This window comes from Odontesthes bonariensis, chromosome 1 (assembly GCF_027942865.1).
Source record: "Odontesthes bonariensis isolate fOdoBon6 chromosome 1, fOdoBon6.hap1, whole genome shotgun sequence".
Taxonomy (NCBI): Eukaryota; Metazoa; Chordata; class Actinopteri; order Atheriniformes; family Atherinopsidae; genus Odontesthes; species Odontesthes bonariensis.
Window position 1 is genome coordinate 14,160,401 of NC_134506.1, and position 121,896 is coordinate 14,282,296.

The 121,896-nt window shown below is 40.2% G+C and overlaps 11 protein-coding genes across 20 annotated transcripts in view; 5 read left to right on the plus strand and 6 right to left on the minus strand.

Annotated features, from left to right (window-relative positions):
- The window catches only part of LOC142390750 (monoacylglycerol lipase ABHD2), a 17,853-nt gene extending 6,972 nt beyond the window's left edge, over positions 1-10,881 (minus strand). The window contains exons 1-11 of the mRNA XM_075476470.1: positions 10,666-10,881; positions 8,801-8,887; positions 8,320-8,354; positions 7,822-8,037; positions 5,015-5,190; positions 3,532-3,699; positions 2,815-2,998; positions 1,889-1,981; positions 697-798; positions 498-567; positions 311-395 (exon numbers count right to left, since the gene is read on the minus strand). Of these exons, the coding sequence (XP_075332585.1) occupies positions 311-395; positions 498-567; positions 697-798; positions 1,889-1,981; positions 2,815-2,998; positions 3,532-3,699; positions 5,015-5,190; positions 7,822-8,030 (1,087 nt within the window). The 5' untranslated portion in view covers positions 8,031-8,037; positions 8,320-8,354; positions 8,801-8,887; positions 10,666-10,881. The remainder of the gene's footprint in view (positions 1-310; positions 396-497; positions 568-696; positions 799-1,888; positions 1,982-2,814; positions 2,999-3,531; positions 3,700-5,014; positions 5,191-7,821; positions 8,038-8,319; positions 8,355-8,800; positions 8,888-10,665) is intronic.
- Positions 10,882-12,708: 1,827 nt separating this feature from the next.
- LOC142390805 (lactadherin-like) lies at positions 12,709-28,232 on the plus strand. 3 transcript variants are annotated; one of them, XM_075476695.1, is made up of 10 exons: positions 12,709-12,887; positions 20,728-20,853; positions 20,939-21,070; positions 23,471-23,584; positions 23,735-23,916; positions 24,000-24,155; positions 24,238-24,382; positions 25,171-25,355; positions 25,451-25,606; positions 27,325-28,232. In XM_075476695.1, the coding sequence occupies exons 1-10, from the start codon at positions 12,812-12,814 to the stop codon at positions 27,466-27,468; spliced, it is 1,416 nt and encodes a 471-aa protein (XP_075332810.1). In that variant the 5' UTR covers positions 12,709-12,811; the 3' UTR covers positions 27,469-28,232. The 3 variants fall into 3 exon arrangements, with proteins under 3 accessions (XP_075332810.1, XP_075332721.1, XP_075332902.1); XM_075476606.1 differs by having other exon boundaries at positions 12,710-12,887; positions 25,153-25,355; XM_075476787.1 differs by lacking the exon at positions 12,709-12,887 and having other exon boundaries at positions 20,673-20,853; positions 25,153-25,355.
- Positions 28,233-31,035: 2,803 nt separating this feature from the next.
- On the plus strand, positions 31,036-34,064 carry LOC142390965 (hyaluronan and proteoglycan link protein 3-like). The gene is made up of 5 exons (XM_075476912.1): positions 31,036-31,171; positions 31,268-31,490; positions 31,572-31,717; positions 32,179-32,481; positions 33,128-34,064. The coding sequence occupies exons 1-5, from the start codon at positions 31,036-31,038 to the stop codon at positions 33,415-33,417; spliced, it is 1,098 nt and encodes a 365-aa protein (XP_075333027.1). The 3' UTR covers positions 33,418-34,064.
- A 109-nt stretch (positions 34,065-34,173) lies between these two features.
- LOC142391091 (uncharacterized) lies at positions 34,174-38,661 on the minus strand. Of its 3 annotated transcripts, none has more exons than XM_075477038.1 (4): positions 38,513-38,661; positions 36,493-36,664; positions 36,180-36,400; positions 34,174-35,305 (listed from the first exon to the last, which is right to left on the minus strand). In XM_075477038.1, the coding sequence occupies exons 1-4, from the start codon at positions 38,525-38,527 to the stop codon at positions 34,991-34,993; spliced, it is 723 nt and encodes a 240-aa protein (XP_075333153.1). In that variant the 5' UTR covers positions 38,528-38,661; the 3' UTR covers positions 34,174-34,990. The 3 variants fall into 3 exon arrangements, with proteins under 3 accessions (XP_075333153.1, XP_075333103.1, XP_075333040.1); XM_075476988.1 differs by having other exon boundaries at positions 38,504-38,661; XM_075476925.1 differs by lacking the exon at positions 38,513-38,661 and adding an exon at positions 37,186-38,494.
- A 9,328-nt stretch (positions 38,662-47,989) lies between these two features.
- Positions 47,990-50,436, plus strand: mibp2 (muscle-specific beta 1 integrin binding protein 2). 2 transcript variants are annotated; one of them, XM_075477134.1, is made up of 8 exons: positions 47,990-48,252; positions 48,813-48,903; positions 49,113-49,161; positions 49,345-49,534; positions 49,623-49,694; positions 49,788-49,894; positions 50,016-50,106; positions 50,185-50,436. In XM_075477134.1, the coding sequence occupies exons 1-7, from the start codon at positions 48,227-48,229 to the stop codon at positions 50,099-50,101; spliced, it is 621 nt and encodes a 206-aa protein (XP_075333249.1). In that variant the 5' UTR covers positions 47,990-48,226; the 3' UTR covers positions 50,102-50,106; positions 50,185-50,436. The 2 variants fall into 2 exon arrangements, with proteins under 2 accessions (XP_075333249.1, XP_075333312.1); XM_075477197.1 differs by lacking the exons at positions 47,990-48,252; positions 49,113-49,161.
- Positions 50,437-60,315: 9,879 nt separating this feature from the next.
- On the minus strand, positions 60,316-67,001 carry bloc1s6 (biogenesis of lysosomal organelles complex-1, subunit 6, pallidin). 2 transcript variants are annotated; one of them, XM_075477420.1, is made up of 6 exons: positions 66,846-67,001; positions 66,506-66,601; positions 64,687-64,846; positions 63,725-63,812; positions 62,790-62,876; positions 60,316-62,710 (listed from the first exon to the last, which is right to left on the minus strand). In XM_075477420.1, the coding sequence occupies exons 1-6, from the start codon at positions 66,967-66,969 to the stop codon at positions 62,591-62,593; spliced, it is 675 nt and encodes a 224-aa protein (XP_075333535.1). In that variant the 5' UTR covers positions 66,970-67,001; the 3' UTR covers positions 60,316-62,590. The 2 variants fall into 2 exon arrangements, with proteins under 2 accessions (XP_075333535.1, XP_075333619.1); XM_075477504.1 differs by having other exon boundaries at positions 66,506-66,645; positions 66,846-66,933.
- Positions 66,964-78,829, plus strand: slc30a4 (solute carrier family 30 member 4). Its single transcript, XM_075477304.1, has 8 exons — positions 66,964-67,124; positions 67,435-67,957; positions 69,924-70,070; positions 72,028-72,181; positions 72,442-72,661; positions 74,294-74,399; positions 74,502-74,636; positions 77,604-78,829. Exons 2-8 carry the CDS (start codon positions 67,558-67,560, stop codon positions 77,756-77,758), a joined length of 1,317 nt encoding a protein of 438 aa, XP_075333419.1. The 5' UTR covers positions 66,964-67,124; positions 67,435-67,557; the 3' UTR covers positions 77,759-78,829.
- Positions 78,830-86,629: 7,800 nt separating this feature from the next.
- coxfa4l3 (cytochrome c oxidase associated subunit FA4L3) lies at positions 86,630-87,951 on the minus strand. 2 transcript variants are annotated; one of them, XM_075470394.1, is made up of 5 exons: positions 87,853-87,950; positions 87,700-87,758; positions 87,524-87,612; positions 87,375-87,435; positions 86,630-87,074 (listed from the first exon to the last, which is right to left on the minus strand). In XM_075470394.1, exons 2-5 carry the CDS (start codon positions 87,736-87,738, stop codon positions 87,006-87,008), a joined length of 258 nt encoding a protein of 85 aa, XP_075326509.1. In that variant the 5' UTR covers positions 87,739-87,758; positions 87,853-87,950; the 3' UTR covers positions 86,630-87,005. The 2 variants fall into 2 exon arrangements, with proteins under 2 accessions (XP_075326509.1, XP_075326498.1); XM_075470383.1 differs by having other exon boundaries at positions 87,700-87,951.
- A 213-nt stretch (positions 87,952-88,164) lies between these two features.
- afg2b (AAA ATPase AFG2B) lies at positions 88,165-94,527 on the minus strand. The gene is made up of 10 exons (XM_075470407.1): positions 93,691-94,527; positions 93,409-93,594; positions 90,954-91,238; positions 90,638-90,823; positions 89,673-89,831; positions 89,308-89,517; positions 88,979-89,206; positions 88,754-88,888; positions 88,484-88,609; positions 88,165-88,367 (listed from the first exon to the last, which is right to left on the minus strand). The coding sequence occupies exons 1-10, from the start codon at positions 94,282-94,284 to the stop codon at positions 88,230-88,232; spliced, it is 2,247 nt and encodes a 748-aa protein (XP_075326522.1). The 5' UTR covers positions 94,285-94,527; the 3' UTR covers positions 88,165-88,229.
- An 807-nt stretch (positions 94,528-95,334) lies between these two features.
- nnt2 (nicotinamide nucleotide transhydrogenase 2) lies at positions 95,335-112,903 on the plus strand. 2 transcript variants are annotated; one of them, XM_075477728.1, is made up of 22 exons: positions 95,335-95,458; positions 96,021-96,177; positions 96,949-97,178; positions 97,286-97,485; positions 97,583-97,670; positions 97,803-97,891; positions 97,993-98,180; positions 99,898-100,031; positions 100,162-100,353; positions 100,890-101,040; positions 102,637-102,798; positions 102,897-103,007; positions 103,108-103,253; positions 105,262-105,457; positions 107,929-108,162; positions 108,648-108,808; positions 109,187-109,366; positions 109,459-109,618; positions 111,610-111,691; positions 111,850-111,968; positions 112,292-112,407; positions 112,531-112,903. In XM_075477728.1, exons 2-22 carry the CDS (start codon positions 96,048-96,050, stop codon positions 112,675-112,677), a joined length of 3,216 nt encoding a protein of 1,071 aa, XP_075333843.1. In that variant the 5' UTR covers positions 95,335-95,458; positions 96,021-96,047; the 3' UTR covers positions 112,678-112,903. The 2 variants fall into 2 exon arrangements, with proteins under 2 accessions (XP_075333843.1, XP_075333757.1); XM_075477642.1 differs by lacking the exon at positions 95,335-95,458 and having other exon boundaries at positions 95,812-96,177.
- A 977-nt stretch (positions 112,904-113,880) lies between these two features.
- dtwd1 (DTW motif tRNA-uridine aminocarboxypropyltransferase 1) lies at positions 113,881-120,279 on the minus strand. 2 transcript variants are annotated; one of them, XM_075477854.1, is made up of 5 exons: positions 120,235-120,279; positions 118,684-118,987; positions 118,383-118,520; positions 114,437-114,725; positions 113,881-114,318 (listed from the first exon to the last, which is right to left on the minus strand). In XM_075477854.1, exons 2-5 carry the CDS (start codon positions 118,939-118,941, stop codon positions 114,089-114,091), a joined length of 915 nt encoding a protein of 304 aa, XP_075333969.1. In that variant the 5' UTR covers positions 118,942-118,987; positions 120,235-120,279; the 3' UTR covers positions 113,881-114,088. The 2 variants fall into 2 exon arrangements, with proteins under 2 accessions (XP_075333969.1, XP_075334059.1); XM_075477944.1 differs by lacking the exon at positions 120,235-120,279 and adding an exon at positions 120,043-120,227.
- Between the last annotated feature and the right edge of the window lie 1,617 nt (positions 120,280-121,896).

Genomic DNA, 121,896 nt, shown 5'->3' on the forward strand with positions numbered 1-121,896 from the left:
ATTATTGACAGCAATTTCGGAGTCATCCTTTTAAAAAGAGGTCCCTCTTTACTCAGTCAAACAAGTTTAATTTACAGTCATTAGTTTGACTGTTGGATTGTTGATAGTTATTGCTCATACAGCATTACAGCAACCTCTTTGCCTAACTTCTCTTTTGAATTCACAGCTGAAATGTGAGCAGAATCATATCATATACACAATATTAAGTGATCACGCTTCCAAATAAGAGTTAAATCAATTATCTTAAGAACCCCTCTGGTTGCTGAGACGCATTGGGTCAAAAGTGATTTCTAGCTATGCTGATAATTACCTGCTAGCGTGCGAGGGATGGTGAGAAGTGAGTCATGAACCAGGGGATCATCTGCAGAGTTTACTAGCAGCAGTGGCACATTTACCTGGAAATTTAAGAGCAAAATTCCAACCATCAAACACAAACACAAACAGACCAAAAAGGGAAACATGAACTTATGCGAGATGTGAGTAAAAACAGTTCTTACATTGTGAATATAATTTACACAACTCTCCTTCTCATAGTACTCTTTGAGGGTGCTGTGACCATGGAACTTTCTGTTGAAACAAACACACACACACACACACACACAAATAAGAAGTCTCAAAGATCAGGAGAGTTCAACGCACATCTCAGATATTTCAATTTCTCAACACTGACCAAAAGAAAAAAGATTCTCCACAAACCTCATGATGTTGTCATCGATCTGCATGAGAGACGTTGTTGTGTACAGTCGACTGAGATCAGCATCTATCATTTTAACCGAGCTTCCTCCAAACAGACTGTGCCTGTTGTATACACAAACATACATTTCATTTTAGTACATTGTTCTCAGGGAGCTGCACATGGCTACAGTGACTAAAAATGGATGATACCCAACAATATGATCGATTTCATGTTATTGTGCACGATGATTACTTTTAAGACAGATTTAAAAAATGTACTTTTTGATTCCATCTATCTTCCATGTAACTACTAAACAAACACAGATCTGTGATGGGTTTGTTTTGGAGTCTATAAAGAATTGCCACAATCAAAGTCAACAGACACAATCTGCCATATTTAGAAGCTAAGCCTTAGCTATAAAGGGGACATACAATGCACTTTATTCACAAGTTGACAGAATTTACAGCGTAATTAATTAAATGGCTGTGACATAGGGAGACACTCCCGCTGCTTCTTTTTCATCTGCTAATTTACACCTTTATACAAGCGGATCATTTCAGGAGCACGGAGTGACCCACTCCACTCTGATCTGCCTCTTTTGACATCTCTAGTCCTCAGTAACACTTGGAACATGTTATGTGGTATGATATGGTCAGATCACACTCTAAACTGAAAAATCCTTGACTGGCAATTTTATTTCTCAAATACTTCAATTTTCCTCATCTGCAGTTTAAGCATGGACAGCTGAGAGGCTACTGATCTCACAATCTCATCACGAGTCATATGTTGGACGACCCAAGTTGTTACGCCCATAAGTAGTCAGATCTGCTCATCGGGATATTAAACATTAAACAAAATTATTAGCCAATTTATTTATTCAGTTAAGTGGACTATATGATTAATGATGAGAATTGATGTTAATACCAAAGTAAAAAGCCAGAATAAAGAGTTCCAACTTCTCACTTGAAAGAAGACTAGACATTAAAATGATGATCATCTCCCACAAAAAGAGTTTTTGAGTTCGCAGTGACCTCAAATTCCCACATATATGCTCTTAAGAACATAATATGTCCCCTTTAACTGACAGTAAGGTAAATGCTTGGAGTGTGTTAACCAATATTATGTAAGGAAAGCACTGTCTTCAGCCATAGTTGACAACATTCAACTTTTCCATAAGGACAAATTCTGGCGACACCAGTGCAACAGCTGTACCTGTGTGAGAGGATGATTTTCTTCATGTTGTCAGCCATGAGAAAATTATAGAAGCGTCTGAACTGATCCCACTGCAGGAATGTTTCCTGAGCCCTGAGAGAAAAAGAGAAAAACACAGGAAGTTAGCTTTGTGCAGCCCGACCACATTCCACATAACACACTGAATGTCCTGTTTAATCCACGGGACAAAGAGATTCATGGGTGGAGAGGGGAGATGGTGTCCGGCATCAATATGCAGCAGCTCAGCAACAGAGACAGGCTGAGGCAAAATGACAGCCAGTAATACCCTGATGTTCATAGAAACTCATATTTGTTGTGGAATTTTGATTCAATTCGATGCCAAATAAAGAAAATGAACAACTTAAAATACAAAGAGGCCTGCAAATGTCTGGACACCGACTTGCTTCATAAGATAAAATACAGCAAATCATTTTTCTCTGCAACACAACCTTCCTACGTTGTCTCAAATCCAAACCCTGAGGAATCCCGGCCTGTCAACTCTGCCAAGAGATGCAGGCTGTATTTACAACACAGGAATACAAGGTACCAACATCCACATGTACTAATGCTTTAAACATACCAAAATGATTTATGTTATTTTTACAGCCTGAGCTAATACAAAAAACATCCACACAAGAGGACTAACGGGCTCTCAATACAAATGTTTCTGCATCTGCTTTGTTGCTTACTTTTGAAAAATGTCTTAAAAGATGAAAAAAAAACACGAGTATAGTAAACAAAACAGCTGACAGATTAAACAGCTGAATAGAGATGATAGGTAGTCTTGTGCCTAAACATGTGATTGCATTATGCAAGCACTGATCATTTTGTTGCATTGTTCTGAGCTTGGAGGTGTGTGCACATGAAGTGCCAGTGCTTTGATGAGACAACGCATTTAATTAAGAGATGAGAGAACAAGAACCCACCTGAGAGCACTGTACCCCTGACAGACGCTCACACAACACAGCACTCGCTCCTGGTTCATCCTGTTCTCCCCCAGGAACTTGCATACAATGTTCCCACCCAGACTGAACCCCACGACGACCAGCTGGGTTTGAGGATACGCCCGCTTAATGTAGCTGACCATAGCTGAAAACTCCCAAGTGCAGCCTGCATAAGAGAAAGCACAGAGTTATATTACATGATAATCAATACATGAAGCCACGCTTGAGCAGAGCGGACTGTTTTTTTCAGCTCAGCACTTCGGGCTGAAAGTGCCTTTGCTTCAGAGTATCAGATTCATGTTCCTATGAGCTCTGTTTAAGGATCTCAGGTCTCATTACCTCCATTTTTATAATCCTTATCTCTTAAACATAGTTATAGCTTTTATCAAAAAATTACATACAAAGATTTGTCTAAAATAAGACATAATCTAATATGGAAATCACTAAACCATATTAGATGATAACTAAGCTATGGCACCACCAAGGGATATTATTTTTTAAACTAATGCATTAATTGTGCTCACTGACATTTCTTAAGCTTCAAACCACAGCTGAAAGCTGGATGCAGATTAAGTGATCAACAGACCAAACGACATCCCTTTTGTGATCTTAAAGGCAGAACCATTGTTTCCCCACCAGTATGACCCCAACAGTATGAAAAAGCAGAAAGTGAAACTTAAGTTGGCTCCTTGGTCTCACCATAAGTGAACATGCGTGGAGAAGTGAGCTCGATGTTGGGAAGAGCACCCAGGTGGTTCAGCACAGCACAGCGGTAACCGTCTTTCTGCGCATGGTCCACAAAGGTCCGAATGTAATGCTTTTCGCTATGGTTACCGATACCAGGACATATCACCATGGTGATGTCATCTAATGAAACAGATGGATTAATCAGAAAAGCATTTGCCAGTGAGAATTAAAGTAAAGACAAGGGGGAGAGTATGATACTCTCCTAATAGGTTGATCCCCATAACAAAGGAGCATGGCAAAGCACTGCAGCCAGTCTGCAATAACAGCTTAGGCTGTGTCTGCATACAAATGAGCTTTCATCAAACAGAATAAAAAACAGTAATGCTACTTTTGACATTTTCTTGTCATCTGAGGCTTAAACTTTCAGAGAAGACTACAAGATCATCATTTAGGTGGTAGGATCAGGGTTCAGCTGAGACCCTCAAAGAAAGGAAACCATCATTAAAACTGCTCTCAGGACACAACCGAACTACGCACATTATGTCCAAAGATCAATGAGCCACAGTAAAAGTCAGTTCTATTGGCTGACCTAGAAAACCCGGGAAAAAAAACTTTTGACAATAATACTCCATCTTGTTTTTCTAAAATATCAGTTTGTTATTTTTTTTAAAGATAGAGTCCAAATATTCCCTACAAAAATTCTGAGACAAAAGTTTGTCTCAGGGAGGTTTTCCATTCTATGATACCCTCTATTCCTGACCCTCGAATCGAATAAGGAAAAACTATCAGGAACAACAAAATGGAAGAAAGCTCAGGAAGATCAGCACAGGACGGATCCCTAGTCCAGGATGTACAAACACTCAATAGGTGTTACACGAAAAAACTAGACAGAAGTAGCAGCAATACAGTTTAAATAAGCAGAATTACAGAATATAACTAAGGATTACAAAATATTTGAGATTTCAATGTTTGGCATGACATTTAAAATAAAAAAATAAATCACAGAGCATCGGTAAATTGAAGTTTGTGCTGGACATATAAACCTGTCCCCAGACAATTAGCAAAATTGGACCACATTAGAGAAGTATCAGAATGACCTCAGGAGAGCCATTCACACCTTCCATCTTATGAATACAGCTGACCACAAAAAACCTCTTTAGCATCATGTCTGTTCTGCAGCAACATGAAGTGGTTGTTGGGGCTTTTTGTTGCTAAGGGAAGCTAGACTGTTTATTCCATCAAACTTGCCGTTTCCACTAGCGCTGTAGCTGTTGAATGGGTGCATTAAACCAAGAGTTTCCAAGACTATTTCTGGTTGCGTTTTACAGATTTAGCACGTTGTGATTGTTATGGTGAATTAGAGGAGGACAAAAATCATATTTCATGTCCAGTTAATGCACAAAAGTCAGGTAATTCATATACTTTTTCTTGCCACTGCCATGAAAAAGTGTAAAAATGTTGGTTAATAAAAGCATATCCTGATTAAATACATCACCTCCTGTTCGATGGTCCCCCAGCGGCTCAAACAGGTCAAAAGTTGCAGTGGCCCCATCCAGCATGGGTAAATACTTCCTGATTCCTTTTGGGTGAGGTGAGCTCACCCGACCGAGTTTACCGTACAGTGCTGTTTGGAGGTGACCGCTCTTACCCCACAGTAAGGGAGGAATGTACCTGAAAAATACAATACTGGAATATCAAATTTGAGGTCAAAATACAACTAATGTACTCAATGTGCTAGATTAAAGCTAAGTCAATACATCAACGCACCGTCGGCCTGAGCATATATTGCAGTGACAGTTTATGGCACAGACATGAACCTTATGGCACATAGTTTGCATACAAAGGGACATTTCTGCTGCAGCTTTTTAAAGATCACTTGCTGCACCCAGGATCAATGTTTCATGCCAGTCTGTTGCTATGTTTTGCTAAGATATGCTTGGTACGCATATTGGAATTCCAGTGACCCCTCTTTGGGAGTTAACTGTATGAGTCAGACCTTTGGGTTACGTATTACTTCGAAATGATGCACATTATACTGCATTTCCACATAGACAAAAAAATAAGGTGAACAACCTGGCAGGAGAATCCTTTAAGATGGTGGCCTTTTAGCTTCCAAGTCTATCATATTAAGTATACTGTATATTTACAACGATGGATGATGACAAGAGACAACGTTACATATGTGATGTAAAGTATAATGAGCTTACGTGACATCCTTCTTCAGCACAGAGTTTTTAAAGCTATTCAAGGAGGAATTTGGGGTTACTGAGGTCACAGCCCCACTAAAACCATTCAGCGGTGCCAATGCAACTGTGTACAGTATACAGACCATACCACAGGGACATTAAGTAGCTGCAGTGAGTCAAGGTTTTGGTGACATCAACAGTTACACAAGCCCTTTGACCTTGTAATTCCTCATCTATTACTGTGGCTACAAAAATTACTGCACCTAGAAAATACAATGTTACGTAACAGAGCTGTGAAAAAGCAGACCACTCCTGTTTGGAGATAATGTAATTAGTCCCAGCGTGCACTGTAACAGTAGATTAAGCTTTCTAGAAGGTACTAAGCTAGACTACGGGAAGAAGATAACCTTATCGTTATCATGAGGGCAGGAAGATATGAACCCTGCCAGATTTGCTAAGTACATCGATGGCAGGCATCAGACAACTTATCAGTTGTTTGTTTTTTCTTTCGTTTTTTTTTAAATATACATCTCATGTCCCACAGCTGATAATAAAACACATATATTTCCATTTACATACTGATATCTAAGGATAAACTTAAAAAACAATTAAGATAGTTTTGTAAAAAGACCTTTGGAAGAAAAGAAAAGTCTAATGTGTATTTGATGTCTGTACCTTCAAGAGCTCTGAATGTCACCGTCAGATAACATGTGTGCACTATTGTCCTTCATAGTCATTAGGTAACAGAGCAGGAAACGCATACGTCTGTGTGGTTTAAACATTTCCCTGTCCCTTCGATATCTGGTGAGAACAATAAATAATACTGAATGGCTTGTTCCGACACTTTGTTAAGGAGAAACCCTGCTGAAAACAAGGGTAGAGAACAACCCAGTGGAGTCATGCCAGTATTGTAACCACACTGACATGGATTCAAATCAATCTAGCAATGTCATATGTATACAACACATTTTTTTTGTTATTTCTAGACTCCATTTAACTACACGTGCTATTGGCTGCTACCTTGTTACATACATTTGTAACACCGTTGCTGCTTTATGATTCAATCTTAATATCGTGCTCAACAGCCAGCTGAGGCATATTCAACTGTGACTTATTGGTCAAATTAAACAAATTCCTAGGTTAAAAGAAAAGTACTGAAGTTCAAAAAAAAAAAAAAGAAAAATCTTCTCCACTGTCCTGTGTGTTAGCCAAAACCCCAGGGTGCATGTTCCCAAACACAGCCAGACAAAAACGCTGTGGACTCCGCTAACCTTACAAAAACCGTTCTATCCTTTCCACTGAGTAATTGATCCATTACACAACAACACAGGGTGGTATTGCAAGACAAAAACGTGACATCCCAACATCAGCAACAAAGTCAGGTTCCAGGACTTCAATATATTCAGTTCAAATAGGGGGAATATGTGTCTGTATGCTGAGCATAATATGGTTGTTCAGGAGCCGTATGATAACAAACTAGGCCCAAGTGTATACAAAACCTTATGTTTCACTGACCCTGCAGCTGAATCGCAAAGGGCTCGGTAACGATCGGATCGGTTATATAAGCAGAGATTCTTGTGTGCTTCGATAGAGTCTCCTTGCTGAGCATCAAATTCCTATCAAAAATTACAATGTCAATAAGAAACATTGACTTAATTTGCTGTGGTTAAAAAGAGGAAGAGCTTTTCTTGTAAATTTCCAGTTGTTTGAGCTTTGCTGAAACCCTGATGTAGTCCTCACAGAGATAACTTGCAGAGTGCAGGAAAAAAAACACCTGTTTGCATGAGTTGCCCTGAGAGGAAAACCGGCTTCGTCATAAATGCAAATCCCCCTGAATGACTCTGTATTCATAATGCAAGTGTGATAAACCCAGCCTACCGTTGGGATAACCCCCAAAAATACAGCCTGGTGTTTAATTCATGAAAGAGCTGATGCTAAAGCCAAACATATCCAGTAGAGATATGCGGCAGACTCAGGAACACTGGTGACAGATGGGACCACCGCCAGACAAAATGCTACCTTCGCTGCAGCCCCAGATGGCTGAGCAGCAGCGCAATCTCCATAGCAACACCTTTAAATGACTGAAAAAGAGCTAAGAACGCAGCTCGCAGCTTACTCTTTGGTCAACTGAGGGCAGGACTTTAGAAGGAACCGGTTCAGGGGCGTGTCCTGGTAGATGAGGTCTGGGGGCGCAGTGGGGCTCTTGAGATTCAAGCAGCGGACGATGATGTAGAGCACCGTGGCCACAGCCGCCAGCTTCATGCCGTCAAACATCAACGGCATTTCTGGAGAGATGGTGTTCACGTCTGACTCGTGGACGCTCATGATTATGCTGAAAAGTGAAACAGTGGAGCTCAGTTGTTTTTTTTTGCGTAACACAAAGTTGAGCAACAAACAGATTTAATCTTCAGATGAAAACAGGACTGCTCTTTCAGACTCGCTTTTTTTATCTTGATGTCCATTACGGGAAAGCACGGATAGCTTCCACAAAAAGTATGAAAAGTATGAATGAACTCATAAATTCTGTTATTGAGTGTCTGATACACTGAGACGGTGAGAGATTAGATCAAGCACGGAAATGAATAAAAGAAAGAGCTGATGATCACCGACTTACCTGAATATTCCTGTTGGTGCCTGACAGTAACAGATCTGTGGAAATACAGAGTGAGAGTATCTCTGTCAGACAAGGCACAGCAGGTTATTTAACATACTTATCTTAATTACATTAGCTATCACCAATAGGAAGCTCTGAAGATAGAGTTACTGACATTTACTTTAAGTAAATCATTACATGTAGAACAACAGTGATTCTCGAGTATCACTTTCATCATTATGCACCAGGACAGTTATACTTAAACACAATTTAAAAGAATTAACAAAGTAGAAAAAGAAACAGGAAATATACACAATACAGAAAGGCCACAGTATACCACGAAAAAAGGAAGTTGTGACACATAATTTCATGCAAATCAGTGAGTATTGGTTCCATAAAAAGAGGGGGAAATGTGCTGTAACTGTGTTTTGCTGACACTGGTGGGGATAATAATGCAATAACCAACAATTAAACGAAAAGCAAAAGAAAATCTTTGACTTACATTTTATGCTCAAGTATGCCTTCAATAGCAACTTGTTCAAAAAGTCCCAAAGTGTGAAGAGGTGACGTCACAGTGATTTGGTCAAACCTAAGAATCACAAAAAGCAAAACACCCAAAATGCAATGGGACCTTAATGACAGAAACAGAAAAGGATTAAATTTCCCATTTATGTGACACTTTTGTAAAGATGCTTATTTGTCCTCATTAATTCACAGTCAAAAGCTAACTCTAAAACAGTGGTCCAAAACAAACTGTGCTTTTATCAATAAGTGACAAACTAATTTCTTTAATTTTTATCATAAATGACTGAAGCATTCTGTTATTTATTGGCGCTTACATCCTTATTGCCTCACACTTGCATATTTGACTTGAAACCACATCAAGAGATATCTGGACAGCATGTTCATGTTAGGCAACAGCCACCTCTGTTAATAAATACTTTACTGATGCTGAACACAGTTTGCTATCTGCATATGAGAGTGATGACTAAACAGAGGAAGTCATAAGACTGCTCTCAGACAATCCGAATTTAAGGCCATCGCCCTGCAGGAATAGCCTCGACCCAAGTCTTGCCAAAGCAATGGGTTTACACAAGCATGACATGTAAACAAAAACGAAGCCCCAATACAGACATGTTGCCAGAATATTATCTAGCAACATAAAATTAGTGTCATCAAATAAGCTCACTAAAGCTCGTCTATTCCATGGACAGATTACAGAACGGATCTATCAGGCAAATGGGCTAAAGGGCTGCAGTCAGATACTGAAAGTATGCAACCAAAAAAGAACTAGGTGAATTGGGTTAAAATGACTGATTACTGGTTAAAATGACTTATTAAAAGAGCCGACATGGCGGCAAAGAAATGCAAAACTAGAAAAGTTTGATACAAAATGACAGTCAAGAACTAAAAAAATGACCAAAAAGAAACTTGAATGGCCGCAAAGATACATCCAATCGACAAAATAATCAAATATGACAAAAAATTAACCCAAAGATACCCAGAATAGTTGCAAAGGCACGAAAACAAGTAATGACACAAGCCCAAATTATGTAGTAGATGTAATGTAGATTAAAGACATTTAAAAAGTGACCAATAAAAACACTCAGAACCCACAAATATATGTGGAATAATAAAATAAAAAATAACAAATCTTTTGTTTTCCTTTTTCAACAATGAAAACAAATAGTGTAGACATGCTTTGTGCGTTTTTTTCATGTCCCTTTTAAGTCTGGTTGTGCTTGTAGGAAGGTAGGGGGGCTTTTACGCCTTTGAACAGAGGAATCCATTGTTTCATAACACGTTCGCGGTCTCGTCCATTACAAACCAGTCTAAGGAGTGCATCTGACAGTAAAAAATAACACCAAAGAAAGGTGTTTACATTATGTCGCACTATGTGGGTGAACACACGGAGTCGGTTTAGCTTCAGATCAGCACCTCTCCTTGGTTCTTCCTCTTTCTCACGACTCACAACAAACCATGAAAGCGTTTCGAAGTCATAATACATTGCCGTTAGTTACCGTTACCCATCAAAACACCTTTTCAGACGGAGAAAAGAATAATGGCTGGCTTTTAAATGTGCAGGCCAAGAGTCTCCTTGCATCCCCGCCCGTTGGGATCCACTAATTTATAACAGTGTTGTTCTTTGGAAGAATATCCTGTCCTCCCACACGTATTTTTTTCACATCAGCCACATATTATCAACAAACACATCCCACGTTGGACACATTTTCCCCTTAAAACAGTTTAAAGAGAGTAGTTAACTGTCCACATTTCTGCTGTTATTCAAAGATAAAATGTAGGAGCTTCAGTTGACAAGCGACATCAACCCAGCCTCAACAGCAGCAGCATCCCAGCGTTACTTACCTCAAAGAAATGTCTTTGCTGCCTCAAAGCGACAGGCTTAAATGCGTCTGTGGCCTTTCATTTGTTTATTTAATGTGTCGCTATCGCATGGTCAGCCGGTATAAAGCAGTTCCTCTGTTGTAAGGTGAAAAAAGAAAAAGAAAAAGAAAAAACGCAGCTAGCCGTACGAGCTGAAATAGCATTTACAGCTCTGACAGCGCACTTCCTAGAACAATCTGCTAATCAGCATCCCCTATGTTCTCATTGGTTGAAACTGCATGTGACGTAACGACACAGCCTGTTTCGACGCCCCTTCCAGTATAAGTCATTTTTCTATGCGCTGCATTTTACTTCGACTCAATGTATCGTACGTGTGTGAACAAAATTGTGCAGTAAAACATCCAGCATAAAAAACAAGTTCTTTGTGGATAAAACTGAATTTGGATGAGTGTCTGAAACAGACAAAGACGCCCTCGTTGCACGTGCTAGGAACGTGAGTTAAAACTGTTGCATAACTTTCCAGCCACTTGATCTAGACATAATAACATCGGCTAATAGTTGTTGCTATGATACAAAACCTACCAAAAATCAAACCCTTTGTTGTAACTGCTCAGTTCAGATGAGATATTTCATTTTTATTCAGCTTTAGGGCACACCCACTATGAAAACATGGCAACGGCACAGTTGCTACAGCTTCTAATCTAGTTATAGCCGTAAGCAGTTCAGTCGAGTGTTGTTGTTTTTTTATCAGAACTTAAAAAGTGTATGCTTTCTAAGTTTTTGAAAGTGATGAAAATGTTTACAGTGTTTATTTTAGTCCCCAGTGGGCCAAAGTTGAGAGATACGATGCAATTACAACACAGCGCCCACCAGATGGGGACAGAGTTTAAGAAATTATTTTATTTAGTTGTCAACCTCGGTCATGCACAATTTACTAATTTATCAGTACAATTATGTTTATTGTTTTACTAATACTGCAATTTCTGCCGTAAAATATCCTACAGAGAATATTTTGCCTGTGTGCAGTTTGAAAAGGGACATGTTAATGAAGGTTTCAGTGGCTCGATTATTCCACTAGGTTTATTTACATAATTATAAACTACGTTTTTTTTTTTGTTTGTTTTTTTAAAAGCCTGATTACAGTCAAATAGCTCGAAACAATAAGAACTTCTGTCACTATTCATTTTTCTTTATCTCTAGTGGGGCAGTTATGTTTTATTGATGATTACATTTAGTTTTATTTTCCTATGCGCTCTATCTAATCTAATGCACTGACTCCAACGCTAATGCATGTAGTGACGATATTTGTCATTTATCTAATCAATGCTCAAGGCCAAAGTAAAGAGTGGCCTGATAAATGAAGTAGGCTGAGTGCTGCTCTGTTTCCACATTGGCAACAGTCAAAAGCAGAGTTTTCCCACAGGGATTATTCGAAAGAGCCCCTATGTTAAATCACTCCTTTTATTCAAGTTTCTTCATTAGACAGGATGTTGCTGCTGTGGCCACCCTGTCGTCAAACCAATGAGACTTTTTTTTTTTTTTTTTTACATCTCTTTCATTACTGGTGGAAAATATCCCTTCAATAACCTACCGTGTCGCTCAATGGGCATAGTGGTGCCTTCACTTATCATCATAAAATAGGTCATTCGAACTAAGTCATATCATGTCTTATTTCGAATGACAGGGAGTCTAACACCGAACCACCTTAGACTGTATGATAGATTTCAGTCACTTTAGTTTTAGATTAGTTCATTAAGAAGAGAAAGTATTAAGTGCACGGTGCCCGTGGATATTGTGCAAGTATGTTAAGATATACCCTATAAATATATAAATCAAGTAAAATACTAAACGCAGAATTTACAAGCAGCTCTTTTTGTCTAGATTTCCTCCTCCTCGGCTTTTATTTGTTTATTTTAAATAATTAATATTTGCGAGTATTAAAACAGGGAGCAACGAAAACACTAGACGTGCCATGAATCAAGCTTCAGTGGACTTCTCCGCCCATTGGAAAACGTCACATGTCGTCACCTCAATCGGGAATTATCAAAAAAAAAAAATTAAATAAATAAATCCCAGCTCCCATTCTGTTATTTCCCACAGCACTTTAAGGAAACACTACTTGAGTTTAGCGGTCGCTCCGAACAAACGCAACTTAGGGTAAACAAATATGAAACGGACTGGGCTTGTAATAACAGCGTATTTAGGAGCGTTTAGTCTTCTTCTTTGCCTGTATTCGGTCAGAGGTAAGTGTCCTTTCAGACTAACGAAGCGTTTCGAAACTCATTAATCGTATGCAAAACTCCTCACAGGCTCTTGTTTGTTGCTTTTAGGTAGGCTTTATGTAGGATAAACATTTTTTTTTTTAAAGAGTCCATTCATCCTTTTTGTCCGTGTTGTGACTTGGAAACTTCCACCCAGTCGTATTTTCCATGACATTTTTTTCCTTTTTCCTGATTTGATTTCCTCCTGGAGAAACGTAACTAGGTCGTGAACCTGTTTGGCTTCTTTGGCTTCTCGTTTTTTAGACTGTAAATCAAAGTGTCATTGTGAGGTAAAAAGTGCCGAGGGAGGGTGTTAATGATAGATAGATAGATAGATGATAGATGAATGACTAAATAGGAGATGTGCAACAGGTTGGTAACCGATTAAAATGCAGTAATTCCTCTGAAATATTCTTTCTACTCTGCTCTGAAACGCATCATTTGTAATTGTCATCTTGACATAGCTGTTCTGAAAATATTTTCATTTGGTATGTCAGGGGACTGAAACATTCTGGATGCAGTGTTTCCCACAGGGCAGTTGCGATGTAATCGGTACTGATTACATAGCCATACCAGCTTATTATTTTCCCGGTGGAGTGCGTGATTAAATGTGACATGACTCTGTTATTACATGTGAGACTGTTATTGCTTCGTCCTATTTTGCACAGTGGTTATTGTAAGAGGCAGTTTTTTCTATTTGTGTCCCTCGTGCACCATTCACAATCGTTTCTTGAATGTAATTACATTTACAGACAGATGTGGAAACAGTGATGCACCTCAAAGCCTGTATCCTACTGAAATAGTCTGCTCGGCTTATATTGTATTGAAGTGGACACCTGTGGACACCTTTCTGGTCACACAAAGAGGCGATGCAGATTGAGCAAGAAGCAACAACATGGGCTCGTGTCTGGAGCCTGCGTGAACCAGCTGTCCACTCAAATGTGCCGTTTAACCAGCAGGACTTGAAATGTGTCAGTCAAACACCTGTTGCCATCAGGTGCTTTGTTTTTCATTCTCTTTGCTGCTGAGATGTTTGTATACATTCGGCGCCTGATTATCATCCACCTGTTGGGTCAGGTGTGCGGCATGCCCGGAGCTACTCTGAGCTCCTGCACTCTTGTGTAACTGCTCAGTCCTGAAAGAGCAACATGGCTAATCCTGCAAGCTCTTAATCCTGAAAATAAAGATGTTCAACTGTCTGCAGTGGCTTTGTATTAGCGGGCTGGAAATGTTTACGCCTTTCTATTTTCTTCCGGTGAATTTGTTCTCAAATAGGATTTTAACTGTTGGCACAACAAGAAACCAGTTGCACATTCCAGTTTTCCTGCTTATTTTAAAAGTTGTTTGCTGTACACATTTTCGAAAGATCTCTCTATTCTAAATCTTTATGTAACAGGACAAAATGAAAAATAACCTGGTCCTTGCCAGGTCTTAGAATGAAGTAAATACAAGCTCTAATGAACAACAGCACATGACATATTACACAATGTCATTATTTAGCAAAAACTAAGTCAAAATGAGGAAGCGGTGTAGGAAAAAAAACGAATTACATCCCGTGATTCATCAGCTTGTAGAACCTTTAGCAGCAATAACTTGCTTTTCTGTATGAGGTTTATCAGACTCATGTTGTGGAAAAGTTTTGGTTCCCTCAGTATGGGTTCAGTTCATAGAGATTTGTAAACATTGGTTTATGCACAACTCTCTTAAGTACCCACCACAGCATTTCAGTCAGGTTGAGGTCTGGACTTTGACTGGACCATTACAACACCTTGATTCTTTCCTTTTTCAGACATTCTGCTGTAGATTTGCTGCTGTGTTTTGGATTATCGTCCTGTTGATGACCCAGTTTCAGCCAAGCTTTAGCTGTCGGACAGATTTGACTCTAGAATACTTTGGCATACACAGAAGTTCATGGTCAACTTAATGACTACAAAGCGTCCAGGTCCTCTGGCTGCTTGGTATGAGGTGTTTGTGCTGATATGCTGTGTTTGGTATTCTTCAAACATGCTGGCTTTGCATTATAATCAAACATCTCCACTTTGCTCTCACCTATCCACAGAATATTATTCCAGAAGTCATGTTGCTTTTTAAGATGCAACTTTGCAAACCTAAGCTGTGCTGCCATGTTCTTTTTGGAGAGAAGAGGCTTTCTCCTGCAACCCTTCCAAACAAGCCATACTTGTTCAGTCTTTTTCTAATTATACTGTCATGAACTTTAACATTTAACATGCTAACTGAGGCCTGTAGAGTCTGAGATCAGGCTTTTGGTTTTTTTTGCAGTTTCTCTGAGCCTTGGGGTGATCTTGTTGGGACGTCCACTCCTGGGAAGATTGGCAAATTTCTTAAATGTTTTCCATTTGTGGACAATCTTTCTTACTGTAGAACGATGGACTCCAAATAGTTTGGATATGACACAACCCTTCAAAGATTAATGGGCAACAACAACTGCTTCTCATAGATTATTGCAGACGTCTTTTCTCCTGGGCATTGCACTAACACATACCCAAAAGCTTAAGACCAGCAAACTGCCAAAACTTCTGCTTTTATAAAGGTGCTCACACTTGTTAATGATTAATTAATCAAGTGTATTTGATTAGCAGTACCTGGCTGCTACTTACCATTCTTAATTCATATGGAAGCAGTAAGGAAGGAATTGGGTTTTCACACACTGCTTCTGCATTTTGACCTTGTTTTTGCTAAATAAATAATGACACGGTATTATGTCATATATTGTTGTTCATTTGAGGTTGCATTGACCTAACTAGTATGTGGTAAGTGCCAAATGAATAAATTCATTTCATGTTTTGACCTCACTGGCAAACAAAATGAATATAAACTTCAGTGGGTCCTGCTTGGGCGGCTCAAAGCTTGAAATTTGACTCTGACGTGGCGTCTGGTGAGTCAACTGCAGGGAAAAAAAGGAGCAACATGAGTAAAAGGTGTTGCCATTTTGACAGGTCAAGTGGGACTCGTAAATCTATGCTCTGCGTATCCTGCTGGAGGTTTTTGCCTTTGTTTTACTTTGTCCAGCCAGGATCTGTGAGTCAGCAGATGTGGTGTCACAGCTGCAGCTCCACTTTGTTGTTCCAAATACTCAGGCCTGAAACTCCATCGACAAAGAGCAAACACAGTGCATCTAGTGGTTGTCATAACTCTGAAGATTCAACAAAGCCATGCATGTATCCCAGCCTCTCAACCGGGAAAAAATAGAAGCATAGATCCATGCTATGTTTGGATAGCCTGGGCGAAAGCCGACTGTTGACTCTGTCAAACAGTCTGGGAAAACCCAAGAGGAATCCGTTTCCATGGAGGGCGGGACCTTACCCAGCAACTTAAATTCATTGGAGTAACGGAGTTCCCTTAACCAATCATAATGTTTAGAAATGACGTTGGTTATGCGCCGAGGTTCATGCTTACTCTCGCGAGGCTCTAGCTCGCGAATCACGCTTCCCACATCCGCTTTCATTATACCGGTACCATTTGATAAATCAAACTTTTCCCAAAGCCAGTTGGAAGGAGAGCTACGACATCCTTGCCACTAACAAAATTGACGAGGCATTCCTCTTGCTCTCGTTTTAATTGTGTAATGCTCTCCAGAGTTGAGACAACTTCATGGATAGCTTCTAGCGTTCTTCCGTCGCCATGTTTATTTCCGCTGCGGTTGAACTACAATTATATGGACTACAATGGACTCCGCGCGTGAGTTCTGCGTCACCACTCGCAACTGTTTGCTGATTGGCAAAACACTGAGCGAACCGAGGTAGGGGGATTTGGCCAGACTATGTGCGGAGCCAAAATCTTTGGGCGGAAGTACGTAGGATGGCGTCGCCAGGCTAATGTTTGGAGTGATGGCCTTCCGTAAAGAGACAAAAGGTTTTGATATCTCAGGCTATCCTGCCTCCGTTTTGGTGACTCTTTAAATCAATATCTTCTAGGTTCTGCAAGACAAAGAGTTCAAATATAGTTATATTTTTCCAGGAATGGAACTGTTGTTTTTATACTTTGTTTCACTTGAACAGTGGAAGAAGAAGTAAGAGGAAGTTAGGTCAAAGTATCAATGTAAAACTTCGGGAATACTTACTTTGAAGTAAAGGACTGCAGTGCAGTGATAGTGTTACTTATGTGAAAGTATGGAAGAATAATAAGGAAACGGTAATTACTATAAATACTCACGGCAGGAAAATGCTGCCTTCATTATTAAACTGCATTTTACTATTGTCATTCAGAGTCCAACTATTTAAAATCAGGCTGCAGATAATGATTTGTTTTATTATAAATAAATCTTCGGATCGTTTTTTCTGTTACTTTATTGGTGTTTGGTCTCAAAGCAGCATCATCAAAATATGAGCGTTGTCCACTCAACAGCACAAACATCTAAAGTATTAAAATTGCTTTAAGAATACAGTTGCATATTTAAAAAGCTGGAGTCTTAAAACGTTGGTGTGTTTAATTGAGAGTGACTTGAAAGCTTTTCAGAAATAATTTTTAATTCATTTTAGCTCAATCAGCCAAGCTTTTAAGCTGTACTTTAATCTAAGAAAAACTTTTATCAAAATCAAATCAAATCAAATTTATTTGTATAGCACATTTCATGTACAAACGATTCAAAGTGCTTTACATAAAATAAAATCATTGCAGCAGGGAGTGGAAGAAGCATTAAAAGTACATGAAAGAATATAAAGAGAAACAAAAAAAAATAATTTAAATTCATTTAAAAACAAGCAACAGTCAAGATAAGTTCAAAGATACCGTGCAGATTTCATGCATAGACACATGACAATTACACAATACATTACAAATACATACAAATGCATTTGTTTGATTAGAATCTTAATCTTGTAAAGTAACTGGTTACCAAACACTTCCCTTTGAAATATAATGGAGTAAAATTATCAAAAAAGTTGAAAAGTTTGTACATAATGACAGTGAGTAAAAGTACATTGTTATTTTACACAACCCAAATTCTTCTGATTCTTTATCATTTTCTTCTATTTAACATACAGAATTTGTAACGATGACACCACATCAAAGATCTCCTCACTCAAGCAAGCCAAAAATAATTCAGAGTGTGCTCTGTCGCTTGAATATGTTTATTTTGACCCCACTTATGTGGTGACTTTATACTTGACAACATTAAGATAACCTCTGACTTTAACACTTGTGATTTGATGTTTTCAGTTGAACTTAAGCCTTTTGGTCTAAAAATACCGGAGACCTATCCACAAAAGATTCAAAACTGCGTTATTTTGAAATTCCCTTCCACCTATCAATTCATTTCCCAAGTGCAAGACAGCATCCAATAAGTAACCATGCAGAAAATAAGTACTTACTTTCTAAAGCATTTATCATTTTTTTCGATTTATTGTATTTTAGCTGTGCTGTAACAGTGAAATTACATTAAATAGCACCCTGTCAACCATGAATATGGACCTGAGTGAGAGGATTTAATACAGGGTTCCTACAGGTTTCTTCAAGTCAAATTTAAGTCTTTTTAAGACCTTTTTAAGACCATTTATAAAAAAAAAAATAATACCTATTTCACGGCCTATTTCACAGACCTACCGGCAAAGAAAAACTTTTTTTTTTTTAAATTTGTTCATTTATTTCTCAAACAAATGAAAGTGTGGACTGTGTAAAGCATTGATGAAACATTGCAGCATAGTAGTAGTAAACGCTACAACACCACAGCACAGACACAGACAACAAGCCAAACAGAGGTGTGAAAAATCAAAGAAAAGTTCAGCAGACCACAAAAAAGTTTAACTGACACAGTTAAGTTGTTTTTTAACATTGGTTATGTTAGCTAGCTACTTATTCCATGCTGGGAATATGGGGAGTAGTGAGAACTATAAACAATGAAAATCAACTAAAAAAATGAGAACATAGAATATCTCATCGAACATAAGAACGAACGGTGATTTGTTTACCTTGGACACCAGTTCCTCTTTAATATACACAACTAAACCAAACTTGGCTATGTCCGCCGTTTTGTCGGGACCACAAGTAATTGTGGCAGCGATGTCGGAATCGGGGAACATGCATTTAAACAACTCTGAAATACCCTCGTTTTCATTATATGAATGGTGTTTGGTGATTGTGTTAGGAGTCCACAACACCTCTGCTTTCATGTTTGGTGTGGACCCAAAAGCTGTTTGCAGATCTACTCGAGTTGCGGTGACAGTCGTAACTGGAGGGGCTGTACTAGCAGTTGGCTGGTTAACGTTATCTGCTAGCTCAGATACATTAAAGCTGCAGTCTGCAACTCTTTTTCAAGCATAATGCCTGGAACTGTCTGGGGATTCTTAAAGTAGTACATTAAATACCCCAATACAAAAAAAATTAGTTCTCTAGGTCCCCTATATGTTCCGCTAGGTCCCTCCAAAGCCAGCAGGTTTGTTTACAAAATTGCAGATCGGACCGGTAAAAAGTAACCAATCAGGTTTACGAGCTGGGCTCTGCTGCCTGTCAATCACCGATTGTGCACGCGCGATACAAGGTAGGCTCGTCCCCACGCTTATTTATCTAGACTATTGAACTTCATTACGGGCTAGTCTACTTACTGTGTCTTCCATGATTGCAAATGACAGGTGAGTTGATGAATGAGGAGTCGTGTACTCGAATATGGCGTGCACGTAGACGTGCACAAGTTCTCATGTGTTTTGATGGGGCGGGACAGGAAGTTGAATAACTTTTTATTTTTCGGTTAAAAAATAAGCATTTCTTGCATTTTGCGACTACGGAGGTCACCGTTTTCAACTACAAGCGTTCTCATAGATCATGTAAACTCTTAAAATGCCAAAAATTTGGACTTTACGTATGACAACAACAAATCCTGCAGACTGCAGCTTTAATAGCTAACTGGCTAGCGTTGGCCGGTTGAAACACCCCGGCGATGGAAGGAGTTTGATCCTTCGCTTTGATATTTTTCATGTGCCTGAAGTACTTGGTGTGAGACTCTACGACATTTCCCCATAATCCCAGCAAGAGATGGGAAGCAAGGAAACGCAAACAAATGTTAAAAAACAACATAACGGCATAAGTTAAACTTCCTTGTTTTCTGCTGAGATTTGCCTTGATTTTTCACGCTTCTGCTTGGCTTGTTGCTGTGGTCTGTGTCAGTGCTGTAGCAATGTGACGTGCTCGGACCCGGGGCGCAGCGGTAGCGGCAGCGTTGCGTTCTCAATGATTGGTTCCGCCACTCTTCATTTAGGCTACGTTATTTAGGCTTTTTAAAATAATTGTCGCCTAGTTGACAAATGAAACGTTTGAGGAGAATGCGATACGGAGAAGTTACTGCACAAATTTTAAGACCCAGATATCAAAATTGAAGACTTTTTCAAGTCTTTTTAAGGTACTATTTCCAAATTCATAAATTCAATGCTTTTAAGACTTTTTAAGACCCCGCGGGAACCCTGTAATACTTGTACATGATGTAAAATAATAGTAATAAGTTATTGATAATGTACCAAATGAAGATAAGTGAGGCAGTGAAACAAATGTCTATGTTTATTTGAGCGAAAACCTTTAGCAAGGCCCAAAGGGAAGAAGCCCAGAGAGAGGAGAAAAACAAGAATATTTACAGTGTTTCTTAAACAAGATCATTTAGTTTTGTCTGGTTTTTGTTCCATCTCACTTGAGGAGATAGCTCCTGCAAAACAAGAATACAGATGCCGCAATGGAATGCAATTTCATGTACCAGGATATGAGAAGATACACGAGAGTAAAAGATTTTTTCTGACACACCCTCTGTTTTTCAAATGTGTTGTTATGGTAGTTTTGATAAGCCTTACACTCCCTGTTTCGCTGTGTGTTATTCTCCCAGGTGACTACTGTGAGGTTAATGTTTGCCATAATGGAGCAACATGCGTGACGGGCGTAGGAGATGATCCCTTCATCTGCATCTGTGCGGATGGCTTTGGTGGAGACACCTGTAACCTGACAGAGACAGGTAGGTTGGAAACACAGTATTCCGGAGGAAAGTCGTGGTTGTTGGTATATTTGGGCTAACGAATGCCTTTTCTTCCCTCCTTCAGGACCCTGCAGTCCTAACCCCTGTAAGAGCGATGGGACGTGTGAAGTCATCGCTCCGACCAGAAGAGGAGATGTTTTCAATGAATACGTCTGCAGATGTCAGCCCGGCTTTGAGGGAGTGCACTGCCAGATCAGTAAGTTTACTTCTGCCTGGATCTCAGGTCTCTGAGCTGCCAGCTTTTTGCCTCGCGCACCTTTAAAGTCACGTGTTTACAAAACCATTGCAATCCCAGCAGATCATTTATATTTTTAAAATGATGGACTTTTTTTTCCAGCAGCAGCAGGCCAGAACCCAAAGTGTCCAAAGAGAAAATTCCACTTTAGGCAGATTTCTCTACAAGTGTGAGCACTTGAGAAGTTTTTCCACCCTGCCAACATGTCAGCAGTGAAAGTGATGTGTCTGCTCAGCAGTTTCATGAAAGGGACTCTTTCAGTGGGTGCTGTGGTTATTCTGTTTGGCTAATTAGTAAAAGACCCCTCCAAGTCTCTTAGCATGCACATTCGCTCCACACACGGTCAACACTGCATTTCTTTTGTGCTGAAGTTTGAGCCAATCAGATTAAGTTTTGATTATAATTCATTCCACTGTGTCCTCTTCAGAAGATACTGAAGCTTCTTTAATTATTGGACAGCTTTGGGGTTTATTACAGGAAAAATTCACTTTAAAAGAGGCAGATTCCGAAAGGAGAACTCACTGAAGGAAAATGTTGATCTCTTTTATTTGAAACTGTAGCTTTAACTCTCAGAACTTTAACTAATCCTTCAATTTGAGGAAGCATTTTTTTGTGACCTAATCTTCCCAAAGCCCAGAGTCTGACCACCAACTGGAATGTTGGTGAAGTCTACTCACAAAAATCTTCTAATTTTGAATCAGCTAAATTTTTACTGGTTGGACTACAATCAAAGTGAATGAGTTGGAACCTGTCCAGTATTAACTGTTCACATACGTTCACAGTTGAGAATAATTATATGAGCAATCTGAGGTGAATAAGGAGAGGTTGTTGTGTAAGAAGGAAAATTTCCATTGCTATTCTAGAGACAATTGAAAAATTAACAGGATTTAAAGTTTCAGTTTGAAAAAAAGAAAATCTCTCTTCAGACGATGAAATATTCAGTACTGGCAGTTTCTTGCAGGTCGGATAAAAGTAATTTCCCAGTCTACCTCTAAGTAGAATCGCTTGTTTCTCAATGGTATTAGCCGTGCTGAGCCAGTGTTGTGGCATTTGTTTTTGAGTTGTGACCAATCCTCTTAGCATTAACGGGAACAGGACCCAAACAGACCCAAGTGGCATTACGTCAGTTTGTCATCTGCTTCAGTTCAGAAGTTAGTTAAGAACGCAGAAAAAACTTGGCACACAGGCACAGTTGATAGCTTGTGCTCAGCTTAGGTTTGCTCTTTTTTTCAAGGTAGGGTCGAATAAATTTTGTGCAGTAGTTTTTCTGAGGTGACTGGTTGAAAATGATATTCTGTTCTTTGGTCTGGCAGCTAAATGTATAAATACACATACAGGAAATGTAGAGCCAGTACATTTACACACTCAAACAGATGCAGACAGTGGGTATATACACAGACTTATGCATACATGAGTCATTTAACAGATTGTTTTGACTGTGTCTAGCTTTGGGTTTTGAGTGGTTCTGTTTGGAAGCAACACAAACAGTCTGTACTCAGACCTTATCTGGGTGTGGTGAGTACGCTCTAAATTTATGCATTTGGATCAAGGGAACATCATAAACATCAACTGATATCAAGCACGTCCAAAAAATACTGTCAAAGGTGAGCTTTATGTTTTGATTGATTATCATCACTCTTGTTGCCTGCTTTGTCAGCCCTCTTTTAGAATATGTAGGTCAATTAGAGAAATGGAAAGACTCAAATCTGCTGCTGATCAGCTGAAACTGCACATCCACCCGACTTCTCTTCAAAAATCATCTGTTGGTGCTGTGGAAGTCTTCCACCTTGTGGAAATTAGGGTGCATTGCATTTTTACTGTGACAGAGAGGGTATTCTTCTCTGTAGTTTATGCATTTATTTATTTTTGAATTTATGTGACAGTGACAATACATAAGTCATGGCTGATTTGCAGAGATTGTTCCTAAAATCTTTTGTCAAAGAATTGAAAATAAATAATTACTTATATTGGAAAATGTTCTCCTAATAATCCTGTTTGTGCTAATTCTTTTCCCTGAGTGGATGTCTGAGATGGACAGAATATTAATGAAACGTCTAAAAATCGCATTCATCGACTCACCTTTCATCCCAAACCTGCTCCTCCTGCTCTGTGTTGCCCTCTGGGGCATTTCTGTCGTCGTGTTAGATTCAAGAGAAATTACTTGTCACAATGTTGGAGACACAGTGAGTCCATTGTGGTGGTTCACCTGTCTCAGCCCCCTGTTTTCTCTGAGTCATTGTTGGGAAGATCTCCAACAGTCATCCTTTTTTGTGATTGTTGCTTGACACAGAATATTTCTTTAATCTATGACACAAGTTAGTTTTAGGACATTTAAAATGAACTGATTGTTGTGTTTGTCAGATGTGAATGACTGTGCCAAGCAGCCTTGTACGAATGGTGGGACATGTCGAGATCTTGATGGAGACTACACCTGCCAGTGCCCCTCACCGTATGTTGGAAAACAATGCCAGCAACGTATGTTCACCATCTATCGTTTCCCAGATATAAACAGAGTGATTTCTTTCCAAACCATTACAAAATATTGTAAAATGACTGGTTTACCTTGAGATAAGTAAAATATTTAAACAGTTTAGAGGTAAAGAAATCAGAAATATTGTTTGCCAGGTTGTATTTCTCTGCTGGGGATGGAAGGAGGAGCGATTGTGGAGTCCCAGATTTCTGCGTCCTCGGTGCACTATGGCGTTCTCGGTCTTCAGCGCTGGGGCCCAGACTTGGCTCGGCTCAACAACCAAGGCATCGTCAACGCCTGGACGTCAGCCACACATGACAGGAACCCGTGGATTGAGGTGAGAGAAGCAAGCATTTTAAAGTCATAACAACAACAAATAAGAGCAATGCCACTGGCTGACGCCTGAATCTTTCTATAAAGATTAATATGCAGAAGAAGATGCGTCTGACGGGCATCATCACTCAGGGAGCAAGTCGCATGGGCGCGGCTGAGTACATCAAGGCCTTTAAAGTGGCGAGCAGCTTGGATGGAATCAGTTACATCACTTACAAAGCAGATTCCGTACGCAGGGATAAGGTTAGACGTTACACTGTTATAAATAATGTGTTTATGGCTTATATTTTCTTCAGTATACTCACCTCTTGTTTGTGTGCTGAAGGTTTTTGTGGGGAACATCGATAATGACAGCACAAAGACCAACCTTTTTGAGCCTCCTATCGTGGCGCAGTACGTCCGCATCATTCCTGTGGTTTGCCGCAGGGCCTGCACGCTGCGCCTGGAGCTGGTGGGCTGTGAGCTCAATGGTAAACACAAAGAAAAAACACCCCTTACAGTTTTAACACGCATAGAAAGTTCTGAAACTTCAACAGATGTTGAAGGCAGGTAAAAGTCTAAGATGATGTCAAATCAAGCCAAGTCAAGACATGGCCTCTGTAAATCTCCTGATTTAAGAGAAGCGGCATACCGAGGTTTTGTTTAATTCATCCACTCTCCATTGTTTTACTGCGTTGATATCACACTGACGGGCAAAAGGGTAGTTAAAAGTTTATTTTAAACTGCAAAACGTCTAGTTTTTAGACCACATAGAAAGAGTATTGTATAAACAGTAGTCTGTGGGTAGCATTGGCCATGCAACAATAATAGCAGCCAGTCACAGCACTCACAACACGCACAACAAAAACTTTTGGGTTTCTGTCCGCCTTCATCCTTTGTCTTCTCTTGATTGTAATAATTATAACCTTTACAGGGAAACAGGGTTTATGTAAACAGATGGGTTTATGTAAACAGATGGGTATCTTTGTGAACTTTATTATCTTTACTTTTATTCTATTATCTTTACTTTTATTTACTCTGTGCACCTCTTTCTATTCCTTCCATTTGGCTGTTGGTGGGTGTTAAATTAATCAGTCGCATGCTATGTGGATTTTCTTCATTTTCTTCAAATGGTGGGTGAAGCTCATTCCTCTCTTTATCGGGTGATTTCAATTGTCTTTTCCTTTTCTTGTCCCTTCTTTCTCTTTCTGTCTCTTTTCCTTCCTCTCCCTCCATCTTGCCTTTTGCCTTGGATTCACAGTATATTCAAACATGGCAGGTTGCTCTGAACCTCTGGGAATGAAGTCTCGTCTCATCTCCGACGACCAACTTTCAGCCTCCAGCACTTTCCGCACGTGGGGCATCGATACTTTCACTTGGCATCCTCAGTTTGCCCGACTGGATAAGGCAGGAAAGACAAACGCTTGGTCTCCCGCCAACAACAACTGCTCAGAGTGGATCCAGGTGCTGGAAACTTTAGTGATGTCATTACTGATAATATTTCCTTGAAGCCTGCAGGTTCTGGAGAATCTCACTGTTTTTTTGTGGTCCCTCCCCAGGTTGATCTTCAGAAGACAAAACGCCTCACAGGAATCATCACTCAGGGTGCAAAGGACTTTGGGGTGTTGCAGTTTGTGTCAGAGTTTAAAGTTGCATACAGCAATGATGGAGAATCATGGCGTATAGTGAAGGATGAGAGCACCGGCAACGATAAGGTCAGACAAACGTGGTCATACCTGAAATGTCTTCCATCTATACAGCGTTCTCTGTGCATAAAGTATTATTCAAAAGTCTTGAGCCACCCCAAATTTCTATTATTTTGCCTCCAAGAAGCCAGAATTGTTTGTAATCTAAGTGATCTTGAGCAATAGTTCCCCAGATTTTCTGAAGGTCTTTTAAAGCTTTTCATTAAACATCAGCTGCTTTTTGCTTCATTTTCAGTCCAGCCACTAAACATTGACCTATGAATCATAGAGGCATAGAAAGACACCCAACTCAAGGGATGTCCAGTGTCGTGCCTAAACATAACAGGCAACTGAGCAAAAAAAAACATTTTTATTTGTATCTTTAGCCTGTCGCAAAGAAATATAATTGCATCTATGAAAATTGTGAAAGATAACAGTCTGACAGACTTAGAATAATATTTTTGAACCAACAGGGCGATTCTCAGAGTTATTAGCTGATAACTTGGCATATCCCTGTAGGGTGAGAAGGGTGTCCTTAAGAAAATCTGTGGAAACTGGACAAAGACTTTGAGGACAGAAAAAGTGTCAGGACTAAAAAAAAATGTATCCACAGCAGATGAAGAGTATCTAAAAGTGATGTCTTTAAGAAATAGAAAAAAAATCAAACAAAGACCTGATATGGGACTTGAGAGATGCATCTGGACCTTTAGCTGACCCATCTACTGTTCACCGAAGGAGGTCAAGTATCCATTCTTACTGAAGGGAAACTGGGAGAAAGGGCTGAGCTGTGCCAAATGACACAAGAAGTGGAATGAAAATCAGTGACAACAGGTCTTATGGAGGGATGAATCCCCTCCAGAGCCCAGACCTCAATGTTACTGAAGCAGTGTGGGATCATGTTGACAGAGAATGGAACAAAAGGCAGCCGACATCCAAAGAAGAGCTTTGGGATGTCCTTCAAGAAGCCTGGAGAACTATTCCTGAAGACTCCTTAAAGAAATGACAGAAAGCTCGTCTGAGAGGGTTCAGGCTGTGGTAAAGAATAAACATGGTCACACCAAATACTGCCTTTCAAGATAATTAGAATTGTACAAACTCTTTTTGCCTTTTATATAGTGTTTATATTTTTGTTTGCACGTGTTTGAATAAAATCCGCAGCTATTTGTCATTTTCCTGGCGACATATAAAGAAACGAGGGGTGGCTCAAGACTTGTAGCACAGCACTGTGTGTCTAAGTCAGTGTTATTTTTGCTTTGATGAATATGAATGCTGAAAGATTTAATACCTCCACTTCTAATTGTTTTTGTAAAAAACGTAGTCCAAAAAAGTACAAAAAGTTAAAGATTACTGTAAGCTGGTCCTCGCTGAAGGAGTGGAAGAGCTTTTCTCCTCATTGTAAACTCCCTTTTAATGAGAATTTTAGCCACAGCAGATGAACACATGATCCATTAAAACTGCAAAACAAGCTTTGATGTTTTTACTGAGCACAGAGCTTGAAGACCGGTGACATACTCAGTGCTTTGTCTGGCGACTCTGAATGTCTGGGTGTTGCTGGTGGATCTGGGTTGTGAGCACAGCTCAGTTTAATGGACATCACACAAATGTTGGTTCAAATTGAAGTAGTTGGTCGCCTTCCTCACTCCTTCAGCTGGTAACTCTGACAGCAGGGCTGAGACCCTTCAAAGAAGATTGGGGAAAATTGCACATTCACCATGTAAGTAAAACTTTGACTCAACTTTTATTTTCAGCTTTTCCAAGGAAACATTGACAACAACACCCATAAGAAGAACCTGTTTGAGCCTCCTTTCTACGCTCGATATGTCAAGGTCATCCCCTGGGAATGGCACGAACGAATCACTCTCCGCATGGAGCTGCTGGGCTGCGATGACTAGAAACTCATTAAAAACCATTTACCCCGTCCTCCATCCCCATCCGGTCGGTCGCTCAAGTTCCTCAGACCACTGTGGTAAATTGATTTGGAGAAGAATCACCTGTTTTGCACTCTATGGAGATCATGTTTGCTGAATAGCTTGGACTTTAACACTTGTAGCACTTTCTGACTAGTGACTTATTTATGTTTACATGGATGAAAATGTTTGACATTGCACCCTTTTGTTGCTCACAGAGCTCTCTGTTGACTATCCATACTTTAGTAGCTTTAACTCTATATATATAGATAGATATATAATTGGGTTTTAGTCCTTACAATTTACTACATGTTAGTATTCAAACTCTTGTATTGTAGTGAAGTCTCTACAGGATGGATATGGATGATAGGCATCAACCCCAGGATCATTGCCTATCATGCCTACCATGCAATGTGTGTTTTGTTACTCAGGTACATACTATTGTAAATGGCCCTGGGCCTGTGTACTACAGACTACATTCTGACATTTCCACGTGTTCTAGCAGAGAGAGTTTGTCCATGAGTAGACAACAGAGGCACATTGATGAAGTCAGGCAAACTTTTGCAAGTTGTTTATTTTCCTCTTTCTGTTTTTTGGCACGTTTTTCTGCTTCTTCTTACTTTACGATTTAATGCTATTTGAATCATTTTTACTACAAATTTGAAATGTGTAGAAAAAATGTTTTTTTTTAGTTTTTTTTAACCCATTGTTGGCCATGAACTGATATCATTATTAAATGATAAACCAAGTCTTTGCTGTTTGTGCCTGTTTGATTAAGAGATAAAAATGGATCCTGATTGTGCTGCAGCTGTTACACTGAACTCAGTCAGATTCTGGTGCTGGTCTCGGAGTCACAGGTTAGTGGCATTAAAAGATTCTTCAGTGAGGTGAAAACACTTGAGGACCAAAGTCTTCTGGAAAATCTAATCCCTTTAATTTCCCAGTCTCTGAAGAAACTACAAATATGAAGTAAAAAAAAAAACATTTTAGAGTTGATACTTTTAGCTTTTATTTTGTATTAAATGCTTTGCCCCGTGTTTATCTTTTTTTTTATACACAGAAATTTGTGTTTCTTAAAATTGTTGGTGACTCTGGGTCATTGTATCTGTGCTTGAGGGAGGGGAGGAGTGGGACCCAAGTTGCAGGCAACCCGATGAAGAAACTTAATAGATTTAATAAGTAAAATAAAATCCATGTGAGCAAAGGGAAAACAAAGGGAAACCAAACAACCAAAGCTTCAAACAAAACGCATAACAATGAGGAACTGAGAAAGAACAATGAAAAACTTAAGGAGCTTTCCTACTGAGGAAAGTAAAAACTAATACAGAGCAGGTGAGGCATTTAGCTACTAAAATCAGCTGTCAAAGGCAGGAAGGAAAACGTAACTGCAGTGAACAAAGGAAGCACAAAAGGCAACAACATAAAACAGGAAGTAAGGTTAGGATTAAAAATGGGAGATAAAAGTAAGTGACCACTGACACCAGGAAGTTGAGAACATAAACATGATAACAGCATATCTGATTAAACATGTCAACAGAGCCAGACATGAATCCAAATAAACCCCCAAAGAACCTCTAAACCGAAACCCAACACAGTCTGACAGTTTGAAATACAGAGCCCCGGACAACAAGAATTTGGCCTGCTGTTTATGAGAGTAATTACACCTTGTTAGACCCCCTCATCACCCTAAACTCGCAGCCCTGGTATGTTTGGCCCCTGGCAACAGCTTTCATCTCTGTGGAATGAATGCAGTGCAGGACGAAGGCATCTCTGACACATCTGTCCTCACAGTCTACTGTACGCAAATCTTGTCCGCTGCACGAGGTGCTTATAAAAGATATAGTGCTTTTAGGAAAATACAGCTGTTATCTGGAAGGAGGTGAGGACCCTTAACAGCAAACATCTGCTATCTGAGATCTCCAGAGATTTCTCTCCACAACAATTGTATTCAAGTAGGCTGGTCCTTATGGAATAAATGTGTGGGGGATTCTTAAACTCATATTTGTGGAAACAGGGCCAAAACAGTTATCTGTGCTGTAGAACAGTGCCAACTGTTTGAGGATACGTTAATACGTTAAGACTTTGCACTAAGTCTTTACAGTGTGTGAAGAAACACTGAATATTTTTGATCATTCAAATGGATACTTTAGAGTTTTCTATGGCATAGTTTTCCATTTAAGACTCTAGTTATTAGATCTACTTGAACACTGACAGGTTGCAGAAAGACATGTTTTGCTGTTCCAGTTTTAGCAGGGGAGCGTCAACTTGACCCTGCTGCTCTTCAGTGAAGGGCTCGAGAACGCTTCATCATCATTATTATTAACATAGCTGTCATACCTGCACCTGTTTTTATCTCCAACAAAGCCTGGGAGGAGGCTGAAATCTGGATAAATGCTTTGCGCATCAGAAGTCGTGCATCCTCCTGAAGACGGACTTTTTCTCTGCAGAATTTTTTTCTGAAGATTGTCAACATTTAAGCTTTTTAAATTTTCATTTTTGAGGGGATTTGAGCCGCAGAGGGGTGAGTGAAGAGGTGAATAAAAGCGACGGTATGTCAAAAACTCTATGATGATGAAAAACTACACCAGTTTGTTGTTTCTGGAATCTGTATTAAGTCTAATTTGTCTTAGAGCTTTTGCATCCTCTTTTTTTTTGTCGTTTATTGCCGTCTTACGTCCCAATTACTTTACTCTCCTAGCATGCATTGGGCCAAAGGTGCAAAACAGAACACAAACAACAAATAATAACATTCAATTACAGGAAACATACATTTCAGAAACTCCAAAGACAGAAAAACGAAAAAACTTCAAAATTTCACAAAAAAAACCCCAAACATATAATCTAAACTATAGTATTTCAATTCAAACGTGTTTTGTGTTTCCAGCTTTGCTGTTGTGTCTGGATTGCTGTTGTAATGTAATGTTGTGTTTATGAAGTCACTGTTTTGTTGTGTGAGATATTGTGTTTTGTGAAGCTTATTTTCTGAAGTTTAATTTTTGTTTAAGCTGCCTGTTTTACAAAATATCATCTTATTCTGTTGTGCCATTGTCTTTTGATGTCAGTGTTATATTTTGTTGTATGTTGCATCTGTCAGTTTTGCTGAAATAAGCCAATGTTTACACTTTGAGAGGATACAAAGAGTAAAATAAATTGTTTTCGGAAATGGTCATTTCCCACATGCAAACCAATGCAGAATAAACCCTTACAACTAAACCCAAAATCATGAACATCTATATGTTCAAATCAGTATACTGAAGTAATACTATTGTGGTAATACAGAGAGAACCCCCAGTGCACCAGTATCAAACGTGGCAACACAACATTTTCTCAGCAATAAGCAGAACGTGTTAACATGGTGTCATGCTGCCCTCTGCTGGCACTATCATGTCATAATATGCTCGAAATACCAGCGCTTGTATGTGGACTAAAAACTCCAGAGAAAATAGCTTGAAAAATATTTTTGCTGTACTCAAATAAACCATTAATCAGATTTCTCTTTACAGGCTTGAAGACTGCATAAATAACATAAACGATCAGGATATAAAACCCAGAATGACGCTTTGTTGCCTCCAACCTGTGCTGCTGTTGGTGGTTCAGCTGCTCCTCTCATGCTGCATCTCGGCTGCTCCCTCAAACCAAAACAACTTCTTCTACAATCGGATCCTCAGTGCACACGGCAACAAAGAGAGTGAGCTCATTATCAGTATAATAGATGTCATCATTTCAACATTATCTTTATATTTGCTGATGCTGCATACAAACGTCTATAGCCTTTATTCTGCAGTTTATTTCAGTGGTGTGAAGCTTCATGTGGACTCTGCTCAGTCATCAGTGTTTGCAGTCAGAGGAGGCAACGCCACCCTTCCATGCAGGTTTTGGTATGAGCCGGAGCTCAGCTCACCACGGGAGGCCATGGTCAGGTGGTCCAGGCTGCCCGCTGCTGGGGGACATGAGGCAGATGTGCTGGTGGCGACTGGCTCGCGCAATCAAAGTTTTGGAGTCTTTAGGTTGTTGAAATAACAAAAAACACAGATCAAAAATAAATGTTTTACATAGTAACCGTATGACCTTGTTTGTCTGTTGGTCAGAGGTCGTGTGGAGCTCAGACGGGATTTCCAAGGAGATGCTGCGCTTGTGATCACTGAACTCCAGCTGAGTGACATCGCCCGTTACAGATGTGAGGTGGTGGATGGATTGGAGGACAAGAGCACGACAGTTCATCTGGAGTTACAAGGTACAGTCCAGAGAAAAAGAAATACTTCTTCCATACCTTTTATTCAGAGTGGATAGCATGTACATCTCTCTGTAACGAAGGCTGCAATTATTTTTGACTATCACAGACCGTGTTATTCATAGCACCGTTTGCACCAGCAGTAGAAATGCTTCAGAATAAAAATAATATATATTTTAGTTGTTCATGCTTCAGCTGTGGTTGTTGTTGATTCTGAAGGCATTGCTCACAAGAAACTTTCACACATCACCATTTCTGAACCTGACCGGTGCTTTTTTACTGCCACAGAAGCATGTCCTCCTGAAAAAGGCATGCTGTAGTTTGTTGCAACAGTAGAAGATCGCGTGGGGGGGGGGGGGGGGGGGGGGGGGTAATAACTTAACAGTATTAGCAGGTGATGGCAGCAATGTGTCACTGTCTCTTATTGGCCCGTTTTGACCTTCTAATGTAACTCCTCCACCCAGGTGTGGTGTTTCCCTTCCAGCACCCTCATGGTCGATACCAACTGGGCTTCCTGGGAGCCCAGCAAGCCTGTGAGGAGCAGGACTCCACGCTGGCCACCTTCACACAGCTTTTCCAGTCTTGGAAAGAGGGCTTGAACTGGTGCAACGCAGGCTGGCTGGCCGACGGGACAGTCCAGTACCCAATCACACGGCCCCGAGCGCCCTGCGGAGGGCACGGCCTCGCCCCGGGGGTCCGGACCTACGGCAGACGGCACCTGGACCTTCATCGCTATGATGTGTTCTGCTTCTCATCTTCACTCCGAGGTGAGGTGGTCTTTTTCAAGACGTAGGCTGGTGTGACAGCAACATGGTCACAGGTTGAAAATAATCTTTTAAGCAGTTTAACTTGCTCAAGCATGAAAATCACAGGTTTTCATTATAACATCAGCACTGTCCAGATGTTCCAACAGATGCTCACTTTGAAACCTAAACAGCTAAATTCAGCATCTCCTGTTAAAGGCTCAGGGCGGGAGACTGGACTGAGGACCGGTTTTCTGTGCCATCTGTTGGTTTCCTTAGCTAGGAAATTGTTTTTGAACTGGCTCTATGAATGAATTGGATTATTTTGAAATGAATTTATTAGATTATAATTACAATGAATTGAACTCCAATTGGCTTGAGCTGGACTATATTATTTAAGTGGCTTGAGATGACATTTGTTGTAATTTGGCGCTTTATAAATAAAAACTGAATTGGATTAAATAAACTGAATTATGTTCACCTGTACTTTGTCTTCACACCCATTCATTTGAAAAATATGACACCTCATTCCTTTAATGCCGATTTCTTTTGTTAAACTCCAAACCAGCTTTATTTGAATACAAATAGTAAGAAAGACAACTTTGAACTCATCCAGACACATTGACCGATCTCTCTCACTATGTAAACTGTTTTTCTTTTTTCTTCAAAGGCAAAGTCTTCTATCTTCAGCCCTCTCGCGAGATGAACCTGACTGAGGCTCAGGAGGCGTGTCAGGGGGACGGAGCACAGATCGCCAAAGTTGGGCAGCTGTACGCCGCCTGGAAGTTCGCTGGGCTGGACCGCTGTGACGCCGGCTGGCTGGCTGATGGAAGCGTTCGCTATCCCATCACCAGGCCACGCAGAAACTGCGGTCCTGCCGAGCCGGGGGTACGCAGCTTTGGCTTTCCCCCTCCCCAGCACAAGCACGGAGTCTACTGCTACAAGCTGGACGATGAATGAGTGCATCAGGTACGCTGCTTTGAACAGTGCGTAAACCAATACTCAACCTGCAGGTACATGAGCACCACGTAAATCACAACAAAAAGAAAAAGCTGCGACTTCACACGATGATCATCAGGAGGTGAAAGCAAATAAAGCAGCATTAAGAGTGCCCTTTCTTTTTTTGTTGGAGGTAATTCAGAATTGACCTCTTAGGAGGAAATCCCTTTTTCCTCATAAGTAGTGTTCATGCAAAAGAAGGAACACATTACCTTTTAAAAAAAATAAATAAAAAAAAATAAAAAAATCAGATTTTTCCTTCAACGGAGGCTTCATGTATAAACTCAGTACAGGGATGCTTATATTATACGAATGTAAACTGTCATCTCATTGTATGTTTGTTCTCTATAATTCCTTCTTCTGTACATGAAAGCCAAACATTCATTTTACTGTTATGCCATCTCACCTTTGATGGTGTTAACTAGTGTTAGCAAACTTGACACTTCTACTCGTGCTTGCAATTTTGCCCGCTTGATAAAGGCTGTGAAATGCAACCCGACAGCTCAGAAACAAAAACTAAAGGTGTTGGCTGATTTTTATGTTGTTAAATTAATAGACGGTGCCTTTCCTTACCATTAAAACCTTTGCACAGAAGATCCGTGTCTCAGTTTGTCTTATATCATGAGCCCACTAAAGCCCACACAACTTTAACATACAGAAATGTTCAGCTTAAAAAAAAAACAAACAAAAAAAACACACACACACACACACGTGGAGGCCATTTAGTCTTGGAACTTCATTTGAAAGAAAAACATATTTAGCTTTGACAAACAGCAGCTTGACAACAAGTGACCCGACTACTAGAAGCACGCAGCTGTGCATTTGTCTGAGGTAGAATAAGAGTTCTCCATAGCACAAATCTTTGGGTGTTCCTTGTAATACATCTCTCACTTACATAAAAAATATATATATATGTAAAATTAAAAAAAAAAAAAAATTATTTGTAACAGTTCAAAATAAACATACTGGACATTTCTAGGCACATAATAAAAGAAAATAGTCTTTCTGCCACTCTGTGGTTTAGGAACGCTGAATATAGAAAAAAGCAGTTAGCAGCACACACAGGAACATTCGTAAGATCCAGTGTCGTTTTACATCCTGCTGGTTCTTAAACCTCTGTATGACAGTTCGATACATTCAATAATCGCTCTGAAACGCATTCTAATAAAGAAACAGGTGGCGCATTTCAGGTGGGGATGGTTGCTTAAAGGTAAATCTCAGCTGGTGAAGCAACAAGGATCCCAAATGGTTGTTTGCCACAAACCGATTGATAAGCAACAAGGATCCCAAACGGTTGTTTGCCACAAACTGATTTATAAGCAACAAGGATCCCAAATGGTTGTTCACCACAAACTGATTTATAAGCAACAAGGATCCCAAATGGTTGTTTGCCACAAACTGATTGATAAGCAACAAGGATCCCAAACGGTTGTTCACCACAACAAGGTCACAGGTCGAAACCTGTGGTTGAAATAATGAAGTACTTAGATGCCGTTTCTTCACATGAAGCATGGAAACAGTAAACGATAAACGCCTACTGAAACTCAGCTTCAAAGAGGATCCTCTCGATTTTCATCCTGACATCTGCTTTTTTCTTAGGTGTCAACCTCTTAAACATTTTCACCAGGTTCATGAAGTAGTACTCATCACAGTCTTGAGGTTTCTCAATGTAGGTCTGCACCATTTTGTCACACTGGAAAGAGTCTGGCTGTGCACTCATCATCCTCCCCACTCCGTCACGTTCGCTAGACCTGGAGAAGAAGAGAGGCTGCCTGCTGCACCCCTCTAGGCTGGTGTCATCCTCAAAATCAGGGATTATTGTTTCTTTATCGCTGTCGTCACTGCTCTCCTGTGAAGACAGAGGACCGAAGAGACATTTTTACACAACATGTTCCAATGTTTCTAGATGTGTGCTTCTGCTCTTAAAGACTTGCTTGAATTAATGAAAAATGTTTTCAACAGTAATCAAAACAGCTAAAGGTCTCAAAAGATGAAGCCTAATGTCATTTTTTTTCTTCTTTGCGTAAGACCACATAAAGGGCAACGATTTAAACCTAAAAGTCCGGAAATATTGTTAAGAGCTGCGCACCTGTACCAAAATGTCTTGTTATAACATTGAAGAAACAAACCAAAAAAAATTAGGAGGCCATTTAAACCCAGTTAAAATAATAAAGGATAATACAAGAGGTGGACTGGAATGAGGCATGTTCAAAAGCACAAAAGCAGATTAATAACATATCTAAGTTACTCCAATTTCTATAACTCCTGTAAAGCTTTGCCGTAAGTCTGCTAATAATGTGTCAGAAATATGTTTGAAATGTTTGTAAGAGCATGCAGAAGTTGACTCTCCTTTCAATAAAAATGTGGACAAAACTTGGAATGCATTGCTCTGAAGAGACTGGCTTACATCTGTGGGGGCAGGCAGAGGAACTTTAAACAGCTTTGAGAAGAATACAAAGGTTCGTGGAAATGTGAACATTAGGCGTCATCTGCACGAAAACAAATATGATAATGGGGAATGTTTTGTATTTACATTCAACCTAATGTTGATGCGAGTGTGGCATGTGTGTGTGAAGTGTCTGAGGTTGCGGTATTGTGTAGTGTTCAAGTGTCTGTTCTGCTGCTTGGTTGTATTTTTTCTCGTGTGAATTATTATTATTTTTTTTTAAAGTCAATAAACATTACAAAAAAAAACAGCCCATGGATCATGATCATAGCCTTACGATGCAAGATGAAGAACTGACACTCTCGCCAGTAAATCTGCTGGTTTGGACTCGCTGTGGATCTTCTGCCAGCTGCAGTATTTCTTTCTTCTCACGCTTCTCTTGGCAGACTGAAACATGCCTGAGGAAATCTTGTTTCTTTGCTAAGGTGCCATCGCAGTGCAAACAGTGGTAATGTGGCAGGCCCCTGCACTCCAGTCCACATTTGTGGATTGTGTACTCTAAAATGTGCATAACACATGTAGTTAGGAATAATAATAATAAAAAAAAGGACATAGATTGTTTAGTTTAAACAGCACAGAAAAATAATTACCCCCAACATAACAGGCTTTCCTTATGTGATTGTCCAAATGAGTCATAACTCTGGAGCGGTTTGTTGGTTTGAAATTTACAGGTGAACATAGCGGACAATGATACAGGGAGCAGCAGGTCACGCATATCTCCAGAGGAGGGAAGGATAGTCCTTTCCGGATGGATGGATGAAACTGGGGGGGAAAAAAAATAGACGTAAAAATGTATCTGTAACGCACAATTAAAACAACTAGAGTCTACTGAAGTGCTGCACTCAATATTTGGGGCACAACGATGGCAAAACAAGAATAAAACACACAGCAGAACACGAGGTTCCAAATGCTTTAATGGAGAATTTCGGCCATTTTACAAACATATCCCATCTGTTGGAGACCCAGGGAAGTTGGCCAAAGGGAAAACCGCGAGAAATATTCATGCCCGCAGCGCAAAGTTGTCCAATTGCGCTGATTTCCATGAAAGCGGGCTCTTTCGGGCAAGCGTTTAACCTTTTCTGAGGCTCTTAACGTGTGTCAAAATACTTTTGACCGAATTGGCCGTGGTGTCAGTAGCAATACAATTCAACCCAGGGGCTAACCATACCATTAGCTAGCACAGACATGACACATTTGGAGATTTCAAAAACAGCGCACCTACCTCTCTCAGCTTCCGTGTTCCAACTAACATGGAAGATCATAACAAATGATTAGGATATTACCTCCACTTTGTCTGCAGCTGGGCGTTTAGCCTTTGGAATGGCATTTGGTTTCAGGTAGCGGTGTTTCACACTCTTTTCGGTGAAGTCGTCTTCATCGAAGTGCTCACTGCAAACACGATGATCTTTCTCGCGAAGTGTTTTCAGAGGAGTGTTCGGATCCAGGTGAAGCGCAACAAGCCACAGAGGTAAAGTCTGCCGGTTGCGGACGGGAAGGCGATGAAAACTTAAGGCCAAATACCTCCTCATTATGTTGCCGCAATTCGGAAAGGCACACATTCTCATTTTCTCAACTGTTCCAAGTCCAGGACGTGCTTCTGTGAGTGTTGACTATAGTGTATGACTTCGGCGATCAATTCGGAACACGGAAGCTGAGAGAGGTGCTCAGAAGGAATATTTCATTAAAAACGGAGGGCTGTGCTTTATGAGACGTAAATGAAAGGAAAATTCCATTTAAGCACTGCGGTCTGTTTTTCTGGTACCTGTGAGAAGTCCTACTGTGGTATCCTGCACCAGCTGGATAAGAAGAGCCAAGAATAGTCAGAAGAAACTCTTATGAATGGTATAGCAGGATCTGAATTAGCTGAGCCAGGCCTTGCTGTAAGCCTCATCAAAAAAGGAAAGTTTTTAGTCTAATCTGAAGAGTAGAGACAGTGTCCCCCTCCCGAACCCAAAGTCCACAGAAGAAAGGCCTGATAAGCTGAAGACTTTGCTTCTCATTATTCTTCAAACACGACAATAATACTAATTTTATGTCATCCGCGTGGCTCTGGGAGGCTAGCTAAAGCTGCTGTGGTGGGACCAAAAACAGTCCCAATAACACCGAAAAAAGCAGAACTCAGAAAGTATCAGCTGCGGCTTCCAATAAACAGTCTAGCTGTCTACTTCTACTTTTTATGAATGGGATGTCATATAAAATGTGACTTTCTGGAAACCAGACTACAGGCGCCAGCTAAACAAGAGAAAACATCAGAGTTCAGCACAACTTACATCTGTTGTCAAGTTTCTACCGTGGGTAATGTTGAATTTCATATCTGTTGTTTGCAATTCCTAAATAACAAATCGGTGCTTTCACGTAAATTTGAATTATCATTGGCCTACTAACAAACATGCTAACAAACAATGCCCGTTACTGTATTTAGTATTAGTTACAGCTACCTGGAGAGGTAGCAGGACCGGAACTGTCGTTGAATCACTATAAAAAAAATTGATTTTTCTAAACGTTTTATTTACTCAATGGATGTGTATTAAACGAAAATCACATATGCATGTTGATGTAATTAAAATGGCTAAAACCAAATTCGTGCAATTGTTTTCTTACGTTTGGTACCTTACCACCGTCCATCTTGCTCTTCTTCTTCCTCTTTGATTCCTGGCACCGCAAGATAATTCAGGAGTACTACTGCCCCCAGAGGACAAACTGTGAACGTCAGGTTCTCCATCTTTGGGTTAGGGGGTTCGACACTAGCGGCTATAAGCGACTAGTGTCGATTATAGCCACCTGCTGCAGCAGACCTGAACATGGTCTCTTTTTGTTGTATACGTTCCACACTGTTTCTATTTGATGTGTCTGTTTTTAACACACTGTGCTGTTGCCATCAGTTCAATCAAAACTATTATTTCCCACTTTATTGTTGAAAGTTTGATAAATTTTAATTTAAAAGCGTCCTTTAGTATTTCTAAGCTGTTATTTCCAGTGATTCCTGAGTTTGATGATTAACTTGGTAAGAATAACCGTCAAGCACAAATGAGTCCTTATAGTTTTTAAAGGATTCTAACTGGCTACAGTCATGTTTGACTGAATACTGTGTGTCCGTCGTCTCAATGTTAATATAAGGTTTCCACTTTCCAGTTCTTATATTCATTGATGTCACAATATGTTTTAAAATAAATCAAATAAATGATTAGATTCTTGTGTTTTAAAAAAAGAACCAAATTTCATATCACAGCACAGCAACTTTGCTTGCAAACCACATTATAGCCGGCTACGTGCTTTGCGATGGACAGTCTAATCGGAAAATTTGGGAAATCTACAGAAAACAGTAAAACCATAACATAGAGGAAAGAAAAAGTTCCCATAATTGCACACACTGACACACATAAACACAAACATCCATACATGCAAACATTATTCGGAAAAATTAACATTAATAAACAACAACGACAGATCAATTTCTGCAACTTTAAGCACGGCTTAGTTAGATAATAAAAACAGAAAATGCTGTGCTTATTTAAGCAAAAACCTTGTTCTGTTTTGTCCATCTTACATTTTATGTGTCTAATTTCTCAGTCTCGGCAGAAGAGTAAGTCTTTTTCCATGTCATGAGTCTCTTTTATAATCTCTATCCAGTTATCTCCTGTAGGTGGTTCAGGCAGTAACCATTTACGTGTGTTTGCTTTTTTTTTTCTGCAGTCAGTATCTTCCCAAGATGTTGGTTCCTGTTATCTCTTCTGTCCGTTCAGCCAGATAAAGAGATGTACGTGTTAGTGGAATCCGCTGCCCCAAAACAAGACTGTTCAGTGTTTCCCGCAGGAAATTGCTTAGTCAAGGTGGTGAGTCGTCGGCCGGGACCAGGGGTTTTGCGCGGATAGCATTCCGTCGGGTGGAGGCTGTACTTGGAATGGGACAGGGGCTGTTAGAGCAATAACGAAGCTGTTTAAGAGCTGTAACACTTTTTTATTTACATTATTAACTATTTACATTAACAACCAGTAGGTGTCGCAATTCATTGTTATCAATGCTGTCTTTTAATGTCTGAGCCTGGCAAAGCATTATTACTTCGGTTTAAAAAAAAAAATAATAATTATAATTTTTTTTTTTTTTTTTGAACGTTGGTAAGGCGGCAGTGCAAGTTTGCGAATGCTGCGTGTACACCAAGAGCGACCTCCGCTACCAGCTGGAGAAGCTTCGCTTGAGAATTTGCTTTGGTAGCTTTGGTAGCTCGTGATGTCACATTTAGAATGTTCAATTCTTAAAGGCCCCGCGGCTGTGCAGCACCCCCGCGGAAAAAAACATGAGGAAAGAGAGGGCAGGGACACGAATAAACGTGTTGTTATTTACAATTTGTTATACAAGATATACATCACGTTACAAATTATGTAAAACTACATTAAGTACACCTGAGAAGAGCAGGAATAGCAGAGGCAGCTGTGAAAATAAACTAAATTCGAAATAAAATCCGAAATAAAACTTAATTGCAGTGAGAAAGGTATGCGTGGGGTTACTACACTATTGTATTGAAGCACTCGACACGGCAATTGCAACAGTCTCAGGATTAAACGACTATTGTTTGGATAGGAACCAAAGTTTACACGTCTGTTTCCGCGAACCCCGCGGATTGTCGGACCCCTACAATCTGTGGGTTGTCATTGGTTTTCGCCGAAACGCGTCATAGCTCATTACCATAATGTTAGCTTGAGTTTAATCGCTTGAATCCGCTCTGGTCGCTCAGGTAGCTTCGCCACTGGAGAATCCGCTCTGGTCGCTCAGGTAGCTTCGCCACTGGAGAATCCGCTCTGGTCGCTCAGGTAGCTTCGCCACTGGAGAATCCGCTCTGGTAGCCCAGGTAGCTCATCCTCCATAGAGAAATAATGATTTCCGGCGCTCAGGTAGCGTAGGTCGCTCTTGGTGTACACGCAGCATAAGGCGGCCGCCTTGACTATAATGCGCTGCGGGAAACACTGCTGTTTGACAGTCCAAAAGTGTTTTCAAAATAGTTACATTTTTGGGCAGCTCCAAAAGCTGTGGTGATTCGGTCTGCGTCCGCCACAATTTCTATATATGTCAAAAGATGATGTTCAGTATGATTTAATTTCAGAGATGACAAAGAAATGGACAAGGTTACAATTAGAATTGTGGATTAGTTATTTTCTTATTCAATACTTTCTCCCAGTTCTCAGTCACAAAGTCACACTCTTCGATTTCCTTCTTTTTCTACTATAGTCTCTGAATTTATATTCCAATGTTTTCAGTGAAACTGAGGACATTTAACTGATGTTCTGACTTCAACTCAGGTAGCGAGCACCTCAGACAAAATATCTGTGATTTCAACGACAGTGTAGCCCCTCTGTTCTACACCCGCATGTGAACAAACTCAAAGAAAAGTTGAGAATGGAATGGAAATATTTTGATACCCTGAACATTAATCAGCCACTTTACTTCTAGGATATACAGTTAGAATAAATTCAAATAAAAGTACTACTCTGTTTAAGATCCAAACAAATATTTATGAGGAAAGTTTAGTCATGTAGAACCAAGTTTAAGGTTGAGCAAATGTTCAATTCAATTCAATTCATTTTTATTTATATAGCGCCAAATACAACAAATGTCATCTCAAGGCACTTAAATAATAGAGTCCAATATAAGCAAATTGGAATTCAATTCATTGTAATCATAATGTTAAGCAATTTCTTCTATAAATGTTGCAACAATCGAGCTTTTTTTTTTGCAGATGAATGAAGCTATTGATTTGATAAAAGTATTTGTATTTAGAATTTGCATTCAAAGATTACAGCTAGATAAAAATGGTGATATTTGGTTGAGATGAAACCTGGAAATAAAGACTGTTCAGGGGGAAAAAAAGAAAAAGAAGGGTTTATTCACAACCAGCCAGCAGATGGCAGTCCAAAGTTTGGGTACTTTCAGTAAACAGCAGGGGCAGAACAAAGTGTGCAGTCTTTTAAAAAAAAACTGCAATTACTCTCACTTGTCTGACACTTAAAAACCTTTTAAAAATGTGATATTTAAAAAAGAAAACATTTCAAGACTAAGGCCAGTGATCCATGCCTTGATTTAACAAGATCCACCATTTGCATCCCAAATACAGACTAGACAATACATTACAAGGATTATCCAAATGCACAGAACACCAGTCGTGAAAAAGATTGAAAAAAATGTAAAAATCTAGCACTGATGGAGGCACAATTACAATGAGGGAAGCTTTAGGGGAGTGATAAGAACACAATGTGCAGTCCCTGATGTAAGTCCACAGACCCTGTAGTATTTCTCAGGTGTATGAGACATTTATATTAGGGACAGTCTTATACCAAGTGATAAAATCTGCACCTGCAGAACCAATCAGGGCTGACCGTCCACTGAGTTTCAGCTTTGTGAGAGTCACTTCTAACTACTTATGTAACAGTTGCATTATGTCATACAAGCAGACAAAACAGCAGAATTCACAGTATGTAGGTGTCACATGAAAGGTTAACATAACATTATGCAAGGATACTTCTCACAAGGAATATCTAAGTGCCATCTCAGTGGCAGCAATTCTAAGAATAGAAGTAGATTTATGCTCTCACTGATGACTAAAAGAGTCATCAGTCAAGAGGGATCTGTATTTGTGTGAATGGATTATTTAATATGAATATAAATAAAAAAAAATGTATGGGACACTTTGTCACTTTTGTATCCCCTTAAATAGATTTTACATGGTTAAAATCATCTCCTTCCTCAATGACTGTCATATTTTTGTTAAATCTATTATTTTCTTTTTAGTGCCTGATTTCTGATTTATATACAGAAAATATTTTTGCACTCCATCATCGCAGTCTATCGGAATTGTGAATATGCCATCAAGTACAAATATATGGAAGTTTTTCTGTGCCATCAGATTTTGAATACGAATTTCTAATATCGAATTTTTACAGCATCAAAAATCAGACTTTGAATTTGAAAAACCAACAGTGGAAAAAAATTCAACTTCCAAAAATTCAGTGGAAAAAAAATTCAACTTCAAAAAATTCAGTGGAAAAAGAACCAGACAACATCCGGGTAAACAGGGAGAAGCAATCGATCCCTGTCTCAATTCATCAGATCAGCTCAATAGATATTAGTAATATCTATTACTCAATTTTACTAACACAAATGGCAAATAAAGTAAACTCACTCACCGAAGCACCATCACCCGCGTTGGTGGACATGGCTGATCTGTCCAATGTAGCGTAACTTCATTGGCTGCCGTTGGATGTATTGAGACAGGGATCGAGGGATCGATTGCTTCCCCCTGTTTACCCGGATGACACTCCGGAATTTTCGACATTGGACCTCATTTCCGAGTCAACCAGAGTGTAAGAAATGTGTACAGATGTTGTTGTTTTTTTTTTTAATTCCATGCAGCCCTTGTAAAACCACTGGTCGCTGTTGCTAAGCTAGCGCAAGTGATCCACTTTTGGTAGCCTGCCACAAGAAAACAGTCTTGCCCAATTCAATAAACACTCAAAGCACATCAATTGTCTTGCCAGGCTATCGATGCAAATATCTACGTTGATAGAGAAATTTAGGGAGTAAAACCAACCTTACAATTATATTTTATCACCCGCAGCCATTCGTGCTTCCTGGTTTGAAAGTTTGGCAGCCGCGGACTAATATCTAGCACCAATCTTACCGGCTCTCGCTGCCAATAGTTTGTTTTGTGAAGAATGATGCTACACTCTGTATCGGCTCTTGCATGAAGAATAATGCTCCTCGTTGCAGTTTGATTTAAAGTATTTTACTTAGTGTCAACGAATATACACATACAAATAATATGATGGCTATGGGACATTAGGCTACGATAGATTGAGTGTACAGTGCATTGTAGAGGTTTGTGAACAGTGTACGCATCTCTTCTAAAACCGCTTTCATTGCCCCATTCCATCTCGTCTAAAAAAAAAATCACAATGTCACACCAGAGCACTAGCGTTACTACTACATGGGCATTTACGGTTTAGCAAATACTTTCACATAACTTCTGATACCCATTCTTACAGCAATTACACAAACCAACAGTAAATCACTATAGCAGGTAAATACAAAAGCATAGCAAAGGTTATAGGTAACGTAAGCTAAGTCATCATCACTGAACCATGTGCTACCATCATGAAAGCAGAAAGCCTGTACCAACCTGTTCTTCAGAGACTGTTTGCACCACAGTGGCTGTCCTTGGTATACCTGGGAAGGCGGATGGCACTGCAGACGGTTTCAGAATTTTCTTTGCGGACTTTCTGGACTTTATGAAATCATCGGAGCTGAAGTGATCACTGCAGATGACCCTGATACGCAGCGTCTCCATCGGAGTTTGTACGTCTAATCCTGCAGCTAGGAGCCAGAGTTTTGCTCTTTCCGGATCTTTTAATGGAAAATAATGAAAACTTTTCGGAACCCATCTATGGGCTCTATTGTTGCAATTAGCAAAGGCACACTGGTTTACCATGTTGCCACGTTGTTGGTTTATAATCCGCTCGATCCAACGCAGCAGATGTAGAACTAGCTTGGAACTAGCAGCTCCTGTGAGTTAGTTACATCACAACTGCCGAGAGTAAGGTAAAATTCCGCTGACCACTAGAAACTAGTCCCTCATATGACAAAAATCCATGTAATGCAAGGTCAGTTTTATTTCAAACATTACTCTATTACCACAAACCTTTACATCCACTGCCTGACATAATAACTGATGTGCTTTGAGTGTTTATTGAATTGGGCAAGACTGTTTTTTTGTGGCAGGCTACCAAAAGTGGATCACTTGCGCTAGCTTAGCAACAGCGACCAGTGGTTTTACAAGGGCTGCATGGAATTAAAAAAAAAAAAAAAAAACATCTGCACACATTTCTTACACTCTGGTTGACTCGGAAATGAGGTCGGAGTGTCGCTTTAAGTCTGGTTCTTTTTCCACTGAATTTTTTTAAGTTGAATTTTTTTCCACTGTTGGTTTTTCAAATTTAAAGTCTGATTTTGATGCTGTAAAAATTCGATATTAGAAATTCGTATTCAAACTCTGATGGCACAGAAAAACTTCCATACAAATAATTCCAGATGAAAGAATATTCGAAAAGCTTTAGATTCACAGCAGAAGTTTGTGAAGACACACTAACATGGGGGCCATGTAACCCACATTTTGTTTTTAATGATAAGATCAGACGGTGTAATTTCACAGTTATATGACCACATGTGTATCCCCAAAATGGACAAAAGTGATCAAAAGTCAGTCGACTGCGAGGCTCTCAAAAACACAAAATAAATGTTTGGTTTTGGTGGCTGAAGAGTTCACTATTCACTACTTTTGCTCCATCGTGGATGTCTGTCCACGTGCTGCATGGTATCATTTCTTCACAAAACACGAGCACAGTGTTCATACATTTTGCTGAGAGGTTTTGGAACCTGCGGCAGAATACACCATGTCTTCCCATTCGAGATGCCACTTTAGAATTATGCTTGCTATTTTATGCCACGGGGGAAACGTGTTATTTACTCCGACACATTTATTTCGCACACAAACTACTACTTCCCTTGCAGATCAACATTGTAGAAATGAGTCATAATGAGGTTATGAATATTGTGATAGATGACAATATCCAGCATGACGCAAAGCAATGTGTCAGTGATAACAACTTAATATCTTGAATGTATGTTAACATTAGACTGAAAGAAGCTATTTGGCGGCAAATTGTCTATTTTTACTTTTAACTCTGTATAATACCTCCATATATTTACTGTTTTCCATGTGTTTGTTTACACTCGACTTTTGTTTAGTATTCTGAGGTATATGAGTACGGGATCTGGGTGCTTCTTGGATTCTGGTTACAGCGTGTGATATGTCAAAATGTGTCACTGTTGTACTTGATAAGAGTGGATTGTATGTGACAGGAACAATACAGCTGCTGAGTACCACAACCTTGAAATTTGGTCATTGCTACAAATTTGTCAACTCAAGCATCTATACCCACCTAGCTTCACAAAGAATATTTTATGTAACGTTGTGTGTAGATATTGTCAGGGTATCCAGTCAGTGGGGAGAGTTTCACTGTCTGCCTTTGATGGAAAACTACACCAAATTTAATTTATGGATTCAAAGCCAAGTGCAGTATGTTGTTGCACAATTCTTTAAAAAAAAAGTTTCAGACTTTAAAGTGGAAGAATGACGCGGAGTCAGACTATGAATAGAAATCTTACAAGCTGAACTGAACACTTGGCGACATCCTCTTCATAGTTGAGGTTGTCGAGGGTGTAAACCCCAAAATATTTTGGTGTAACCTCAGGAAACTCTGTCATGGAGTTGGTTGGGAAGTTTCTTTAAAAAGAGGGAGTTCAGCTGCAGGCTGGCGAAATAAACACCACAGAAATGCGAACGTGTCAAGAGATGTTATTATTTGTGTCTTTGGTGTTTCTGATTCGGAAACCATAGCAGCATCGGTATGGTATTCTGTATATTATGAACATATTGTTGTGCGTTATGGTTTGAAGAGTGCAATATGTGGAACAAAACGGTGTAAAACTACCTCGTAGTTAATCTGTTAATGACTCTGTAAGAGATCCGTCTTCTCTTATTAGATAAGGTCAGTGTAAGCAGTGGCGTGTGAACACATACAGTCTTTTATGCTGTTTCTGACACTTTTCACTTTCTTTTCTACATTTATGTCCAATTTGTGTTTAAGAACACTACTACAATATTCTATGTCCCGTTTTATAGGACCCTTTAATCCGGTCTGTGGCATTATTTGTCAGAGGTTGACTGATGAGTAAGCTCAAGTGAAAGTGGTTTAAAAAGCTCACAAGATTCCTTATAAATAAATCTTTGCTATGTCTTGCAAACAAAAGAAGAAATTTCTCTCAGATATAAGATGTAACAGAAGCAGTTTTGCAAAATTAGAACAGCTGGTGTTTCAAGATAGTAGTTTACTGTTTTTGATACTTTTATCTTAGCTGAGATTTATGGCAGTCTTAAAAATATTCTGACACAAACACCAAAGGACAGAGGCAGAGGAAACATTCAGAGCTGCAGTGTACACATTGAATAAATTGCATGAGTCAGATAATTGCAAATGAAATTCTCTAATGTAAAGGCTTTTAAGTAAATTTCAAATTTGGTAAGGTAAAATCTACCTTGTACCTGTCGCTGTAGTAAATTTTCAATCTATTAGTCATACTCCCCAGTTAGCTATCAGCACCTTCATGAGCAGTTACACTTAAAATATTTTGACTGAAAAACAGCTTTGTTGAAACTTTTAGGACGCACCTAATCTAAAGCATGTGAGGTTTCCAGGATTTAGGATAGTAACATATCAAACTGAGGTCAGAGCGTGGTATGTTATTTCCTGGGACCTTCTGAGGACATGCAATTAGGAGAAAACCAACAAATCTTTGCATCAAAGACCGAAATGGGAATTCACAGAAAAAAAGCCCATCAGCGTATTTAGTATTTGCATGAAAACCAGAATTAGCCCCACCTTTTAATCTTTAATATGCTGTGAAACCCTCAGTCACGTTGTAAAGGTGATGATTTTCATTATATCATGGTGGTTTAATTGAGAGGTCATGAATTTAGAAGAAAGAGTTCATATGACTTGTGGCTGATAGTAGCCTGTTGTCACGGTGTCTGCTGGAGGATGAAGAGACGTTTGTAGCAGCCTGATTCCTTCATCTTTGGTTAGCTCATGTGATGCACCATAAGTGCATTTTGCTGGAGTGTATCAAGCACACTTTTATCCAAGCAGAGATCTCTCCTTATGTAAAAGTTAGAATTCTGGGAAATATGCTGGAGAGAATTCTGGATAGGAGTTATACAAGAAAAGTGAAGCTTTACTCGTAAAGTTATTGTTTGTTTGTTTGTTGTGCTTTGTTTTTTTTTTTTGTTTGTTTCTTTGTTTCTTTATTATTATTTTATCATTTCTTGGGTTAAAATTCAAAATGTCATTATGGTTTGAGGTTCAGTGGAGGGCAGAGAAGGAGGAGGCGGAGCTGCGGTAACGCTCCTTTGTGATTGGCTGTCCTGGTTGTTCCATACAGCTCGGGGTGTTTAAATAGCCAATCACGGCGCTCTCTGTAGTACGTGTAGAAGCTTCAGCACAACGAGGTTCTCTCTCGGTGTTAGACCGTGTCCGAGTGACAGCACGTCTCTGCGCTTACCTTACTCACTCAACTCAAGTACCATGGAGGACTCGACTAGTTGACGTTTACTGTTGCAACCTTCTCTTTTTTAAGCTTTCTTCCCGTCTGATCATCGTGTTCTCGACCCGGTTTATTGACGTTTTGAACAACTTTTACAAGCTTTGACCATCTGAAATCATGAAGTACATCATCGGCATCGGCGGGTGAGTTCCATCGTTTGAATGGCTCTGGTAGCTGAGCTAAGCTAGCAGGCTAACCAACCTCCTTGAGGCCCTGAAAGCCCGGCACACGTGGAGAAGGCGGTCAGGACATCCGCTATAGTGTTGCTTCTTTTGTGACGTTTAAAGTTTGAGATCTTCTCACTATCAAATATGTTATTGTTGACACAACCACTTGGCCGCTTATCACTGCTGTTGATTTGTACACAAAAGCTAAGCTAACTGTTATTTGAAAGTAATAGACCAGGAAACCCGCCAGTCGACCCACCCTTTTTTTTTTTTTTTTTTTTTTTTTTTTCATGTGATGCGAATCTAAATCTTAACGTCTATTAATTCCTGAATACATGGTCTACGTTACTGTCTGTGGTTTCAAATTGATTCTTTTGTTTTGTAATAAGAAGACATGATTTTGTTAAAAAAAACAAAACATAATGGAGCAACTTGTTCTTAGACAATACTCACCCTTTTTAAATGATTTGTGATGGTTTAGGTGGTCTGTTTTTATTTTTATTTTTTATAAATGTTGTTGCTTTTGTTTCATGCAGAGTGACCAACGGAGGGAAAACCACCCTCACCAACAGACTGATCAAGAACCTACCCAACTGCTGCGTGGTACATCAGGATGACTTCTTCAAGGTGAGCAGCAAACACCGGCATCTATTTGTATTATGTATTTAGTTTACCAAAGGGCTCGCTCTGAGTAACACCAGCTGATGGTTTGTTAACACTTGGCCACTTGTGTTAATAAGTTATAGTCGTGTAATTACGCTATCTCAGCCTTCCATATAGCAGAGTGTAGCTCTAGTGGAATGTACTTGGGTACATCTTATCAATGTATGTTTCAGCCCCAAGATCAGATTGAAGTTGGTGAAGATGGCTTTAAGCAGTACGATGGTAAGCCTGGGTTTTTCATGAAAGTGTGTGTGTGTGTTGCCTCATTTGCAATCTGCATGCATTAAAGACAAAGTTGAACTCTAAACATGTGTTTCTTACTTGCTCTTTGCAATTTTCTGCACACCTCTTCTTTTTTTTTTTTTTTTTCTCCCCCCCCCCCTTTACTTCCTACTTTTTCTGTAGTCCTTACTGCTCTGGACATGGAAGCCATGATGAGTACAATCTACGCATGGCTGGAGAACCCAGTGAAGTTTGAGAAGTCTCATGGCGTTAATAACACCTTGGATACTGAGATTGTGCCAAAGTCTGACCGCAAGGAGGAGGAGGAGACTCACATCCTCATTGTGGAGGGCTTCCTGCTTTACACCTACGAGTAAGCTCTTACTACATTTCAGTAAAAAATGTTAATCTTACTTTGGAAAGAATCAAATGAAGAGACTAATTTGCCTCTACTCTTGCAGACCTTTGATCGACGTGCTTAACCAACGCTACTTTATTTCCATCCCCTATGAAGAATGCAAAAAGAGGAGGTGGTAAGTGCTCAGACTGTCCTTAACTGATGTCTGCAATCTTTGTGCTTTTTTTTTTTTTCTTAAATGTATATTAATGGTGTTTTGTGTCTGCAGCTCAAGGAACTACCTGGTGCCTGATCCCCCTGGCCTGTTTGATGGCCACGTCTGGCCCATGTATTTGAAACACAAGAACATCATGGAGGAATCAGCTGTTGATGTTTGTAAGTTGACATGTTAATGGAGGCTTTTTTTTTTTTAAGTGTTTCTTCCTCTTTAATGTCTCTGCTGACATTAGTAGAGATGAAAGCACATTACTGATTTAATGTCTGTGTGTTATTACAGTGCAGCTCAATGGAACGTGGTCAAAGGAGCAAATGTTCAACTTTGTCTACGGCGACATCCTGAATAACATCCAGAACTCTCTTTAACAAAGGTAATAACATCATCTGCTTGCATTCAGTACAAAAGTCTCTTATCCGCACTAGTCACTGATTGTTTTTCTGTGTTGCAGGTCATCCGATCGGCTTAAGGAAGCATATACTCAACCTGCAAGCAGAAGACCGCCTTGCCTTAAGTTTCTACCTGGCAGCTCATTTAGTGGACTGCTACGTTTTTGTAAATGTTTGACAGCATAAAATGCTGGCGTGATTTTTATCTCATATTTATTGCTTTGTTACAGCCTACACTCCAAAGAGAGTTTGTGGAAATGTTCACGGGATGGTTGCACTCTGTTGCATATGTTAATAAATGATCCTCCTGCCAACCTTGGTGCTCTTGTGATCACTTTAATCAGATGTTTCGTCTCCCAACCCGTTACAATAAAAAGTAGCACAGAGGGAGCGCTACAAAACGTTTCCCGATTTGTGTAGTCTGACACCTGGAGCCCTGAGAAGCTGCTCAGTTTGGGTCGGAGAGGCTACAGTGAGCAGATGGCCCTCGCTATCTTGCTCCCAGGCAACAGCTGGTGTTAGCGATAAGCAGAGTCACACGTTTGCCCCCATGACCACACATTTTGGGCACATTTATCTAATTTCAGACCAGGGCAGGCCTGCTTCTCTGGAAGTACTTCAGAGAAAAAACAACTTGCAGTTGCATTACTTAAGTTGCTTTTAAGCAAGAGTGTTTATTGCATGTCATATTGACAGGGAAATGTATAGTTTACACAACTTAATCTGGATTAATTCTCTGCAGGTAAGGGAAATTTGTATTCATTGGGTATTACAGCAAAAAGCGCCATGAGAATTCAGTTGTTGCCAAAGTTTCTGTGCTGCAGCATCACTGGATGCACTACTCCTTAGTGTTTATGACAAAGGGACTTTATTTCTAGTTCAGTGACATTTCCAATACAGCCACTGATTTTGTCTTTCTTGCGATGGATCCATTGTAACAGTTTTACATAAAACCGACGCATAACACACAATTCCCCCCCCCCCCCCCTAAACCATCCTCTCTGTGAAAGGTTTCGACTGCCTGATATTATTAGCATACTTTTTAAAATTGTGTTCATGTGAATATCCATCTATGGTCACCTTCAGTCTTGTAAAGCACTTCCAACATTAAGAAATGCGCTATACAAACACTTAAGTATATTATAAAGATGCTAAAGGTTGTAATATACTCCCCTGGTCTGACATGACGGGCTTTTTTGCCTCCACCAAACTTTTCAAACGTTTTGATTTGCAAAAAACATTCATGTCTGTATTTTCAAGTAACATTTTTTTTTCTTCCCTTTTTCTGATGAACGGCCCCAAATTATGGATCCACTTAAACAGATTTAAAGCCAAGAGCACTGTATCTTAACATATATTTAGCCTAGTTTAAGCTATATTACTGCAAATAGTCTGTAAATAACGTTTTGCCACTTATAATCACGACTTGCTGCTAAAAACAGAACCCAAAAATCATTTACTTCGATGTATTCTTTTATTGTAGTTAAAGATTTAAAGGATAACTAAATGGAAGTAGGCGTATCAAAAATGTTAAAATGATCATTAACGAGATATTTCTCCATTTCCAGCTTCTCTTAATTTGCTACCTGTAAAATCCAGGATCGAATTAGAAATTCTTCACTTATAAAGCTCCTAATAACAAGCTTGATTGTATCTTATAGACCCTATCACTGCTTATTTTCCCAGCGCAGCACCTTGCTCTCAGACTGCAGGTTTACATGCACTTCTTAGAGTTTCTAAAAGTAAAGCGAGAGGCAGATTCTTCAGTTATGTGGGTTTCGATAGTGGAAACAGCTCCCAGATTGGGAGACAGACACACTCTCACCCTTTAAGATCAAACGTAAAACATTTCAAAATGTTTTTATGATAAATCTTACAGTTTGTTCTAGCTTTGAAGACCCAGAACCAATCCCTTTAGTAAACTGCTACTGGCCTGGACTGCAGGGAAACCTCCCATTAACAACCTTTCCTCACCCTTTTCTCCACTTTTTACTCTCCGTGTATGTATATCCCAACCTTGTACTAATTGACTTTGTGGTTCTTTTTGAGCCTCAGCTACAATTAACTGGCTGATTTGGGTTGATTCGGATAGTAATTTAGTCTCACGTGCCTTGAGACGACATATGTTGTGACACACTGCTATATACTTTTCCATTGTTTGTAAAACTAGAGAAAAAACGTTTTTAACTAAAAGACAAACAAAACAAAGCTGTTGCCAGCTAGTCCAATATTATTATTCATATAAGGCAGCTATTTGTGCCCAAATGTGTCGCTGCAGCAGGAGCAATCTAAGCAGAAATCTAAACTAAGCTACCACAGAGGTCTGGAGCTATCTGAGTAATGGGTGTGTTGGGCCCCACTGAGACAGTGAAATTGGTTTCACTCTGTTCTTTCTTCACTCTGCTGTAAAAGAACATATTATGTAATGCATCCAAATGCGTATGGAAGTAGGTCAAAACTCTGCGTACAGTAAGTTCCAAAAAGTCTCCTGGCCTATATCTTAGAGGGCTTTTCCTCCTTGTAGTTATGCATAGTCATTCCTGTTTTATTCATTAGAGCTCACTGACAGAGGCTTCTTTTTTAAATGTGTTCTGGATTTATTTTTGTATTAAAAATTTTACGAGTTGGATTCACCAAAGCATTCCACTGCCCTGCCCTTTGAAACAAAGTGATATTTTTAGAAGCTTTTTCCACTTAATGTACCTTTTTGCAACCTTCAGATGTTAATATTACACTTCATGCACGCATGCATGTGTGGAAGCTTGACAACTGGCACAAGTGTTGTATTATTCACAGAGTGCACAGCAGACCGCTGCTCCCAGACACACTGTGTGACTGTTACCGTGACATTCTCTGCAGGCACAGCAAAGTAAAACAGTGAACATCTGTCTCTGACCATCTGTCTGTTGCATGTTTTAACGCACCTGTGTTCTGTTTTTAGTTAAGGTTCATATTGTTTTCAGGACATCGAACTGCTCATGTTTAAGCAATCGCTCCATTTTTCTTTCGAGAACATTACAACATATTCACACTCAACTTCTGTTTTCTCTGGTGTGGACTGAGAGCGTTCAATCAAATGCTTCACATTGCATCTACTCATTCACTGCCTCTTAAAAACAAATGCAAGCTAAGCAATTATTTCACTTACAGTCTTGAATATTTTTTGCTCATGTACATTCAAGCTTGAATTAGATAACTTAATCTCATAGGTTGTTGTAGGTGTTTATTTTGAATAACTCAGGCCACCGCCTTTCTATGTGTACAGTTAGAAGGAGAGTTAGTGAGTGGGAGATCTTATTACAGTCTTATCTTGCTTGGGAATTTCCCACATCCGACTTCAGTTTCAAGCAGGACAAACACCGGCATATCTAATGCCATCCATTTAAAAAACAATTTAGAAGCTTGGACCCAGCGGCAGGAATTTTGTGTTGCAAAGTTGCAAGAAGATCAGTTTCTGAATGCTGCGTATGAGAGATTCATGCTCTGCAGTAAGTAATTTGTGAGCCCACGTCCACAGATGGTTCAATATGCTTAACTTCGATGCCTAAATTAATTTTGAACAGTGCTGTATAAAGTACTGAAATCTCACACTCAAGTAAAAGTATAGGTACCCCTCCAAAATATGACTGGTAAAAGTCCAAGTCACTGACTGAAATGTTACTTGAGTTAAAGTCTTAAAGTATTGGAAACGTCTTGTACTTAAGTATGAGAATTATTGTAAAAATAGATGTACTTAAGTAATGTAATGAAAAGTATAAGTAAAAAGTAAACAAGGCAAATGCAGTTTGAATGACATTTTTTATATTTTGGTAAACTTTGAAGGTCAAATACATTTAAAATCTACACACAACCAAGTGCAGGCAAAATTTAGACCAGGTTTAGACAGAAAATACAAACTTTGTGAACCTTTAAGTTTTTCTTCTTCAAGTAAGATCAGTGCTGAAAATGAGGCATACATTACACCATTAAGAAAAAAATGAAACACAAGAGGCTGCTACTGTTATTGCCATCATTATAAACACAATTTAAAGAAAAACTGAAGCTTATCTGGCATCTGAAGAGGGAGTCCAGTTTGAAACCCCTTCTGTAAACCTTTCTAAAAAATAAATAAAATAACTCAGAACAGAAAATGCGGCCAACATCACCAAGAAAAAAAGCTGTTACAATTACTGTACTTCACAAGCTATAGGAGGTGCACACACGACCGGTCATTATACAAAAGAAAAAAGAAATTGGAGGGAACTACAGCTTATCTGGCATTTGAAGAGGAAGACCTTTTTTGTAAAACTACCTTAAAACCTAAAAAAGGGGAGTTTCTGTAAGATAGAATTTCCACGTCTTTGGGCAGGCATAACATGCATGGGGTCAAAACACTGTTGCGTTTTTTTTCTCTCTCTCTCTCTCTCTCTCTTTTTTGTAACGAGTAACTAAACCGAACAATGAAAATGTATTGGAGTAAAAGTATGTAATTAAGTTCGGAAATATAGTGAAGTAAAAGTGAAAGTTGTCAAAAAATTTTAATCCAAAATGACTGTGAACTCATTGTCCTCAGAGGTAAACCTTGATGGAAAAGCTTTGTGTTGATAGAATACGTAAGCCTCTGACATCCATGCTGTCTCTGGATGACAACAAACCCTGCAGTTTTCTAAACCACACCAACCACCACTCTAAGGGATACGAGGGTTGCAGGACTGGCTCTTACTGGATCTTGTTTGTGTAAGTTTGTGTACGCCTGCTTTTCTGTCTGTCTGGGTGTGTGTATGAGCATCTGTGCTGCACCCAGCTCTTGCTCTGTCTCCTTACACACCTCGTCAGTGTGACCAGAAAGCAGAGGAAGCAACAGTCTGCTGTGGTTGACTCAAATAAAGAATATAAACAACCCAATAAATCCTCCCCTCAGACCTCTAACTCCATACATTTACGCTTTGAATTATCATATCTCCACCTCACGCAGGTCAGACAGAACACAGCCGTACAACCACTAACCATCCTGGCAGGAGAGGTGACTGCAACTCTGTGGCTGCCAGTCTGAAAACAATATCTTTATGTCAGAATTGCAATGTCCTCTTTAACACATTTCTCACCAAAGAAAACAACAAGGACAGGGCTCATTCATTGGGTCAATTCATTCTTTGCTTTCACCACAGCTACTCTGCTCGACTGAGCCTCATTTACGGCCTACGGGTTGTTTCTATATTTACTCCTTTTTCTGCAGTCCTAGAGGAGCCATTGTCTCCATAAAAGCTTTATTGACAAGTGGAATTGCTGCAAGGACTTGTTTTGAAAGTGTGAAAGCTGTGCAGGGCTGACATTTTACCTGTGTGGGGCTGAACTGAAAACATGTACTGCGGTTAACCCACTCCGTCTGTGTTTACACTGAGTGGAACTAGCCTGGGAGATTATACCACAGTGCAGACACAACAAGACACTGAATAACACTTACAGAGGATTAGATATTAAACTGGGAAAAGATGCTGTGGGAAGGTTCTAAGATTATTTTTATCAGTAAAAGTAACAATAACAATATGCAGAAATAGCCATTATTTACATTGACTTTTAAGCTTTTGTTGAAATAAAGTTAGACGAGCAAAGTATTCTCCAACATGCTGTTTTTGTTTTTGAAATACTACATGTATTTCAACTGATGTCCTCTGATTAAGCTGGGGATTGTTGGGAAATATGCACCTTCTAAATCCGATGCTATTTTATCATAAACCTTCCATTTAAATGCCTATTTTTGAATTGAAAAAAAATTAACTAACTGTGATGGACTGGCGGCCTGTCCAGGGTGTACCCTGCCTCTCGCCCATTGACTGCTGGGATAGGCTCCAGCCCCCCCGCGACCCGACCGGCGGATTCAGCGGTATAGAAAATGGATGGATGGATGGACAAAAAAAAACTAAACAAAAATAAAACTGTAATCTTGCAATCTATAATGCACTAATATGACACAGTGGTGAAGAGGACCCAAATGCAGCCTGACAGACAGGCAGAGTAAAGAAAATCTTTCTTAAAGTAAAAACAGAAAGTGCTGCAGTAGCCGCCAGATAATCCAAAAACAGAGACAAACCTTACAGGAACTCATAGTGAGGCATAAATCAGGAAACACGACTGAAACAACTATGAGGCACTAAAGTAGCTGGCACTAAAGTAGCAAGGGAGTATTTATAAAGAGGGAGTTAATGATAAAGTAAGGGTAAGTGTGGTAATAGCTAACTGAATCCATGTGTACAAGGAAAGCAGAAAGTAAGACTATCTGAGACGATTCAAGGAACAGACCAATGGAAAAAACAAGAATGCAGAAGATGAAACAAAACAGAAAAAACAACCTTAACTTAACCAAGCCTGATACGGAAAAAATAGACATCAGAACAAAAAACTTGACAAAAACACCATGGACTGTGACAGAGTTTTAGAAATTCCCTTGATTAAAATCTACTTTTATGACTTTTGCAAATCAATGTTTCTGCTTTCACATCCCTGGGTATCAAATAGTCCGACAGCAAACCTGACAGTAAATAACATCTCAGAAGGGAAACAATAGTGCAAATGCACAAACTCATTTAAAGTACTTTATGTTAATTTATTGCATGATAGAAGCTGATCATATTTTATATCTGAAATTTGCTAAGCAACTGTTGCATAGATAAGATGTTTTGGAGTCAGAGAGAGAGGATCTTAATCTGAAATGTTGTGAAAGTAATAAAATTTTAAAAAAGTTTTTAAAAAATGTGTTTTTAGCTGGTTCCCATCCATGTTCTAAGCTGAAAAAAACATTAAATGTTAAATTGTTGTTTTGGAAAGCTTTGGTGGTTACATGGTAAACTGTTGTGCTAAAATAGAGACTCCCTACCATCTGTTGAGTCACAAAAACCTAATTACAAACGTTCTCCATGCCCACTTATCCAGACCTGCGTATGGAGAGTTATATAAGACTCGGTTGAGAAGGGAAAGTAACCTCATTCACTGTCACTCTAGACAAAAACATGAGAGATATATTTTCCAGAGCTGCTGGTCGAACTTTTCACATGGTCCTCAGCGTGCATGAACATTACCACACCAACCAAATGGTAAAACCTGGAAATAATAATATCATTCAGCCATGCTCGGTGTGGGCTCAAGGACCATATCCTGTTGTGGTGGGTCTGGGAGAGGCTTGGAGCTGCCAGTCTGAAGCAGACCACAGCCTCCCACTCCTCACCCATCTGAATCACTGTTTACTTAGACAGGAAGGCCGCCTGCTACAGCATCATCTGCTGCTGCTGCTGCTGCTGCTGCTGCTGCTCCAAGTCTGACTCGTTTGTGGCTTTGGGGGGATGGGGGGTGGGGGTTGTGTTTTCCCTGACGGCCAACTTTCTAAAAGTAGAGACAAGTTCAAACCAAATGCTTGCAGACAACAAGAGCCCGGCCTCGGAAACCACTACGTGTCTGAGCTGTCTACCTCTGAGGGCTTTAACGCCCCCACCTTCTGGAAGAACAGAGCCCTATTCAATCACAGCAATGACTAAAAAGCAGATAATGTCAGAGATTCAGTCTATAACATACAACTTCAGTTCCAAAAAGGTACATTTAGAGATGGAGATAAAAGATCAATCCAGTTATCTCCAAACAACTCAAACTTTAACTGGAAAAAGTTCAAAGTATGAATTTGAAACTGAGAAATGTTATGTTTCTGTAATCATTTATACTTATTATGAATTTGGCTCCAGCAACATGTTTCCAAAAAAGTTGGGACAGGGGCTATAAAAGACCAAAAACATTGTACGCATCTAACAACTTGTTACGTTAACTGGCAGCAGGCTAATTACAAGATTTTGTGCATAAAAAAAAAGAACATATCTCAAAGAGGAGGGTTCACCACTGTATGAAAGACGGTGTGTGGGCAAATTCACCATCAAAGAACAATGTTTATAGATTCAAAATTACACAAAATTCAGAGATTTTCTTCATCTTTGGCTCATAATACAACTCAAAGGGGAACATGTTGTTAAAGATCACACTGGTTGTGATCTTTAGCCTCTCAGACAGCACTGACTGCATTAAATTGAGACATGATTCAGTAATGACTCAGGGACACAAACCATTGTCAGTGAACACAGCTCATCACTTTATCCAAAAAAATAATGATTAAAACTCAGTCATGAAAAGACAAAAGCGTATTTAAGGTCCACAGATGCTCAAGCCATATCCGGGCCTGATCTCAAGATTAAGTTGAGTAGCTTTCTGTCTTTTAAATGACCATTTGAAATTGTTATTTAAATATCATAAAAGGCGTATTTTATTAGTTAAATGGGAGAGGGGCCAACCAGCTTGTTATCAGCACAAAATTCATTAGCCAGCACAATGATGGCATACGGTGCATTACTCCACACGGAATAGGCCATTTAAACATCTCTGAAAGCTCCATTAATGCACAAATAAATATTTGATTTATTTTTCAGGGAAGGCCAAACCTCCTTCTGCATGTGTTACAATATGGCTTTGTTATGTAACAGAGTCCAGGTGCTAAACTTACCTGCCTGCAATTCATATCTGTCAGGCTGGCATATACAGAGAGAAGCCATGCAAGCACGGGGACAACATGCCCAAACTCTGCTCAGTGTACGATTTAAATGATTTTTCAATGAATGCAGACTGTTTTGCAGTTTTTATTTACATTTTACAGTGTTCAAGCAGTTTTTGTTGGAAAGAGTGTTGTATTACATTGACAAAATATGAAAACGAACGCACTTTCTGTTGAAAGAAAAGTGACTTAAAAGTTTCAAATGAGGTTGCAGTCTGTGGCGTAGTGGGTACAGCAGCTGGCCCCTGTTCGAATCCTGCATCGGACGGCCCTTTGCTGCGTGTTATTCCTCCTCTCTCTGCCCCCTGCTTCCTGTCTCTCTTAACTGTCCTATATAATAAAGGCATAAAAAGCCCCAGAAAAATCATTAAAAAAAAAAAGTTTCAAATGAGGATGTACAGATTAATCCAGAATAATCAAGATAAAACTGAAAGTCTAGAATAAAGTTGGTAAGCAAGGGTGATTTATAGTCAACGTAAATGTATGGATCTGAGACAGTTCACAGATTGTGAAATGGCTCTCACTTTTGATTGATACATTTTAATCACCCAATGACCTAAATGAAATACATGAAATGGTCCTACTGACAAAGGAGTGCTGACCATTCAAAAGCAATAAAACAGTTTTAACTAAATACATGTTGCTTCCAATGAAACCCTCTTTTCATTTACTTTTTCAGGTCTTCACATTGGAGTGACCCACTTTCAGAAAAATGAGTTAAAATAACAGCAGTTAGTTTGGCAAAAGACATTCGTATAGCAAGGGTGAAACAAAACCCAAAGTGCAGGTACTTGGAGCAATATCAAAGATGTGGAAGCAGGTCGCCCTCAGCCTGAGAGTGTACCCCTCCGTGGTCACACTGTGGAGCAGTCAAAGAACGACTGGGCGGCGGTGGACACAGTTTTGGTTTTGACTGAATTTCCTGCTGTAGTAGTAAGTATAAAATTAGAGTTTTATGTAAAATGGAAGTAGGTGGGGCACACATGGTGGTGTTCGAATCGAAAGGAATGTAACCTACTTTTCTGTCAACAAACTTCTGTTTGTACGGTCAGTGGCAATCGCGTAAAAAAAGGAGAGCGAATAGAGGCGATGCTTTGTTGAAAGCACGAGTATAGTGTTTACCAATGTTTACTTGGGAACGCACTTGAACAAAAGTCAGTAAACAACAAGTCTCTCTTCTACCAGCTAGTTTCTTAAACTCCAACATGATCTGGTTGGTTTGAATGAAAAACAGCATGGAACGAGGCCTGTGAAGGACTTGTTTACATCCTAAATGTTTAGTCGATGAGCGGAGGACTCAGACTCCAGAGGATATCATTAAAACCAAAGATTATGATGAGCTGTAATATATGGGTGTAGACGTCCTGGTACAGCGACTGGCAGGAAGCACATTTAGCAATCATGTGAAAACTAATGAAATTGTCTGTTCTGTGCTGACACCTGGTGGTTTGAGATTAGCAATACAGCTCCATGTGCCAGTCTGTCTTTGTGCATGTCAGAGGGTACAAGGGATATGTGAAACAACATATGAACGTTCCACACACCAATTTTTAGTTTAAATGCATGGAAACATGGCACGACTTAGACAATGCACCACGTAGATCTTGCACAACCAGAAAGGATTCAAAAGTAAATCAGTTCACTGCAAACCAGTTGTTATTTTGCTTTTATTATTAATTGTACAAACAGTGTAGTTCCAGGCATAACTAGTGCATAGAAGCCTCTTTAAAGGTCTATCAAGAGATTTACAGATGCTGTGTATAGTTTGGTACATTTCATCATTCATTTTTGTATATATTTTTCAAACCCCAGCAATACAGTCAGTCACATTTAGTGCAGAACAATTTGATTTTAAACAATAGACTATTCTTATTTAACAACATTCAACACTAACAGGGCCCGAAGCCCAGGATCCACATATAATAATACTGTGATAAAAGACAGCAGACACAGGGATTCTCTTGGACCATTGTCTGATGGCTACAAAGGTGTCAAGGAGTTATTTGTTCTGTTCTCAGGGAGGTGCACACATGTGTGCATCACCAGAGGTTGATAGTGGGAAATACCAGCATTTAATGATGTAGTCCTAGTCTTTGGTTTGTGGGTGATCTTGGCAACGTCAGATTGGATTAACCAAACAAGAGGTGTTGCAAGTTTTAGCCCATTTACTAAAACTCAAATTATACATCAATTAAACAAACCGTTTTCCAAAGTGTATTTCCATAGTGCTACCCCTTTTTCTTTCTATAGAGATGGGTTCACACTTTTTAACTTTAAACATCTGAGACACTTCCAGGTTTATCTCCTACTGCAGTACATATACATTTGGCTAAAAATTAACTAGGCCACATGGAAACTATACTTTTTTGTTTATATTTGAACAAGCAAAAATTAGATCCTCTTTGTAACAGTGCCTTTAAATGACACTTCTCAATTCAAACAAATTACATCAAATTAACGTTTTATCGTCATTTTCAAAATCACAGGCCTGTATTTATAAATCTTTTAAATCTATATCATTTGATTTAGAGCTGAGATAAGTTTTTTTTTTGTTGTTGTTTTTTTACAAGGAGTTTTATATAAACCTCTCCTATCCGGGTTCTAGTGTTCTTTGACACTGAAGTGAGTGGTGTGATCACGCCAACTTCCACAGAACTCAGCAAGGCCCTTGAATTCAGGCGGATGCCAGTGGCTCCGATAAAGATGTACAAACTGTTTTTAAAAAAAGGATTATTCCACTGAAAGAAAAATCATTTGAACACTGTGTGAAGACGCCATGAGGGCATCTTTCTGAAAGTTAAAGCTGAACTTGACCTTTTCAACAGGTTAATAATAGATATGCAAAAATTCACAAAAACTGACAGCTGAAGGAGGAATGGTAAAAAGAAAAAAGAAAAGAAAATGGTGGACAATTTTGCTAAATGTCCACAGGAAGTTATTTCTGGTGTGGGAGGGGGGGAGGGGGGGGGGGCACTGCCTTCTAAGATCTTTTTTTCACAGGTGAATATCACATCTATTGATATTATCCATTCTTGAGTAAATTGTTAAACTTGCACATTCTTTGTGGTGTGAGCAGGTATCGGAACTTAATCTGCTGACAACAATTCAAAGAGGATCAATTGTTTTCTTGTTTAAAAAGTTGAGTTGCTAACATGTGGCAGACCAGGACAGAAACCTACCGTTTCTGTCACAATTCCAGTTAAAATTGTCTGCATCACATAAACCTGCCCGAGGCAGAAAAAAAAAAAAGTAAAAATCATGTCTACTTTTATCGCTCAGTTTGTGTTGCGTTGCAAAGTTTCAAAGCAAATTTGTACCATTAAGTGCAACGCTGTGAGAGAACATTTGAAAGTAGATGATAATCTCTAAAGTGATGGATTACATGCATCCATAATATTAATACAATGACAAAACAATAATAAAAATCTCAGCTGCATTTCTGTTGCCCGTCTGATTATGTAATCTGTTCTGTCAAACAAAGACAAAAAAAATGAAATATCCTTCAAACTTTGCACTTTGGAAAAAGGTCAGCAGCGTAACGTATAGTAGATTTGTAGTAAATGGACTCAAGCCGTTTTCACACATTCACCGAAGTCCTGAAATGTTCGAGAGGCGTTCCAGAAAGATGGCAAATGAGAATGCAAATGTCTGCGACATTCCTTCCAGACTTCTAGCTGAGATTTTTCCATCACCTGCCCCCCACCTTTGCAGTTCCATTTGGGAGAGTTCATCTCCGGCAGAAAGCCTCCCGCTGGGATGCGTTTGTGTGAACAGCAACTGCTCGAAAAGACCGGAGCAGATTGACCGCACATTACCCTGAACATCTCCTGTGTATATATGCGAAAATGGCTTGATACATGCAAAGCCACCTGTGTGGTTTTAATACAGCAGACATTTTGGGGACTCTATGTTCTTTTGGCAGGTTTGGCTACAAGCTGCCTCTCTCTCTCGAGCTCCTTCTCACGTTGCTGCTCCTTCTCCAGTGCCTCCCTCTGCTTTTGTTGCTGCAGCTTCAGAGTTCTTTTCTGAGAGAAAACCACAACATTTTATTTGCATCCATTACAAAAGGCTATGACATTGACTACTGACTGAAATGAAAAATACCTTTAGTTTTGTAGTCTTTTCATGGAGCATGATCATCTCTTTCCTTATGTTCACTAGTTTATTGTGGTAAACTTTTGCCTCCGTAAACTAAAGACAACAAACTGGATTAGTGATTATTTTAGTGAGTACAGTGAACCCTCGCTATAACGCGGTTCACCTTTCACGGTCTCGCTACTTTACGGATTTGCATCGTGCATTGTGTTCTGCATTCTGATTGGCTAAACAGTCTCTCCGCTTCTTCTCTACCTGCGTCTCAATAACGTTGCCGTTTAATATGTACACGTACACGTTCATTACAGTTCTCAAACATAATCGATGGTGGCATGCCGGTATATAAAAATCTTTTTGCCCAGAAGAAAAAAAGAGCGACAACAACTACCGATAACTGTTCTTCTCTCGAAAAAACACACCTGCACCGCGGGCTTTAGAAGAAAAAAACGCTACAGAGCAGAGTCAGGATGCAGCAGCTCAGTCAGAAGAGCAGTGAAATACATGCGAGTCACTATTTGTCCCACTGTACTTTGTATTTTTTTTCATAATCATTTTTCATTTTCTCTCATTCTAATCCAATGACTCGGGTCGCGGTGGGGCGGTGCTGATCTCTGCAATTTGAAGCCTTCAGTTTGTATTGATGATTAAAATGATTATTTTACAGTACAGTAGTTATTTGTAAAAAAAAAACGTTTATACAGTACTTTTATTTCTTAAACAAATGATTGGGCCTGTAAAAAGGTTTTGTTTTTTGGTTTCAATGTATTATGGAGTATTTCATTGTATAATAATTGTAAAAAAAATAAAGGTTACTACTTCACGGATTTCGCCTATCACGGGTTCTTTTTGGAACGTAACCCCCGCGAAAAACAAGGGTTCACTGTACACACAAGAGCACGATGAGTACAAATGAGATTATTTTTCCAAAAATAGTCCAACAATACCAGAGAATTGAGGTCCAGTAAGGTGTTGCACTCCCTGAACTTGGTGACTTCTTGATCCAGTGTGTCTAACAGAATCAGCTGATTTTGTCTGTTTGTGAAAAGAATGACGAGCAACAAGTAAATATAATCACGTTTTCATGAAACAAAAGAAGAAAATAAAAACATCTGTGTTTGGGGACACGTGCTGAATATTCAACACGGAAATTTGAAACGGAGTAAACCGACAATAAAATGTCCAAACGTTACGTTTACGTGCAGCAATAGTGTTGGAAAACTGTATATGGATTTTCATTTTCAGTAAACAACATTTTATAGACAGACATGTAGTGTGTGAACTTTGCTTAGTGTGATACAAAGTCATTAAAGGGGACTGTGAGAAACAGGGTGCTCTGGTCTTCCCATGTAGGAGAATGTGCAACCACTCAACAGGTGAGGAACTAGATGTCCCAGTGAAACATTTGCTGCATCTTGCTCACAAGATTGTTTTACGTATGCTGATTGTAATTAAGCTGTGTAATAAAAAGAACTACACGGGGAAAGTCGGATGGAGTCGTTTGAGCACGGGTGAAGGAGTCCCCCCTGTGACGCATTGGGCTATCTTGAATATTTAAGGTCAACTTGCAAATACCTGTTACAAATCTATTCAAGTTAAGTCAGATATGTAGCACATTGGCTGTATCTCCCTAAGGTTTTAAGGATCTTAACATTTACCTTGTTTGGTCACAGCAAAAACCATTCATCCAGCTGAACTCCATAGTACAACTGCCGTCTATTGAGGATTATCTTTAACTGGAATAATTTCTCCTCAAAGTAGACTGCATGAGACAGTGCTAAACATTTCATGGTGTTGTAAAATTGGTGAAAAAAAAAAAAAAAAAAAAAAAAAAAAAAATCGTAGAAAATCCGGAATTTTCTACAAAGTGTTAAACACGAAAAAGAAACGCTAAGAACCGAATACTCACGTGAGCTCTTGCAGGGCTCGTTTAGAGTTCTGTAGATCTGGTAGGTAGTGAGACAGTAATCCCTCTGTGAGTTTATCCACAGCTTTCTTATCCACGTACACATTCTCTACAGGGACTGAGCTCTCCAGACCCACCGGCTGCTGTGGTGTTGAATGGAGATCTGTTAAATAGTTCAAATAGTTCAAATGGTGCCATGAAAGGTTCCTTCAATGAATTCATCAATTATTATACTTTTGGGAGTATAACTAAAATACTCCCAAAATACTGACACCCCTGAAATCTGACAGGCTACCTGTCACATCTTTTATCATCACTGCTTACACTTGAGATGCATTATTGTTTTGTCTTAAGTGATTTCAATTAGATCTTGTTTTTTTTAATTACACATGGGTGAAAACTGTATTCAACATTTTATGAATTCAATCCTTTTTTTAAGGAAAATAAATATGAAAAACCTTCAGCTGGTTTTGGGATGTGTTCAAGGTAAGAAAGAGGCCAATAAAGGATTTTCAGGGAGTGAATATTCCCATATCAATGTGTATATCAGCTGATGTTCTTTGTATACACATACAGAATGTTTTACAGTATAAACTGATGGTAAAACTGTTTATTACCTTTTGTTAGCAACTTATGCAAGTGTTTGCTTTACTGTGAGGCATATTCTCCTACATGTGTGGCAAATGAAGAGACCCTCTGCTAGTAAAAACTACTTGATAACAACTGAACTTAAAGAATTATTCTGTAATACGACACAAAGTGTCCTAAAATGTTTACGCCAATACCGACTAACATCACATCTGTGATTGCAAGCACTGGTGGATGATATCAACATATGAGTGAATTGGTCACTCCAGTTTAAGATCATAATCCTGTTGGAAAGGTTGATCTCTTTTCATTGACAGGTGGACAAGTTTATCTTTCCTGAAGTTCTCCATATAACAGGAGTGAACGGGGGCATCGGTTGATGCCCCTACATATGGATAGGATGCCAACTTTCACCAATCTGTTATCGGTGAGTAGATGAACGTATTTTATGCCAGAAATAAGGTCCAGGTTTAAAAAAAAAAAAAAAACCAACTTCTCCTTTAAAGGGAATACAAACTTAGAAAATTGCCATCTGAAAATACTTTGCTGTCTTTAACCTTGCCCTACATTATGTTTGAGGAAAAATCTACGTGTATAATGTCAAGATGACTGTTGGCTTACTGCAATAGCCCTCTCTAATAGTCTCTGTTTAAGAAGCTTCGGCTCCAGCTGGTCATCCTTGTGTCTGAAGCCATGATAAGCCAAGGATGTGCCTCAGTACAGTATAAACACAATACTATTTCCCTTATCGTATATCTAGCCCTTTCATCTATGTCAAGTCTTGATAATGTTGGAAATGCAGCCTTGTAAGATATGGTCTCAAATGTGAAAGAAGATAGGTGCTGGTTTCCCTGTCTTTCTTCATTCATGCCCTCTGAAGATTGTTTTAATTTCCACACCAAATTCAATTTTCAGGACCCAGGGAAGCTACTCAGTGAAACCCATGGTTATGGATTGTAGGGACAAGGTCTGAGAGGTGAGTATTTATAACATTTTTTAATGTGCACGACCTGGACTCTCTTATCAAGGACAGGGAACAAGCCACAAAGTAATACATGTCTGAAAGCTGACCACAATATTTTGTATTATCCTCCTTTCCTTTTTTTCCCCATCATGAACCTACTCTGGTAACTATTGAGGGTAACAGAGATTTTGACCAAACTTTTGCATGCCACTGTGCAGTGAAATTCAGGTATGTATAGAGGTGAGCAAGTAAAGGATTGAGCAATCACACCTTCATTGTGTAGAAGTTCACTCTGGGATGAAGGTCCTTCATCTTCCATCCCCTCTACCTCCATATGCAACGTCTCAGTGGACCCAGTCTGGTTGTCTACAGAGAGGCACCAAGCAATCGGTTGGATCTCAGGATTTTATCTGATGAAAATAACCAGTTAAGCACGTTAACTGAGCACTAAAATGAAATCGCTAGAGCCAATGTCAGGTATCCTTCTACACGGTGAGGTCTAGCTAGCTTACTGAACTGCCTCATAATGAGAACAGCATGACACGTTTGCGATAGTTCAGCTAGCCACCTCTAACAGTTCATAAACATTGGCTTTCAGCTGCCATCTTACCCGTTGAAAAGTTTGCCGAACAGTAACCGTAATCGTGATAAGAGGAGTTATGAACACGGAAGAGTAAACAGAGATTTTCGTTTTGTTGCAGTGCACGAGACAGCGTCATGTGATTCTGCGTCATCACGTGACTACGCACGGACCAAACCAAACTCGTTACTGTCACACCCGCGACAATACTTAGGTGGCGTCCAGACTCTTATGTTTTCACGAGTATTACCATGACATTTCTTAATTTGACAACAGACTAAGTTTATTCAAGCCTACATACATCTATTGGTAAGTTTTTCCTTATATTTATTAAAGGAACTAACGCAAGACAAGGACCCTGTGTCACAAACTGACACGGTAACGCCAACCTTTAAGCTAGCCTGTTACTGTTTAGCCAAGTATGTTTTTATGAGGACTATTGAACTCAAAGTTTCTCAGCTCTGCCAAACTTAAAGAAGTAGATTTATCCAGCTTACAATTGATGGAAATAACTCTAATGAGACCTTGTTGTTGAAATTACTGAGCTGTACTGACATGAAACGATGCCCTGTGTGTGTGTGTTTTTTTAATTTTTTTTTAATCACTTTCCTTTTGACAGAATGGAGTAGAAATGCTGTCCTACCACCGTGCCCCCACATACAGACATGAATGATTACCTCAGAGGACAGTGATTTGCAGAAAGATCTCAGCTGGATATACCGTGTCCCGCTAATTATTAAAAATGTCAGGTGGGAACCTCTTCAGCAAGGTGCGGTCCGCCTTCAGGAGGGAGCCGACCGACTGGGACCTCAGCGACACGGCTCCATTTGACTTTTCCGACGAGCTGGTGGAGGATGACGCACCGAAATTCAACAAGCTGAAGGTCGTGGTCTCCGGAGAGATGTCCGACTACTCTGCTGGAGCCCCGTCGAACGGAGTGGCGGTGAACACGCTGGTGGTGGCGGATGATGACGATGACTCCCTGCTGGACTCCTCTTCCAGCATGGGCAGCCCGGGCTTGAACATGGACCCATGTGACAACTGCACAATGAAGAGGGAGAGGATCAAACACAGGAAGGTGATGAAGAGGCTGGTCGTTGCAGCTGTGCTCTATTTTCTGTTCATGACTGGTGAAATTATAGGTAAGTAAGTGAAGGCTGGAAATCATACTTGTTAATGTTTGCTATGCAAATAAATGGTGTTTAACTTGTAATTCCTTCCATTTTTCAGGGAAATTTGTGCCTTTCACCAACTTTTTTTTTCTCCCCTTCAAATCCAACAAATTGTCTTCTCCAAGTTAGCAGTGCCATGGTTTTGGCTTTGCTACCAAATTCATGCCATTTTGGTTAATATTTGCTCATTAAATTACAACCAGTTGAATATTTGAAGTCAAATGCCCAAAGATTAACAGCTAGTACCGTTAAACTACAGCAGAACAAATGAGCTCAAACGGTGGAAAATAGCAGAAATATTAATAGAAATGTGATATTTCTCTTCATTTTACCCAGTAAAACATACTGGGTAAAATTAAAGTCCATCCATCCATCCATTATCTGCCGCTTGTCCGGGGGTCGGCTACTCCGAGCCCCTCCCGGATGACCGAGCTTCTCACCCTATCTCTAAGGGAGAGCCCAGACACCCTGCGGAGGAAACTCATTTCGGCCGCTTGTATTCGCGATCTCGTTCTTCCGGTCACTACCCACAGCTCGTGACCATAGGTGAGGGTAGGAACATAGACTGACCGGTAAATCGAGAGCTTCGCCTTCCGGCTCAGCTCCTTCTTCACCACGACGGGCCGGTGCAGAGCCCGCATCACTGCAGACGCCGCACCGATCCGTCTGTCAATCTCCTGCTCCATTCGTCCCTCACTCGTGAACAAGACCCCGAGATACTTGAAGTCCTGCACTAAAATTAAAGTATTTATGCAAAATGATTGCAGCTGAAATAACTGAGATCAAATAATTATATACAAATTGTGACAGGCCTCCATCAGGCTACTGTATGCTATTTTATTACAGCAGTTTGAACATTAACTTATTATCACAAAAAACTAACCCAACAACTCATTGAATGGCTTCTTACATGTTTGTTTCAGACGTACTGTCCATAAACAGATATACCCTCTCTGATCAAACAGATCAGACAAAACCGATTGGGTTACCTTGCCTAAAACAGAGACTACCTTATCTGACACCATCAAATATTAACCTTTAGGAAAGGAGTTTATTGAAATAGTCTAATGCGGTACATTAACACGCTGTGCCATCAGAAATTATCAGTTGAATAATCATCCAACAAAATAAAAAGGAGAAAAAAAGTTGTAGTTTATGTTTTAAGGCTCCGCTGTTTGATTAAATGCAGTCAGGGCCGTTTTTGTATCTCCCTGCTTCACACAAAGATTGTAATTTGTACAGTTTGTCAGTCAAGCAGCCTAAATCTCCTGGTATTTATTGCACTTCTACAACCATCATTTCAGAAATGCTGTGGGAACATAAAAACCTGCCGTGCTGGTTAGTTTCACAGACCAAACAATGTGTGGGATTATTGATCAACTTTATTAAGTTGCAATTTGCTAATCTACAGCCTCGGATATTTTCTGTTTTTAAAAAAAATAAATAAATAAATAAAAGCGATTATCCTAGAGATCAGATCTCTGCACAACCCTAAAAATGACAGTATTGTGTGCTGATAATTTTTAGATTGGGTTTGCATGTGACAGACATTTTTTCATTTGAGACAGGGGTTTTGTTCACTGTGAGACTGTTTTCCACTGAGACAAGACTTCTAATTTAATAGTCTTAGGCATTTAACCTTCTTATTTCTTAACTGTTATGCATTTCATTCTCCTTGGGGCACCACGGATTTTGTTCCATTTTCACTGTTGTTAATTATCCCTCTATTTATCAAGTGAATAAAACGCAAAAAAGTCAAAAACTTTAAACGCATTTGTTTCTCCAAAAAAATAAAGTGTGCCTAGAAATCTACCCATATACTTTGCTGTTGATGTACATCTGCATGGAGCTAAATTAGTCTGAGTTTGCATTTACAAATGACCTTAATAGATCCTGTACACTGATGTGATTTTAATTGTTCATGTTGATCTTTCAGGTGGTTATTTTTCAAACAGTTTAGCCATTATGACGGATGCAGTGCACATGTTGGCAGACGTGGTTGGTATCTTGTTTTCTCTGTTGGCCCTCTGGCTTTCTACTAAGCCACCCACCAAGAGGTTCACCTTTGGGCTGCATCGCCTCGGTGAGTGTTAGACGCCGTCACACTCTCACTTTTCACTTCCCCTTTGTGCCCGCATCCTCCGTTTTGTGTGCAGCAAACATATGTGTGGGTTTTTAATGCAGGCTATTCACTCTGAGAAGCGAAAGTGTGTCTTCAACAGTATTCAAGGCAGACCAGCCTTGAATATGCCTGAAGCTGTCAGCAGTAGGAATGTTAATCATTTCATTACCAATCACTGTTTCCAGTTTCCATCAGTGGAGTTAATGAAATATGTAGAGGTGTACAAAGAATACTACCTGTCCTGAGTATTGCTAAGTACATGCGCGTTGTAAAATGGCTGCAGACACCAGTTACATCAGCTTAACAGTCACAGAACACTCAAATGCCTTTTAGAGCTGTGAACTGAATAATATTACACTGCTCTGGTTAAACATACAAGCACATGTGTTACCATTGACATTTTTACAAAACAAAAAACATTTCCTGGGTTGAAAATTGCAAAACAAGCCATTTCGTATTTCCTGTAACTCTGAACCTTGCAACCTCAGCACTGACATAAAGTAACCAGTAAAAATGATCTGCATCATAAACTTGTGCTTTTGACAGCAGCAGAATCACCTCCTGACTGCATTCTTCCCCCTCCAACAAAAGTTCCATTACTGCTCAGAGGCTGCCTCTGGTGGATTTTAGCACTGTGTTCTCCACCTTTGAGTATTTCTGAGCCTGGAGCCAGTTGCTCAAACGGATACATGTCGGGACCACTATTGTTCTCCACCACGTTAATGTCCAACACAGGAAATTCTTGCAGGGAAAAGTCCTCCATTTCATCAGAGCGCTCTCAGACAGGTCCATTTTCACAATTCTGTTCCTTTTTTTTTCTGCTCAGGTGTGGTACATCACCCCTAAATCTGCTCCTCCCTTGTCCTCTACATCTCTCAGCAGCTTTTTTATGGAGTTAGGCTCAGAGATTGAGTTAAAGTTTCACTTTAAACATGAAAAAAACCCACAAGTTTGGGGTAATGTTGTAAAACATCTCCGTTTAGTTATTATAGTAGATTGTCATTGTGTATTTGATTGACTGCAAATGTGTAAGGAATTTTTTTTACCCTCTGAAGAAAGCTGTCAGCTGTAATTAGTTCCCCATGTTGCTTACAAAAGAAAAGAAAAAGTCTGAAAATGTGATTTTAAGTTCTTAATCATTCTAACTTGTTTAAAGTGTCGAGTCTTATCATCTCCATCTTTTTATTTGTCAAGTAATTCACATTACTTCAGCAGTTCTCCATCAAGTCTCCCAGAAGAAAAGATGAAATAAAACGAACCAAAAACAAAAGCAAAGATTAAATAAAGAGTAAAGGTTAAAAAAAACCAAAAAGTAGGATGAAGGGTATTTCTCGATGGATTATCATATTTCAAAATGGTTTTATCGACTTAAATTGAATTTTACAGTCGCAATAGAAACATAATTTATGTAAATGGACAACAAGGCAGATTTGAAACTGCATTCTCACCGGAGTCATCAATACAAAATATATTTGATCAGAGACAGCATGCAGCACTCAGACATCTTTATGTTAATTAAAATGTGAATAAATAGATCGGATTGTTGATTGAGCTTTGATTTAAAGAAGAGGTATGACCACATCACCCATTTACTTGCTTCCCTTCACTGACTCCTTCTTAGATTTCACATTGATTTTTATTTTGTTTGACCCTCTAAACCTTATGTCGCTAAGTGCGTCTCAGACTTCTTGACACGGTACAGTCTGGACGGAGTCCTGATGAGGATTTCCATTAACAGGCTGCAGTTTGTGACAAAGGCTGATCACCCTTTTGCTGTTTAAGACTTTGCATTTTGTAACTTTGCCAGATTAATTCAGGAAAACTTTCACTACCTTCACATCTAACCTTGAAAAGTTTTCCTTTGTAATGGTTGATACTCTCTCTGAAAATGCTGTGCATTCACAACTTCTCGTTCCAGAGGTGGTATCGGCAGTCCTCAGTGTGGTGCTTATCTACATCCTGACGGGTGTATTGCTCTTTGAGGCGGTTCAGAGGACTGTTCACCAAGACTTCAACATAAATGGAGATGTCATGCTCATCACAGCAGCTGTTGGGGTGGCTGTAAATCTCATGTGAGTGACGCAGGAGCTACAGTGCAGTGACATGACAAGAAAGTAGCAGCAAAAATTCTAGTTCAAAGTTTCCAAAGTTCTGTCTAAGCTGCACAGTTTCCAGTCGCTGATCCTCTGTGTGTAATGTTTGACTACAGTCTGTAGGCTGGCTGACTTCACTTCTTCAGTTGGTAAAACTACGACGACATTCAGACAGACTATCTCCAGTGTTAATGTCTGAAACGAGTTCCTGTCCGCCTTGTTTTTCTTGTGATTTTTAGAATGGGTTTTTTGTTAAACCAAGGCGGTCACCTCCACTCACATGGCCACGGCCACGGTCACTCTCACGGCCCTTCAACAGTGTCCAGTACGCAATCAGCTGGGTCGGGTCAGCAGAGGCAGCACGGCAGCCTCGCTGTAAGAGCAGCCTTCATTCATGCTTTGGGAGATCTCCTCCAGAGCATCGGGGTGCTCATAGCTGCTTATATTGTCCGGTTCAAGGTACCCTGTTTTTGAATTGTTTGCCATTAATATTAATATGTTTTCTAATGCTGTTTCTACACCAAAAATAACATGTTTAGACTTGCTTTTTTTTTTTTTTTTAGATTTGGGTACAACAAGCTCAAATTATTTTTGCATTGCCAGTAGTAGCATGTTTTCCTTCAGTGCTGTCCAAGTACAATGCATTCAGAACCAGTCCAGTAACTTACACTGCTGTCCAGGAAACAAAGCTGAAAATGCGAGATCAGCAAATATACAGGCTGTGTCGATTCACAGTTTCTTGAGTAGCTTACTTTTCAATGGACGGTGGACATCAAGTTAAAACGGCGAGACTGAAACCAAGCATCTTGTCTCTTGACAACTTTGTTGCTGTCAGTTTCAGAGCCTCCTTATGAGACGTTACGGTTGATAGATGTGTGTTTCTGTAAAGAAAAGGGATCTGTGCCCATTCTTGTTGCACCGACTGCAGTACGGGGATGTTGTGTTTATATCAGTGTCAACTGGAGCTGAAGCAGAAAAACACAGCAGCTACTGCAGGGTCATTTGACATGGGGCTGACTGCAGATTAAACACTTTCCCAGCTTATTCAAAAGTGTAAAAAGGCCTTTTTAATCATCCTGAAGCCATTGTTTTCGAATATGTTATATTAACATTTCAGTAATTATTTTACTTGAACAGATAGTCATTTAAATAATTCAACTTATTAAAAATGCACGTGTAATTGTCTTTGTCCTCGACAGGTTTTTATCTTTTCCAGCTTCAGTTGGCAGTGATAGAAATGTCTCATCCGATGTGACGCACAGATTTTCACCTGTTTCCAACCTGTTATCAATCTGAAACATCTTCAGCCTCTTTCGCTCATCAGTTGCGCCATAATAACCCGCAGCTGTTCCTCTTTGTAATTCACGTGTGCAAAACAGAGGCGGCTCAGCCCCCCAGCGCTGCGTCCTTATGCACATTGTGGAACCAGCTGAGTGATGGCAGCAACGTTGGTTAGACTGGCGAGTTCTGGGATTCCGACTTAATGTGTGTAAGCATACATGAGGCGGGATCATTTCACCTCTGTTAGTACCTCCCTTGCCAGCTCAGAGGCGCCTCAGTGGTGGATCAACTTCAATCGGTCGTTCCACTTCAGCACTCTCACACGACAGAAGAAAGTGTGTCTGTCCCAGCTTGAAAAGGCATGTGTGAAAGAGGCTTTTGACTCCTTGTCATGTCAGCCTCCAATTTCCCTTTCTCTGTTGAACTATTCACGTTTGACCCGGTCATCATGGATTTGATGAGATGGAAGTGAAAAATATTTTGAAATAACCACTGAATCATGGTCTTTGCCCTCCATTAGAATTTCTAACGTTCCTTTAAACTAAATTTGTTACTGTGAACATGAGACTAGAGACAGAACCCCCCCCCCCCCAAAAAAAACAAAGACCAACTTATCTGTTGTCTACAGTTAAAAAAAATATTTAAAAAAAATTTCAACCAGATTTACCTGCCTTTACATAATTGGCAAATATTATTTTCTATTGTTAAAACATTTGAACTAAAACTTGTACAAATATTAAGCATGTGTGAACTCTGCTAACTGTATCTTGTTGTAAACATCTTCTTGACAGAACCCCTTTGTCTTCACAGCCAGAGTTAAAGTTGGCAGATCCCATTTGCACCTACATCTTCTCAGTCCTGGTCCTCTTCACCACATTCCGCATCTTACGAGACACGATAGTTATCGTGCTGGAGGGTAAGTCCTGTTCCCAGATCCTTTTCAGGGTTCATTATTTAGTGTTAGAATTTGGCATTTCGCCAGCACTGTACCGATGTTGTTTGTATCCTACTCTCTCAGGTACTCCCAGACACCTGGATACTCAGCGAATTAAAGAGGACCTCCTGAAGCTGGAGGATGTCCAATCAGTGGATGAGCTGAACGTCTGGGCGCTGACCGCTGATAAGACTGCGGCACTAGTGCACCTTCAGCTCAGTGAGTAGCAATCCATATATTTAATGTAGAAATAAGTAGAGATTTCAATCCCAGAACTTTCGTTCTGTCCAAAGGTTGATAATAAGAATGACTTTTCTACACGTTAGATGAAAGTCTACAACCGAATTATTCATGAAAAATTTGTTGTTGCTTTTATTTTTCTTAAAATCCTTTTTTTTTTTTTTTTTTTTTTTTTTTTTGATGGACTTCCATCTAAAGCAAAGTCGCACACATCACTTGTGCTCTGCCACCAGTCTGGACTCAACTGCAGCTACAGTTTGGCCCTGAGTCTTCACAAAATATTATAATTCCAGAGACAGATTTTATATTTGGTGAAAATCTAATGTCTGTCATATCTTGTTTTGCTAAGATTTCTCTCAAGTGAGAGTCAAATGAACATCCCTCATATGCTCAGATAAGACATGCCAGCCTTTTTTTGTTCAGCCGCCTTTTGACCTAGATTGTTGGCGGTGCGTCAAACACCAGTGACATGTCTGAACAAAATGTTCGTGTAAAGTCGTTATGAGTGTTTATCAGTGTCTCCTCTGGAATTTGTTTAAATTTATCTTTAATCTCTGTGTTGTTGGTGCTGCTACATTCAGGCGTCGCCGCTTGTTTCTGCTAAATGTAGCGCATTAAAGGGTACCAGAAAAACGTAGATTTAAACAGAACATTTTTTCATTTCCACTCTTAAGAAAGTAGAGTGCCCATTCTAAACAGTGCAGAGTGCAGCACATTTTACCCCATGCTGTTTGCTTTTGTACGTCTGGCTATATTGAAATGCGATGGAAGTTTACTTAAGTTTAACAATCCTACAGATTCTCCACAAGAGGGAGCTGTTCACTCCTTGTTGGAGCACTTTGACATAATTATTTAGAGCTGAAAGACATTCAATGAAAAGAAAAGAGTTTATCTACAAACTATAAACATGGTGGTCTAAACAGAATTGTACAGTAATACCCTTGATGTCCCTAGGATCTTTGATTTGGACTTTTATCAGACTTTACTCTTGCGCAGTGTAACGCAGCAGCCAAAAGATGGAGCTGTTTGAGAAAAGAAACTTTGTAAAGAGTTCAAACAACCAGAACTTTTTGATATGTTGTGAATATTTTTGATTAATTGGATATTCCAATACAACAGTTTGACTGACATGCATCTGCTCTCATGTTGTGTCACGTCACCGTTGTGATAACAGGGTAGGTAGATTCATAGTGTTGTATAGTTGCTGGAAAAGGACGTTGTATACATGTTTTAACTTGTCCCGTAAGGAGAGTGCAGGAGTAAATAACCATGTTTACCAAGGCTCATTTAATCAAGAATTCCATTAAACAATTTGACAGCAAGCAGCAGAGCCGTATGCCTGCTTAACTTAAATAAATAGTCGTTAAAAATGCGATTATTACACCTTTGTTACTTCTGCTCTGGGACCTAAAAATGTCTGCTGCACATACTGGCACGTACTCTCTGCATTCAAACTGCAGTCTTTTTCTTTCACTTTCAGTATTTACTGCTCTTACAAGGTATTTTCTGCTTGGCAATAACTTGTTTTGGTGCATTGCAATGTAATTTATGTCGCTTGTAATTTATGTTTTGATTTTATGAGATGGACCCACTCAAAATCCCACACTCTTAGGAGGTTCATTTAACTTTTCTGGTCAATGGGTTGAATATGGCACCACAACAAACCTGCCAAGAAAGGGTTATCACAAAAAGTCACTGACCAAACAAAAAAAAAAAATAAGGCCAAAGGTGACCCTGAAGGAGCTGCAAAGCTGTCTGGGACCACTTAAAGCCAACCACACCAGAAAAGCTGGTCATTGAGAAAAAGTAGCCAATGCTTCAAGCAGCAAACAAAATAAGTCGTGTTTGGAGTTGACTGGCGGGACATTAAACTATCCCCAAACACATGTAAGTAGTTGCAGCGTAATGCTGTGGTCATGTTTAACATCTGCAGGGTCTGAGGCAGCAGGCAGAATAGAAGGAAGGGTGGATGCTGTTGAATAGAGGGAAATGGATGAGGAAAAACCCTCCAGAGAGTTGAAAATGGAGTGAGCATTCATCATTCAGGATGACAGTGAGCCTAAGCATCCTTCTAAATCAACACAGTGGTTTTCCATTAAACATCATGGTTTGGTCTGGTTAATACCCAGAACTCTGACTGATTACATGGCATTTCACTTAATGATTGTTGTGCACCAGTGGAACCCATCTTTTTCTTTTTTTTCTTGGGCACTTTTTCCATTTAATTTCATCCATCCATGGATAAGGCGGGGTACACCCTGGACAGGTCGCCAGTCCATCACAGGGCCACACAGATACAAACGAGACACACAACCACACACACGCTCACACTCACTCCTAAGGACAATTTTAGAGACACCAATTAAGCTAACATGCATGTGTTTGGACTGTGGGAAGAAGCCAGAGTACCTGGAGAGAACCCCCGCATACACGGGGAGAACATGCAAACTCCACACAGAAAGGCCCCAGCCGGGAGTTGAACCCGGAACCCTCTCGCTGTGAGGCGACGGTCCATTTAATTCCATTTCTCAAATTTGGACTATTTGCTCATACAGGAAATAAACCAACATAATTGCAGGTTTTAATGCAACAAAAAAGGAAAAGATGCCAAAAGGGATGAATACTTTTATAAAGCTCTGTAGTTGAATACAGTGATTACATCCAGAGCTTATATCCGTTTCAGTCTGTAGAGTGAAGTTTGAAGTGAGAACATTATGAAATGACTGCACGGTTGGACTGTCTGCTCACTTGGCAGCTTAATGTTTTTATGACGCAGAACATTGTGAAGAATGGCCAGAAAATCATGCTGAGGATACAACTTGACATTTTTGACATGCTGCATTTTAAATATGTCTTGGTACATTTAGAAGTCTTCTCTTGTACGGTGTGGCTCTGTTTTTTAGGTAGGAGTTTGATTCATATTCAAATGTGTTTTTATGTTCCCAGCACCCTCTAGTGGTAACAGCTGGGAGGACGTCCAGGCGAAGGCCCGCCACCTTCTGCTTCACACCTACGGTCTCAGCAGGTGCACAGTGCAGGTCCAGACACACAGGCAGAGGATGGTACGCAGCTGTGCAAACTGTCAGCAGCCCAGCGCCTGAAGAGAGACTCACAACAACACTTATCTCAGCAACTCATTCCATGCAGGAAATGACAGAGAGTACAATACACAGAGGGGCCTGTATATCACACTGCTGCTGCAGCTCAGTGCCTCAGGAGGAGCCACATTATTCAGAAACGAGCAGAAAAAGAATGGTGCCAAAGGATAGTCGGGGGAATAACAACAGATGCACATTTCTAATTAAGGGAGCACAGAACCCTCCGGGAATTTATGCCTACACAGCTTTTGGAATTGAAGTTGACTGCTTGTGCTGAGAAGAATGACAAAACACTTGACCTTGATTCACCGTTAAAGCCTTTTCCAAAAGGTAGTTTTTTGTATTTAACAGTTTGATTTATCCCAACTGATGTTTGTCATCGGCTGTATATCTTGCTTTTTTCCTCAGATGTTAGAACTGGAAACTAAGATGTTAATTTCTTTGCAACAAATGTCAGCAGTTGGAAAAAGGTACCTCGTGTAATTTGAAAAGTGGTTTCAGTGCATAGAAGCTGGACTTGTCATGAGTGGTGGGAGTGAGGCACAAACCTTTGAAATGTCCCATTAGAAGACATCACAGCTTATCAAATGCACCTAATCGTTCTTCCTTAACCAAAGTCTGTCACCAGGCACATTTTGTTTTCCAAATAAAGAGAAAAGACAGGGTTGTATATTCTGGAAGTCTCCTGTGGTGGCTGCACTCACCAACACTTGCTGTTTTTGACACTGGTTTTATTTTAGCACGTCTCTAAATAAAGTGACAAGCAGGCAACTGACAATCAAAATGTTACAGATTGAGAATAAGGATATCACTAATGCTTTATATCATTAACAGACATATAGGTGCAGACAGGTTTGGGACATTTATGCATTTCAGAGTGCGTCTGAGGAGGAGGAGTGAGTTAAAATTAGCCATGTATTGGGGTTTGTAGTGTTTTTTTGTTGTTTTTTTTCCCCCCACAGTGTTGAGAGGCTGAGAGCAGTTTATCGGTAAAACCTCTCGTCTCTATTATTCACAAAGTGAAATTAAGAACTGAATCACCGTTTTTGTTTACAATAAAGTGTTCAAACATTTTGTCTCGCTGCCTTATTTCTGTGGATAAAGTGAGGTCAAGAAGCAGGATAGAAATCTATGAAGGGTTATTTATACGCTGAGTAGTATTCCACTGAAAACTTTACCTAATTAGTCACTGTTGCAGATGCATTACACATCGTCATCCATATTTCTCCTATACATTGTGAAAACCTCTACATTTGGACTGAAATTAGTCATTAAGTGTATTTCATTTTTTTTATTAGCACATGAAAAAAAGAAAATAAAAACATTTTAAAAAAGTAGAACAACAACAAAAACATACAAAGTATACAGTAGATAAAGCAAATGTGCAGGAGAAACCAAAAATACCCCAAGAGCTTGCTTGTCAAGTGGTCCTCCAAGGATAAACATTGTACCTAAATCTACATTATACATAAATTTAATTTACAGTAATGTGAAAAACAGTAAGTGAATTTCTTTTAAAGGAAAGTTGAACAGAATTGGAAAATGTTGATGAATATAAATGGCTCTTTCTCTATATGTAATATCCTTTATCACCACCAGGTGGTGGACTGCAGTAAAATAACAGAAAAAACTCATGACTATGTGACCAAAACAACCTTAAAATCATAAACTAAATGCTGGGTTTTGTGGTATATTTAAACCCCTCCTCATGCAGACAGATATGCGTACTTTCAAGCCTTAAAATGTAAAAAATAAGTCAATAAATGTGAGGGCTGAAAGTAGAGGATTAATATGTCAACTCTGTAATATGTCGCCACTGTTTTTCCTTAGATTGAATAATAAAGTCTAACTCATAATCATGTAATGCAGCATACTATATGTAAATACAACCTTACCTATTTAATAAGGGATTCTCTAACTGATCTGGTTAATGTGTAAAATGGAGAATCATCAAGAGTTTATAATTAACATGAATAAAGTGGGAGCATCTGTTTCCAGGCAACTGCAATATAACCATAAAATCCACTGTCAGTTGTTTGTTTTACAGAGAGGACAACCCTTCATTGACCTCACCTGTGCAACCCGCCTTTCTTTAGAGGGCCATTAAATGTCGTATTTAGTCATGTTGTTCTCAGTGTTCACAAGACACGGCAGACTTTATCACAAAGCACCTGTGTGTGTTGAAAACATAAACCTACAAATTACAAGCGATAAAAGTTCTGAGGTTAATGTGCGCATTAACGACAGATGGGAAATTCCACCTTTCGCTTACTTTCAATAAACAGCAAGAGAGTCTTTACTTGTTTTGCTGGTTGGTCACATGACCTGTGATGTCACGATACGTGTGCCACAGTCACGTACGTCAATTCCAAAGCACAGACACATAGACACTAGATGTTTCCTGTCGTCTCATTGTTTCCTTAAATAACCTTTCAGCTGGACACAGCTTGATAGGTGAAGTGCAGCTGTGACTGTAGCAGGCGCCGCCTGCCTTTGGCGTGTATTTTGTATTTAAGAACACTTGTGCTCTCAAATAAGTCTGTTCTTGTCCAATCACCATCTTTATGTTCTCAAAAGCTGTGAAATGTTATTGGGGGGGAATTCGTGAAGAAACAAGAGATTACATAAAAACATATAGGTTGTCAGGCAGTAAAAAGAGGAAGGGAAATTTTTTTCAAAATGTGAAACACCCCGGCTGAAATGTGAATATATCACCCGACTTGTACGTGAAACCAAAGTGAAAATGTGCTTCCTGATAACACAGAGCAGGAAACAAAACCCACATTCTATCGTTTGTGTTTCTCTTTGCTCCTTTCGTTTAATTAGTAATGAGAAATCCATTCGGTGTCATGGCGCAGCCTGCTGTCCTGTGGAGGCCAGATAGTACCGGGGGCGACAGTGTAGGACACACATTTTCTAATTATTTGCTCTCTTCTGAGATATGGGATGGCCATTAAGAGGATTGCGTGTAAGACCCCTGTATGCTCACCCAGCCATAAATTAAGCAGATATGCATTCGATTGTTGCTTGGATGCCTGTTATTCTATAGCTGTCCTTGCCCTAAACACCATTTTCTTGGCTACAAATGACATTCAAACTATAAATGAGTCTTCCTGATAAAATGTGGAGTTCAGACAATACATAAGTAAAGAATTATTGGTGGGTTCACACTTGATCTCATAACACAATTAACAATCATCAATACGACGCAATACAAACATATTAAGTGTCAAGACAACCTTATTGATGACTTTGGTGATCAAATAAAGATCAAAAGCTTCACAGCGGCTACTAAAGGGATTTTAAAATGAAACTGTTGTGACTCAGATTTAATTTTCTCTCTAAAGCATTTAACCTTATCTCAATAAACAGTTCTGTTTAATGTATTGTAGTTGTGTCTCTTTCATGGAACTATTGATATAAGGTGGGGGAAAGTAAGGGTGCAAACCAAAATAGAAAGCTCTTGTTACTGTTATTGCTTACAATTATTTCACAGGCAAAACAAGTTTTTTTTGCCAATCCAATTTCTAAAAGGCGGGGCTGCTGTTTAAGATGTAAATAAAAACAGAATGCAGTGACTTGCAAATTTCATGAATGCATTTTCTCACAATAAAACATAGAAAACATCAAATGTTGGCAGTGATTATGGTATCAGCAAAAAAAAGTCGGGACAGGGTCACGTTTACCACTGTGTAGCATTTATCTTTTTTTTTTAACAGTCTGTACACATCTGGAAACTGATGAGACCAGCTGTTGGACCTTTGGAAGAGAAGTGATGTTCCATTCTTGTTTGATATAGGATTGTGGGCCTTCTTTGTTGTGTTTTATGATGCTCCAAATGTTTTCAGTTGGTGAAAAGTCTGGACTGCAAGCAGGTCAGTCAAACACCTGGACTCCTCCACTAAGAAGCCATGCTGTTGTAACAGATGCAGTTTAGCATTGTTTTGCTGAAATATGCAAGGCCTTGAGTGAAAAAGATGTTGTCTGGATCAGAGCATATGTTGCTCTAAAACCTTTATAAACTTTTCAGCATTGATGGTGCCTTTCCAGATGTGCAGGTTTCCTGTTCCAAAGACACTAATAAAGGCAAGGCAAGGCAATTTTATTTATAGAGCACAATAGGCAATTCAAAGTGCTTCACAGCTACATAAAATCACAAGAAGGCAATAAAATCATTAAAAAGAAAAAAAAAGAAAAAAAAAAAGAAAAAAATAATAGTAATAATAATAATAATAATAATAATATTAATAAAAAAATTAAATTTAAAAACCCATTAAAAATAATCATTAATTAATTAATTTAAAAGTGAAGAGTGCAGATAAAATACTTTCAGGTGTCACATGCGCAGCTAAATAGAACCGTTTTCAGCCTGGATTTAAACATTGTCAGAGTTGAGGCCTGTCTCACATCTTCTGGAAGTCTGTTCCAGATTTTAGGAGCATAAAACTGAAACGCAGCCTCACCTTGTTTAGTCCTGACTCTGGGCCCCAGCAGGAGACCCCTCCCTGAGGTTCTCAGAGCCCGAGTTGGTTCATATGGCTCTAACATGTCAGAGATGTACTTTGGCGCTTGGCCATGAAGAGACTTGTACACAAGCAGAGCTGTTTTAAAGTCTATTCTCTGAGCGACAGGAAGCCAGTGCAGAGACCTGAGCACTGGACTAATATGGTCGTATTTTCTGGCTCTAGTCAGGACTCGAGCAGCAGCGTTCTGGATGTACTGCAGCTGTCTTACAGCTCGTTTAGAGAGCCCAGTGAGCAGGCCGTTACAGTAGTCTAACCTGCTGGAGACAAACGCATGGATTAGTCTTTCTAAGTCTGGTTTAGACACTATTCCTTTGATTCTGGCAATGTTTTTTTACATGGTAAAAAGCTGCTGATGATCAATAAGGGATGTTTCACAGAGGCTGCTGGTACAAAACACCTGTTTTCTTGTCGTTTAAGTTTAGGAAATTTAAAGTAGGGGCTTGATCGACAAGGCTCCTTTTTTAGTGGCATGTATATTTGACTGTCGTCAGCATAACAATGAAAGGAGATCCCATGCTTTCTGAGTATTGAACCCAAAGGAAGCAAATAAAGAGAAAAAAGCAGGGGATCGAGGATTGAGCCCTGTGGAACCCCATAAAGTAGAGGAGCAGTGGAAGATTCAGAACCAGCTAAGTTTACAGACATGGTTCTGTCTGACAAATAAGACCTAAACCATTTTAATGCGGTGCCACTAAAACCAAGTTGGGTCTGTAAACGGGATAGTAAAAAATTGTGGTCCACTGTATCAAAAGCAGCGATTAGGTCGAGCAGAACAAGAACAACATATTCACCAGAGTCATTTGCCCTGAACATGTCATTAAAAACTCTCACCAAAGCAGACTCTGTGCTGTGCTGAGTTTTAAAACCTGACTGAAAAACCTCCATAATGTTGTGTTCATCTAAAAAGGGCATGACCTGAGAAAGAACAATTTTCTCTAAAACTTTTGAGATAAAAGACAACTTAGAGATAGGCCTAAAATTAGCTAAAATTTTGCCTTGGTCTATTTTGAATAAGCTTTAGCCCCAAAAAGACAGCGGTCTCTTAGGACCCTTATCGCATTTGGCTTCTTCATTGCACCATAGAGCTTTAACCTACACCTGTGGATGGCATAGTGAACTCTGTTCACTGACAGGGATTTCTGGAAGCGTTTCTGAGCCCCAGCAGTGATTTCCATGACAAAATTGTGTCTGTTTTTATTGCAGAGCTGCGTGAAGGCCTAAAGATCACAGATATCCAATATTGACTTTCAGCCATGCCCCTCGCACACAGAGATGTCTCCAGATTCTCTGAATCAAAGCATATGTAAATATTCTTAATGATTTTACGCAGACAAACATTACTGTGTACAGACTGCTGAACTTCTGCCCATCTTTACGACTGAGAGACAATGCCTTTCTAAGGTGCTCTTTTTATACTCAGTCATGTGACTAACCTGTTGCCAATCAACCTACTTAATTGCAGCATGTTCCACACGCTGTTTCCTATGAGTACCACTTACCTTTCCAGCCTTCGTTGCGCCCACTCCCGACTTGGGTATTATATTATATTATATCATTATGTAAATAATTTTCTGACTAATTACACAAAATGTCCACGTTTCACATGTGTTTTTATGTAAAATGTATATGTAAAACAGCAAATTTTCACTGGTATTGGCTAACATAATTCACAACACTAAAACTAGAGAAACTACTCATCAATCAGGAAAGTTGCATCGGGATTTCTTTTGCTTGTAACATTTGACAGTAAATATGAGCATTCTAATCAAAATGTAAGAAAATCTTCCCTCACAAATCTTTAAAGTCTTTTTTCTCAAAAGGAGCTTTGTTTGGTACAAACTGTAAGGCAGAAATCTCTTCCTCAGTGGCACTTAGAGACACAACATTCAAAAAAGATTGTATGCCGTTCACAGCCTCATTTATTGAACATTCATTCCAGAAAACTTGATGAAAATGTTTTTTTTTCTTTTTTTTTCTTTTAGGACGAATCCAAAATTCATTATTAAAAAAAGTCTGATTCTAATTTGTCGCCAAACCGGCTTTATCTAAAGAAATATCTGCAAAGTATTCACTGTTCTAAGAAATAGTACCTCATTTACACATTCAAATATAATATTCTTGTAATAATTAACATAATCACTGCAATTATAGTATCCTAATGTTCTTATGATATCACAGTGTTGATTGTGGAAGCTAACATTTCACTTTAAGTCCCGGTTACATTTTGAATGCTCACAGATGAGCAGCAAAGAAAAAAGTCTGTGAAAATAGAGGGGAAATTTCTGTATATCTTTGTTTGATAGAATGTTTTTGTGCATAAAAGCTAAATTCCGTCACTTCAGCAACATCTTGAACGCTTCATTTCAGATCAGTTGTGAGGTTCACAGTGTCTAAAAATGACTGACCTTTTTTTTTCCCTTCCTTCTGTTTTGTCCTCAGGTGTCTTCCTGATGAAAATATGTTCACTGATTTACAGTTTACGCAAACCTTTGGGAAATACGAGTAGTTTTTTTTTGTTTGTTATTGCACTGTGTAAAACTCTTTCTGTTATTGGTTGGTTCTCTTTAATTCTGTGATATACTGTTTGATTTGTTGTAATCTGCGTCGGTCACTCATGGGTAGGCTAATCTTGCTACATTTATCTTACTTAACATTCAGTCTACATCGTCTATGAAGTGTCCTAGTGTAAAGTTGCTACATTTTATTGTTGGTTCTTACAGTGTACTGTCCTGCTGTTACTGCAGCACTTTGACTTAAGGAAAGAAAATTCCTACTGGAGACAATAAAGCATATTTCACTTGATTTCACTCAACATTTTGTTAGAGGTATGAAAAACAGCTGAATTATTGTATTTATGCCCACAGACCACATTCTGTATAAATCCTGACATTTATAGGAGGTAGAAATATCTCGTAAAATGGATGTGGTATAAAAAGGCCACTGACTGAGAGGTGGGCCTGTCTGTTTGTACCACCAATCACAGAAAGCCGAAGAGAGGCTCAATGGTGCAGCTTTAATTATAGGTAAGTAAGGGAATTAGTGAATGTTTGACTCCATTAAGAAAGGTATCGCAAGTTTGCCTCCTGGACTTTAGCTATCTGATTGTTGGAGTTCTGTTAACTGTGTGTCAAAAAACAATGGGCGCAATTAGAGACGAAATGACTTAATTGGCTGCACCTGTGAAAGCTACGAGGCAGTAACATGTTTACTTCTGATTCTTCTAGAATTCGACTATTTTTCTAAACTCTTATGTTCAGACCTTTTGTGTTTCGGACTAAGTCGGGGATTTTACCAAGCGGGAGTGCCTCAGTGTGTGAATTAAATAAAACTTGAATAATATGAATTCTTTTCACATGGCCTATGACAGAGCTGTGACTCAGCTGGACTCTGGCCTCCTGTTCTACCAGGAAAATGTTGATTATTTTTTCCCCCTGTAAATTAAGACAAGGCAAGCAGGGTTTGCAATAGGAAAATATCTTATAGAGTAACAGTTCATTCTTACTTTCAATCTCTCCTTCCAGGTTGCAGGAGGGGTAGCATTCACCATCTGATATGATCTTTTGATCAATTTGTTGTTACTTCATGAGGTTACACCCATGTCAGACTCCCTATAAGTTTTTTTTTTTACGTTATATTTTCCAATGTATTGTGTTGATACAAAAAACAACTCAATTAAAATAATTTTTTTAAAGTAGATTCATTTCAGTAAAAAGGCATTCTGCAATGTGTGAGTCCTCCACTTCTGCCCGTCTGTGGCATCCACCCACAAACCAATTTATTTGAACAAATTCTTCAAAGGAATAGTTTGATGCTATCATCTTTGCACCATAGCTTTGAAGCTGGATTTAACATAGCACCAGCTCTGCAAGCCATCTTAAAATGAGGACACAAACTTGCTCCCAGTTACTAAACAATAGCAACGAGCAGCTCTAAAGATAGGGAACTGAAGTTCCTGTTAAACAGTACAACAAAGTGCGGTTTGACAGGGCGTTACGAGCCGGAATGATTAAGCACTTCAGAGCTCACAGCTTGATTCTGTGGTCTTTGGACCAGAGCCAGAGCTGTGAAACTGACCTCGTTGTCGCCACAAACTTGAAGACAGATCTTGTCGCCTGACCTCGAAGTTCATTTCCTAATTACATATTTTTAAAGAAGACTCAGTCATTTCCTAAAGCAGATAAGCACCTGAAGTTCTTTTGGCCAGTGTTCACAATAAGAACTTCCCCACCCTTTTTACGTGGACCGCATTTACCCGAAGCCTGGCTGCAGCACCTCTTTTAGCCAAATAAAATTTGGCAGCGCATTACAAGACGAATAGAAAGACAAAAACACTCTTGATACCAAAAACTGAATGTTTACAAGAATACTTTATTGACACTGTACAGTACATTTATTTGATAGTGTGTCTTCCATAGTAAGACACTATTGAATGTTCACATCTACACAGGGTACATGTAGGTTGCTTTGGATACCAAACCCCCTGTCAAAGGAACCACAACTTATCCAGTAAAAATAAAGCCCACATTTACACCCATGTATTACACATGTTGCTCTGCTGATGAAGATGATGAACTTGCGTTGCAAAAACAGAGCAGGGCGAAACCCCACCAGTTGAGCAGAAGCATTTCCGCACACTGAGTGTCAAAGCGTCCTAGTTTGTGCAGAAAGGATTCTGTTGGACTGATGGGGGGAGATCTTAAAAGAAGAGAAGAAGCCCGCCTGTTTTACTTGTGGAGGGACTTCACCGCCTCCAGCTCCTCCATGCGTTTCCACTGCTGATTGATGGTGATAAGCTGCATCGAGATGCCAGAGAGAAAAATGAGGCTTCACCTGAGCCATTTACAAGTGTGCACAGAAATATCTGCACTGTGTGCTGAAGCATTAAATGGGGAAATGTAAACAGAATTTCTTTGAATATCACAGTAGACGACTGGCATGAACGATAACATTTCTTCATAAGTGACTCAGCAAATTTCAGCTGCTGCGTGGGAGACTGTGTTTGCATTTAAGGGGCAATAAGAAAAATACCAAACATGATTAATTACTGTACATAATTAAGCAGTGTTAGTGAAGTTAGTTAGTTAGTAAACTACCTTTTGGGGTTTTGTAGGGTCCACTCTTTCCCATGGTTCTGGGTTTCTGGTTTTGTTTAAACTAGAAACAATGAATTACAATGACAGATTATCATTTCATAGCCTAGTATTATTCATATGATTTTGTTAAATGAATCATTTATACTCACATTACATCAGGTTTAGTTAGCAGAAAGTAGATAGCAGCAGAGGTGGCACCAGTTGCTGCAAAAGCCATGAACCCTATCAGAGGAATCAGCTAGAAAACACAAATAAAGTCTCTTTTTTTTAGATATCCAACATCTTAAAATCCTGATCTCTGTAGATGTAAATGCAGACAGCTTACCTCCTTCTTCTTTCTCAGCATTTGGAAAAATCCAAACATTTTTCAAAATGTTCAAACACCTGAACAGAAGTTAATTTCTCTTTTTAGGAAAAAACACTCTACACCTTAAATGTCACCTAAAAAGTCTCCAAAGCTATTTGCGACGGCTCCCACCTGCTGCCTGAAAGTCCCCGAAGTCTCTCAGGGCAGCGCAGCACGGGCGGGACTGATGTAGGCTGGATGAGAGGTTGTACGAGGTAACTGGCACGTAGACAGACGAAGCTTTCTGCACTGTAAGGCACAACTTAAGGTCAACACATCCATTTGGTGATAATTGATCGATTTTTTTTTTTTTGAGCGTGCAGCGCCCTCCTGTGGCCACACTTCGAAACTGAAAGCGAGGTCTGCTGTGTGGTTTGAAAAGTTCAATCGCTTGTGGGAAAAAAAAAAAAGAACGAGAGAAACCAAATGCTTATTTTTTTTCCTTTCACAGATTTTATTTAAAAAAGGTACATTTGTGCAAAAATAAAATAGCAGTGAAGAGATTAGAATCATCTGCGGGGTGTTTGATATGTGTGGATCTGCTGGGCTGTTAGCGAAGGACTCATTTTGCTGAGGGAACGCAGGAAATGTGTGTGTCTGATGGCCGAGGCCTCCATGTTCTCGTCCAGCAGCGCCAAAAGAGCAGCCTAGAAAACAAAAACCTTTTCAGGCCTTATGTCTTACCATGATTTTCTCTGCCAGCAGAACTGAATGTTGTATTTATTGCAACTTGTAAGGAAATGGCGCCTTCAGATGAACTTACCTCTTTACACAGATTTTCCAGGTCAGCTCCAGAATAAAGTTCACTCTTTGCAGCCAGCTCCTCCAGACACACACCGTCATCGATGGGCATGGTTTTTGTGCAAGCCTTCAGGATGGCGAGTCGAGCCTTGAAACACAAAAGAATGTACATACCAGGGAGGTTTTTTCAAGATACTGTGAGACAAACGATGCGCCTATCATCTCTGAAATCACTCTTGAAAACCTTGAAGTTTGCCATCATATCTGATGCATCTTCAGATAAACACCGTACCTGTTGATCAGGCGGTGGGACGTAAATGATGTGGTCCAGCCTTCCAGGCCTGAGGAGGGCACTGTCTAAACAGTCAGGTCTGTTTGTCGCAGCTACAACCATCACATCTTTGTTGCATACCTCCTGGCAGTCCAACTGTCAAAGAGCAAAAACAGCTCATTACACCCCGTTTTGATCAGATGTTGTGTTGTGACAAGCCTCGATCACATTTCCATAACATCTCACCTCCTCCTGTGTGCGACTCTCCTGCCCTCCCTCTGCCTGGAGGACCTTTTCCGTCCCTCTCCTCTCCAGCGTCTTCAGGCCAATCCCATCCATCTCATTCAGGAGCACGGACAGTAGACGTGTCTGCACACTGTTTGGTGTCTGGCTGTTTGACCGCGAGCCGATCAGCGAGTCAATTTCATCCAGGAACAGGATGCAGGGCGTGCAGGCGCGGGCCTGGCGAAAAAGCTACATGTGCACAGACGGGCGCATGGAAGGTTATGGAAATGACAAACAGGAGGACACAGGCATTCGTGTCTGCATATTACAAACTGTAAAAAAGAAAGTACCTGCGCTAAAGCCTTCTCTGAGTCCCCGACGTAGGGAGAGTAGAGGTCCGCACCACTGACAGACAGGAAGGCACAGTGGGAGGAAGTGGCTGCAGCTTTGACAAGCGTCGTCTTTGCACATCCTGGAGGTCCGTAGAGCAGCACGCCACGGGGTCGACGCAGTCCCAAACGAACAAACGCCTCGGGGTATCTCATTGGCCACTCAATACTCTTTGGTGTGGCGACATAACAGAGGACAGATGCAGGGAAAATAAACAACTTCCAATCATAGGTATTATCTGTCATTTACAGGAAGCAAAAAGTTATCCGATGATAAATCGTGCATTGTTATTGCGCCATTTCAGTTACGCCATTCATTTTGCTACCTGTCTTAATTTGATTTTGATTTCATCCAGGCCTCCGATGTGCTCCCAAAGCACGGGAGAGAGCTCTGTCCTGCCCAGACTGCTCCTCAGGCAGGAGGGGCGCACCGACTTCAGGGCCTCCTGGAAGTGCTTCATATCCACCGACTGCTCTCCTGAACCCTGCAGACAACAACGTCCAGAAAACACACAACAAACAATTCAGAAATCTGAGTCGTTTCCAATCAAATTTTGGGTTGTGTACAAAGAACGCAATAATTTGGAAATCATTTCAACCTTATGTTTGAATGAAAGTATGAGTTACGGTGAAGCTGATAAACCTTAATATTTCCCAAAAGAATATTGTTTTAATCAAAATTAATGTGGACAAAAAACGGATGGGAAAATCGTTCTTGTGCTTTAAAGAAAAATGGTGGGACATTTTGCAGCTTATTCAATTGACTGGCTGGATAATCAGCATTGACTGTCTTTGATCTTCAGGCCCTGAGTATGTCTCATCTTATTTTAGAAGTGTGCACATCCCTAGTCGGAAAACCTGGGTCGACTCACCAAGTTGATAACATCTAGACACCGCTTCAGGAGATCTCCATTGATAGAGTTACTTCAGTCAGATAACCGGAGGATACCCAGGACATATTGATGCTGATTTGCATTACAGGCACCTCGTAAAGTACTCTTACAGCACAACACAACTCCTAAATAGATAATCTGAGAAAACCACAACTTAAACACTACATTTTAAACGCTCCTTCTGCAGGTGTAAAACTTAGCACCAAGTCTTTATTTACAGTTTAGCAGAATCTATAGTTTACAGATAAAAGTAAAATAAGTAAAGATCTGAATTTGATCTGAAGATACATTTGAGCTGCACTCCGATCTGGAATGACTTGTGCATCCAAGCAGATGATTCACTGAAACTGTTGTAAATGTCAGCGTTTTGTTTTCGCGTGAGATGTTGCTGGATTTACCTTTGCACTTTCCTGTAAAGCATGCATGGCAGCCTCTCTGCACAGGGCACCGAGGTCTGCTCCAACATAACCGGTGGTTCTTTGTGCAAGCTCTGCCATGTCCACGCCGGGGCTCACCGGCATCCTCTCACACAGAACAGCCAAGATGGCCTTTCTCTGCTGCAAAGTGGGAGCACCGATGATGACCTGAAGGAAGGACAAATACTCAGAGGCTCAAAGGTTGCTTCAAATGTACCCGCACCATTTCACTGATCCCAGAACTGATATTGTCCATCTACAGTTGGACAACGATGAAAAATGACAGCGAACACCGCACCTCTCTGTCAAATCTTCCAGGCCTGCGCAGTGCTGGGTCCAAGCTGTCCGGCCTGTTGGTGGCTCCAACGATCAGGAAGCGATCGGACCGATTCATCCCGTCCATCAGCGTGAGAAGCTGAGCCACCAGCCGATTCTCCGGAGCAGACGAGCCCGTTCTCCTCGGAAACAGAGAGTCCAACTCATCCAGGAACAACACACAGGGACCTTCTTCCGCTGCAGACCGAGCGCGCTCAAACACAGCCCGCAGCGTCTCCTCACTCTCACCCGGCCGGGACCCCACCACCTGAAATGATCGTTAATCATTTTGATGAGCAATCTACTGCATTTATCAACCAAATGTTGCTCTATATGCTTTATGAAACAATGACAAGAAAAGACAATTACAGAAAAATTATTTACTTGAAGTTTGGTTGAAAATTGGTTGAGGCTTTAAGTTATTTTCATTTATTTACTCTCATTGAACCACCTAAAATATATCTGGCACAACTCCTTGTGGCCTACGACACCATGACGCCTACCCCCTTTTAGGCCTCCAAACGATTTTTTCTTTGGATTAACACGATTTGTTCTGTAATTCCTGAAGATTTGTGATCATCCCAGTATGGAAACTTACTTCCAAAAGGTTGAGACACAGTGTAATAAACAACACCTGGGGCCGGATGAATAAGACTCTGAAACGGCAGAAAAGTGTATATGCATTCTTTTCACAAGATTTATAAAGCAATGCATATGTATGACTAGGGATGTCCCGATCCTGGTTTTTGCACTTCCGATCCGATACCGATACCGGCCTATCCAAGCATGTATTAAAGTTTAAAGTTATTTAGCCTACTAACTTAGTTGTCAGACTCATGTTGAAAAGGGTTTTCCTGTTTATTCAGGGATAAACACAAAATTGACAAAATTATAAATAACAAACAGAAATGGCATCAGTTAACAGTAAAAAGTGCAAATAATACTGTAAACTGTATTAAAAAAGCAAATCACACAAACAACCTGAGTAGAACATAGTCTATTAAAGTGATAGTTCGGAGTAGATTCACCCTAGGGTCATTTGAACCATGACATCCAGCCAAGTAGCCCACCCGAAGTTTTTTCGATCTTGGCTGAACATCAGCCGAGTTACTGAGCTATCCCGAATAGCTTAGTACAAGCGCTAATGGAACCTGGCAGTATCTCCAAAATTACCACACTAAAATCACATGCCATGACACCAAACTTCTACAGTAGTACAAATATGGTCTGTACTCACAAAACGATGCATTTGGAAGTTTGTACATAGTCCAGGAGTTTATTATTATCAACAGAAGCCTAATAGCTTCTCTGTTGCTAAAGCTGCGTCGACGTCACTTCCTTGATCTGGGAGCTTCAAAGTGATCTACTACTGTAGACAACAAAGTATATGCTATATTCTACATGATTTTTTATGAATTTTTATGTTGTAGAGTTGTGAATTTATTTTATCAACGGAGAAATTCCATCCAGATTTGAGCAGTCCAAGTAATGTAGTTTCCATACAGGACCCAGTTTAGGGTCATCAGAATTCCAAAAATGCAGTGAAATGGCCCTGTTCTGCATTTTCACAAATCAGAAAAAGGTTTCACAAATCCCAAACAAGGTTTTAATGAATCTATAGCCTCTTTAGAATAATTCTATCCAGATTTGAGCAGTCTAAGTAATGTAGTTTCCATACAGGACCCAGTTTATGGTGATCAGAATACCAAAAATGCAGTGAAATGGCCCTGTTCTGCCTTTTCACAAATCAGAAAAAGGTTTCACAAATCCAAAACAAGATTTTAATGAATCTACAACCTCTTTAGAATAATTCCATCCAGATTTGAGCAGTGTAACTATTGTAGTTTCCATACAGGACCTTGTTTTGGTCGATCAAAATGCAAAAAAAGCAGTGATATGGCCCTTTATGCCCACCCCTTTAATTCGCGAATCGGAGGCTGGCGAATCGGATGCCAACTTCAGCGTCGTTCGGGACAAGCCTATGTATGACATTTATTTAAAAAATATATATATATATATATATAAAACACTGATATTTTATGCACAAATATCATCCCGCATTCCACTCCTATTTTAAGCCAGTGATTGAACGGATGGACATGACAAATGTAATTTTATTGAACTGGAAGATAAAATGCTCCGTAATGAAGTAGAGAGAAAGACTCTTTTGTGTCACCTGTCACATCTATCTGATGTTGACTTAAAATAATGATTTTGAACCATGGATTTCTTTTGTTAAATGCCAGTCACCCCACCTCACGTGCTGGCATTTCTGGTGGGAGGGATGAAGACGTAAGGAGATGAGCTGAGTAAGAAGAATTCAGTGTTTCCAAATTAGGAAATGGGACGAGGGGGGAGTGAGACTGAATACATGTACAATATCTCTGCAACATACACATGTAAAGAATATACGAAACAAGTGTCAATATTATTTTTACCTCTGGCCCTCTGACCACCACCAGGATGGCTCCCACATCCCCAGCCACCCTGCGGACCAACAGGGTCTTGCCCACTCCTGGAGGCCCCACCAGCAGCACACCTCTGGGACAGGACACCCCGAGAGAGCTCAGGGTGTTTGGATAGAGCAGAGGCAGCTGCAGCACCTCTCTCAGGGATGCACTCACCTACAATAAAGTAAGAAACACGTGTGGGTGTTGCACTGCTGGGATAAACACCACAGGTGAATGTAAGTGAAGTCATCACAGCGAGTTTAAGCTGACCTCCTCCAGGCCTCCCAGTGGCACCCTTTGCTGGTCCTGCAGCTGATTCCTGTAATACCGGACTGTCTGGATGCCAACTATCTCCATACCAGTTTTTGAGGTGATTAATCCAGCACTGGTTGAATCTGCATTGATGTCGTCAATAATGACATATTTGATCGCTACATCAAAGTCCTCCAGGTTTATAACATATCCGTTATGGACATATACACCTTTCAGCATGTCCTTTACAAGCTCATGAACAAGACGAGGAGATGTTTGTTTCTTAAAATCAATAGTCTGGACTACCACAGTTACTTTAACGCCTTTCAGTTTGGGGCAGGGTACGGGTGTGAGTTGACCCGGGTCAAGGTTCAGGTGTTTGGGGAGATGAGAGATGAGACTGGGAGAAAAACATTTCAGGTCCATCTGTAGGAAGCCCTCTGCCAGGTCAGGCCGGGGCCATGCGGTGCACAGGCAGCTTCCCCCGGGAACAGACACCAGCAGCGGAGAGCCCAAACTCAGACCCAGCGTCGACATCAAATTCGGGCCAAGCCTGCATCTCTGGGAGCCCCGGTCTAAGGGATCCACTGATAGGAGCCTCAGAGGCCGCATTGTCCATTAAAAGACAGGCGCAGAAGGAGCAGAGAGTCCGAGTTCAGCTGCAGCTTCAACTTTAGCCAGGATAAGCTCCTAGCTCGCTGTTTGCGACAGAAACTGACTCTAACTGCGCCTATTCCTGTTGAATAGAAGGTGACATACACTGACACATAAGATAGCGGCTGACATAAGTCAGGGGCTGAATTATTCAATAATAGCGGCGAGGACTGCAGGTGACCAGCTAATGTTTACAAAATCCACGCGGCGGCAGTTAAAACAAGATGGCCAACAAAACTTTTCCTGCAGAGGGCGACAGGAAGCTTCCGCTTTACAACTGTCGCTTTTTTTCTCATTAAGAATAACGTAAAACAATTTGTTTGGTTTTTTTTAATCAGGAATGAAATGTTTTTATAATAAAAATATTACTTAAAAAAAGAAGAAACTATTTAACTATATTTTTAATACATACATATATTTTGGTCTAATGTATATGTACTAAGTTACTAAATTTTACCTTTTTGTAGTGAGTCCTCCTGACCACGTCTATGCTCCTGACCAGGATATTAGGAGATTATCTGTCTCAATGGATTATTTCCTGGTTCAATAAATATAAATTTAACCATGATACAAATACAAATTTTTATCCGACAACTTATACATACATAGATACAGCTATTATAACCTGACTCTAAGTCTCATGTATGCTGAAAACAAAAGCGTCTGGAATATATTTAAACAGACGTGAAAGTAGTTTAAATTTGTGAATAAGTGTGATAAGAAATAGTCATGGTCGTCCAACATTTAACAACTTTTCCTCATCTCTCTGTCACCTTGGCGACACCCTGTGTTCAGAAGACAAACTACATCAACTCTAAGAAGAAAAACCCAAAATTGACAATCCACGGTTGCATTTGTACTCATTTAAAATGTAAAAATGTATTTCAGATAAAAGTATTACTGGTTTTCGGCATCATTAACAAGGAGTTTATCTGCTTCTTGGGTGGTCATGGGTGAAGTCACGTGGCTTGCTATTTATACATAAATAGAGCAGCAGTGATATCGAAATTAAGGAAGGTCGAGTGTGTCTCTGTGAGCAGACGAAGGGGTTTTTGGGTTGGACGTCTCACTGGTGACCCTGCTGCTGGGGTGGAGTTGAATCATTTATCTGCTCTTTCTGGGAATCTGAAAGGCAAGTCTTAAAATGACAACACTGGTCAGTCTCTCATCATAACAAATTAGTGAAAGGTGGAGAGTGAAGGATACTGATTGTCTGTGATTTGGTGAATTAATGGTAAAAAAAACTACTCTTTCACATGTTTTTTCTCTTGACATTGTGTGTTTTTATGAAAGGCCAATACATGTAAAATTTTGCCCAGTTTTGATTGTGCAGGAAGCTGTGTGTTGGAGCCATGAGTTGTCTCTTCTTGCCCAACAGCGTGTCATCTGAGCACTGAGTCCTCTGCCCACTTCCCAGCAAGCAGGCCAGACTTGGCGCAGTTTCCCTTTTGTGCCGTCATAATTTCAAATCTCGCGAACAAGCCCGTTGTCTGTAATCCAGCCTGGGCCTTATGTGTTGTGTCCTGCAAAGCTGAAATGTCACTCTGCTGTCTGTAGGCCTTGGTAGTGCAGACAGTGTGTGACTTGGGGGATTCAGGACCTACTTGAGGAGATCAAAATGTTCTGTGTTATCTGACAGCAGATGCAGAAGTAGTGTCAACGTATCATCGATCTCTGCTTGTTTGTGTTCACAGTCAACAGCCAGAAGGTGTCTCGAGGCCATGTCGACCCTCCTGCGGTGTATCTCCAGCTCCTGTCTCACTTTGTCCCATAGAAGAGTTCATCAGAAAACACTGGGAAGGAGGAATTTTAGGACTTTCCCTGTATTATGGGACCAAAAGGCTTCCAAAGGTAGGAAAATCACAGCTCAAATAAAATTTATCTGCCTAACCTTCCAGTATTTACGGCCAGCTGCTCTCTCTGGGTTTGGATTTCCTCTGTGTCTGAGTTGTGGAATGAGAACGTAAGAGTTCACCCGAGGACACTTTGCTTTTGGCCCGGTGGAGTGGAAAACTCCACGGATCGTCAAATGTTTGTAGCAGGTTGCCTGAGTGGTTCCCAAAATAGGGAAAGCTGATGTGAAGGAAGCGATTGCTCCGCTCGCTGACCTGTGCTAACATGTAAGAGCATTTGAGAGGTCAGTTAAAGGTGACATGTCAAATCCTAACTGGCGTCTGGCAGATGCTGTTGAAAGACGTTTGTTTATGCAGTCAGTTCACAGGGAACATGCCACAGAGTGTTTGTGAGAGTTTTATGAGTTACTGGGAGCTTTTAAGTTTGAATTTTGAGTGCGTCTGTAAGAGTGCAGGCCTCTCTGTGTGTGTTGTGGCTCGGCTCCAATCACCTGCTACTTATGTCACCAGAGTGGCGAGGTCACCGTGCCATGTACGGAGAGAAATATGCAACCCGACGCTGCTCCCAAACACACAGTCTTAGCTGCACACGCATGCTCCTTTATGTTGTTGAATAAAAACGGTCTTATTTGTCAGTTTTTTTTTTTTTTTTTTTTTTTTTTTTTTTTTTTGTGCCAAAGGTTTTAATACTCATCTGAAAATGTTCATGTTTTTATAAAAACAATCTAATGAGCTGCAGGTTTAATGAACAGCTGGATTGTGTGTTCAGGTGTGCCCTATAAGAACCTGATGGTAGGAGTTCCAAAAGAGACTGTGCAGAATGAACGTCGTGTGGCGTTGTCGCCCGCCGGGGTTGAGGCGCTGGTCAAACAGGGCTTCATGGTGCAGGTGGAGAGTGGAGCTGGAGACGAATCCAAGTTCTCCGACCAGATGTACAGAGATGCAGGAGCCACCATTACTGATGTCAAGGGAGCCCTGGGCTCAGATTTGGTCCTCAAGGTTGTACACACGACCTGTCTGCTTAGTAGATAATCGTCTCATGTAAGCATACTTGTAATTTTTTTTTTTTTTTTTTGTTGTTCATTTGTTTGCTTTTTTGGCTTCAGGTTCGAGCCCCCAGTTTGAGTGAGACAGAACTTCTGAAGCCCAAGTCCACGCTGGTGAGCTTCATCTATCCAGCACAGAACCAAGAGCTGATGACGAAGCTGTCAGAGAGGCAGAGCAATGTGTTGGCCATGGACCAGGTGCCCAGAGTCACCATCGCGCAGGGCTACGACGCACTCAGCTCCATGGCTAACATCGCAGGGTAAACAGACCTGTTGCTCAACGTACAAATTCATATGCATGCAGATGTTCTTAATTGTCTGGTTTCAGCAAATGTGGTTTGGATTTTTGTTTTGTAGATACAAGGCTGTGGTTCTGGCCGCCAACCACTTTGGAAGGTTCTTCACTGGTCAGATCACAGCTGCAGGAAAAGTGCCTCCAGCTAAGGTAACTTGCTGTTTAGATTGCAAGTCAGTATGACAGATTTCCGTCTTCCTGTAACGTTTTCTTTGACTAATTTAATCTGTAACGTGCATCGAGTCTCCTCCTGGTACATATGGATGTTTCTGTTGCACACAGGTCCTGGTTATTGGAGGTGGAGTTGCTGGTTTAGCAGCAGCAGGGGCAGCCAAGTCAATGGGAGCCATAGTCAGAGGATTTGACACCAGGTATAAGATGAGAGGAGAAAAACACCTTATATCTCACACTGCAGACTTTGTGTTGATGCTTTACGGTTCTGACGATAAGCTGACTGCCTCTCGCCTGTCAGGCCAGCAGCTCTGGAGCAGTTCAAGTCTTTCGGGGCAGAGCCTCTGGAAGTAGACATCAAAGAGTCTGGCGAGGGGGTCGGAGGTTACGCCAAAGAGATGTCAAAGGAGTTCATCGAGGCAGAGTTCGCTCTTTTCGCCAGGCAGTGCAAAGAGGTCGACATTGTCATTAGCACTGCCCTGATTCCAGGTCAGTCACAGTCACTGATGCCACTTTTGTCTTTTTACTTGAGTGTTTAGAGCTTGATCAAAAGGTTGTTTTTTTTTTTTTTTTCCACAAAAACCCTGAGACAAATGACAGACGTGATAGAAAACAGTTGTCTGTTATCTTACTATGAAAGAACTTTTTTATGATGAGCTGGTACTTTATAAATAAGATTGAACTGATAAAGCTACCTGGAATTACAATGAATCTTTTACAATGTCAGATGGGCAGAAGTCAGATGACAAACCATCAAGTAAATGTTAATGTTGCTTTGTTTCTGGTTGTGTAGGAGGCAATTAATGGTTACCATGGTGGTCTCGCTCCTTGTTTCCACATTGGCTTTGTGTATATATGCAAATCAGGTGGCAGTTTTGGTATTATGGGTATCTCTGATATGTGTGCAAAAATCCTGACCATGTTAAAAACTTTTATGCTTATATTTGCTAAAACTGGACAAAAACACTAGTTTTGCATCCATCCACGAATACCTTTTCTTATGTTGAACACTAGGGGGCAAAATGTGTTCCAAACTCACTCCACATAAACCCCATGTGGAAGTGGGGGTTAATGAAGCTTCCTGGTCGGAGAAGTAAAGCCAGTAGAGAACAGCCTTGAACCTTATTTTTCACTAATGGCCATCTGGAGCAACACTTCTGGTTTTTAGAAGATTTTAGATTGTATGGAGCCTCTTTTTTTTTTTTTTTTTTCCCCCGACTATTGCCAATGACAAAATGACCCCACTTCATAAAACAAATTTAAGGTCTCAGTTGCTAGTTTTAAGCCTTCCTACAGCATGTTGGTGAATAATCACAAATTGAGACCTTAATGGCATTTAGTATACCAATAAAAAGAAAATAGTTTTTTTTTTTTTTTTTTTTTTTTTTTTGATGCTCCTTTGTTTTTTTTTTCCTTAAAAATTTCTCCCCACATTCTCTTTTGGGGACATGTCAGGATTACAGACAGAAGACCAGTCCAGTAACTTTACCCACTTCTTCAGCAGGCATGACTTTATCTTTTATAATGTGTCTCGTTGAAAAATACACGAATGACCTTGAAAAAGATGCCGACCTAAAGGCAGAATGTGTTGCTCAGAAATGTCTATGTACTTTTTAGCATTAATGCTGACATCACAGCAGTGTAATTTACCTTTACCAAGGCCGCTGATACAACCCCATGCCATTTCAGAGCACAGCTTTTGGACTTGTGGTACTTTTTTTGACTTTGGTCCAGTGCATACAGTGTCCATTTCTTCCAAAAAATATCTTAAATTCTGATTGGTCTGACCACAGTACATGTTTCCACTGTGTGATGGTCCATCCCAGGCTTCATCAAGCCCAGAGAATTTGACCTAGACTCTTTTTTTGTGTGTGTGTTAAATTTGTAGACATTGTGAATGTAACTCTGTGTAGAGTTTGACAAAGGTTTCCCACAAGTAATCAATCATGTGATGTCAACACAGAATCCCGTGTTGACATCACCTGTTTATAATTCCATTTTTTTTAACCTCATTGTTAGCCCTAATTGGCAACATCCCATTTTTATTTTTCATGCATTAGAGCCCTGAAATGGATGTCTGACAGAGCTTGAAAATGTATACCATGTGCAATTAAATTAAAGCCAATGTAAATGATAAGAATCTTTTTTTTTCTGATTTGTGGTTGAATTGAGATAAGTTTGATGGATCTCACTTGTTCCCATGCAGGAAAGACGGCTCCTGTTTTGATTAAAAAGCCGTTTGTGGAGTCTATGAAGGATGGCTCTGTGGTGGTGGATCTGGCTGCAGAGGCTGGGGGCAACATTGAGACCACCAAGCCTGGAGAGCTGTACGTTCACAAGGTGAGGTTTGTGCCTGCTTTTAAGTGCAAAAGAAATTCTAAATGATTACAAAGAAGTGTGCCTGATTTGTTCTCCACTGTGGAAAATTTACAGATGTTCTTTTATTTCTTTTCTTTTTGCAATTAACAAGGGAGTAACACATATCGGTTACACAGACCTCCCTAGCCGCATGGCCACCCAGGCCAGCACTCTGTATTCAAACAACATCCTGAAACTGCTGAAGGCCATTAGCCCAGACAAAGAATACTTCCACTATGAGCCCACAGACGAATTTGACTATGGAACAATTGACCATGTCATCCGTGGGACTCTTGTGATGCAGGTTGGTTTTAATTTGCTGCAAATGTCTACTGGCTGCTTCTCCACTGGCATCGCTCCCTCCCTCCCTCTCAACATGAACTATCCAATTCAGTCAAGCTAAGACACTGGGCCAAATGGGTACTAAAAACCCATTCCTGGCTTGGAATGGCTCAAGTTGAATCCCAGCAAGAATGTTATGAACGTTTCAGAATATACTTTTCCAGGAATTTTGGCTCAGACGCATTGTTTATGGCAGTGAAAGCATGCAACCTCAATAGGACATATCAGTTTACCCCTTGTTAAACTAAGCATTACTCATACCGCTTAAAAGTAAATTTATCTTTCAAAACCCCTGCTAACCATTTCATGATTGCTGTTTGTTCAGCATAATCTCGTGTGCAGCCCCTGTATTTGTATTGTGAGTGCTCCCACCATCCAGTTGAGATCTCCCACTATGCAAAGCTCTGAAGTTTTGATGTCTGTTTCTCACGCAAAAACTTTGTGGACATCCTCTGTGTTCTCACACTGGTTGTTTTGTGTGTTTTCTGGCGTGTCTAGGAAGGCAAGAACATTTTCCCATCTCCCCTCCCCAAAACTGTCCCCCCAGCCCCAGTAAAACAGAAATCAGTTGCAGAGATGGAGGCTGAAAAAACCGCAGCGGTTTCCCCCTTCAACCGCACCATGACCTCTGCTGGTGTCTACACTGCAGGTCAGACACGAGCACACAAATGCATGCACAAATATGCAAACAAAGACATGTTGCACAACGTTGCATTCAGTGACATTTGGATTGTGTTTTATTCCAGTTCTTTGAAAAAGATTTGGCTCCTCTGCAGTATGAATTGAAGCTATATTGAACCAATCAACACTGTGTTAACATTGTTAACATTAGCTTTTGAAGCTAAGATTACTACTGCAGCAAGTAACTATCTCAGGTGATTGGGTAACCAGTGAAGTGCGTAGAGGACTTTTGTTGAGAGAAGTTAATTTGGCTGACTCTTCCTTAACAGGGAGCAGAAGGTAGGTAATAATCTTCATGTATGCTGTGGAATGAAACACAGAAACTGTTTGGAAAACTGGTTCCATCAACCCAAAAAAAATGAGATGCTGTGTAAAAAGTTAAAAAAAAAAAAAAACACACTGACGTGCAGGTTTCATAAACGAGTATTTTATTCACAACAGCACATGTAAAACATTTCAAATGTTGAAGGTGAGACATTTGACCATTTCATGAAAAATAAGTCTTGAATTTGATGGTTACAACATGTCTCAAAAAAGTTGTCTTGGGGACACTTATCAATGTAGCACCCCCCACTTCTTTTAACAACGGTCTGTAAACATCTAGAAACCCAGATTCTTCTACTATGAAGCCATGCAAATGCAGTATGTGCTTTTGAACTGAAAAACACATCATCTTTACTGGAGCAAATTTAGCTCTAAAACCTGTATAAACTTTTCAGCATTAATGGTGCCTTTCCAGATGTGCAAGTTATCAGTTCCACAGGCACTAATGCACCCATGCCATCAGAGATGCGGGCTTTTTACCTGAGTGCTGATCACAAAGGAGATGTTTCATCTCCTCTTTGACCCTTTCCAAAAAATATATTCTGCTTGGTCTCAGTCCATTTTAAATGAACAAATACTGTGGGCCAGAAAAGAAGTGTTTCTGGATCCTGTTCACATGTTCCTTACTCTTTGCATGAAATAACTTTAACCTGCATTTGTGAATGGCACGGTGAACTGTGTTCACAGACAATGATTTCTGTGAAAGACGAAGTGTTCCTGAGCCCATGCAGGGATTTCCATGACAGAATCCTGTCTGTTTTTAACGCAGTGCTGCCCGAGGCCCGAAGATTCCAGGTAGCCAGTATTGACTTTCAGTCACATTCCTTGCACATAGAAATCTCCAGATTCTGAAATTGCTCCACAATTTGTAGTTTTTTTTTTTTCTTTTAGTTTGCTGAACCTCTGCCCAGCTAAATTTCTGAGAGACTTGTCTCTCTAAGGTGCTATTATTAAACCTGTTGGCAATTAACCAAATTGGTTATGACATGTTCCTCCAGCTGTTTCTTTGTTTCACCGCTTACTTTTCCAGCCTTTTGTTGCCTTCATCCGAACCCTTTAACACCTTTCTGCAAGATGAGCTAATAGTTTTCATGAAGTACCTCACTTTTAATGTTTTTTTTGTTTGTTTGTTTTTTCCATGTTCTTTTGGACAATGAAAAAAAACAACTGTACACTTTTGCCAATGACAACAATGGGGAAAGAACTGCAGAGCAGTAGGCAAACTGTCTTTTCATTTCAGGTGTATCCACCTGTTTGGCTCTGGGCATCATCTCCCCCAACGCAGCTTTCACTCAGATGGTCACAACCTTCGGTTTGGCTGGGATTGTGGGTTACCACACTGTGTGGGGCGTGACCCCTGCTCTCCACTCACCCCTCATGTCTGTCACCAACGCCATCTCAGGTCAGGACAATATATGACGGCCACATTATGACCTTTGTCCAAGTGGTTCTTTTCTCATTTGTTTTTTTTTTCTCTATGCTGTTTGTTCCCTCTCTCAGGTCTGACTGCAGTTGGAGGCTTGGTGTTGATGGGTGGAGGTCTCACACCCTCCTCTCTGCCTGAGAGTCTTGCTCTAGCTGCTGCCTTTGTTTCCTCCATCAACATCGCTGGTCTGAAACTCATCACAAAAATAACTGTAGAGACTATGATTTATTGCCTACCCAACCAAGTGGACTCTGTAGATTTTCTTTTTGTTCTGTGCATGCGCAGGTGGTTTTCTCATCACCCAGAGGATGCTGGACATGTTCAAACGTTCTACTGACCCCCCTGAATACAATTACCTGTATGCACTGCCTGGGGCTGCATTTGTTGGAGGATACGGCGCCTCTTTGGCTGCTGGATATAACATTGAGCAGGTGACAGGATATGCATGATGCCATCTCTCTCACATTTATTCCAGTAATACTATTTAACTGGACAGCTTGTCTATGAAGTGAGTATGTGTAACTCAGGATGATAGGTTGTGTTGGTAGAGATTTTATAGTTATTTTACCCATTCAAACCATTTATTTCACACTTGGAAGAATTTTTGTATTTCCAGAAAACACTGCACTCCTGAACTGTCTGAAACACCTTGTTTGCCCACAAAGGATTGAGAAGGGCTTACAGGCAAGAGAAACGACAAGCTTCCGGTGTCAACATTTAGGGTGATCTATTACCAGAAGTAAATTATAGTAACCAGAAGTATGTCGGCATTGGTGTGGAATTACATAAAAGTAAAGAATGTGTTTTCATACCCTTAAATGAAGCAGTTTATAACCAAAAAGCAGCAGGTCACAAACGTCACTGCTCTGCCATGTTGCACTGCAGTGTTACTGCAGTGGCCCAGAGGGTCAAAGCAAATGCCCCTTCTAAAGCAACCCTTGTCTTCCAATTCACTTGCACCTTGACCAATGGCGATGAGCATAACTGCAGTTCGACTTCTTTATTCTTACAACCGCTTTTGTTAGGGGATTGGCAGGAGTATCCAGCTTGTTGAAATATGTGCGGATCTTACACAATTCAGCTTTTAGATTGTAAAAAGTTTATTGATGCTTATTGACACGAATGGTCTGAGATCACAATAAAGATAAGATCTTGCTCGAGTCCAACTTTGACTTATTTTGTGTTCCCAGAAGCTTAAAACTTAGTTGTTCATTCAGTGTGATTAGAGAAGATTATCTTAACATTTATTTGATTATTGAATATCAAGTTAGCTGTCAACAAATTTTATGCAGGATTGTTTGAATTACCAATTCAAACAATCCTGAATTACCAGTTTTAAGTATTATAATCGAATTTTTATTCAAACCTTTAAATAGTTTAATTCCCTTAACATGATCTAAAAAAAATGAATATTTCATGACCTGGCTGTGATTTATTTATTTATTTTTTGTTAAAGCTGCGGTCAGCACCTTTTTTTTTTTAGTCATATTAGCTTGAACTGTCATGGGATTCTGGAAGTAGAATATTAAATAGGCTGTTTAGGAAAAATCCCGAAATCTGTAGCTCCCTCTGAAGCATGTAATCATGCTTGCAAAAACCGAGCGCTCCCGGCTGTTTTTAACCAATCAAGTTAGGGTGGAGGAATCCTACCTGTCAATCACAGCTTGTGCACACGCTGCTGAGCGTGAGTCTGCCCCAGCTTGTGTGCGCTCACACTGGTGTGAACTCACGTGCACAACCTCGTCCACAGAGGGGGAGGGGTTTGGGGGGCGATTCGGAGCTTGTTAGAGGTTGGGGGAGGGACCTGAGAGTTGTATCAGTTCGAATATTCCGACTTTAGACTCGCAATTTTGAAAACCTGCCGACGGCAGCTTTAAAAGCGGGGTAGGGGATCTTTTTCTGGAACATTTTTTTACATATTGCTTGAAATACTCTTCACACCCCCATTGCAACCAATTAGTTAAAAGTTTTGACAAAAATATGAAAAGTTTTAGTGGCCTCTAGAACGTACAATCTAGGAAAAACAGTATCCAATCATTGTGAACGGACCGTTCACAATGATTGGATATTGATGCCGTCTATCAAACTGCAATCTGCTCCTCCCTCCCCCTCCTTCTCCCTGTGCGAGTACCCTGCTCCGTGAACGTCCAGAAGCTTGGCAGGAAGCTAAACTAGAGCCAGCTTGGCTAGCACCTAGCATTATTAAACGTATAGTTAGCATATACTAAATACGGCAATGATCGATGCTTGCTGTCAGAACAGCGCTTGTGCACCTTCGTGCGCGTTCATGTACTCTAGAGGCGTGCCTTCGGGGGGAAAGTGAAGAAAAGGGTTGGGGCTTTTTACCTGTGTATTTTCAAAATGCAGCTTCGCTGGACTCAAAATCCAGGATCTCCTACCCTACCTTTAAGTCTGACTTGTCTGTTTTAAAACCCTCAGATGATATACTTGGGCTCAGGCTTGTGCTGTGTCGGGGCCCTGGCAGGCCTCTCAGCCCAGCGCACCTCTCGTTTGGGGAACGCCCTGGGCATGATGGGAGTGGCAGGGGGCCTGGCTGCCACCATCGGTGCCCTCAAACCGTCACCAGAGTTGCTGTCTCAGATGTCTCTGGCCATGGCCACTGGAGGAACCCTGGGTAGGTGTCTCCATGCTTACCTGCTCTTGTCAAACAGCTAAAAGATGGGACTGTTGTGCTGCAGAGGGCTGGGCGATATATCGATATTAAAGATATATCGATTCAAATTTGAGCTGTAATACTTGCTTCAGGCAAGCCATTGATCGGAGCTCTCTGCACTGCTTCCCTCGCTCCGGCTCCGCCCCTCCTCTTTCATGCACAGAGAGGGGAGGGACACTCCGGCACTCTTAAACAAACATGGAGAAGGCAACAACGTCTGCGGAGCGTACGGAGGAGAGCCCCTTGGTTGGTAAAAGAAAAATCAGTGGCTCAATCATTTGGAGATGGTTCGGATACAAATTGTCAGACGAGCAACAAAACCAAGCTATATGTAGGGACTCGGGAGTGCCATAAGCACATTGCAGCCAGTGGTGGAAGCACTACCAATCTTTTTTATCACTTAAAAATGTGGCACAAAGTGCAATATGAAGAGTGTGTGGAACTGCGCGCTGCAGAAGCCCCAGGCACAAGCCGTCCCCAACCTGACAAAGCTCCAGCCCCCAAACAAAGCTCACTGCAAGCTTCATTTTCCCGCTGTGTGCCGTATGAGAAGAAAAGCGACAAGTGGCGTGCAATAAGAAAGGCGGTGTCCTTTCACATTGCCAAAGACATGGTCCCTGTTGCAACAGTGGAACAGGTCGGGTTCAAAGAGCTAAAAAGCTGGACCCGAGATACGAGCTTCCCAGTCGCAACAATTTTGCACGAGAAGCACTGCCGCGCAAATGTATAGTGAAGCCAGACAGAACGTTGCGGGCCGGCTCGCTAACGTCACCCATTTTGCGTTGACCAGCGATATATGGTCAAGCAGGACGAGTCAACCTTATATGAGCGTGACAGTTCACTTCATGCAAGACTGGGAGATGAAAACAGCTTGTCAAAAACAAAACAGCTGGACTCAATTGCAAGCTGGAAACTTCAAGAAAAGCATCTGGTTGCTATAACAACCGACAACGGGAGCAACATCGTCAAAGCGGTTCAGCTGAACGAGTGGCTGAGGATGCAGTGCTTCGGTCACAGACTATACTTGGCTATTGGTGAGTGCAGTGGAGCATATTTGAGTATATTCTGAGCCACCTGGCTAAAAAGTATCTCTTGGTACCAGCTACCAGTTCACCCTCCGAAAGGGTTTTTAGCTGCAGTGGAAATATCGTGACCTCCCACAGAGCATCTCTGAAGACGATGCCGTTGACTGAGGCTGGTTTTTCTCGCACAAAATCTTTAAATGAAGGAGGACACGCTTGTCTGTCTTCTAATGTCTACCTCAAGACAGCACTACTGTTTATCAAAGAAAAAAAAAAGAACATGTTTATTGAGTTTATAGTCTTTTCCTTGTGCAACTGGTTGAGACTGTTCAGATAAGCTATTAAGTTAACAAAAAGAAACGGGTAATTTCAAGCTGTTTAAAAACGTTTTTCTTAAACTGAGCACTTTTTTTTGTTATCTCTTTATATATAAATGCTGCCCTCAAAAGATTTACCCATTTTATAGGCTAATTTTATTATATTAGAGATATGAGATATTTTTTTTTATTTAAATGTGCACCTTACGAGCTTTGTTATACAGTGTTTATGTTTACATTTTATAGTGAGTTTTCAATAAAACTACTCGTATTTGGGTTTGACTGAGCATTTCATTTCACAGCTCTCACTTTGCGGAAAAAATATCGGGATATATATCGTATATCGATATTCAACCTAAATATATCAGGATATGACTTTTGATCCATATCGCCCAGCCCTAACTCTGACACTGTTCATTTCAGCACTGCCTTATTTATTTTCAGAACAGTATTGTTGTCCACTACTAAAGCCCTTAGGCATATGTTTAGCTATCATGTGATGGAGATCTGTGGCTGACAAGGAACCTCTGGGCTTCAGTTTCCCCTTAACTTTGGGCATCGCTCCTTTTGAAGTCCAACAGCTTATTTAGAAAATTACAAGACCACATCAGGAAGGAGTTATATCTTAATAACTTTGTATGTGCCTGCTGCAGTCATTTGGGGGAGTGATTTTCTTTTGCTAACTCATAACAGAACGTCAGTCACCATAATTTAAGAAACAGAATGATGAATGATGTTCTCAACATGCATGCACACACAGTCAAAGGTGCATGGGGTGTACTCGGTGTTGGTGTCACTATGTTTTAGAGAAAACGCGATTAAATGCTTAGCTTCGTGCTCATTAGATTTGCTTTGAAGATCAGGGAACATAACAGGAAACAGGTGTGCGCCTCATAACCATTAGCTCTTTAGCTTTTGTTTTTACTAAATGATTTCTGCAGTTGGGCAATGTGTATTTAAAAAAAAAACAAGCTTGGTTCTGGTGTTTGACATTACCATATGCAGTAACTCACTGAAATGGTTTCCCCCCCACCCCTTTTTTTTTTTTTTTTAAATCTGTCTTTCTGTATTTATCTTGATGTCTCGACTGTAGGTCTCACCATTGCCAAGCGTATTGAAATCACAGACTTGCCGCAGCTGGTGGCAGCCTTTCACAGCCTCGTGGGGCTGGCAGCTGTTCTCACCTGCGTGGCTGAGTACATGATTGAGTTCCCTCACCTGGACACTCACCCAGCCGCAGGTGTACTCAAGACTGTGGCCTATCTGGGTACCTACATTGGAGGGGTCACCTTCAGTGGATCGCTGGTGGCCTATGGAAAGCTTCAAGGTAATAACTACAAATTAAATATATTCATAGCATTTGCAGAATACTTGTGCGTATAGATGCTGCTCATGTGATACAGGCTGTCCATTTCTTTTGACAGTCACAAAAATCTATATAGACGCACTAAGCTTTACGTCCTCTTGCCCTGATTGTCCCTTTCATCTAGATAAGCATAAGATCCTCTGTTAAATCCAGGCCCAGATTGGAGCTTTGTGTGCATGTGTCAGTTTGTTATGTGGCGGGCAGGGCAGTGGCTGCATGGCTGTGGTTGGTGGAGGGGCTGTTGGCTTATTTGTGGATGCGGCAGCGTCTCTCTCGGTCAAATTGAATTAAAGGCCTCCACAGAGAAGTCTTGGGGTTCAAAGACATTTGACACTGATTAGGGGAAAAGTGTGGTTACTTGTTTTTATGTTCTCAATTATGTCCTTTTATCCCTACAAATGAGTGACAATAACTTCTGCCCGTTTTGAAATTTCTTTTGGATGCAGGCATCCTAAGCTCTGCTCCCCTAATGCTGCCTGGTCGACACATGTTAAACGCTGGTTTGATGGCGGCGTCCGTGGGAGGCATGGTGCCCTTTATGCTCAGTTCCACCTATGGTACTGGCATGGGGTGTCTGATGGGAGTGTCTGGGCTTTCCACCATTATGGTGAGTTTCCGTGATTAGATTAGTTGCTAGCAGATGAAGCAAAGGTATATGAAGAGTAACAGATGTGATTATTTTCTGCTGAGCAAAACAATGTATTTATAAAAACTTTTTCTTTTTTTTTTTTTTTAATTACTGGATTGGAATTTGCTAAACCATTAACCTTAGATAAATCATATTTTTATGTGGAACAACTTTGGTCACTGACTTTTACTCAGTGGGTAACATTTATTATTTCATTATATTAGACGGCCAAAAAGTTTTATTTTAACTCCATGTTGGCGTCGACTGAATATTGTTGCACTCAGTTTATGAAAGAGGTGATTGTTTTACTGGACTGTGTGGCTGGAATGGTCCCCTCCCCTCAACCCGGTCTAACAGGGTGTAACACTGACGGTAGCCATCGGGGGTGCCGACATGCCTGTGGTCATCACTGTGTTGAACAGCTACTCAGGATGGGCTCTTTGTGCTGAAGGCTTCTTACTAGACAACAATCTCATGACAATTGTAGGAGCCCTGATTGGCTCTTCTGGTGCCATCCTTTCATACATCATGTGTGTGGTGAGTAGATGCATATTTCCCGCTATGGGCATGAATTAAGACGATTAACCCTTGGGGGAGTTACTTTAGTGAATGTCCTCTCCCTCTTCAAGGCTATGAACCGCTCGCTGCCCAATGTGATCCTGGGTGGCTACGGTACGACCTCCACAGCAGGCGGGAAACCCATGGAGATTGTTGGCACTCACACCGAGGTCAACGTGGACCAGACTGTTGACATAATCAAAGAAGCCCACAGCATTATCATCACACCAGGTACACACGATGCCAGAAGCACGACAAACACGGACAGGGTCTGCTGGGTATTTATAATGAACGTCAGAAATACGACTTCATTGTTAGTTTCTACCGAAATTATCTTGGCATTCTTTGGCCGACTTTGTCAAAAAGGTGAAAACATACAGATAAAAAAAACAGAAGTAACTTTCTCATCAACAAACCCGCCCCTCGATAAGAAAAACAAGATGATCATGCACACATATCATTTGTAAGTTGCTTTGGACAAAAGCTGCTAAATGCATAAACACATTCGGGTGTGTGAGGTTGGTGGCTGAAGCCTCAAATGGAGATTGAAAGCAGGCGACAGGGGTCTGAAGATTTTTGTGGTCTTTAGCTGTAAATGACATGGACTCAAAAGACATCATGAAAAGAAATGTGCGATCAAATTTTACATAGGGCTTCAGTGTATATATATATATATATGTGGGTGTGTGTGTTTAAATGGAATAATTTCATGATATGTAGCCAAAGCTAGTTAAACCCACTTTACCGTTTCAACATGCACAAACCAGTTGGAACTGGGACACGTTAGCAGTTCCATTAGTTGTGGATAAATTTGTGGATAATGGCAAAGTTCCTTGCGCAGTCTCATATTAAACTGGGCTGTGCACATACTCCTAGAATCGCATTTGCATCCCATGCTTAGGTTTAGTGGTTCATGTGAAGCTGGTGATCTGTACAGTCACAAATTTTTAGGCAGCGCCCTGGACCCTAATGGACTAGTGCAGCTAACAAAATCTACACATAGATAGAAAGACCACAGATTAGCTCTTAGCCATCAATGTATCAGAAGAAAAAATGGAGGACAATTTAACATTATTTTTTGTGGTGCAAAGATAATTTTTCATTAAAAAAAAAAACATTTTGTGTAGCTCAAATCATACCACAGTCAATGCTGGGTTTGATATTTTGCCCAGATGAGAACTTTGGGAGATGATTTCAAACCCTAATAGCAAAAAAAAAAAAAAAAACAAGAAGATGACCCTGGGAAAAAACCCCACAAGAGAAGAGTTTGATGATTAACTTCACTTGACAAAAGGTTGAGCATGACTACTTTACCAGAATATGGATCAAAACAGCAGTAATGGAAAAGCTGAAATCCTTTGGAAATAATCTGGATGGTGAAACATGGGAACCACAAGGGGGTATCGTGCACACGAATAATCCTACAATCATCTGTCAACATGCAGTAAAAAAATAAAAATAAATGATAGTTACGTTAATGACCATATCTTGATTAATTACAAAGAGAAAGCCAGACCTGTCTTCCAGCCGAGGAGTTGTTTAGCAGCTCAAGCAAGAGGGACCACTCCGAATATGTTGGATACAAGGATTGCAGTTTTCCAATGGCCCCTGACCAACGTGAAGACAGCTGTGCGTTCCAACATGCTGGTTTGATTAGAGAAACAGGGAAAAGTCATAGGAACTATTGAGTCCAGACTCAAGATTTCTCTATGCGTTGTCAACAACAAAGCCCGGCAATGAGGAAACAGAAGGCTCCGGTTGTCAGGGGACTTGGAAGATACGGGTTCTGAGTGACTGCCGTCACAAAATTCGTCGAGGGGTAACGCTGAACTCTGTGAGGTCCACCAGGGTTTAACGGGGGTCATACAGCCAAGCAAAATAGTTCTTTGCACGCAGGGGTCCCAAATGTACCAAATCCATGCCTAAGTTCCTTTGAAAAATGTATCTCTGAAAATTGAACTGCAATTATTTTAATAAGGTGGGGGGCTTGTGGTAGATGAGCACAAAAAAGAGAATAATGGGTCTTGTCTTTCTGCTGGATCACAGTTCTATCGAACAATGGACAATAACTCAGTTGGTTGTCAAAAACACAAATCCAGTGTATGAAATGCTGTTGGATAACACCCAAACATCTGAGGGGGAAATCTCGACATGCTAAAAAAAAACACATCATAAGATAAGAGTGCTCTCTTTAAGCTGTGTGTTTCTGTATTTGTGTTTAGGTTGGGGTCTGTGTGCAGCCAAAGCCCAGTACCCAATTGCAGACATGGTGAAGATGCTGAAGGAACAAGGCAAGTCTGTCAGGTGAGTTCCCCCACTCATGCTGTACCTTACTTTGAACACAATTACTTCTGCTTCTCTGTCCTCCTCCTATAAACTTGTTTAGAAAGTGACGAGTGAATTTTTACCCCTCGCACAACACGAGCAGCACGAAGCAGTGAGGTTTTGATCTTCTCCCACAGATTTGGTATCCACCCAGTGGCTGGTCGTATGCCCGGTCAATTGAACGTCCTCTTGGCTGAAGCTGGTGTTCCTTACGATATTGTCCTGGAGATGGACGAGATCAATGACGACTTCCCAGGCAAACTCTTTTTAAAATAAATTCTAGCTGTTATTTTTATTGTGACATGGTTATCACTTTGGCAGGACGGTGTCGGATAGAATTACGAGATCAATTTTTGTGTATTAAACACGTCCACATTTCATCTACACTTGGAGCAGAATTGTGTGAGCTTGTGTGGATATTTAGACATGCCATGTGATATGGACAGCAGCTGTTGTCTCAGCAACCAGCATGACGTCTAGGACACATGGTTCTGTTTGACAGAGGAAGATGGGTGTGGTGCCTGTGCTTGATTGTTTCTGTCTTTTGTTTTTAAATTTGTAAATGTTTGCGACCCACAGAGACGGACCTGACAATGGTCATCGGAGCCAACGACACAGTGAATTCTGCAGCACAAGAAGATCCCAACTCTATAATAGCTGGCATGCCTGTCCTGGAAGTGTGGAAGTCCAAACAGGTTCCTCTAGCGTTATTATATACACCTCTGACATGTTGATTAACCAGTTGTTTCTGTATTTATTGTATCTTGGTACAGAGAGTGACCACATTAATATATATTTTTTTTTAAACTTTACTGCAGGTGATAGTGATGAAGCGTACCTTGGGCGTGGGCTACGCTGCTGTAGATAACCCCATTTTCTACAAACCCAATACATCAATGCTGCTGGGAGATGCCAAGAAGACATGTGACAACCTGCAAGCCAAGATCAGAGAGGTCTTCTACTAGATGCCACTCATTGTGTTTCTGTACAAAAAGCAGGTTATCAGACTGTACACCCAGCTTTAAAGTCCTGTATTTTCAGAGAAACAAGTAAATGGATCTGAATGAGTTTCAGTGCGTAGGTAGCCCAAGATTGATATGGAGATGATTATCAGAATTCTTTTTAAAATTGGGGACATGCATAACTCCAGAACAAATGTTTATTGATTTGTAAATAAAATATTTAAATGCATTTCAAGTCCATTTCTTTGTACACTATAACTGGATTGAATTACAGGTAACTAAAGTTTAAATGTACCGAACGTCCACGAGCAAAGACAAAATGCCTGCTGGAATGCAGCCATACTGATACAAGAATGTGTGTGTGAAACTTCATCAAATGATCTTAACTTTATCTAACTTCCTATTTAAGACAAATGCAATCAGACGCTGCATATACATTCAGACTTTTCATGTCCACATTGAACACACTGATAATTACTTTTAGTCCAGGCGAGATGATTCTGGCAACTCAAACCTCCTTCAGCTGCTTTTGAGACATCACAATGAGAAGGAACTTTTGGCCATTTGTTCTGACAATGGTGATTTCAGGTCATCAGTATTTCTAAGACGTACCAATTGGAAATTCCTCTAAAGTTCATGTTTCAACATCTCATTGAGGTTTTACATAAATCTGACAGATTTTTTTTTTTTTTCTTTCTGCAGGCGTTTTGATATTAACCTTTTTCAGAAAAGCACTTTGTCCTTTGCAAACATCTAAAGACAGTTGAAACTATCTTGTACTTGCTCCATTTGAAGGCAGTTTCTTACTGTGGGTTGAACTCGTGTGTCTTAAAGCTTTTGTGTCCTTTTCTATCTTCATGCATCTCTAGGTCCTGTGAAAGCTGTTATAGTCCAGTTATTAAGTGTGTTCAGTAAAAACATGAAAAGTACTTTTTTTCTTTGGTGTGGTATACAAGTTAGAAATTATTGTGAAGGTGTCAGTGATTACGAATAAATTATTTAAATTTTCTTTTTCTTCAAATTCCAAGGAATCCACACATCTTGCAGCTATAAGTGCATTTCTTCATAATCAGCAAAGCTCAATAATCAGAATAACTTAAACCATCCTAATATAATGATCAAGATGGAGCTATTTTTGTTCAGAAAAAACTGAAGAAAAACTTTGCCCAGTTTTCAGTTGCCATTGTCTTTGTTGCACAAGTATGATTTTCGTGTCAGAGTATTTATTACATTGACTGTATCAAACAACTCACATATGGTTCCAATTTTTTACTTTTTGTTTTATTGCATACCTTTATACAAACTGAAGTCACGGTATTATTTCTAAAATACAAACCTGCTAAACCATAAAACAAGAGCTTGCATATAGATCTGCTCCTTGGCCACAGTTCAGTCTCAAAACTCCAGTTTTTCCTCAGCATTTTCCAGCAGATGCCTTAGCTTTGTTGACAACTGAGTGCAAGTAGGAGTAGAAGAAGAGGAGGTTATCATATTCTCCATTGTACTCCTGAGTAAGGCAATCCTGGTGGAAGTCCCTGAGGAAATAATAAATAGCCTCAATAGTTGCAAGGTAAGTGTCTGGTTTGCCCTTCTGACGGCGCCAGAAACACGTTTTTCTCGTCTTGAGTTCTACTTGGAGCAAACCTGGATGAGAACAAGCATTGGGAAGAAAGCAGACAAGAACAGAGTGAACTCACATAAAAGCAGAGTTGCATGTGAAATTAAGTTGCCTTGACTAATCACCAATTATCAGAGTACTTGCCTTGCAGCCTCTCGTCTGTGCTGATCTTGTTGGTCTGGTTCCACGTGCTGTCGATGAAGACCACCCTCTGCAGGGGATAACACTTTGACTCCAAGCTCTTTGCTGCATCTGGAGTTCCTGACTCTGGGTTCTTGGCAGTGTGTGTGGCACCTTGAACTTCCTCACTTTTCAGCCTCTTTGCGCAGGGTTCATCAGAGGAGTCACGCGACCTGTTGTTCCTCCTGTCACGCAAACACTGCATCATGTCTTGAACTGAGACGGCCCCTGGGCCAGGGAACACCAACACCACCTGGAGAGAGCAGACATGCTGACTGGAGGTCCATCATACACAAAGTCTAGGGTTAAAAAAAGAATTTCAAACATATGTTGTTTCTTTACTGCCATGATTTATACACGGCTAAATTTGAGAAGCCGTGAAAGAGAAACAGTTTGACTGGAGTCCTATGAAGCTGAAAAATTGAAAACATGAGATCACCCAGCTAACTAAAATACAGGCGGGAGAACCATTGGAAACAGCCACATTATAAATCGAAGTTGAGAATTAGTTATGCTGAACAAATGGGAGTACATAATGCTGAAAAATAAGCACGTACAAAGTGGATGTAATGAATAATAACTCACGGTGTGACTCAAAAGCAGCTGTTTGCATTTAGAATTTAAATGCACTTCAAATAAATACAGCAAATATGGTGCATGGAGTTAGCTTACAAGGTCAATGAGCAGCAGGAATAGACTACATTGGTTAGGACACAGGACAGAGCAGGACAGCTGATCTTTGGGATCCTGTGGGTTGCAAAGTGGGATCTCTGTGTATCAACAACTCCTGTGGATGCTCAATTGGATTGAAATCTGGGAAGCCTGGTGAACAGTCTGTTCTATAATAGCGTTGGAGTTAGTTTTTTTTTTCACTTTTTCAGATGAAGTAGAGGAAACAATTATGGAACCATGAATCAAATAGAAAAATAAATAAATAAATAATCAGTTAGTACTTTGTTGTAGCTCCCCTGGCTTTTATGACACATTGAATTCTTTGAGGCATGAACTTCACAAATGAAAAACAAATTTTTCATTGTTCAGGTTCATTCATCAGACTCTCGTAAAGGAGATGACAGATCAGCTTTGTAGGATGGAGCCTTGTCATGGACACCATACGTTTTTAAACCAGATTCAGACCCCGACTGTTTGCTGGCTATGTCAGTGAGTTGATATGTCTTTACTGAAGATTCGTAATCATCCTGAAAAATTACCTTTTGATTAATGGAATAACAAAACTGTGGAGACGACTGCCATCTCCCCCGGTCCTTTACCCGACATCAACTCCACATCATCAATGATTGTGGAAATGAGCTTGTTTCCTTCAAGCTGCCATCTTTACAGAGGACCTGCAGCAAACAACAGTACGGCACTCCTTGTCCAGTGATGATCTATCACTGAATATCACTTTCATCCAACAGTCCACGGCCCACGACTGCTTCTCTTCAGTCCACTAAAACCGTGTTTTCTTCTGTTTAAGGAGTCAGTGATGGTTTATTTTTGGCTTTAAAACAACCAGTTTTACCAATATTGCTTAACTGAAGCTCAACTAAAACACAAAGCATATCTGTCCTGTGCCCATGGTGTCCGTTTAATACATTTTTTTTATTTTTATAGATCCTTTCAAAAACACAGAGGAGCATCTATAATAACTCCTTGATTTAATTGAGTTACATCAACATTTAGAGGGGCACTAGGTAGCATTTTCACCTAAAATTATAGCCTTCAGGAGTTTACCAAAGGTTAAACAAGTCAATGGTAAGCGAATGAAGCCTGTCTCGCTCCCAACAGGGGTCTGTATGCTGAAAATCCCATATGTAACTTCGGCAGGAGCGACCCGCTTCTGAAGTGATGTGCGAGAAGAGTCGTTTGTGTTTACGGCACTTAGCTAGGTACTGTATGCTAGTTGTAGCTGTAGGCTATGTGTTTGCTTGCGTTGAAGAGCCAACACCAAGCGTTTCATATTCTGCCTTTCACAGACTGAATATGACATGTTCGATGTTGGCACTTACGGGTCGCGGGTGCAGCAGCCTGAGCAGAGAAACCCAGATGAGCTGTCCCCGGCCACTTCCTCCAGCAACAGTATTCTAGCATATTATCTTGAGTTCTCTCTTCAGAAAATCTCTGATTATAGTATCTTACGTGGGCAGTCTACACTTGTGAATCAGATGACCTAACTGCACTGACTAAATAACACAACGTCAGCATTCGCCACAATGTTTAGTTAGTGGATGTGTATAATACAAAGGTGGGCATTTTTACGACAGTGTAGAATTTCAGGTTGACCAATAGAGATCGCTATACTGCCGCTAAACTACCTTGTATCCCTTTAAAGCTGCCGTTGGCAGGTTTTCAAAATTCCGAGTCTAAAGTCGGAAAATTCGAACTGATACAACTTTCAGGTCCCTCTCCCAACCTCTAACAAGCTCCGAATCGCCCCCCAAACCCCTCCCCCTCTGTGGACGAGGTTGTGCACGTGAGTTCACACCAGTGTGAGCGCACACAAGCTGGGGCAGACTCACGCTCAGCAGCGTGTGCACAAGCTGTGATTGACAGGTAGGATTCCTCCACCCTAACGTAATTGGTTAAAAACAGCCGGGAGCGCTCGATTTTTGCGAGCACGATTACAGGCTTCAGAGGGAGCTACAGATTTCGGGATTTTTCCTAAACAGCCTATTTAATATTCTACTTTCAGAATCCCATGACAGTTCAAGCTAATATGACTAAAAAAAAGTTGCCGACGGCAGCTTTAATTTCCCTCTGGGATAAATAAAGTATTTTTGAATTTGAACTGAATTGAAACCAGTTCTTGTTGAGAACCGGTTCCCAGTTTTTCAATTCCTTGGAATCGTTTGGCGATTTTGCAAAACGATTCCCTTATCAATTCCAGTGGGCGCGAATGATGTCACCACGCAACATTGCGTGGCGAGTCCAATGCAGCCAGCAGCCAACAGTAAACATGGCGCCCAAGTGGTACAAACGCTCGAAAGTTTGATTACACAATCCTAAAAAAGACGACAACAGGGCAACTTGCAAAGTGAATATTTCACCAAAGGGAGGAAATACTACCAACATGCAATAACTATGAATGAATGTCACGTTTTCGATCCGCTCCGGACTAACGTTGGTGAATCTGAACCCAGCAACGTTAGCAACGTTAGCATGTCCTCGGCTAACACTGCAGGTAACTAACTAACAAACAAACACTGCCTATCATGTTAGCGCCATTTGCCTCCTTGTAAAACCTGCTATTAGTAACGGTTAAGGTTAAATGAATGCCTTCTCAGGCATTACATTTAGATGAAATCATGAGAGACAGAGCCTGACTGGCTCAGAGCCAGAGGCTGGTGGTACTACCCCCAGTTCACGTCTACCTCCAGCTTCTCCTTTCACCAGAGCAGGGAAGAGTTAAATTACCCAGGCCATGATAGACGAATGTGGACCTCACCGTTGTTGGGCTTGTAAGGTCATGACTCGTGTTACTTCTAAACTAAACAAAGTTGATGCTAATCGACCGGTTTGTTGTCCTTTTTCTCCAAATGAGAATCGATAAGGGAACCGACAAAGAACCGAATCGTTAAGCAGAATCGAAAATGGAATTGGAATCGTAAAAATCTTATCAATTCCCATCCCTACACTTAGAGCTGAAAATGTCAATTGTCTGAAAAAGAGATTGTAAGTATTTTGATAATATGAATAATAAGAGGAGTGTGAAAGTAAACCGAGACTCTTTGATGCAGAATAGTTTGGAGGAAGAAAAAAAAACATCCAATTGTAGCCTCTAGAAAAATGTAACTAGTAGTTTCCACAGTATCTTGAGCCTTTTCAGCTTTGGACCGGGAATATAAATGTTAATTCGAGCCACAACAAGTAATACCTCACACTGATAATTACAATGAAAACAGCTCCTAACCTTGTCATTTTCAAACTCGGGAATGCAGGGGTAGGTATATATTGTGACATCACTGGATGCGAGAATCTTGGCATGGATGGCAGTACTCTTGCCGTCGGTTTCGTTGGGATGCTTAATGACGTCTATCTTCACAGGAAGCTGAGCAAAACAAATAATATGTAGTTAGGTCAAATAGAAAGTTCACCCGCACCATGTATACACTTCATGGATCTCACATAAAAGATCCAGCACATTCCACCACATGAAGCCACAACATTTAGTAGAAATGGGAGAACACAGTGAGTCCTAACCCCTTACTGACCTTGATTAAGGGAATTTCCTGATTGCTGACACCCACTAATGAGCAGCATGTGTAGCAGAAGAACATCCTTGATCCTCCACATTTAGAGCACTTCAACCTGCCATTCTGCTGTGCTTTCTCCAGCACTGCATGTGATGCCAATTGTAGGCCTTGGAGAGGGTGCTTGGCAAGCTCATGGATGTCTGATGAGTTCCCAAAGACTGTTGTTTTGTCACGGCAACGAGGAGAAACTCGCTGGTCTTCATCCAGGCTGCTCATGCTTGGTCTTTAAATGTTGACAGATTTATCTCGTGGTAAGTTGACCCTGCATTCATAGCCAAACAAAAATGACAAAACAAATGATGCAAATGTTTGAAGACACAAATTATCCAACATTTACATTACCACAAACATTGAGGAGCAGAGTAATGTGGAAAAGTCATTTATCTAGCAAGGAGGACTTGTTATAAGTTGTTGCTATCAAATGTTCATACACACTTTTTTTTTTTTTTTTTTAAACAAATGAGCTGATATGGGTTGGCTGATATTGACAATATTAAGACGACATTAATACTGTGATGGTGATGCAAGATGAGGATTTTGTTGCTGTGTTTAAGTGATCTAGTTTAAAGGTGTCCTCTATCGTTATATCACTAGCTTTCTGTTGGGGCATCTCAACTCAATACTTGACAGAGTATTTTCTTTCGATAACCTCTTAAAAAGAAAGTCTAAAAATTCATTATGAGCCATCTTGGACACTCTACTAGTAAACTGTTTGTATATTGTTTCTATGTAGAAAGTTTTGAGCGGAACATTTGTAACAGCGTTATTTTTGGATAAATCTACCTGTTTTGATTTGTTACTTACCGATTTAGATTTTATTTTAATGTATTTACTGGCTTTTCTGCGCTGATCTGGTGTACCTATCAGATTAGTAATGAAATATATATTTCATGTGATGGGCAAGTCTATGTTTCAGGCTTAAAGTATGGTCACAATATGAGCAGAGTCCGTGAGTAACACATATCCTGATGTGATATTTTAAACCACGTGGAAACCAGGAAATAACAAGCAAGGGCAGGCACTTGTTGGATATAGACTGTGAAAGCACTTCTGTTCCCCGACATAAACCTGAGAGCAAACGGAGCTGAAGTAAGACAGTTTCAGCAGAATGTGAAGTGAGCTAAACACAAGTAACTGGCACATACAATTCAGTGATCAACACAAGCGCTTAAAGGGCAAAACATTTAATTAATAATACATTTCTCATTCTCTTCAGCTTGGCCCTGTGATATCTGAGCCTTTTAGACTGGATGCTATTGCTAATTTGCCATCCTACTTTACATCTGTCCCTGCTTTACACATTGTAGCTACCGTTACCTCATTCATCCTGGTGTAGCTAGCTCCTGTTAGCAAGCATATACTTCACATCTTTAGCTGAGGATGAAAACATAAGCCGATACAGATCCAGACCTAGCACCATTAGCAAAGACAATGAAAAACAGATGCTGGTAGCTCTGCCGAGTCTACGAGCCAAGCCACATAACACAGTACCGACCCAAGCGTGCCTACCAGTAATTAAATCTCAGGCGCGTACATCTTCTTCTACGCCGGAAATACTACTCCGTACTCGTCAGTTATACGTTGCTAAGCACCGAGCGTGCGCAGTCTGGTGGAGAGTACATACTCAGTACACCTTATTAAACTGTGGTGAAGTACGAGCTTTTTAACCTTCGTACCTGCAGCTATATAGCCAGGGGAAGCACCTTGATATTAAAACTATTTCATTAACCTCGACTGTCAATAGATATTTTACAACCTTTATTGGTGGTGCCATAACATGTTAAAGTTATAATTACTATGTTGAAAATCATTTTTGTGGTTCAGCATCCTTTTCTGTCAGTAGGCTACAGTTCTGACTGTAAGCTGGATACAGATAGTGAGTTAGTCAGTCCAATAAAGTAGAAGACATAAATTTCAAGTTAAAATGATGATGAACTATAATTACATGTATTTGTTTTCCGTGTACAACAACACAATTTTCTGGGATGTTTCTGAATCAGATCAGAAGACCTTTGTGCTCTTCAACGTCAGTTTGCATTTGTATAATTCAAGTTTAACATCAGTATGGGTGAAAGACTTTGAAGACTAGTTGTCTCAAATATTAGTATGGATTTGTCGTGTTCAAAAACAGATGTGCTTGGTGTGATGTGAAACAGATTGTTTTATGTCAGATTTCAAAGATACCTGAGCTGTCATACTTTCTATGAAACAGACAATTGCATGCAGACTTCCATGGCAAACAGATGTGTTTCAAGTGAGACCTTCCAAAATTCGTGATATGGGATTCTAAACAATCAGACATCTGCCAAATATGCACAGTGTGCCAGGTTGAATTGAAGGTCGTGGAAACACAGTTTATGGGTATAAGTCATATTTCTCAAACCAGTCTTACTTTACCTCTATCTGAACGTAAAACCCTTATGTCGATTGCTTTGTATGTTTATTATCATTATTATTATTATTATTATTATTATTACATTGTGACATAACTAGACACAACAATTTCATGCTTGAGATCAATCAGCATACATAAAAAAAGCTATTTCTGTTGCAGACATGTGTTATCAATCATTTCCCCAATTTTTCTGTTTAGTTTAAGAAAAAACAAACTGTCTGACTGCATTTTCAAGTGGAGTACTGATGAAACTAAAATAATGCTATAACATTGTTTCCCTCTGTATTCATTGTCTTAGTTCTAAAATGCTGTCTGACAAGTGAAAATATGGAAATCAGATGTGATTTTGTGCTTTTTCAGGTGCATTCAGACTGCTTTCCCCTTATCAAATGGACAGTCGACTCGCAGCTTCTTGATACCTTGTGGATCTGGGAACCTTCTGGAACTCTGGTAACAATACATTGATGATATATGCCGGTTTTCTCAGTATTAACATACTACCATATTGTTAGTTTTTGATCATTTCCATGGTGTATTCCTCAGGTACAAAATCCAAGCTCGTCATGACGGGTGAGCAACAGAAGTTGATTTACAGCACAGAACATGTTTGCAGATAGGAAAGCGCTCATTCGTGGTAAGAGATTAATTCAGAGTATGTTTTTTTATGGTATCCCATTACAGGTTATTTTAAAATCTATGTTTATATACAATATGTGTATATTACGGGCTGCACGGTGGTGTGGTGGTTAACACTGTTGCCTCATAGCAAGATGGTT

Bases quoted from the DNA above. Each gene is read 5' to 3' on its own strand.
- LOC142390805 (XM_075476606.1), top strand. From the start codon at position 12,812: ATGAAACGGACTGGGCTTGTAATAACAGCGTATTTAGGAGCGTTTAGT. The intron at 12,888-20,727 runs GTAAGTGTCCTT...TTATTCTCCCAG, and splicing joins TTGCCTGTATTCGGTCAGAG to GTGACTACTGTGAGGTTAAT. The intron at 25,356-25,450 runs GTGCTGGAAACT...GTCCCTCCCCAG, and splicing joins ACTGCTCAGAGTGGATCCAG to GTTGATCTTCAGAAGACAAA.
- LOC142390965 (XM_075476912.1), top strand. From the start codon at position 31,036: ATGACGCTTTGTTGCCTCCAACCTGTGCTGCTGTTGGTGGTTCAGCTG. The intron at 31,491-31,571 runs GTTGTTGAAATA...TCTGTTGGTCAG, and splicing joins CAAAGTTTTGGAGTCTTTAG to AGGTCGTGTGGAGCTCAGAC. The intron at 31,718-32,178 runs GTACAGTCCAGA...TCCTCCACCCAG, and splicing joins AGTTCATCTGGAGTTACAAG to GTGTGGTGTTTCCCTTCCAG.
- LOC142391091 (XM_075476925.1), bottom strand. From the start codon at position 37,467: ATGAGAATGTGTGCCTTTCCGAATTGCGGCAACATAATGAGGAGGTAT. The intron at 36,665-37,185 runs GTAATATCCTAA...TTTCCCCCCCAG, and splicing joins CAGCTGCAGACAAAGTGGAG to TTTCATCCATCCATCCGGAA. The intron at 35,306-36,179 runs GTAAGGCTATGA...CTGTCTTCACAG, and splicing joins TCAGTTCTTCATCTTGCATC to GAGAGCAGTGACGACAGCGA.
- mibp2 (XM_075477134.1), top strand. From the start codon at position 48,227: ATGAAGTACATCATCGGCATCGGCGG. The intron at 48,253-48,812 runs GTGAGTTCCATC...TGTTTCATGCAG, and splicing joins TACATCATCGGCATCGGCGG to AGTGACCAACGGAGGGAAAA. The intron at 49,535-49,622 runs GTAAGCTCTTAC...CTACTCTTGCAG, and splicing joins TTCCTGCTTTACACCTACGA to ACCTTTGATCGACGTGCTTA.
- bloc1s6 (XM_075477420.1), bottom strand. From the start codon at position 66,969: ATGACGCAGAATCACATGACGCTGTCTCGTGCACTGCAACAAAACGAA. The intron at 66,602-66,845 runs GTAAGATGGCAG...GCCTCTCTGTAG, and splicing joins TTCGGCAAACTTTTCAACGG to ACAACCAGACTGGGTCCACT. The intron at 62,711-62,789 runs GTATTTTTCATT...GTTTTCTCTCAG, and splicing joins AAAAGACTACAAAACTAAAG to AAAAGAACTCTGAAGCTGCA.
- slc30a4 (XM_075477304.1), top strand. From the start codon at position 67,558: ATGTCAGGTGGGAACCTCTTCAGCAAGGTGCGGTCCGCCTTCAGGAGG. The intron at 67,958-69,923 runs GTAAGTAAGTGA...TTGATCTTTCAG, and splicing joins CATGACTGGTGAAATTATAG to GTGGTTATTTTTCAAACAGT. The intron at 72,662-74,293 runs GTACCCTGTTTT...TTGTCTTCACAG, and splicing joins CTTATATTGTCCGGTTCAAG to CCAGAGTTAAAGTTGGCAGA.
- coxfa4l3 (XM_075470383.1), bottom strand. From the start codon at position 87,738: ATGTTTGGATTTTTCCAAATGCTGAGAAAGAAGAAGGAG. The intron at 87,613-87,699 runs GTAAGCTGTCTG...TGTGTTTTCTAG, and splicing joins TGCTGAGAAAGAAGAAGGAG to CTGATTCCTCTGATAGGGTT. The intron at 87,436-87,523 runs GTGAGTATAAAT...CATTGTTTCTAG, and splicing joins CTAACTAAACCTGATGTAAT to TTTAAACAAAACCAGAAACC.
- afg2b (XM_075470407.1), bottom strand. From the start codon at position 94,284: ATGCGGCCTCTGAGGCTCCTATCAGTGGATCCCTTAGACCGGGGCTCC. The intron at 91,239-93,408 runs GTAAAAATAATA...CGATCATTTCAG, and splicing joins TGGTGGTCAGAGGGCCAGAG to GTGGTGGGGTCCCGGCCGGG. The intron at 88,610-88,753 runs GTACGGTGTTTA...TTGTGTTTCAAG, and splicing joins TCCCACCGCCTGATCAACAG to GCTCGACTCGCCATCCTGAA.
- nnt2 (XM_075477728.1), top strand. From the start codon at position 96,048: ATGTCGACCCTCCTGCGGTGTATCTCCAGCTCCTGTCTCACTTTGTCC. The intron at 101,041-102,636 runs GTCAGACACGAG...TTTTCATTTCAG, and splicing joins TGCTGGTGTCTACACTGCAG to GTGTATCCACCTGTTTGGCT. The intron at 108,163-108,647 runs GTAATAACTACA...TTTTGGATGCAG, and splicing joins GGCCTATGGAAAGCTTCAAG to GCATCCTAAGCTCTGCTCCC.
- dtwd1 (XM_075477854.1), bottom strand. From the start codon at position 118,941: ATGAGCAGCCTGGATGAAGACCAGCGAGTTTCTCCTCGTTGCCGTGAC. The intron at 118,521-118,683 runs GTCAGTAAGGGG...TGTTTTGCTCAG, and splicing joins AGGAAATTCCCTTAATCAAG to CTTCCTGTGAAGATAGACGT. The intron at 114,319-114,436 runs GCAAGTACTCTG...GTTCTCATCCAG, and splicing joins CACAGACGAGAGGCTGCAAG to GTTTGCTCCAAGTAGAACTC.